Source organism: Rutilus rutilus, assembly GCF_951802725.1.
Source record: "Rutilus rutilus genome assembly, chromosome: 9".
Taxonomy (NCBI): domain Eukaryota; kingdom Metazoa; phylum Chordata; class Actinopteri; order Cypriniformes; family Leuciscidae; genus Rutilus; species Rutilus rutilus.
In genome coordinates this window covers 39,574,372-39,711,070 of record NC_140223.1, presented here as the reverse complement: position 1 = coordinate 39,711,070, position 136,699 = coordinate 39,574,372, and the positions used below count along the sequence as shown (strand labels likewise).

At 40.3% G+C, this 136,699-nt stretch overlaps 3 protein-coding genes across 5 annotated transcripts; 2 read left to right on the top strand and 1 right to left on the bottom strand.

Moving 5' to 3' along the window:
• The first annotated feature begins 61,950 nt into the window (after positions 1–61,950).
• On the top strand, positions 61,951–102,945 carry cep295 (centrosomal protein 295). 3 transcript variants are annotated; one of them, XM_084419817.1, is made up of 30 exons: positions 61,951–62,232; positions 65,835–66,035; positions 67,136–67,260; positions 67,382–67,475; positions 67,556–67,678; positions 69,008–69,148; positions 70,068–70,251; positions 70,765–70,914; positions 71,002–71,211; positions 72,635–72,741; positions 77,865–78,035; positions 79,610–79,677; positions 79,755–79,938; positions 82,298–82,525; positions 83,405–83,549; positions 84,663–84,818; positions 84,915–85,079; positions 86,351–86,379; positions 86,970–87,066; positions 88,469–88,603; positions 88,682–88,777; positions 90,321–90,418; positions 90,512–90,782; positions 90,860–90,973; positions 92,980–93,389; positions 96,444–96,575; positions 97,173–97,245; positions 97,746–98,016; positions 102,335–102,434; positions 102,788–102,945. In XM_084419817.1, exons 1-30 carry the CDS (start codon positions 62,134–62,136, stop codon positions 102,824–102,826), a joined length of 4,416 nt encoding a protein of 1,471 aa, XP_084275943.1. In that variant the 5' UTR covers positions 61,951–62,133; the 3' UTR covers positions 102,827–102,945. The 3 variants fall into 3 exon arrangements, with proteins under 3 accessions (XP_084275943.1, XP_084275944.1, XP_084275945.1); XM_084419818.1 differs by lacking the exon at positions 88,682–88,777; XM_084419819.1 differs by lacking the exons at positions 88,469–88,603; positions 88,682–88,777.
• Positions 102,946–105,288: 2,343 nt separating this feature from the next.
• psph (phosphoserine phosphatase) lies at positions 105,289–111,988 on the top strand. The gene is made up of 6 exons (XM_084419816.1): positions 105,289–105,457; positions 105,901–106,048; positions 106,743–106,877; positions 108,613–108,758; positions 109,521–109,669; positions 111,607–111,988. Exons 2-6 carry the CDS (start codon positions 105,909–105,911, stop codon positions 111,715–111,717), a joined length of 681 nt encoding a protein of 226 aa, XP_084275942.1. The 5' UTR covers positions 105,289–105,457; positions 105,901–105,908; the 3' UTR covers positions 111,718–111,988.
• Positions 111,989–112,031: 43 nt separating this feature from the next.
• Positions 112,032–122,775, bottom strand: nipsnap2 (nipsnap homolog 2). Its single transcript, XM_084419815.1, has 10 exons — positions 122,630–122,775; positions 121,490–121,629; positions 121,349–121,394; positions 118,257–118,351; positions 118,031–118,101; positions 116,878–117,018; positions 115,464–115,495; positions 114,531–114,625; positions 114,314–114,397; positions 112,032–113,101 (listed from the first exon to the last, which is right to left on the bottom strand). The coding sequence occupies exons 1-10, from the start codon at positions 122,719–122,721 to the stop codon at positions 113,037–113,039; spliced, it is 861 nt and encodes a 286-aa protein (XP_084275941.1). The 5' UTR covers positions 122,722–122,775; the 3' UTR covers positions 112,032–113,036.
• Between the last annotated feature and the right edge of the window lie 13,924 nt (positions 122,776–136,699).

The window sequence follows — 136,699 nt, the reverse complement described above, 5'->3', positions numbered from 1 at the left end:
GGCTGTGCAGACATGCACGGGGACTGACTCGGGGACGCCCTCCTGGGCTGTGCAGACATGCACGGGGACGCCCTCCTGGGCTGTGCAGACATGCACGGGGACTGACTCGGGGACGCCCTCCTGGGCTGTGCAGACGTGCACGGGGACACCCTCCTGGGCTGTGCTGACTGGAGCAGAAGGCTTGGAAACAGTGCTTTCTGTAGCCTTAGCGGGCTCTGGGACAGCACCTTCTGTAGCATCAGTGGGCTCTGGGACAGCACCTTCTGTAGCATCAGCGGGCTTTGGGACAGCCCTTTCAGTAGCATCAGCGGGCGCTGGGACAGCGCTTTCAGTAGCATCTTTTTTTTTTTTTTTTTTTTTTTTTTTAACCTTTATTTAACTAGGAAAGTCACATTGAGGTTAAAACCTCTTTTACAAGTGAGACCTAGTCAAGACAGGGTCAGATAGCAGGATTAAACAGATAACAAACCACAGACAAAACCAACGTCATCAATAAATACAACCAAGAATACAGCAGCATAAACATTTAGGTATTACCTTATACCCTAAATAATACTGTTCACAGAAACAGCATTAATAAAATCATATTAATGATGAATTTAAGTGGAAGTAGAATTATCAAAACATCTGCACTTAGCAATGACCAATTTTTTTATTCTATGTTTAAAATCATTTAAAGAGATGAGGGATTGTAGTTTAAGTTTAGTCTGCACGTCATTCCAGGACCAGGGGCCATAATAGAACAGGCTTAGCTTTCCAGCCTCTGTTCTAATAGTCGGCACTTTAAACTGCAACCAGTTATGTGACCTGAGATTGTAGGAGCTTTGAAATGATAAAAATTTCCTATATAAATATTTTGGAAGTTTTCCTAAAATAACTTTATAAATTAAAATATACCAATGTTCAAGCCTGCGCATATGCAGAGATGACCATCCTACCAAACTGTAAAGTAAACAATGATGTGTCCTAAAACTAGAATTGGTAATATATCTGAGAGCAGAGTGATAAAGGGGGTCAAAATCTGCGGGCTCAGGAAATGCCCTCTGTAGCGGCAGCGGGCTCGGGAAACGCCCTCTCTGTAGCGGCAGCGGGCTCGAGAAACGCCCTCTCTGTAGTAGCAGCGGGCACGGGAAACGCCCTCTCTTTAGCGGCAGCGGGCTCGGGAAACGCCCTCTCTATAGCAGCAGCGGGCTGAGGAAAAGCCCTCTCTGTAGCGACAGCGGGCTGAGGAAAAGCCCTCTCTGTAGCGGCAGCGGGCTCGGGAAACACCCTCTCTGTAGCAGCAGCGGGCTGGGGAAAAGCCCTCTCTGTAGCACCAGCGGGCTCGGGAAACACCCGCTCATTAACAGCGGTGGGCTCAGTGAACGCCCTCTCAACAGCAGACTTGACTAGTGGACAAGACAGGATTGACAGGCATCTCAAGGATCTTGACAAGACTAGTTAGAAGTTCAGATAAAGCCTCTGCAGCAATGACAATAGGCATCTTGGGACTGGGATCAGTAAACATAACAGGACTGCTAGAGGTTGTCTCAGAGGGAATGATATTGCTTATCAACGGCATGGGAATTGAATTCACTTGGCTTGACACCTCAGAAACCACTGGATCTGGGGCTTGGGAATGGAGAAATGAAGACTGTTCAGCACGTACCCTCAGAAACCACTGGATCTGGGGCTTGGGAATGGAGAAATGAAGACTGTTCAGCACGTACCCTTCTCTCCTTCCTGCTACGACGAGCTGATACTGCTTGCTGGGCTGTTTCTGTAGTATCTGTAGCCAACTTGGCCAACCCAGGCGGAGAAGCAGTAACCCTCGTAGAATCAGCACTGACTGAAACAGATTGAGCAGGCTCTGAAGAGACAGGATAGTTCTCGTTAGTAACAGGGAAAATTACAGGTTAAGTCGACAGACTCAGAGATGACTGGAACAGGCGTAATTGACTGAGGGAAGGCAGCGGTTGACTTGGCTGTGTCATGAAGAACAGATGGAGACTCAGATCTTGAAGTGACCGGGAGTGACATAATTCTCTGAGAGAAGACTACGGTGGATCTGACAGTGTCTTGAATAACAGACAGTGACTCCGATCTTGGAGTGACTGGGGCTGGCGTTATTGTCTGAGAGGTGACAGCGGTTAATTTGACTAAGTCTTGAATAACAGTTAGTGACTCAGATCTTGAATTGACTGGCATTATTGTCTGAGAGGTGATAGCGGTAGATTTGACTGTCTTGAATAACAGATGGTACCTCAAATCTTGAAGTGACTGGAACTGGCATATCTGTCTGAGAGACGACAGCGGTTGATTTGGCTGTAGCTTGAATAACAGATAGTGAGTCAGATCTTGAAGTAATTGGCATAGTTGACTGAGAGATGACAGCAGTTGACTTAGCTGTGTCTTGAATAACAGACAGTATTGGGACTGACCTGGATGTCTGAGAAGTGGTGGGGGTTGGTTTGACTGGCTCTGAGGTAGATGTGGTGGACTGGACTGCCCTATCCCGTCTGGATCTCAGTCTCCTCGTAGAAGCCAAAGGAGGATCATAAATGTGACGAGACAGGCGGGGAAAGTTGAAGGGAGATGCAGGTGGGCTTGGCGGCATTCCCCACTTACTGCGATTACCAAGGTAACTAACGAAACCCCAGAAATCCAGAACACGGAGAGAATCCATCTCCCATGCAGGCAAGGGGTCATCCAGGCAGGAGTTAAAGATATCCTTGAGAGCTGCATCATTATAATCTAGCCCCCTAGACCAGGTCCAAAACATCTGGGCAAAACCCCCAACTCCTAAGCCATCCTGGCGAAGAGCAGTGAGACTACGATGACGGGCCATTCTCTCTTGCATGTTGGCGGGTGGCAGGACCTTGATGCTCATCCTGCTGAGTCCTGTATTGGCCAGTTCGTTCTGTTAATGGGTCTGTGAAGGAGGACTCAAATGCAGGGTGACAATTAACAGCTTTATTGACAAACAGATGACACGACGAGGTGGGAGAAGGTAGCAATCCAAACAATAGGTAGAGATGAGACAATGACAACAGCTGAGCAGCAGATGTAATGAGGTGTCCGTAGGCTGGAGTGAAGATATGGCAGATCAGAGTGAGACCAGAGGTAACCAGCTAAAGCCAGACAGGAACTTCTTTCAGCTTGGCGCTCGGGTATCTCGGGCTCAGAACAGGGCTGCTTGCTGGACAGGACTTGGACGGGACTGGAACAGGAAACAAGACAGACAGAGCCAATGGCAGTAACCAGAGCACTAACAAACTTCTACAACAAAACACTAACGATTTAAGAGGAACGATTCTAAGACACAGTAGTACTCTGAGGTACAACATTTAACGAACTGGCAAACACAAGAGGGAAAGAGCAAACATAAAGGGAGCAAAGAACATGAGGAACAGGTGAGCACACTCAGACAAACAAGGACTTAACGAGGACACAGGTGCAAACACTCAAACAATGACTCAACTAAACAAGGGGGCGTGGTAACGGGAAACAAGGAGGAAGAGACAGAGGAGCACATGGCAAACACAAACAAAGAAGCCATGTGTTTAAGCACAACACAAACAGAGACATGAAACAAAGACAACACAGACAAAGCTGACAGGGCAGAACCCTGACATAAAGAAAATAGTTCAACGATACCGACTAAGAGGTCCTGCTTCCAGAGGTCATAGATCCTCTTCTTAATATCATTAATTTGTCTTTGTCACTACGATACGTACCAAAAACCTTTAAGCTGGCTATGATTAAACCGCTTGTTAAAAAAACGCAACTTGATCATAAAAAATTAGTCAATTACAGGCCGATCTCGAATCTACCTTTTCTGTCAAAGATACTAGAAAAGGCAGTATCCTCACAACTATGATCCTTTTTAGAAAGAAATGATATCTGCAAGGATTTCCAGTCAGGATTTAGACCGTACCATAGTACTGAGACAGCCCTCATTAGAGTCACAAATGATTTGCTCTTATCATCCGATCGTGGTTGTATCTCTCTATTGGTGTTACTCGATCTTAGTGCTGCATTTGACACTATCAACCACAACATTCTTTTAAATAGACTCGAACATTATGTTGGCATTAGTGGAATTGCATTAGCATGGTTTAATTCATACTTAACTGACCGTTATCAGTTTGTTGCAGTAAATGAAGAGATGTCTCATCGATCTAGGGCTGGGAATCGATAAAAAAAAAAAAAACTAATTAATTGCACAATTTGCTGTAATTAATTGCAATTAATTGCATTTCCCCCAAGCTTGTAATCATCAATATTTAAACTTAGAATAACCTAATTAAATTAAACAACACAAGAAAAAAAAAGGAACAGAAAATAGCCCTGTATTAAAATAATATTAAACATCAATATATCAATATATTATTCTTTTTCGATAATCAATCAACATAATCAATTTAACTTTTTTTATTTATTTTTTTACTAATTATCAAAATAAAATATAGTCCTACAAAGCTATTATTACCAGAGCATGTGATCAGAGCAGGTCATTTTACCATTGGTGCCCTGACTATACCAGCTCAGTAGGGCTATTGCAAACAGAAGTCTACTACTGAGAAATTTCACGTTATTTGAGTGGACTTTGCTTTTCCAGTGCATGATCGGTACATGATTGGAGCGTTTGGGCCGTTAACGACAGAGCAGAACATTGAGTAAAGAGCGCAGCAGCGCGCCGACACACACACACAGAATGGAGAGCGCGGCGCTGAAAAGACCCGCTCATGAAAGCTGTGCGAGAATGAAACCTGATCGCCGAACACGGAGGGGCGGGACGGCATATTTTCGGCCTTAAGTCATTAAAACGAGGCAAAAAAAGTGCTGCGTTAATTGCGTTATTATTATTTTTACGCGTTAAGCATCTCAAATTAATCGCAAAGATTAACGCATTAATTCCACCAGCCCTACATCGATCACAAGTTCAGTATGGCGTACCACAAGGCTCAGTACTAGGACCGCTGCTGTTCACTCTGTACATGCTACCATTAGGAGATATCATTAGGAAACATGGCATTAGCTTTCACTGTTAGGCTGATGATACCCGGCTGTATATTTCTTCAAAACCTAACGAAACTTATCAATTCACAAAATTAACGGAATGCATAGCTGATATAAAAAACTGGATGACTAGTAATTTCCTACTACTTAATTCTGAAAAAACAGAGATTCTAATTATTGGACAAAAAACTTCCACACGTAATAATCTGGAATACTGTCAAACACTTGATGGCTGCTCTGTCAAGTCTTCGTCGTCGGTTAGGAACCTGGGTGTGCTCTTTGATACCAATCTTTCATTTGAAAGTCACGTGTCTAGTATCTGTAAAACCGCATTCTTCCATCTTAAAAATATATCTAAATTATGCCATATGCTCTCATTGACAAATGCGGAACAATTGGTTCATGCGTTCATGACATCAAGGCTAGATTATTGTAATGCTCTACTGGGTGGTTGCCCTGCACGCTTAATAAACAAACTACAGCTGGTCCAAAATGTAACAGCTCGAGTTCTTACCAGAACCAGGATGTATGACCATATTAGCCCGGTTCTGTCAACACTGCATTGGCTCCCTATTAAACATTGTATCAATTTTAAAATATTGCTGATTACTTACAAAGCAATAAATGGTTTAGCACCGCAGTACTTGAGCGAGCTCTTAACGCATTATAGTCCTTCACGTCTATTGCGATCTCAAAAGTCCGGCCAGTTGATAATACCTAGAATTTCAAAATCGACTGCTGGCGGTAGATCCTTTTCCTATTTAGCACCAAAACTTTGAAACAGTCTTCCTAACATCGTCCGGGAAGCAGACACACTCTGTCAGTTCAAAGCTAGACTAAAAACACATCTCTCTGGCCTAGCATACACATAACACATTATAGACTTCTATAATTCCATATTAGGCTGCATAGATTAGGCCAGCCGGAACCGGGAACACTTCCCATAAATCCTGATGTACTCGTTACATCATAAGAAGAATGGCGTCTACGCTAATATTAGTCTCTCTGTTTATCCAAGGTTTACCGCAGTCCGCCTGATCCAGGCCGTATCCAGATCTGATGAAGGACCTGCGCCTGGACACGACGACAACACAGTCCTGAAGTCTCAACCAGTCTCTCCGTTTACTGAAGTGAGGTGGACCCCGGCCGTATCCAGATCAGATGATGGACCTGCACCTGGACCCATCCATGACGCATCCCTGAAGTGCCAGCCTCATCAGCCCTGTGAAGGCCTCATCGACACGACCAATCTGACTTCTGACCTGTAACGCTGCCTGGATCATAATCATACACTGTTCGCTCGTTGGCCAGAGGAGAACTGGCCCCCGACTGAGTCTGGGTTCTCCCAAGGTTTTTTTCTCCATTCTGTCACCTGATGGAGTTTTGGTTCCTTGCCACTGTTGCCTTGGCTTTTGGCTTGCTTAGTTGGGGACATTTAATATTCAACAATATTATTGATCTGCCTTATTATGGGTGGACGATGACACAATTTTCTTCTAGAAACAAACTTTGTTGTATTATTTTCATGTTATCAATGTGAAGCTGCTTTGATACAATCTGTATTGTAAAAAGCGCTATATAAATAAAGGTGACTTGACTATAGTTGTGTACATATTATTTCTGACTGCAATGAGTTGCAGGAGGAAAGGCCTACAGAAAGGCCTAATGCACAAAGTGATACAGAGGTGGGCAGTGTAGTACTTTTCCTTTTTATTTTTGTTGCATGAGGCTTGTGTTGACAGTCCTTTTTGTTTTATATTATTATTCTTTTTATCCAAAAATGGCAGAGGGGGATATCCGTACCCTATATAAACGGAGTCTGCAACAGAAAATTGAGTATTTTGACCTGAAAAAAAAAAAAAAAATGAAGGGGAGAAATAGACCTTGACACCTTTAAGAACTGAAAACTGGCACTAGAGCTTGAGTTGCTTCAGAAGGACCTTCAGAGTAAGTGCTAATACACTTTCACACAGAGTACTATTGCTGACCTTGCATAACAATATCTCTTATTGCAGGCAAAAGATGACTATCACTGGCTTTTCTTGACAGTGAATAATTGAAATAAAACTCAAGGAACCAAGCATATTGCCTTGTCTTTTACTATTAATTTAATGAAGGTTTTTGTTGTTGTCGTTTAAAAAAAAAAGAAAAAAAAGAAAGAAATGGTGTTCCTCAATTCTGTCCGTGCAGAAATAACTAGAGATGGAACTTTTTGTACACCATGTGCAAACCACTGAAATCGGTTGATAAATGTAAACGTTACTTTTGTCCAGAAAAACCGCAGCTCACCTGTTTACTTGCATTTGTTTACAACTATCTATCTATCGTTCTGTCTCTTTCTGTCTATCCATCTATCGTTCTGTCTGTCTTTCTGTATGTATGTCTGTCTGCCTATCTATCTATGTTTCTGTCTTTCTGACTATCTATCTATCTATAATTCTGTCTGTCTGACTATCTATCTGTCTGTCTGTCTTATAATTCTCTCTGTCTGACTATCTTAGTTTTCACAAGTGCTGTACAATTCGTTTGTGTGGTATTCAAGAACGGTTTGACAAACCAACTTGAATTCCCTAACTTTTTATCTATCTGACTATAGTTCTGTCTATCTATTGTTCTATCTATCTATCTATCTATCTATCTATCTATCTATCTATCTATCTATCTATCTATCTAAAAAAGTGCCTGTTGACTGTCAATGTTATTTTGCAACAGGTTATTAACCAATTGTCGACTAACTTTCAATTGTCAACTAACTTTCTGTAGATTGAGTACCAACAACTCAAGATCAATCTGTCAGTTAAAAGTCAACAGTCATGTCAGCATATGAAGTATATGATACTGTATATCCTACTCAAGGGTCTCATATGCATCAAATTAATGATTATTAATGATATTTCATATCAACAGATTATCTACAAATGGTTAACAATTTTTTTAAAACAGTTTTAAATCAGCTAAAATAATCATTAATTTGATGCATATGAGACCCCTTGAGTAGGATATACAGTATCATATACTTCATATGCTGACATGACTGTTGACTTTTAACTGACAGATTGATCTTGAGTTGTTGGTACTCAATCTACAGAAAGTTAGTTGACAATTGAAAGTTAGTCGACAATTGGTTAATAACCTGTTGCAAAATAACATTGACAGTCAACAGGCACTTTTTCGTAAAATCTGTAGATTAACACTTGAATTGTACCTTATGGTCTATAGGCAGTCAGTTGAACGTATGTTACTTGTCTGTTGAAACAGTGTTGTTGAATGTCAACTGATGCACTGTTGAAAAGCTACTGAATGGCTACTAATAACTAGTAAAGTCTCAACGAACGGACTATCAAAATAAAGTGTTACCGAACAGCTTTTTGTCGCTGAGCTCGCAGTCATTGATAGACGTGTTGAGTCCAACTAGTCCAGCTTCCTCCACACCTGGCCCTGATGTAAGACCCAGAAGCCGTGTACTGGGACCCAGCCATTATAACAGCTCATTCAAACTGGACCCAAATATGCACACATCTTTTACTGTTTCAGCACCGTCCATCACCTCACAATCCCTCGTGGAAGAGCTCCAGATGAGCCTAAAGCTAAACTTGACATTTCTGAACAGAGAACAAAACTTGAACTTCACAGAGCTGTCGTTTACAGATGGAGTACAGTAGTGAGAGTGGATGAGCTCCATGAATGTCTACGGGGAGCTGCTGTCAGATATCTGTGCTCATTACCCCAACACATACGTGAAGATTACTTTCTGCTGAAAGAACAACTGGCTTTCTGATTTAGCCAAAAAGAGCCTCCCATCACGGCACGGAGCAGACTTGGAGAACTGCGCCGGTCTAAAGAAACCGTTTCAGAGTTTTCAGAAAAGGTTCACAGGCTGGTCCTACTAGCTTATCCTGAAGGTGACTAAGCTCAGGGAAAAATTGCTGCTGATGCTTTTGTCAAAGGGCTGCACAACCATTAATTAGCATACAAGGTTATGAACAGGGTGAGGCACAACGGCTAGTATCATCTTGTGAACACAACTTCAAAGCCACAATCGAGACAAGACTTTGATCAGATAGTCCAGTCATTTTAAGCCAGAATGGGGGTCAACCTTGAACAAATTGCAACAGAAGCAAACTCAACTGATTTTGTATCCTCAATATGTCCTGAGTAAGGAAAAAAGCCCCAAAGAATCCCATTAGGGGAAAGATTAAAAAAAGACCCAAATATAGCCTATTCATTATTTTTCTTACGTGAATAGGGTAAATATTTTAACCTTTAGATATCACCATGAAAACCTTAGAGTTGATTACTTACATCAAGGCAAACAAAAAATGTATTACAAGTTTTTTTTTTATTGTTTGTTAACATGGACAAATGGTGCATAATCTAATTATGTATGTGCTAATTTGCATAAATACCACAACAGATTTAAACATTGGGTATAGCAGGTGGACATGTCTTGTTGAAGAAGTTTAGAAACCAGCCTTTATTCATTTTTAAGAGATGGGGTTTGGGGCTGGGTCCGTGGGACTGTTTCTGGGGGACGAGTCTGAGGGAAGAACAGGAGACAATGGTAAGGAGAATGCAGAAGACAAAAGGTAGGTAAAATAAAAAGTGAATCCCCAGAAACAGTCCCACGGACCCAGCCCCAAACCCCATCTCTGCAATAATAATAATTAATAAAGGCTGGCTTTTAAAGTACTTCTTCCTGCCTCTATGTATTAATGCTCATGGGTAGCCTAAATGGGTTCCAGTCAGACCTTAACATCAAGTATTTTACTGTTATGTGTCAACAAGATTCAACAAGACATGTTCACCTGCTATACCCAATGTTTAGATCTGTTGTGGTATTTATGCAAATGAGCACATACGTTATTAGATTATGCACCGTTTATCCATGTTAACAAATAATAATAAAAAAAAAAACTTGTAATACATTTTTTGTTTGCCTTGATGTAAGTAATCAACTCTAAGGTTTTCATGGTGATATCTAAAGGTTAAAATATTTACCCTATTCACGTGAGAATGAATAGGCTATATTTGGGTCTTTTTCGAATCTTTCCCCTAATGGGATTCTTCGGGACTTTTTTTTCCTTACTCAGGACATGAGGATACAAAATCAGTTGAGTTTGCTTCTGTTGCAATTTGTTCAACCTTTTTTTCATAAAATGACTGGACTAAGAGGGGAGGACATTTTGAGTGTCCTGGGCTGATCAAAACATGGACTCTGATGAGGAGCCACAGGCGTTGCAATCACATAGATGTTACACAGCACAAGTTACAAACACTCATTGATCTAGTTGATATCCAATTAGCCAAAGACCGTCTGCCTCCACCGTAAGACGTACCCAACAAATACATTCAGTATGGCAGTCCAGTCAGAAAGGAGACGTGCAGCTTTTTTGGGGTTGGGGAGAGTAGAGCGCAGTCTTGGGTGTACCTCCCGGCCTGCGAGGAGAGATGGGGGTATGTGGCGAGCAGGACAAGGCCGAGGGCCGCCGGAGAGCGGTGCGAGGCCGGTGATAATGAGCGAAACCTGGTCTCGTATCTCTCACGGAGGAGCGGAAGCATAAAAGGAGGATTGAGAGAGGACCAGGCCTGGACTGGTTTAGTTGGACTTATGTTTTATTACATCTGACAGCAGTCGTCCGTGAGGCTGCTGTCTTTTACTTTCGTTTTGTATTTCTTTATTTTATTATTAAAGTCTGTTGAATTTCCGCGCCTCCTTCTTCCCATAACAGTGAACTATGCCCTACCAAACACAGAGGAATGCCTGGATGTGCTGGGTGGAGCAAAGACATTTTCGACACTTGACCTTCAATCAGGATATTGGCAGATTGAAATGAATAAAAAAGACAGATCCAAGACTGCTTTTGTGTCGAGGTATGGACTGTTTGATTACACCAGAATGACATCCCAGAGGGCCATGGACCTGGTTCTACGAGGGTTGCAGTGGGACACTTTACTGATATACCTGGATGACAATTATCTTTGGTGGAGATGTGGAATTGAGCGCATTGTTTATTGAGCACCTCGGAAATATGGACTAAAGCTGAAGCCCTCAAAAGGCCAGCTGCTAAGAGACGAAATCCTGTTTCTTGGTCACGTTGTGAGTGGCGAAGGAATTAAGACCAATCCAGCCTTTATTAATGACGTTAGGGACTGGAATGACCCAACCAGCGTCCAATAACACCAGTCCTTCATGGGTCTTTGCAACTATTACAGGAGGTTTGTTTACACTTGTATGCATAATGAGTTCTGTATTAGCCAATCAGATGTGGCTACTTCATTACACAGGGATCAGTTCACACAGGCTCTGGTGCGGATGCTTGCATACAGATGACAGTCAACCAGAATGCCTATGACCAACTCGGCAAAAATAAACCAGTCACATTTCAAAGTTCGATAAATTACCGCCAGGTGGTGCAAAGGGACATTTTACAAAACAGCTGCAATTGCCGCATCTTGAAATGCAAGTGGAGCTGTGAACTGTTATATATCTCTGTTTGTAGGCTATCGGTTTATTATTTACAAAAACACAGCACAAATCTTTTTATTTATTTAATTTTTTTTATTTAAAAACAAACAAATGTTCATATTTAAAATCACAAAGAAAGAAATTGTCTTAAAACTTAAAAAAATAACAGAAAGCAATTATATAAAATTCTTCCTTCATTGTTGTGCCCTACAGGAGTGAGAGAGAAAGTTATTAGAAAGATTTTCAAACTTGTACAGATGTTAGTTATGTTCTTTTGACTGGACAAATCATGCTCTCTACACCGATTCCCACTTCTTTTACAACTATTTTTGTTGGACTAAAATAGTTGCATTGTAATAAGACAATTTTCTTTTTCCAGTAATATCTCATAATGGGAGCATGTCTATGTTCCCACAGCCCTAACCCTAACCCTAACATACCTAAACCTACCCCTCACAGGAGGGAGGACTTGTCTGGGATGTAATGGGGCTATCCCTGTACCAGCACAAGCACTAAAACCTACCCTTCATAGGGGCTCTGGGAACATAGGGCTGTGGGAACATAGGGCTGTGGGAACATAGGGCTGTGGGAACATATGGTTGTGGGAACATAGGGCTGACCCCCTGATGGTCCTTAAAATATAATAATTATTACAATGATATATATTTTACCCCACAAGGAAAACTACAAAAATACTGATTAAATTAATTTGGCATTGTCTCTTCTCTCTTTCTCTCTTTTTTAATCATAAGCCTAACAAGTGATGTTTAAACTTAAAATGTTTATAGAATAAGAAAAACGAAATTAATTCAAGTGTCTGAAAGCAATTGTAATATAAATTAAAGCTGCGAACAGCATTTGATCGGGGTTCAACCGTTTAAGGCCTTTAAGCGCACATGCGAGCATTAGCAAGCATTTAACCACTGACATCATAGATGGAAAAGACCATTTACAGCTAATCCAGGCAATTTACCAAAGGAAATATATGGTTCTTAAAGCTTTTTAACAGTTGTAGCGCCATCTATGGTCCGATGTCCCTAAAAGTTTGCATGCTCGTTTACAATCATGTCACATGTGCTCAGAGCCATTTTCGTAAAGTCTTGAGTTTTCGTTTAGGAGTTATAGGCTTATGAGTATGTTTTGCCACGCCCATTTTCTAAATGACCCTGTTATAGCCAAATGCTTAATGCTTAAGTTAACTTTTTTTTTCGACAATTATTGCTCTAGACTAGAGAGTCCAGAGAATTGTCCTAGAGCTTTTATAAAATCTTACGCCTCCAAACTGAACAGATGAAAGTTTTAAAAGGATTTTTCACTAACTGTCCCAACCTTATTTTATAACAAAGTGATGCTCATGGCACTACTGCTCTTTGTTCTGCAGTACCTTCAGGATGTCAAGCCAGCTTTCTTCTGTACTGGCCTTGAATAGTGTGAGGAGAGACACTGAAAATGAAATCTCCCCTTCCATGGGTTGTCCTCGCTGTGCACTGATAGAAACATAGAAAGAGTTTGTATTGTTGCATACTATTGTACAAGTTTCTCACCTAAAAGCTTGGTCTCAGTGTTACCTAGTGTATGCAGTCACGCCAAATGCAGAAGAACAGACAGGAAGCCAGTGAGGGAGTGAGAGAAAGGTAGAGGGGAAAAGAGGAGTAGTATGTACTTGCCTATCTCCCCAAACAATTCCACCCCTAGTGCTGCATAAAAAACAAACAGCACACAGAAAATCAGTCCAAGGTTCCCCATCTAAAACACAACAATCAAGACTGAAACCAGCACACATGCACTCATCCTTGACACAATACACAGGCAAGCACAGTACATTAACACTCAATCAGCAGATGATTTTATCCAAAGCAAATAACAACTATCATACAAAAGCCAAGAGCAGGGGCCCGTTCTTCGTACGTCGCTAACTCAGTTAGCTGGATTTGATTGTTGGCGATTTGGCATGATCTTGGATTGTTTGGTTCTTCGACGCTCATCCTGGACTTGCTGTCATAGCAACAGGTGCGCAATCTTAAACCTGCTCGGGAGCAGGCTTATTTCATGTAAACAGGATTAGACTGCGGCTCATAAACGGAGATGATACGGGAAGTCCAGCGCAGCGCGATAGTGCACTTTCTGATATATATATTTTTTCCTCGTGACTCATGAGATTGTCGTTTACATTATTAATTTGTTGGAAACGCACATTTATTTTCGACTTGTCGGAGTCGGGCTTTAACTACAGCACAAACTGTACCCTAAGATTATTTGCGAGTGGCTCTTTCCTTTACACTATTGGAGATGCGGAGAACTTGATGGAAAGTGCTGTTTGTCGTGTCATTCGGAGTTTACCTGGCGCTTTTAGGTTTAAAAAACAGTTTTAGTTGTTTTTTTTTTTTTTTTTTGGCATTTCCAAGCCACTGAAGACCCAATGTAAATCAGTTTTTTTAAGCAGGTTTTTTTTTTTTTTTTTTTTTTTAGACTATAGCCTACTATTTATTAGACTATTTAAATATTTTTTTATGAAGATCATGCGATCATGACCATGCTGATTACAGTATGTCACTCAGGCTTATAGGCTAGACTGCCTTCAAGGCCTCAATGAAGGGGATTATGTGAACAGAAAGGCGGTTCACAATGTAAATGTGCAGCCCAGTTACTATTGTGATTCTTAATATTCCAGATTAATAATATTATATCAAATAAAAAAAAGGCAGTTGACAAATCTTCCATATCACAAATGTGAAAGCAAAATGGTCAGGATCTGTGTATGACTTAAGAATTTTCAGAGATTCACATTTATGCACATTATTTGAAAGTGGTAAGGAAAGTTCCACAATTAAATATCAAGCTCACTGTATTTCATACACTTATGCTGATCCTAACAGAACTGCATTTCTTCATAGGTGATTATGACATGTTCCTGCAGACAGGTGTTTTATGACCCCATTCCCTGACCCAAACCAGTTACAATGCAGCTCTAGCCAGGACAAGGACACACAATGAAATGAACTTTGGCTAACTAAAGGGAAGATGTCAGTGTCTGAAAAGTCTGAGGGTTGCACACCTGACAGGGCCTGTGACATTGTTGCATTTGCATGTGCCATATTACACAACATTGCCAAAAAAAAAAAAACACTTTTCATTAAATGTTTAATAAAAGACAAATATGCTTAGTTCCTTGAGTTTTATTTCAATTGTTCTTTGTAAAGAAAAGCCAGTGGTCAAGTGCCTGCAACAAGAGATATTAGACACATGCCTCATGCAACAAATAAAAGGAAAAGTTGGCTATCCGCTGCCCACCTGTAGGCCTATGTCTCCTCTGTCTGTGCAGACTCTTCTGTAGATGTGGAATCCTTAAACTTATATTGCAGCCATAAAGCATACAAGTATATATTAAGTAAAGTTCTTTATGCACTTGCAGGTAGGCTAGTTCCTCCATATGACAGTTATCTGAGAGGGTTTATTCACTGTCCAGTGCAATGGAAACAAATGGACATTACAAAGTCTTATACTTTCTTTCCTTTGGAAAGTTAGAAAATGTCCACTTAAGTTAACAAGTGTTGGTGTATTATGTAAAAGTGCACAAAAGAGGAAAACACAATGTCATTACAATGAACTACACTTGGGAAAAATGTGATCAATAACTCTTTTTGAACTCTTCTTCAATACATATTTTTACATTAACATAAGTTTATCAGTTTTTACTTCCACAAGTCAAAGCAATTCATCATTGCTCAAGATTTAACAGCTGAAATGACTATACGGCCTTAATTTAATGCAGCAAAAATACAGTGTGGGCTACTAAGATCTTCTTTTTTTCTCAGCCTTTTTCTTGATTGCTTTTATAAACAGACAACCATTTATTTAACAGTGCCTTTCATAAAAGAGACTATAATATAACAAAAAATTACCATTAGAATATTTTTGTACTTCACTTTTATTTGTTCCCATATTCTAGTGTGGTGACTCTGACATTACAATGAACAAAGTAATTATGCAATTATTAAAATACAAAAAATATAGGCTAATAAGTGATAAAAACATCTAACATGGCCACTTCTAACGGATTTAAATTGTCTGCTACTTTTTGCCAGCCCTCTCTCCTGGCTTTTGCAGACTTTGAGGTGTTCCCTGGCGTTTTGATTAAAACATTAAAATTCCGAATAAACTTCGACTATTAGTTCTTGCTCTGCTGAGGAGAAAAAACATAGATATAATATGAGAAAAACTGTGCGCGCTCTTTGGCCACGCTGAGCAGCCAATGGCAGCGTTGCTGATCAATGTTTCCACTATCGATACATATCCCCTTTTAAGCCAGCGCGTGAACGCGCAGTTATCTCAGATAACTCAATCCAGCGATACTAATCCTATCCGGCAAGTGTGTTCGAAGAACTCAATTAGCCGGATTATGATTAGCACGATGAAATCATCTTGGATGTGTCATTTGATCTCGGATGTAATAAGCAACGTACGAAGAACGGGCCCCAGTACCACAATCAGGTTTAAGCCAAAGTAGAACATAAATTAGTGGACAAAGTTTACAGTTTTGCACAAAATCTCTAATCTTATAGCTAAACAGCTGCCCTGTATTCATGACAAAATTCATTTTCATTTTTTTTTTTTTTAAGTTTAAAGATGAATTACAATTCCAAGTAAAACTTCTTCTAAAAACCACCAACAGCGCCTTAAAAAAATATTGTTACCGCAATGTTTAGTACAGATGGAAGAAGTGTCTGGAACAGACGTAACAATAACAAAAAGCAACGTAATGTACGTTTTAATATCTCTGCCCCTGCAATTTTAGTCTGTCTGTAGTCACAGTCTAAGCAACTGCTGAACCCGTTTCTCTGCAGCAAAATTAAGCAGAACAAAATTTGTGATTTAACAAAAAGTTCAAAATGATGGATGATAAAAGTGGTCATGTCGGAGGCACTGCTCTGGAAACAGAATTAACACTGTTAATTGAGGAAATGACCCGTGTCCTGATGCTGCCAAAGCACATGGAGCATGCAATGACTTTGACGTGAGTTCACGAGAGCGCCACGACGCATGAGCGAGAACTGAGATGACGCAGATAGGTCTCGATGTAGTGTTTAGTGCAGATAAAGTACTAACTGTTGGTGATTTTAATATACATGTAGATAATGAAAAAGATGCATTGGGATTGGCATTTAAAGACATTCTGAACTCTATTGGAGTTAGACAACACGTGTCAGGACCTACTCATTCTCATAATCATACTCTAGATCTAATATTATCACATGGAATCAGTGTTGATGCCATTGAAATTCTGCAGCAGAGCAATGACATCTCAGATCATTATCTAGTCTCGTGTAAATTACATTTAGCCAAAGCTGCAAAGCCGACTCCGTGTTACAAATATGTTAGACCTATCACTTCTGCCACTAAAGATTGCTTTATTAACTAGATGTACCGCATCGCGGTACAAAATATGACCGCCGCTCAGGCCTGCACTGGCTTTCCACAAAAATAAATGACGTGGAGTAATTTGGCTGTATTGCGTGTTTATGTATATACCTAAAAAAAGTAATAGTATGTGCATGTCTGTCTGTGTGTGTGTGTGTGTGTATATGTGTGTGTTTGTGTATGTGTGTGTCTGTGTGTGTGTGTGTGTGTTTGTGCGTGTATGTATGTGTGCGTACATGTGTGCGCGTGTGTGTTTGTGTGTGTGTGTGTCTGTGCATGTGGATTTGTATGTGTGTGTATGGGTGTGTGTCTGTGCGTGTGGATGTCAGTGTGTGTGCATGCTTGCGTTTGTTTGTATTCCTGCATGTGTGTGTGTGACAGTATCATCCTAAACCAGCAACCCTTCGCTCAACAGCACCATCTACAGGCCGATGAGTGTACAGTCACTAAATGTGCACATAAATGAATTTATTTTATACCCCCCCATGGATGAAATTCTACAAAACTTAGCAGAGGATACCCTCAGAGGATGTCAAGTTAATCATACACATGAAATATGGTGCAGTTCTGAACATCTCCACTGAAGATAGGGGCGATTAAAGCAGAATAATATTGCATTTTAATTTTTTATGGGAGGGGCGCAAATCACAAATGAGTGATTATGGGCTAGGTTGATGTGGGCCCTTAAGAGCAACATACCATAAAAATTTCTTCATCCTCTGTGCCACGGTTCAGGTAGTTATTTAGGACAAACTGCATTTTTTTGGGTTTGGGGGGGCCCAGCGCGGGGGGGGGGGGGGGGGGTGGCCCCCGGGGACCAAACGAAATTTTTCCTTAGAAGTCTAGTGGGACTACATGCCCACCAAATTTCATGTTCCCCGGTGTTTCGGTGTCCCTGGTATCGTTGACGAAAAATTTACGGGGGCCCCAGCGCGGGGGGGGAAGTGGCCCCCGGGGACCAAACGAAATTTTTCCGTAAAAGTCTAGTAGACGAACATACCATAAAAATTTCTTCATCCTCGGTGCCACGGTTCAGGTAGTTATTTAGGAAAAACTGCATTTTTTGGGGGTTTGGGGGGCCCAGCGCAGGGGGGGAGTGGCCCCCGGGGACCAAACGAAATTTTTCCGTAGAAGTCTAGTGGGGCTACATGCCCACCAAATTTCATGTTCCCCGGTGTTTCGGTGTCCCTGGTATCGTTGACGAAAAATTTACGGGGGCCCCAGCGCGGGGGGGGAGTGGCCCCCGGGGACCAAACGAAATTTTTCCTTAGAAGTCTAGTGGGACTACATGCCCACCAAATTTCATGTTCCCCGGTGTTTCGGTGTCCCTGGTATCGTTGACGAAAAATTTACGGGGGCCCCAGCGCGGGGGGGGGAAGTGGCCTCCGGGGACCAAACGAAATTTTTTCGTAAAAGTCTAGTAGACCAACATACCATAAAAATTTCTTCATCCTCGGTGCCACGGTTCAGGTAGTTATTTAGGAAAAACTGCATTTTTTGGGGTTTGGGGGGGCCCAGCGCGGGGGGGGAGTGGCCCCCGGGGACCAAACGAAATTTTTCCGTAGAAGTCTAGTGGGGCTACATGCCCACCAAATTTCATGATCCCCGGTGCTTCGGTGTCCCTGGTATCGTTGACGAAAAATTTACGGGGGCCCCAGCGCGGGGGGGGGGAGTGGCCCCCGGGGACCAAACGAAATTTTTCCGTAAAAGTCTAGTAGACCAACATACCATAAAAATTTCTTCATCCTCGGTGCCACGGTTCAGGTAGTTATTTAGGAAAAACTGCATTTTTTGGGGTTTGGGGGGGCCCAGCGCGGGGGGGGAGTGGCCCCCGGGGACCAAACGAAATTTTTCCTTAGAAGTCTAGTGGGGCTACATGCCCACCAAATTTCATGTTCCCCGGTGTTTCGGTGTCCCTGGTATCGTTGACGAAAAATTCAGTAAGGTGACGAAAAAAAAAAAAAAAAAAAACTTTGACAATCCCTATATCATAATAATCTTCATGATCAGTTTCAGCATCCCAGATAGCTTAGAAGAACTCGATATTGCGACAGAAACTTTTAACTCTCTCTTTTCCAGCACTTTAGACACAGTTGCTCCTTTGCGCTTAAAGTAGATTAAAGAAAATAGTCCAACGCCGTGGTACAACGAGCACACTCGGGCCCTTAAGAGAGATATAGACAAATACATTTTTAAATATTGCCGATTACTTACAAAGCACTAAATGGTTTAGCTCCCCAGTACTTGAGCGCATACCTACAGTGGGTACGGAAAGTATTCAGACCCCCTTACATTTTTCACTCTTTGTTATATTGCAGCCATTTGCTAAAATCATTTAAGCTCATTTTTTTTCCTCATTATTGTACACACAGCACCCCATATTGACAGAAAAACACAAAATTGTTGACATTTTTGCACATTTATTAAAAAAGAAGCAGAGCAAATGAGAATCATGAGGTCAAAGGAACTGCCTGAAGAGCTCAGAGACAGAATTGTGGCAAGGCACAGATCTGGCCAAGGTTACAAAAAAATTTCTGCTGCACTTAAGGTTCCTAAGAGCACTGTGCCCTCCATAATCCTTAAATGGAAGACGTTTGGGACGACCAGAATATCGGTAGTTTTGATGATTGGGTCTCTCTTTCCCAGAAGTGTTGTTTGGGATGTTGTGGCATCGTTTGCATGTTTGAGAAACATGCAGCTCCAGCAGAGGTTGATTGTATGACAGCGTTGTGAACCTGTGGACTGATAGGAAACACATATGGACATTTCGGTAACGCTTACAATAAGGTTCATTAGTTAACTACCTTAGTTAATATGAACTAAGAATGAACAGTACTTCTACAGCATTTATTAATCTTAGTTAATATTAGTTTCAACATTTACTGATACATTATTAAAATCAAAGGTCGTATTAAATGTATCAAAAGTGACAATACAGACATTTATAATGTTACTAAAGATTTCTATTTCAAATAAATGCTGTTCTTTTGAACTTTCTATTAATCAATGAAAATCTATCATGGTTTCCATAAAAGTATTATGCAGTAGGGGTGGGGGAAAAAATCTATTCATATATGAATCGTAATTCTATGTTCCGCTGATTCGAACCAATTCACAAATTTCAAAGAGCGATTTTAATGTTTATCTATACATAGTTCCCACAGGCCAATTAATGTCACGGGACCTCCCCGGAGACGCCATCTTTGAGGGCATAAGCTGCTGTGTTTACAAGGTTTTACAAGCAAATTTCGAAGATTTCTTCCTATTTATAATGTTACGAAAATCATGAAGAGACAAAGTGACAGAGATTATAAAGACACTCTATTAACACAAGACAGAGAGAGGTACAATGCGAAAATTTCAGTCATAAATGGTGTTGATCCGTATGCGCTAAACTGAGCACTGATTTTGCAGCTTTGGCTCAGATACTGTATTATCCATGTGTACCATTATCTGGTATTGGCTAGGAGTTTTAACACATGTAAGCAATTCCGAGCCTGGAAATATGTGCATGAATATAAGTATACACGGTATGAAAATAAATAAAACTCGCGTGCAAACTAATGTAACAGTTAATGCGGAACTACTTTATACGCGGGTTCTTTAGGGACATAATCTGAGATTGCAAGGCTGGAATGTGTGTGTGTGCGTCAGTCTGTGTCTGTGTGTGTGAGTGAGAGAGAGAGAGAGAGTCGCGGGCGCGATCGAACAGTGGAAACAATGTTGTTTTTGTATGTTTTTAATACCTCATCATTTTGTACATACAGGACATCATTCAAACTGCAAAGTGTTAACTTATATTTGTGTACACTCGCAATAAAAAACAACAAATTCTTGCGTGTTTTGAGGGAGTTTCTTTCCTGTTTATCCTCGCCAGCCATAACCTCCATCGTTGTTCTGACAAAAGCTTTGTCTTGTCACATTCATGAAGTCTAATGACGGGTATACTGTAAAATCCAAATTTAACTGAACCTCCGGCACAATTTGAACATCCATTGACCCAGCAGGAGATGACCATTTTCACTTTTTATTACGAAATTAACTCGTTTCAGCTTCTTCGTCTAATGTTCTGCCCACAGCATGCCCACAGAAATGGCGCCGGGTCGGCAAATGCCCGTATGTTGTGACGTCATGTGGGAACTATGTATAAGAGGCTTGCAACGGAGGAAGCCATCTAGTGGTTGAGGTTGCGAAATGCACCCAACAGAAGTTATGGTGGCCGACAGGAAGTGATGTCATCATCTGAGATGGCAGAGAGTCAGTTCAGCAATGAGGTTTCTTTTAAGCTTGCCGCTTACCTACAGCTTTCCTGTAGCTCAAACAGTAGAGCGTTGGCGCTTGCAACGCTAAGGTCATGGGTTCGATTCCCAGGGAAAGCAAAAACAAGAATGTAAATGTGTTCCTTGAAATGTAGCGGATATCGCTTTGGATAAAAGTGTCTGCGAAATGTATCATTGTGATTTAGCTCGCTTCTTTGCACGAAGAACAACATAGTGACGAAACGCATTTGTCCGTTTAGGGCTCCTGTAGTGTACAGGTTCTTTAGTTTTTACATACAAGAATCACGTTCAACGTGGACACGCGCGCAAGCGGTTTTCTGTGGTAACGAAAAAATACCAATAAAAGCAAATTAACATATCCTGGATCTGAGACTAAAGTAATAAATATTGAGAATGCAACGGTGAATTTGTCGCATAGACGTCGTCATCGTCTTGCTGCTCCCTCCCAGTTCTGTGATTGGTTCCCTTTTTGAGGGGAAAATCTGGTCCATGGTGTCCAGGCTGCCTAGCAGCGTGAATAAAATCGCGCTGCGCGCAAGGCAGCATCGGGAAACCCAGGTTAATTTTACTCTGTACAATGTAAGATCTAATATGTTTTCCCCAAAATCTGTTTGACTTATGTTTGATGTTAAATGTCATTGTAAGCTTTTATGAAAGTTGAAAAAAATAAAAAGAACATGTGGGATTTATCAACAATGATCACTTACTGGTGTGCGTAAATACAGGGTTTTTTTAAGTTTGGCACATTCTAAATTTCACTCGTAGGACACAAATATAGAACCTTTTCTACACGCTGATGATAAACGAGGCCCAGGAGTCCAGCAGGCAAACTCAACTCCTCTTCTTATTCAACACTGGATGGAAACAACACAATCAGAACCAGCTTTTATTGCCAAGTACAGTAAGTTTACATGTACAAGGAATTTGTCTCGGTGTACAGGTGCTTAGAAATAGTAATAAAACAACAATATTAATATAGACATCTGTAAGGTAAGATAGTAAAGTGAAAGAGAAAGTTTGAAATGAGAAGCATAAATAAGAAACTATAAAGAGAGGAAAGAAAATATTAAAATATCAACAAACAAACAATTCAGAAGAATAAAAAGATACATTTAACTGTACGTTACAGTATGATGTGCAAAAAGTAGGCCAGTGCAAATATTCACAAATGTGCAGCAATAGTGTAGCAGAGATATGTTGTTGCACCATAATAATTATGCATTATAATTCTTGTGTTTACATTTTTTAATTGTTTGTTTTAATTTGTTTATTATTTACTTGGGGGCATTTTATTTTGAAAGAACTTTGCGTGCTCTTATTAAAGGTGAAGATCACAGTGTGCACGTGCACGTCGCCTGACGTTCAAAAAGCAGCGCGCAAATAATCAACGGTTCTTTCCGGCAAAGCCACTAGAGAGAGAGGTACGATTTCTCCCTTCATCTGATGTGTAATCGTGTTATAGGCGTTCATTTCATGTTTAAATGTTCAACTGTAAAAAAGTATCCCATTTGATGTTATATTTAACCATTAGTTCGAGTTATCAACTTGTTAAAGATTATTTGAGTGCTGTTAGAGGGTGAACTGCGTGAGAGACGTGTTAGCGGCTAACATCTTAATTAATTGATAGATCTATGACATAGACAGGGTTTTTCCTGCATAGAGAATTACGAGGCTGTTGACAAAACTCAAGACAGGCTGTCGCATGTTCAGATTAGGCCTGTCGCGGTCATTATAATCAGACATATAAAGATATAGCAATGTCACGACTCACATGATCTTCAGAAATCAATCTAATATAAGGATTGGCTGCTTCAAAGTTATCTGAAGCCATTCTACAGCTTAATGTGAGGGACAGAAGAATATTTACAATATTAAATTTAAGTTCGACGGAAACTCGTCTTCCCTCAGATGCACCTGTCAATCACAGCTGTGTCTGTAACCGCTCCCTATCCACTAGGGCATAGGCTATATAGTGCACTAGATAGGGTGTCGGCCATTTTGTAGTGGTGTCCTTTCACGCTGGACGCGATTTTGACGCGCGAATTATTCGTGCGTCAAAATCGCGTCCAGTGTGAAAGGACACCACTACAAAATGGCCGACACCCGATCTAGTGCACTATATAGCCTAAATGGTTTAATTTTGTGATCAGCTGTTTGTGTAATGAGTGCTTCCACACCGAACGCGAATGTGCTGCGGCGAAAAAACGACTTTTTTTTTTTTTTTTTACTTTTGCGGCGACAGAAAAGGCTTCAGCCAATCACATACTACAAGGACAACGATTTGAAAGACAATGGCCGTTTCTCAATACCAACTGCAAACTTCGGACTTGAGTCCTTGGTAGTTCGGACTTGACAAGTTCGACTCAGAAGAACGAACTCCCGAGGACGGAAGGACTCAAGTCTGATAATTCTGCAAATGAAACAGCATTTTGTTTTCATTTTTAAAAATATGATGCATAAAAAACATTATAATACTGATCATTAAAACTGACATTTAGCAAAAAGAGACAGGTTTGTGTCATTTTATTGTATTATGTATGTTCATACAGTGAAGAGAATGTAGGCAACATGTATAATAAAATATTTTATGTTTTAAATATATAAAATAAAATGACAACCTTTTTTGTTAAATGTCAGTTTTCATGATCAATAGGGATGGGCATTCGATTAAATTTTCTTAGTCGATCGTCGGGAGAATTAACGATCGACTATCGATTAATCATTAATATTTTTATATTGAAATTCATTATTTATTTAACTTTTTTATAAATAAAAAATGCAATGAAAATACAAAAATACAGTTTGTTTGTCCTCGATGAGATCTTTATTACAAGAAGATCAACTTGTGGCAGTGAAACTGGACGTTCGGTAGACTTGAAGATATGCCCTGCGGTGCTCTAAAACAGCGGAACCTGCAGCTGCGAGCAGGCGTTCTTAAACAGAGACCAATGGCCACTTAATCCGTTTTCTGTGATCGGATAGGCCTAGCTATCCGATCGTGAAAAGACCAAATGTAAATGCCCTCCGAAACGCATTCGAGACGGATTTAAATCCGATCGCTCAAACCACTTCAGGAGGAGATCTGAGACGCATTCCAGACGAAACTGGACAAGAGTAAATGCATCTGGTTGTTGAAACCACATGTAAATTTGACTTATCCCAAAAATGCTAAGAAATAAACGTGTGAGAGCGTGTTATAGGCTATATGTCATGTTATAGCCAGATATGACGACGCTACTTCAACACGCATAGATAAGCATCTATTCATCAAGCCAACGTGCAAACTATCGCAAATCAAAGTGAAAGTCATTCATCAACACACAATCATCTTCATTAAAAGTAAAGAACCGAAATGATCTTACCATGGCTGTTGCCGCAATATCTTGTTGCGGTCTTTGATTTAGAAATTTTCGCTGATGATCAATAAAATGCAGCTCATATCAGTTGCTTTCGGTATCGTGCAACAATTTAAATATAGCGCGGGAATTCAAGATCGGATTTATGTCCGTTTTGCAAAAACACATTTATGTGACCAGGTGTAAATGGAATCGTTTGGATAAATCAGATGATCTGAGAAAACGCATGAAGTTCCCATAGAACTTCTGCACCAGTCTACTGATTTCTGTTGAGAAAGATAAGCATGTTGATATGATCTGGGATCAGACGCGACCGCAACCTGGTGACAGCCAGTCCAGCCGCCGAAAACACCCGCTCTGAGGGGACTGACGTTGCCGGGATGCACAGGTACCTCCGCGCTAAAATTAATTCCATTGCTTCCAGACTCACACTACGCAACGCAACCTGCATTAGTTTAATCGATAACAAATAAACGTGATCGACGAAATTCTTAACGATCAATTATCGATCGTCGATTAATCATGCCCATCCCTAATGATCAATAATAGCCATTATAAAAGTATAAGTAGCCTAAAAGGTGTAAGAAGCTATACAATAATAAAGCAAACGCTGCAATCAAACATAAGTCAGCTCTCTAGGCTACAACGTTAAAGTTAATAGACTAAATATATAAAGCTATGAAACTTCACTTTGCCCTCAGCCAAAACGTTTTGCCAGGGAACAAATTATAGATGGATTTTTACCATTGTAGGCTGGTTGTTTACACACTGTGGACACACATCTGTGTTCAAACACCTTATAAAAGTGAATTTTGCATAATAGGTCCCCTTTAAGACTAGTATGGCCTAATATAACGTAAATTATGTCTCTTACTGAAAAATGTAGTAGAAAACCCATGAAAGATTTACGTTATTTAAAAAATCCACATTGTAGTTTGAGCGATGGGCGTCGCCATTATTTTAAGTGCGCAATGCATTCTGGGTCGATGACGTTGCACTCGGCACCGTCGGTGGGTGAGCTAACGTTACTGCCGCTGTACTTACCACAACACAACTCGCAAAATAAAATACTGATACGATGCCACATTGTGTTGCTTTTTTTCAGTCGCAGGGCAACAAGAGAAGCGATGTTAGACTTCACTGCTTTCCTAGCGATAAGAAGAGGAGAAAAGGAAGAGGCCTGTGGACGAATACAACTTCAAGTTCTTCTAAGTGCTTCTGATGAGGCCAGTTGCAGACGGAAAAAACTGTTTGTGGCGTGAGGTTCGAGTCTCGACTCCTACCTGAAGGAGCGCCTCAAAAAGTGTGTCCAGGGTGAGAGAATCAGCCTCAGTCTGAACTGAGTCCTGGAAGTGTTCAGTGCACAAAGCATTAGCAATATTATCTATCTATCGATCGATCGTCATTTTAGGTCAAGACATCAGCTGTCAGCAATTGACAATTAACACTCACCAAATGTTAAAATATGTGTCTTAAGATATATCAAATGTTTGGATGTTTAAATACTTTTTTTGTTTCTTCCAGAGGTTGTTGAACAGCTACTTGTGACGGAGGAGACGGAGATCTGATGCTCCTTTCAGACCAAGATGTGGCGATACTGTACCTTTACATCTGGTCCCGTAGATGACATGATCCAACAGCTCCTTTCAGTCCCACAATCCACAGCATTACCTTTCCTGAATCACCGCTTGGTGTGTGAGAGAGAGTTGAACCAGTTTGGATATTTGGTATGTAATAAATCTTTGGGGGGGGAGTGTTTGGATAAAGCCACATGGAAGAGTTGAATTTGGAGAGGAAACACATCGTCCTGCAGTGAAAGTATCGGGACGTCGACGGGTCGAGTCGTGCGTGACTGGAGGAGAGTGAGAGATTGCACTATATTTGCCCAGAAGTAATGAGGCGGTTTAGACCGTCAGAGCCTCGTGCAATCCTGTGATAGGCTGTAGAGCGCTTAAATGCTGTTTGTTGTTTTAGTTTGTTGTTTTTGGTGCGTCGGACGCGGGTAGACGGGTTAGCCGTTGAGCTGCATGTGGGCGAACTGAAGACTAGGGTTGAGTTTATTTAGTTGATCTATGAGCTTAGATACAGGACGGCTCTTAATTGTCTTCTGGCATTATAGTGCCGTCTGCCTCACTCTGGTCCAGGTGCGTTCAGAAAGATTGTGAAATGACCGCAGATTTTTTTTTTTTTCGTCTTTGTTCGTATCTCAATTGGCATTCAAATAAAGAAACTGGTAGTTGACACTTTTAATTCAGATAAAATAGATCAACTACAGGATTTTTTGGGAGCTCCTACAGTGGAGAAATTCTCTCAAAAGACCAACTGTATAAAGTAGTTGAACATTTTCATTTTGAGTTAATGGAAACCAAAAGTGCAAAATTAAAAAAACTTTTTGTGACTTTGATCCAGATCTGGCAAACAGGAGCGGTCCGCCCAAGTGCCATCATTCCACGCTGCATGTGGGCCAGATCCGCATTCCACAAGTGCCAGATGTGGGCCGGATAACATATGTCTATAACATAGTTTTAGCTCCTGAAGGTCGTTAGACATGGTGGTGGCTAAAGATGAAGACCGCTTTTGTAGATTAAAGTCTGGATAACAAATGTGAATGGTCAAAGGTTATTGTAATGAATTTATTATTACATTTTGTCTAAGTTACAGTCTTAGGAGGCTGTTGAAAAGATGAATTGTTTATAGTATAAGAGGAACTACTTGCCGTGATTGTTTTTTGTATGCCATATATTTTGTATGCCAGGATGCCATATATGTAGAACACGGCACAGCATATTAAAAAGGACATCTTAATGGACTTTAGATATGATATCTAGTTGTCAGCCATCTGCATACAATGGATAACAGCAAAAAAAAAAAATGCTTGCAGTTGATTGCTGTACCTGAGGGGGCGCAGTGTGCGCAGAATCCTCAGCAATCTGACCCCTCCCAGGAGCTTCATCTCACCCGCCGTTGACACAGCTATGCCCATGAGTGATGTTATCAGCAGGAACAAATCAGTTACGTTACATTTGTTGTCCAAATAGTCAATAAAACCACTAGATACTAGGGCTGTAATCTCCCAGTCGATTAGTCGATTATTGGTCGATACGTTCTGGCTCAACCAAAATTCTGATTGGTCGATTTTTGGCCACATTCATTTCATTAGTTTTGGCGCGTTCATTTCATCCTCATCCTTCATCCTTCGTTCCTTCACATGGACGACTTTTATGTGAATCGCTTGTGCGCGCGTGGGTGTGGTCACATTAGAGGTAATAAGCAGACTCTTGAGAAACTGGTCCTCTTGATGGTTTACACATTACTTAAACAGAATATTTGTTTTTGATAAGAATTACATAATTTAAAAATAGACACTTGAAGCTTTCGACACATCTCTCATATCTGTGTGGCAAGTATTCGCTGAGTTACAGTTCATTTTCTGTTACGTTTCAGAATGAGCTTCACACTGAGAGAGACGGTATAACCCGCATCATGTTTACTTTATTTTACGAAAAGCAGTGGTGATTTAGATTCAGAGCTAATTTAACTCTGGGGATTTTGCTGTGTCATGTAATTTTCCCAGTCAGAGAACAAACTAACCTGCCCCAAGTTGTCAAAGTTGATCTTGTTATTGACCCACTTATAATTGGCCAAGAGGCAGTCAGACTTGTTTGTGATGTTTTTGACATCCAGGCCCAAGCAGTAGTGGACCTTGCCTTTGAAAAGCTATTAGGAAAAGCTATAGGTGTTAAATATTTTTGTTGTTGTTATAAATAGGCTAACGTTACATACAGTGAATATAATCAATACGCGTTGCCTGAACCACATTTGTGTGGCTATAATGTTTAAGATTTCTTTAAATGAAAACGTAAAGAGGCAGTGTGGTGTTTTATAACATATTTCGTTTTATTGTTGCCTAAAATGTACATACAGAGATAACCGGAGTAGCAGAGTGAGCTGAGTGACGCAGAATTACCGGACTCGCATCCTCGGGAGTCATTCTCCTGAGCTGGACTTGGCAAGTCTGAACTTTGCGTACTTGCTATTGAGAAAAGCCTAATGTCGGCACTTGGCTTCTTATGCCGAGAAGCAAGAACAAGATCTGCTGTATGTCATCCATTATTGTTTGTCACTTTCTTCTTTGCGTGAAAATGACGTTGATCGCTTCTTTCCGGCATAGCTACACCACGCCTATCAAGTAAGGGTACTGTTGGCAGTGGAAACGCTAGCCGAATCATGGTTTACCGACCCGTACTGTACCGTACCGTACTGTACCGTACCCCAATTGTTGATGTTTGGGTTTTGAAAAAGTTTTTGGTTCATGGTTTTGACTCCTAACCAATTTTCTACATTAAAAATTGTCTTTTTATTTGGGCTAGTAAAATTAATTTCGGGCTACCAAAATCTGAAGAGTGCCTGCCGAAGGGCTACCAGCGATTTAGAAATTTTGCGAGCCCTGAGGCGGCACGTGTCGCTCTGCCTCATACCTACTCTGATGGGCTCAATCATCTATCATAAGTATACATGATAGGAAATGTGTTCAAAGTCGGTATTGGTTGGAGTATATGTCATTTAAATCTTTATAAACTGGAAAAGCTGAGCAGTTTCATAAAACCAACATTTTAATGCATGGAAGAAAAAAAAACATTATCATGTATCTTGCAATATCCCTGAATTGATTGTTTTGCTAGATTACGCTGGTCTTTATGCTAGCACTCAAACAACCCCACAACATTTAAACAAAAATGAATTGGTTGATTATCCACAGCTGTTGCGACAGGTCGAGGGATGAATTATGAATTAAATGATTCACGAAATGTGATTACTTCATATCACCATTGTATGAGACAGGAAATAAAGATGTATTAGTATCGGTTTAATGTAAGTAACATGGCAAGACGCACTGATGTTACGGAAGGTGGTATTGGTTTTCAGAAGCCGTGTCGGTGCAGTTGTGTGATAACTGAATGGCACTGCAATGGGCTATTGTGCCTGCGTTGTACATTTCATTCTTATGAAAACACCACATTGCAAAGCATAATATCAGACTTTTTCCCTCCACTTAATTTTAGGAAAACATGCGGTTCCTTGTTATTTTAACAGGGTTCCCACACCTTGGTTAACTTCAAATTCAAGGACCTTTCAAAGACTTTCCAGGTCCAATACCCTCAAATTCAAGGACTTAATGTGGGGACACAGGGTTTTCGCAAAATTTCTAAATCGCTGATGGGCAGGCACTCTTCAGATTTTGGTAGCCAAATATCAACAATTGGTAATAAAATAATCAAATTAGAATCATCAATACAAATATGCATCTGGTTCTAACTGAACTTAAATTTGGTTTTATCATCACTGAGGTCCCGAATGTGTGGTAGGCTAGTTAGGGGTTTCGGGGGCTCCCCCAAGAAATTTTTTATTTCTCTGATCCACATATGTGCATTTTAAGATGTTTTGAAGGCCAAAAAATTTGGATAACAATAGCTTTAAAACCATGTCCATGATATAGGCTTTTCATTTTTGTCTGTCAGTGAAGTAAACATAGGGTCAACTGATAGGTTGATTTATGAATCATTTTCTCAGTCGAGTTCATTTACTGAAAGCTACTAGGAAAGCTAAGTAGCCTAACTAAGTTTATTAAATTCATTCAAAATATGTACACATTCATTATGGATCTTATTCCTAATACAGGGCCGTAGACAGGGCTTTATAATCAAAGAGGTACTACATTTAAGGTTGTTAGGGGGTTACATTTTTTTATTTCTCTGATATGTGCATTTCAAGATGTTTGAAGGCCAAAAAAGGATAAGAAATAGCTTTAAAACACCATAAAATGTCAGCGGGCAGTAGATTATTTGTCAATACCTGCTCTCACTTCTTATCCATCACTCTTTCTTTTTCTCTCAGTCTCCTCATCTTGCCCTGTCTCTTCCCCTCCTAAAGCTGTACTTTTTTAATTTACTGAAGGCAACAAATTGTATTATAGTATAATTGTATTATTCTCAACATGTACACATTCATTTTTAATCTTGTGCCCAACATGATGAAAACGCCTTTGTTAATGTTTCTTGTCCAGTAAACTAATTATTACATTACATGAGTCACGTTACATAGGCTTATTTTCTGTTCAAAATGGCGAAATTCGACAAAAGTATATTCGTTTGCCTGATTATTTTTGTCATTCGTTTCACATTTATGACCTAAAAAAACTGTCAAATGTTTAGTTTAGCTACTTACATCTTATCTCGCACTTGATCGTAAACTGAAGTGTCAGTCGCTCTGCTCAAATTCGCGCTCAGCAGCTACTGTGAACATAAGTCCCGCCTACTTTGATTTGATTGGTCATATCAAATATTCTGATTTTGACGAGCAGTGACAGACCAATGAGGCTTAGATGAACACACCACACACACATACCGTCCTCTGTTTCTGACGTGCGCTCTGCGGATTGAAGATGAAGAACGCGCTGAATCTGATTATAACAAGACTGAAGCGAACACTATTTCAGGCCGGTTATGCATTTTGGTAGCCCAACTGGAAAACACAATAGCCCCGGGACGTCGGGCTAGCGATTTTGCGAGCCCTGGGTCCAACAACAAATGTTGAGGTACCATCGTAGTTTCTTGCGCGTGTGAACGTCATGGCAACGTACAACACAAAGTACCTCAAACAGGAAACACTTAACGTAACACGTAACAGTTAAATGCACATAACTAACGTAAATCAAGCAAGCTAGTATGCATAGGCTATGAAGTTTTGGCGAAATAACACATTAGCGGACTGGAGTGAATGTGGAATTTTTTGCACAAAATAAATTCAAGCACTTTCAAGGACCTGAATATATGTATGTTTGTTTTCAAAAACTTTCCAGGGCCTTGACATTTTTTTTTCAGATTCACAAACTTTCAAGGATTTCAAGGACCCGTGGGAACCCTGTTTTAAAGTGAAGAAATCAGTATCTTCTCAGAGACCCGCTAGTGATGTTTCGTGAGCAAATCTTTTAGGCTGATTTTTTCAATCAACTAGTTCATAAATAACATCAAATGGTTCATTTGTGAATTTGACTGGTACAGAAGATTAAACTTGCAGCAGTTAACAAGCGAGTCAAGTAAACAATAAACACTTGATTTAGTCTTGTCCTGCTCAAATGAGCCAAGATCCAGGAGTAATTTGTGCTCCTAATAAATGATGATATGTCAGACTGAGCTCCGAACTATTTTCGGTTTATCTTACTTGTCGCATTAGTAAACGTCACTTTTACTGGAATTATATTTTGTTAGTGTTTTCTCTACTTCACCTTAAGAACCGGGTTTGACTACCACAAATAAACATTATTAATAATTAATCATTATTAATTTCTCTAGCAATTGCAGGATTTAGGCTAATGTTGTATTGTGTGTGCATTACAGTGAAGACATTTCCCTTCATGCATGCCGAGCGAGCCAGTTTGGGGCAGAGCGAAAAAAGCAGCCATTTTCAGCATCATTACTCCAGTCTTCAGTGTCACATGATCCTTCAGAAATCATTCTAATATGATTTGCTGCTCAAACATTTTCTCTGAAACATTTTTTTATTATTACCAATGTTAAAACAGTTTCATATTTTTGTGGATATATTATGAAATTATTTAATGAATAGAAAGTTCTAAACATAATTTATTTGAAATAGTAAAGACTTTTACATTGTTACATTTTTTTATTAATTTAATGCATCATTCCCAGACAGCAAAATGTATTTGGGCCAGATCTTCATTAGCATTGGCGCAGATCCGCTAAATGGACCTGGGCCGGGCTCATTCTTTCCAACGGCCCAATACCGGAACAGGTTGGAATTACGGATCAGACACAGATCTGGGACAGTACAGTTATTAATGCCATGACGTATGCTGCAGATCTGGCCCAGATCCGCGACTCATATTTTACATCTGGGGCTCATCTGGCCCTGGTCTGTGATTCATATTTAGGCTACCAGACAATTAGGGCCGAAACACCCACACAATTTGTAATTTTCAAAATAGTATTTTATTTTATAAAGGCAAAAGAGAACACTACAGCATGAACAACCATCTGTAGACGTGAATCCGGATGCACAGAAAAAACAATGCAAAAGAAAAAGTACAAAATCAAGAAAAACCTAATGTGAACACTGCACTCATGTCATGTACTGATCAGTGGTTGGGTGTGACCGGGCACGGCGGCCACCCCCGCGGTCGCATGCAAGATGAAACCATCTGATGCCGTATTGGTTTATCTCGTGTCGGTGGCTTTGTCAGACATGCGATTCTTCCTCACTGCTCCTGTAAGACGTACAAAAAGCAAAGAAACAGAGTAAATATTAGATTTAATATTCAAAGATTCTTTATTACATTATAGTAACAGGGATGTAGTGGAGGCTAAACGCACGTAAACGCCGTTTACGCACCTCCCAAAATTCGGAAATGTCGTTTACCCACCTCCAAAGTGCGTTTATCCACCTCTAAATTGCGTATATAGTTATAGTTCCTATAGTTCCTAAGCCATTTTAAATTAAGCTTATGTCGTTTTAGTTTCATATTGTTCATTATTAGTTTCATAGGTCATATTGCGCTGCATTACTGTCAGTGCGATATCATTAGTTTGTAAAGCTGTCAATCATCTCACGTGAACCACGTGACCATAAGGCTGTCCTTCTGCAATGGCGCTGTCTGTGTATGCTTCCTCATTCTGAGCTACGGGACAAACAAAACTAAACATCTCTTCCTCTGATTCAAGAAGCTAATAAATGCAGGATTCAAGTATATCTGGTTTGTGTGTGTGATTTCCGTTCGAACAGAGAGAGGAGAGACCGAGAGAAGATGACACCCACACATTTGGACTAAAAAGCAACACAGTCAGTTTATTACTTCTTGAGTCTCTTTAACAAGAACTTCGATTAATGTATGAATTGAATAGTGATTGTGTGACCTATGATGAGGGAACAACCAGTGATACCCTTGGTAGTACCATCAAATGATAGCCTATAGCGATGTCATCAGGATACACATACACCAGTAGGCAGTGGCCCAACTTACCGGGTGACCACGTCGTGGGTCCACCAGACTTTTATAGTTTACCCATCTCTTTTTTTACCACTACACCTCTGAGTAAAATGCTTGCACAAATAAATGATAATAAATGTGACTAAAGTGGTGTTATGAAGGTAAAAGAGCAGCAAAACTCGAGAGCACGTAGATATGAATTTGAGAACTTGTACAATAAATATTCATACTTGTACGTGAATATTTACACTCGCAGCTCCAATGTGAAAACCTGTAAAATAAAAATCTGAAGTTTAATGTTGAAATTTACACTCGCAGACAATAGTCACAATCAAACCTGTATTCTGAATTTGATTTGGTGTTTCAAAAGAGCCGTTTTATTGCTTGGCGCCTTACTAATGAAATGGGACTTCTATTGTACACGATGATGTCACGAAACCCGCATCCTCGGGACGCTCTGAAATGCTGACATGGCTTAATGCATTAGACTGATAATAAATGAAATAAATGACATTATCAAGCTCAGTAAACACCATACTAATAATGCATACTACAGAAAAGCAGATGACAATGTGTTTAAGACAGTGGTATTAAAAGACCAAACTCAGGAAACACCATACAAATAAAGCGTACAGAAAAGCAATTGAGCACAGAATATGAAGGTGAGGTGGTGTCAGCTGGAGAGCATCTTACCTGCCCCCTGGAGTGTACTTAATAGCTCCCGCTCAAACACTGACATGGCCGTCCCTCTCTTCTTCCTCATCGGGGCCTGAAATCAGAGGTGGAAGGGCATGCCTCCTCCAGGTCTCCCACCACCTCTGTGAGAGGTTGAGTGGTTGCAGCCGACGGGGGTAGGTGCAGGTGGGAGGTGGGTGCAGCCGACGGGGTAGGTGCAGGTGACCACTCCCATGTAGAACACGGCACAGCATATTAAAAAGGACATCTTAATGGACTCGGGTAGGGGTAGGTGGTGCAGCCAGTGAGGTAGGTGCAGGTGGGGAGGTAGGTGCAGCCGACGGGGGGTAGGTGCAGGTGGGGAGGTAGGTGCAGGTGGGGGGGGGTAGGTGCGGTGGGGAGGTGGTCCTCAAACTTCCTTCCTAACGTATAAATTCCTTTTAGTTTATACGGACGTCCATTATCTGGGTTCTGCTTCGCCCTCGTCCCGTGAGCCTGACCTGTGGACACAGAAACAGAAAACTCAGAAGACAGATGTTAAATATCCAGGAAGATCCTGGCTCTGTGTCGGGTCTGGCAGCAGCAGAGGTGGACAGTAACAAAGTTCATTTATTTCCATAATTCCATTCAAAACGTTAAACTTCCATAGATAATAGATTCAGGGCCCACAGCTTAAACGATTTCAAGTATTTCGTTTATTTGTACATAATTTGGGCTTCTAGCTCATAAACCCCACGAAAACAGGATTCTAATATTACATGAAATCACACAGTAATTACACAGTGATACCATGGTCATTGAGCCAGGTTTTGGTTCTTATGGCAGTGTGGGCAGGTGCAAATCCTGCTGGAAAATGAAGGCTGTCAGACAAAGCTGATGCTATTAACAATTCAGAGATTATGTCAAGTCAAGTCATCTTCATTTATATAGCGCTTTTAACAATGTAGATTGTCTCAAAGCAGCTTTACAGAGATAAATGTATAATATAACGTAAGATTGTTTTGGCTTTATAGCGGTTCTTTAATAAAGTTATTTTCCAGCTAAAGTTAGTTTTGATTGATTCGCTTCCGTCGCAACGATCATTTGTTTTTAAATTAGGGCCGCCAAGACGACACCATTCTCTCTACACAGACTTTAAACGCGAACCTGTGAGAAACGCTGATGGCGTTCAGATGCGCATTAAGAACGGGTTCTATAGTTATGTGCGTTTGAATATATGTGTGCAGGTTTGGAATTCCCTACAAACCAAACCTAAACAAATTACTGGTGTTTCCTTATAGTTTTGATTCAGAATTTTATTTTATTTTATCAATTCGGGGTAGATACGCAAATTGAGTTTTCCCGACGACGCGTTGTCTGTAGAGTGGGAAAGGGATCCTCCATAGGGAGAGACTAGTTGGCCCTTCAGCACTGCATTGACATCGGGTCCAGGCGAAGGTCCTTCATCAGATCTGGAAACGGCCTGGATCCGGCAGGCTGCGGGAAAACCTTGGGATAAACAAAGACACTAAAATTAGCGTAGATGCCATTCTTCTCATGATGTAACAAGTACATCAGGATTTATGGGAAGTGTTCCCGGTTCCAGCTGACCTAATCTATGCAGCCTAATATTGAATTATAGAAGTCTATAATGTATTATGTGAACGCTATGTCAAAGAGATGTGTCTTTAATCTAGATTTGAACTGACAGAGTGTGTCTGCTTCCCGGACAATGGTAGGAAGGCTGTTCCAAAGTTTTGGTGCTAAATAGGAAAAGGATCTACCGCCAGCAGTCGATTTAGATATTCTAGGTATTATCAACTGGCCGGAATTTTGAGATCGCAATAGACGTGAAGGAGTATAATGCGTTAAGAGCTCGCTCAAGTACTGCGGAGCTAAACCATTTAGTGCTTTGTAAGTAATCAGCAATATTTTAAAATTGATGCGATGTTTAATAGGGAGCCAGTGCAGTTTTGACAGAACCGGGCTAATATGGTCATACTTCCTGGTTCTGGTAAGAACTCGAGCTGCTGCGTTTTGGACCAGCTGTAGTTTGTTTATTAAGCGTGCAGGGCAACCACCCAGTAGAGCATTACAATAATCTAGCCTTGAGGTCATGAACGCATGGACTAATTGTTCCGCATTTGTCAATGAGAGCATATGACGTAATTTAGATATATTTTTAAGATGGAAAAATGCGGTTTTACAGATACTAGACACGTGACTTTCAAATGAAAGATTGGTATCAAAGAGCACACCCAGGTTCCTAACCGACGACGAAGACTTAACAGAGCAGCCATCAAGTGTTAGACAGTATTCTAGGTTATTACGTGAGGAAGTTTTTTGTCCAATAATTAGAATCTCTGTTTTTTCAGAATTTAGAAGTAGGAAATTACGAGTCATCCAGTTTTTTATATCAGCTATGCATTCTGTTAATTTAGTGAATTGGTAAGTTTCGTTAGGTTTTGAAGAAATATAGAGCTGAGTATCGTCGGCATAACAGTGGAAGCTAATGCCATGTTTCCTAATGATATCTCCTAAGGGTAGCATGTACAGAGTGAACAGCAGCGGTCCTAGTACTGAGCCCTGTGGTACGCCATACTGAACTTGTGATTGATAAGACATCTCTTCATTTACTGCTACAAACTGATAACGGTCAGATAAGTATGATTTAAACCATGCTAGTGCAATTCCACTAATGCCAACATAGTTTTCTAGTCTATTTAAAAGAATGTTGTGGTCAATGGTGTCAAACGCAGCACTAAGATCGAGTAACACTAATAGAGAGACACAACCACGATCGGATGATAAGAGCAAATCATTTGTTACTCTAACGAGAGCAGTCTCAGTACTATGGTATGGTCTAAATCCGGACTGAAAATCCTCGCAGATATCATTTCTTTCTAGAAAGGAACATAGTTGTGAAGATACTGCCTTTTCTAGTATCTTTGACAGAAAAGGTAGATTCGAGATCGGCCTGTAATTGACTAATTCTGAAGGATCAAGTTGCATTTTTTTAACAAGCGGTTTAATCATAGCCAGCTTAAAGTTTTTTGGTACGTATCCTAGAGACAAAGAGGAATTAATGATATTAAGAAGAGGATCTATGACCTCTGGAAGCATCTCTTTCAGTAGCTTAGTCGGTATAGGGTCTAACATACATGTTGTAGATTTAGATGATTTAACGAGTTTAGTAAATTCTTCCTCTCCTATAGCAATGAATGAATCAAATTTTTCCTCAGGGAGACTACAATGCACTGCCTGATGCGATACTGTAGTAGACGGTTGCATAGTTATAATTTTATCCCTGATATTATCAATCTTATAAGTGAAGAAGTTCATAAAGTCATTACTGCTGTGCTGCTTGGAACCTTCTGTGTTTGAAGCTTTCTTTTTCGTTAGTTTAGCCACTGTTTCAAATAAATACCTAGGATTATGTTTATTTTCTTCTAATAGGGTTGAAAAATAAGCAGATCTAGCAGCTTTTAAAGCCTCTCTGTAAGCAATCGAGCTCTCTTTCCATGAAATGCGAAATACCTCTAATTTTGTTTTCTTCCAGTTGCGCTCCATTTTTCTGGCTGCTCTCTTAAGGGCCCGAGTGTGCTCGTTGTACCACGGCGTTGGATTATTTTCTTTAATCTTCTTTAAGCGCAAAGGAGCAACTGTGTCTAAAGTGCTGGAAAAGAGAGAGTTAAAAGTTTCTGTTGCAATATCAAGTTTTTCTAAGCTATCCGGGATGCTAAAATGATGAAACTGATCAGGAAGATTATTAATAAAGCAATCTTTAGTAGCAGAAGTGATAGGTCTAACATATTTGTAACACGGAGTCGGCTTTGCAGCCTTGGCTAAATGTAATTTACACGAGACTAGATAATGATCTGAGATGTCATCGCTCTGCTGCAGAATTTCAACGGCATCAACATCTATTCCATGTGATAATATTAGATCTAGAGTATGATTACGACGATGAGTAGGTCCTGACACGTGTTGTCTAACTCCAATTGAGTTTACAATGTCTTTAAATGCCAATCCCAATGCATCTTTTTCATTATCGATGTGTATATTAAAATCACCAACAATTAGTACTTTATCTGCAGCCAATACTAACTCTGATAGAAAGTCCGCAAATTCTTTGATAAAGTCTGTATGGTGCCCTGGTGGCCTGTATACAGTAGCCAGCACAAATCTCAAACGTGATTTATCATTTTTACTATATATTTTTACATTAAGCACTAACACTTCAAAAGAATTATATTCGAAACTTGATTTCTTAGTGGTTTTGAAAATATTACTATAAATTACAGCAACACCTCCCCCTTTGCGTTTCAGACGAGGCTCATGTTTATAACAGTAGTCTTGCGGGGTGGACTCATTTAAAGTAATGTAATCGTTTGGTTTTAGCCAGGTTTCTGTCAAACACAGCACATCTAGGTTATTATCTGAAATCATATCATTAACAACGAGTGCTTTTGAAGTAAGAGATCGAATATTCAGCAACCCAAGCTTTATCATTTGCTCATCTGTATTATAGCTGTTTTTTATTTGTTGAACATCAATTAAATTTTTAACCTTAGATAGGTTTAAACATTTTTTGGATTTCCAAAATCGGGGAACAGACACAGTCTCTATATGATGATAGCTAGGTGAAAGAGGCTCTATGTGATGGGATTTATCTGACCTGGGTGACGCGAGGCCGCTAGCAGACGGTTGGTTTAGCCAGTCTGTCTGCTTCCTGACCTGGTGCCCAATTTGTCATGTTTGAGCTCTAAGACTATGAGCCATATTACTAGATAGAAGAGCAGCACCATCCCAGGAGGGATGAATACCATCTCTTTTCAACAGGTCAGGTTTGCCCCAAAAACTTTTCCAATTGTCTATGAATTCTATATTATTACACGGACACCACTCAGACAGCCAGCGATTCAGTGAACACAATCTACTAACTATCTCATCACTCCTGCGAACAGGAAGGGGGCCAGAGCAAATTACAGTGCCTGACATCGTACTTGCAAGTTCACACACCTCTTTAATATTAATTTTGGTGATCTCCGACTGGCGGAGTCGAACATCATTAGTGCCGACATGAATAATGATCTTAGAGAATTTACGATTAGCATTAGCCAGCACTTTTAAATTTGCTTTGATGTCAGGCGCTCTGGCTCCCGGCAAACATGTGACTATGTTCGCTGGTGTCTCTATTTTCACGTTCCGTGTGATCGAATCACCAATTACTAGGGCACAATCAACAGAATTCTCAGTGGGTGTTTCACTGAGCGGGGCAAATCGATTTGTTGTGGTAATCGGAACGGAAGAGTGGTTTTTTGATCCGCGACTAGAGCGATCCCTCACTGTCACCCATTTGCCCGGCTGCACAGGCTCTACTTCAGCTGGAACCGAATCATGTAAAGAGTTCACTATGCTAGGCGCATCCAAAATAGTATCTAAAGCTCTAGCACTCTTACTATCCTCAATTAAAGTTTGGATGCGTGTCTCTAATTCTGAAATCTTCTCTGTCAGCCTAACTGTCTCCTTACATTTATCACATATAAATCCTACATTGCCAACAGAGAAGTCTATGCTAAACATGTGACATGAAGTGCAGGTGACAATAACAGGACAAGACATTACTCACCGTGTTTGTTGACTGATTATTACTTACCTGAGCTTTTATGAACTCAAAGGCGCGAGCGCGCGAGAGAAAAAAAATAAATAAATAAAACAGCTGAGCGCACGGGTGGCGCGTTAACAGGCTAGCAGTAGCGAATTAGCGTGTTGTGTTAGTAGTAACGGATGCTAGCGATGTCAATCTGAGATGTTGGGTAAGCTGTATTTAGTATAAACAACTACAAATTGTAGTAAATGATGGTTCAAAACAAAGAAATACGAGGCTAAGACGGAGCTTACAGCACCGAGGCAAACACACTCACAGCAGGCAGCGAGGCAGACAGGTGTAGGCTACACGACACTTTCTGCAGTCTATATAGTATATATAAATTATGCAGTCTGCAGTCTAAATTATATATATAAAGCATCTCTTCTGCTGTAACGCTGCATCAAACGAGTGAACCTGCTATTTGTTTAAAATTAGTAGGGCTGTCAATTCAGTTAATGCATTCTCAAAAAAAAAAAAATCATGTTAATATAATTTATAATATTATACTTTATAATATTATATAATTAAAATGAAAATTAATTAATTCATATTATATACTAATATTTGCTATTTGTTGTAAAATTCATATAGCTGACAATCTATTAACATTTTAAAAATGAATTAATTGTTTAATTTAGTTAAATAATTAATACATACATGCATTTTGATCCTCCTAAAAGATTTTCTTTAATTAATGTTATAATACATTACATAATTGATATTAACATTAGTTAAGAAATGTTATAATTAATAATTCTAATATTAATGAGATATAAAAAAAAAAAAATCTAATAATGATAACAAATATTAGAATATTATAAAACACTGATGTATGCCTGGAATGCTCCAAACATTTGCATAATTCGCAGCTCTTGTGGCCCACCGGCCCGTGAGGAGTCTCGACCCACCTGCATTAGGGAGTTGAAACGCTGGTCCTTCTTCTGCCAGGATTTGATGAGCTCTAGGGCGAAGGGCTGGTTACTGCAGAACGTGCCCACTGCTTGCTTGATCTTCTCCTCGTCTCCAGCACTGAACTAGAAAACAGCAAGCTGGAGGATTTGTGGATGGGAGTCTTATCACACAGAGAAGACCAACTACGACGGCCAGAGGATACAAGCAAAACACGAGGCCTTACCCAAGACAGCAACTCATCTCCTATGTGGTCGATGACCGACGACTCATTCCTCTTGCGTATCGCTGTCATTTGATCCGCTATCCTGAAATTTAAAAGAGCAGATGCCATGATGAGACACGTGGTGATTTATCTGAAGAAAATGTATCGGAAGATGACGTACTGTGCAATTGATGATTTCCTCCAGGTTGCTGCATATGTTTTTGATGTCAGCAAGGGGCAGTATGTTTTCTCGGGCGAGCTTCAGGCAGAAAACACTGTCTAGGACCTTCAGCATGCGTACATGGGCTCGCTCCGTGTAGAAGAGTTCTGAGAGCATCAGAGAGTTACTTCAAAATGCTTAAACAGCACAATGACTACTGTACCAAAACATCACTCTAACAGAATACTTTGTGCATTTTACACCTACAGATCTAAAGTGCACCTGCCTGATTCACGTAGTGAAACACGAACAAGATCGTACCATTAATGACTTCTTGTCTCTTGCTCTCGTGGGGTGTCAGGCCAGCTAAAACATCACGCCCGACCAGCTGCTGCCAGTTTGGAGGATCTACATCAGAGTAAACATGTGGTCAATTACAAATTTTTACTTCAGTTATTTAAATTCAAAAGTTTATTTCACATGCAAGGAATCAAATAAATGTCATCAAACTTCCTCTTTCACCCATCATGTGATTGTGAGCCATCGACATCCTCCTCCAAACTGCAATAAAATCAATACAAAATACAACAATACAATACAATACAATAGAAATCTCCTCAGAAATACTCCCCTGAAAAAAATATCAAACAAACTCCTTCTAAAATAAGAAAAGAACAATCAAAAGTATTCTCAGAAATTATATGACGCTTTCAAAAATGTAACTCTATATAAAGGATATTTCCTCCGATGTCCTTCTAGAATAAAAGTCTCCTCTCAGAAATCCAGAAAACAGCTTCAAAGTCTCAAGTTTCGCACAGAAAATTCTCTGCAAAAGTCTGTAAATTCGCCTCGTCTCTCAACCAACAGACAGCGGTCGATCGTGGAGCGTAGATACATGCAGATTGCAGGATTCATAACGCGTTGCTATAGCAACTAAAATTCGAATCACTGCATGCACGCCCAGATAGCGATCGGTTCAAGTGTAAATATAGGCAGAATTCATAACACAGCATCTAAGATATTAACATGCCTAAGACTTTTGCACAGTACTGTAGAACACGGCACAGCATATTAAAAAGGACATCTTAATGGACTTTAGATATGATATCTAGTTGTCAGCCATCTGCATACATTGGATAACACCAAAAAAAAACCAAATGCTTGCAGTTGCTTGCTGTACCTGAGGGGGCGCAGTGTGCGCAGAATCCTCAGCAATCTGACCCCTCCCAGGAGCTTCATCTCAGCCGCCATTGACACAGCTATGCCCATGAGTGATGTTATCACCAGGAACAAATCAGTTACGTTCCCTTTGTTGTCCAAATACTCAATAAAACCACTAGACACCACCTAAAATAAACAAAAAATTTGTTTTCCTTGTCTATCATTGGTGTTCTGGTGTGATACTGTATGTTCTTTGTTCCGTTTTATGTAATAGCCAGTTTTGATCCTCTAATCTGATCCTGAATCTGATTCTCCTGGAATTGACTGAAACATTTATTAAAGTGGGGAAACAGACTGTTATTCTAAGTCAGGGTTCCTCGAACTTCCTTCCTAACGTATACATTCCTTTTAGTTTATACTGACTTTTTATACGGACGTCCATCATCTGGGTTCTGCTTCGCCCTCGTCCCGTGAGCCTGACCTGTGGACACAGAAACAGAAAACTCAGAAGACAGAGATGTTAAATATCCAGGAAGATCCTGGCTCTGTGTCGGGTCTGGCAGCGGCAGAGGTGGACCGTAACAAAGTTCATTTATTTGAGTACTTTACTTGAGTATTATTTTTTCTGGAAACAATTTACTTTAACTTCACTACATTTGAAAGACAAGTATCATACTTTTTACTCCACTACATTTCTGTCAAGGTCCTTGAGTAGAAAGTAGTTGGATTCTGACATCAATCTGATTTTCATTTTCACCTCTGGGTTTGGTCTTCTAAATGCACATTTTGTCATTGTTTTGGAGCACACTAGCTTATAACATATTTTGGCTGACATATTCATACTAAAAGCCATTTTTTTTTAAATAGGGCACTATTTGAGGGAACAGCCCGAAACTATTGTGGACGTTATTGAGTGACTTATTCAATCTCACATTCAGTCCCACTACAGGAACTGGGTTCTAGAAATAAATGTTATATTGATATGAGGGTGGGTAGGCAGGGCATAGATTCAGAGGCATGAGGTACTGTAAGTATTACAAACAACAATAATAAAACGATGCATTGATATTTACTTTTTATTTTTGATACTTAAGTACTTTTAAAAACAAGTACTTATGTACTTTTACTTGTAACTGAGTAATATTTGACCAGTAGTATCTGTAACTTACTTTCACTCAAGCAAGGAAATTGTGTAGTTTGTCCATCTCTGGGCAGCGGATCCTGATCACGGTCATCAGAACCGGCTCTCCAAGCCTCCTGACCAGCTGTCTGAGAGAAAGCAGCTCTCTTGGATATTTCACATATCACATAGTTATTAATATTTTAATAATAATAATCAATGTCTGTGGTCAATTACAAATTTTTACTTCAGTTACTCAAATTCAAAAGTTTATTTCACATGCAAGGAATCAAATAAACGTCATCAAACTTCCTCTTTCACCCATCATGTGATTGTGAGCCATCGACATCCTCCTCCAAACTGCAATAAAATCAATACAAAATACAACACAATACAATACAATACAATAGAAATCTCCTCAGAAATACTCCCCTGAAAAAAATATCAAACAAACTCCTTCTAAAATAAGAAAAGAACAATCAAAAGTATTCTCAGAAATTATATGACGCTTTCAAAAATGTAACTCTATATAAAGGATATTTCCTCCGATGTCCTTCTAGAATAAAAGTCTCCTCTCAGAAATCCAGAACACAGCTTCAAAGTCTCAAGTTTCGCACAGAAAATTCTCTGCAAAAGTCTGTAAATTCGCCTCGTCTCTCAACCAACAGACAGCGGTCGATCGTGGAGCGTAGACACATGCAGATTGCAGGATTCATAACGCGTTGCTATAGCAACTAAAATTCGAATCACTGCATGCACGCCCAGATAGCGATCGGTTCAAAGTGTAAATATAGGCAGAATTCATAACCTTCATAGCAACTAAAATTCGAATCACGCATGCACGCGCACATCGACTCTGATTTATTAAATAGTTACAAATTGAATGTTATTAAAAAAAATAAAAATTACTAAAACCCGTGGAAAATGCACGCAAAAAGGCACAAGGGAGAATAAATCGGACATCATATAAATTAATTAAATTGCCCCTTTTACGCATATATAATATCAAGGGCAATCAGCTTTCAGTATCACTAATGCGTCATCCAACCGGTTAGTAGTAGTGGTGAAGAAATCCAAATTACTGTTGAATTCTCTATTAAAATTGTTCACAATTGCTACCCAGTTAATTATTTATTTATTTATATATATATATATATATATATATATATATATATACACATTACTATATATACATATATTAGGCTATTTATACATATAATGTATATTATATTTATATACACTGCTCACAAAAATTAAAGGAGCACTTTAAACAACCACATTAGATACATCAGATCTCAATATGAAGTTGGATATCTATACAAATAACGACAGGGCAATGTCTTAGGAACAAAAGGATGCCAAGTCTTTTAATGGAAATAAAAGTTTTCAGCCTACAGAGGGCTCAATTGTGTAGACACCCTAAAATCAGAGTGAAATGAAGATGTGGCAGGCTAGTCCATTTTTTCGAAAACTTAATTTCTGCAACTCAAAATGCTTTTCAGTATCTTGTGTGGCCCCCACGAGCTTGTATGCATGCTTGACAACGTCGGGGCATGCTCCCAATGAGACGACGGATGGTGTCTTGTGGCATTTCCTCCCAGATCTGTGTGAGGGCATCCCTGAGCTGTTGTACAGTCTGAGGAGCAACCTGGCGGCGCCTAATGGACCGAAACATAATGTCCCACAGATGTTCTATTGGGTTTAAGTCAGGGGATCGTGAAGGCCATTCAATTGTTTCAATTCCTTCATCCTCCAGGTACTGCCTGCATACTCTTGCCACATGAGGCCGGGCATTGTCGTGCATTAGGAGGAAACCAGGACCTACTGCACCAGCGTAGGGTCTGACAATCGGTTCAAGGATTTCATCTCGATACCTTATGGCAGTCAGAGCACCATTTCCTAGGCAGTAGAGGTCTGTGCGTTCCTCCATGGATATGCCTCCCCAGACCATCACTGACCCACCACCAAACCTGTCATGTTGAACGACGTTGCAGGCAGCATAACGTTCTCCTTGTCTTCTCCAGACTCTTTCACGTCTATCACAGGTGCTCAGGGTGAACCTGCTCTCGTCTGTAAAAAGTACAGGGCGCCAGTGGCGGACTTGCCAATTCTGGTGTTCTTGAGCAAATGCCAGTCGAGCTCCACGGTGCTGGGCAGTGAGCACAGGGCCCACAACAGGACGTCGGGGCCTCAGGCCATCTTCATGAAGTCTGTTCCTGATTGTTTGGGTAGAGACATTCACACCAGTGGCCCTCTGGAGGTCATTCTGTAGGGCACGAGCAGTGCTCAGCCTGTTCCGCCTTGCACAAAGGAGCAGGTATCGGTCCTGCTGATGGGTTGAGGACCTTCTACGGCCCTGTCCAGCTCTCCGAGAATAACCATCAGTCTCCTGAAATCTCCTCCATGTTCTGGAGATTGTGATGGGAGACACATTAAACCTTCTTGCTGCAGCACGTGTGGATGTGCCATCCTGGAGAAGTTGGACAACCTGTGCAACTTCTGTAGGGTTAAGGAATCGCCTCATACTGCCAGTAGAGATAATTACTCAAGCCAAAACCAGCACGAGTGGAAAACCAGCCAAAAAAGATCAAGAGGGAGAAACTTGAAACGACCTCCACATGTAAAACCAGTCCTGTTTTGAGGGTTTTCTCATTGTTGCCACTGTACTGCACCTGTTGTTAAGTCCATGAACACCAATACAGCTGAAAGTGATTAACGATGCCCTCAGCTGCTTAGCCAACGAGAAAATTATCAGACAGGTTTAATTGATTTCATGCCAGGCCCAAATAAAAAAAGTGTTCCTTTAATTTTTGTGAGCAGTGTATATATATATACACACACACACACATTACATATACATTAATATATACATATACATAATATATAAGTATTTATAAGGAAATGGGAATCTCTCACTATTGGGGAACACTTTTTAAAACTTATATCAACTTAGCTAGCCTACACTACATAATTAACATTTTCTGTTCTCCCTGCAGATTCTGTCAAACTTCACCTTTTCAAACCAAGATTTATTATTTATCACTGTAATTGATTGTTGAGAGTGTTGTGGAAAAATTAATAGTTTCCTTAAACATTTAGTATGGGTAATTTGTATTCAGGAAAGACAGAGGGATTATTTAGCCATAAATAAAGACCTTTTGGCCTCACGGTGGGAAAACAGTGAAACCCAGGGGGGGCTAAACCCATTGTCTTCACAGCAGCCAGAGAGGTTATCTAGCTTTGACCTCACAGGTATGTGAGGACCGTAAAAGTCCAGGAGGGGTTAGAAAGACCTTTTGTCTTAACCAGCTTGATCTAGTCATACGGAAAGTTACAGGAGAAGGAACCTTGAATAGAGGGGGGTTAGAAGAACTTTATTTGTCTTAACCAGCCCGATCTAGTCGTACGGAAAGTTACAGGAGAAGGAACCTTGAATAGAGGGGGGTTAGAAGAACTTTATTTGTCTTAACCAGCCCGATCTGGTCTACTGGGGTAATGGAAAATTATGGAAGAGACCTTAGGAGAAAAGAGGTATGAAAGGCTGTCCTGTTTCTGTGTGATCACAACAATTGGTGTCAGAAGTCGGGATTCCATGAGGTTTCTTCTGGTCCTGAGAAAGCGGATTGACGGACTGATCAACTTAAAGCACAAAAGGCTTTAGTCTTACCTCGCCGAATTGAGAGAGAAGAGCCAAAACTGCTATCAGGGCCAGGAGGAACCCACTGGAATCAGAAAGAACTCGGTGGCAGTAAAAGCATCTCGGGTAAGAGACAGTACAATTATTTTAATTTGTGTGGTGTAATTTGATATGACTGTGAATGAACCATAGTGGCTGGAACTGTCTCTTTGGTACGGGCAGAGAAGGTTTTCCAGGGGGAGACTGTAACAAGCAGGGCTCTACAGTGCGAGAATTTCACTCGCATTTGCGCCTCAAAATTAATTAAATGTTTGATTAAACAAAAGCTTGTTAATGTTGATTTTAAAAGATAAGCTTGTGATTTGCTGAAACGATTTGCTTATCTAAATCTGGCATGTGCTGTGATTGAAACTGCCACAGTTTCAGTGCAACAGAGACTCATTCTGAGTGGATATTTGTAATGTCTAAATTACAATACATGTAATTTATGGAAAAGATGCCTTAAGATGGGCTAGAGTTAAAAAAGATGGTAGATAAAGTCTGAAGTTAAACGTTTATGAGAATGCAGTGTACCAGTCCTGAATGCCTCAAGAGTCTCTCTCTCATTCAATGAAAGCTGAAAGCTGTTGTCTGAGCCTGTGTAAAGCACAGTGTTTCAGTTGAAAATCATAGATATGGAAATGCTAAAACAAATCATGCTACAGGCAGTTCAGATTTGATAAATTTAGAGGACAATTTGTAAATCTTTTAGAAATAAAACTGAATGATTTTAAAGAAGTCTTTAAAATAATAATGCAGACCTTAAATGATAGAAGTGACATTTTTGACTAGTTTATTTTAGGACCACTTCTTTGTCTGATATTAGCCTCCACCATGAACAGGGCCGATGGCTCCGGCTACAGAAGTAACAGTACACTGAATGTACGGTTGTGATCTAAATTCACTGACTATAATCTAAGCAGCTAGGTTGCTACCTTTAAGATGATTCATTAATCTAAGTGATTAAATACTGCTGTTATTAACCTGTCTCCCTGTGAACACTATTAGGTCCGAATGGCTCTGTGTGACTCTTGAATGTGCCTTTCCTAAGCTCCAGAGAACAACAGATTCTGTTAAAAAAAAAAAAAAAAAAGAAAAGTCACAGATTCTGTTATGGGGAAGAGCGGTTACCAGTGTGTACGAAGTGATTACTCAGGGACGGGTAAGATCCTCTTTGGCCAGAGGGCAACCTAAGGCAGGGGGTCACGCCACAAACACTGGGCATCTCCTGATGGAGGTGTTTTATGTGAGATGGGTATGAGAGTGGAGCGGGAGCGACTGTGAGGCCAGCAGCATCCTTAAATCATTGAGAGGGGAGATGAGCTGTGAGAAGTTACGGCAGTCTGACCCAGAAATGTGAGTTCCTCTATACCACTCACCAGAAACCGCATTTAATTGTATGGCTTGTCTTCCATTGTGACAAGTGTCTGCAACTATGCCAGGGGACAACACCCTGATGGAGCTTACAGATAAAGAGCTAATGGAAATGAGCTTTCAAGAGCCAGCTGAGGCCGTGAGGTGATTGTCATTATTTGTTATGGAGACAGTAACAAAACGTATTAATTTCTACAAGGAACATGATGTTGGTCGCCTTATGGGCAAGGGAAAATGTTTGATATTGAACTAGTTTTAACTCCTGAAGGTCGTTAGACATGGTGGTGGCTAAAGATGAGAACAACTTGTGATGAGTCAAGAGAATTTTCTGGAAAACAAAGGTTAGGTGAATTGAGTATAGTAAAGATAACCGTAGAAAAGATCATAGCATAATGTATTTTAGATTGTTAATAATGGTTCTAATTTGAGTTAAACATTTGTATTTTGACATTTGTGAACTATTGAGGATTGACTATAACTATGATTATTTTAGTTACAGTCCTAGGAGGCTGTTGAAAATATTATTTGCTTATAGTGAGAGAAAGAGACTGCTTGAGTGGAGGAAGGGATGGTACTCTGTCTATATTTCTGTCATCGGTCAGCCAAAGAAAGCTGAAGCAAAGTAATGATAAAGAACCAAAACAACACAGCTGACTTTTCTAAAATCAAATGAATAATGAACAGACATGCTTTGAAACTGGTTAAGAGGCCATAAAAACATTAGTTAAAAGATACAGGAAAATGTACGGTTAAAATGTAATTTAAAATTTTATAAAAAATATGAGCGGTTCATTGTCAGGGATGAGTGTGAGTGTTAATTCATGTTTTGTACAGTATGTGTTAGTTTAGGACAACTATTCTGTCTGAATAGTGTGTATAAATGTGTCATTAACCTCTGGAAAGATATACCTATAATGCTATAATTAGCATTATCGATGGGTTAAGGCAAATGCCAAATTTGAAAGTAAGCTGAGGATTGTGAGATCTGATGAGAAGGCAACACAGAACATAGGACGAGCTTTAAGTTGATTGATCATCGAGCTCTGTCTGTTAATTATTATTTTGGTCATTTATGATGTGCAGTAGATTTGAATTACTTTCTTGATCAGGTTAAGTATTTATGTAAATTGGAATTGTGAAGTTGTAGATCGCCGTCCGTCATGTGTTGAGAAAATGTTATAGATTTGACGGCAACAAAAAAGTGACACTTTGGCTAAGTTAATATCAAATTATCCAGAGAGCCCCTCACATTTATGATTATTGTGAACAAAGGAAGGGAATGTTGTTTGACTGACATTGACACACCACAACCTGACCTGACAGAAACAATTGATGACTTTAAAAAATGTTTGTAGATGACTGAATTGCGAGACCAACAACAGGCCTGAAAAGCAGGATACGCTGTGAGACTCGGGGCCGTTGCCTTAAAACAATTTGATAAGAAGATGAAGTTGTGGCTTTAAGTAATATTTTTGTTTCAGAGGCAGAGAAAGATGTCTAAAGGAAATTTGGCTGAAGGACAACATTTGGGTTAGCAAACTTTATCCAAACAAATGTTACCAAATAAATATTAACAAATATTGCAGTTTTCCTGTAGCTCAAACAGTAGAGCGTTGGCGCTTGTAATGCCAAGGTCATGGGTTCGATTTCCGAGGGAAAGCAAGGACTGATAAGAATGTAAATGTGTACTTTGAAATGTAAGTCGCTTTGGATAAAAGCGTCTGATAAATGTAAGAGAATTTTATTATGTTAAATGATGCACGAGATGGGTCGAGGAGGATGATAACAGTTGCCAATTATGGCCCTTCAGATACAGAGCGATTTGCGCTACGTTTGCCAGAGCAAAAGTAGGCGGAGTTTTCATTTTGATTTCCACGCTTTTTTGGATGCCCCGTTTTTATGTTTTTTATTGGCCGCGCAGGTAATCGTCACAGAGCGCAGAGGCAAAAGTTGAACTATTTTTAACTTTGACCGCGGCATGCATGCAAGCTCGCCAATGCTGCGCTCCGCTTTGGTCGACGCAGCAACAAAACGTCTTCGCACGGCGCGCAAGCCATTGGCATAGATGCGTGTCATAGCACAGCGGTGATAATGTAGCCTAATGTTAGTATTGCATGTGCGTTATGGCACGTTCATTTGTGGAATATGTGAACATAGCCAGAGTTACAGCACAGTAACTGTAACGTTAACTACCTGCAAATTAAAACCTGCAAACATTAGCCCAGTGCATAACAACAATCGTTGATTGCTGAACAGAAATCGTGTCAGATGGAGTGTCATACAAGTAGCCTACAGATTATATTAAATATTAATCAAAAATGATTATTGTAAAGTGTTACTGATTTGTTATTCACCGATTCAGTGTTGGACAGATCAGTTGTTTTAACCATTCATTAAATGGAATCGGTTCAAAGGAGTCATTAGTTCGCGAATCGGACGTGTCATTAGCAGACTTGTATGCGTTGTGATTATATCCCAGCAGTTAGGACATCGCACAAGATTTGTCAAAACAGAAAACATTTCATCATTATTGAAAGTGTTTTTGTTTTTTGTTTTTTTTTGTCAGCTGGGCGGAACACTTTTCAGAGAAGATAAGGCAACATTTTTTTTTTTTTTTTTTGCACAATTCACACCCAGCGGTAATTCAGGAAAAAAATATCCGAATGCTCCACGTGAAATTTCGGTCTTCCGATCTTTTACCATCGTGTCAATTCTCAATTGATTTTGATTAATATGCGCGAGGGAGCGAGAGAGAGCAAGACAGTTTGAAAACGCGCGCGCGCACGACCGGGCCTCTCTCTCTGCTCGTTCTCTCAGTAATATGCGCCCTATCGCAAATGGCCTTATGCAATATTTACACTGCTCTATTCCAGTATATTAAAGTATGTCTTGGCAATGAAATACATTTTTTTATTTCAATTAATATAGGCTTTTTATCAGGCAGGTGCCTGTGCACTGTCAGTCTTCTGGGTAAAATGGAATTACAGGTTGTTGTTGCACTTGTCTATATCAAGAATGTGTCCCAAAACCAAGGCCTGTAAAATATTTCTGTTCAAATCCTATGTCTTTCATATTTTCAGCCTTTGAAATTACTTCAGTTTACTGCCTGAAAATCACATTATCTGGGAAGCAACATTTGGACATTAAAATAATGAAAAGTATTATTCATAGGCATTATCTACTTAGACAGTGATACATTAAAAACTAAAACTTGTGATTTGCTTAAATATCTGATCCTTCTGCTATTACGAAACACAATTTTGGCTGTTTATAGCATTATCTCTTTTAATGTGATAAAAACACGAAATAATAATTTTGACTATGCATTGGTATGTAATTTACGGTGGTGTAAGGTGCTGGAAAAAGCTTTAAAATGGACCTGGAAAGTGCTTGAAAAGTGCTTGAATTTGACCTTGGAAAAGGTGTACGAACCCTGTAAGGGGTTCACATTTGCTAAAAGCCATCGCACAGGTGGGAAGATAAATGTTGGGAGGACATTGGGTTTAAGTGGGTAAAAGCCCTGCAAGAAGCCATTCTTCTCCCTAACAAAATTGCTGTCTGTAAGTGTGCTAATAACAAGAATTGTGTCGACAGGAAACGCCAGGGCAGATGCGGCAGCACAGCAGAAAAAAGAAAACTATGTGACAATAACCTCAACATTTGTTTTTTCTTTACAGAAGATGCAGACTTTTGCGCACATGGCATGAGCAAAGACACACACACATGAACAAATGGTAAGATAAGAGCCTTTCAACTCTTCAGGGGGGTCAGAAGGACAGGAAAGCCCAGGGGGTCAGAAGGACCATTTGTCTAAAACCAGCTGATCTTGTCATACAGGAGTGAACGGGCAGGGCAGACTGTGCCCAGTAAAATAATGACTAGGGATGAATTTGGCAAACTATCCTTGCCTGGGTTATTATTGTGGCAGAAAGAAAGGTGCCACACCTGCGCAGCGCATAACTTAACATTTTTATTTTTCAGGATGTCAGAATGGATTGCATCAAACAGAACTGATTCTGTTCCAAATGTATACATATTGTCTTGTTAACATGAGCAAAGTGAAGAAACAGTGCCTAACCCTGTGCAGTGCCTAACTTAAAATTTTCTTTTTGCAGGATGTCAGGATGTTTTGAACCAAACAGAACTGATTCTGTATTGTTTTATTAACATGAGCAAAATGGGTTGAATGTTTTTCAGGGGAACAAGGACCCTGAGTGCTATTCAGTGAGCAAAATTATCTGGTGACAATATGTTTCAGGCTGTTGAATCCACAGGTCACACCAAAAGGGACGACAAGACAAGCGGTCACTAACAAAATCACTTAAGGTCTCCATTCGCAGGTGACAGCAGACAGTAAATGACTCATTCCAGTGGGGGTGCGATCGTGATCTAAGGGAAAATCTTGTAAGGTTTTGAAAATGATCGGAGAGTGTGAGACCTGGGTCCAAGCATCTCACCTTAAACTACACCAACCAACGTCAGCAACCCCACACGCCAACGCGAAGAATAAAGTGGGGGATCAAGGACGTGCTAGTAACGTACCTCTCCTTGCCTACGAGGGAAAGACCATTGCAACGGCGCGCAAAGTGTCAAAATGGTGAAGATGGAACGTCCATGGGGCAACGAGATGATCAACACATTTGGAGAAAGATGTGGACCAACTGATGGTTTAAGTTTAGCAGAAGAATATGTTTTTGTGATGATTTTGATGATTTTATTTGATTGAATCAAACTAGGTATTGATTTGGTTGGTGCAAATGTAGATGTCTGAGAGGACCTGATTATAATTTCACCAAAAAGTAAATAGGAAATAAGCAAATCAGAACACTGCGCGCCAAAACAGCAGTATGTGCGCAAGCGTGAACTAGGGATGCGCGGTATACCGGTACTGCAAAAATACCGGTATATATTATATTTCAAACGGTACAATATCATAATTTTGCTCACTTCGGTATTTGATGCGCTGCTGTTTCGAAGTTCACCGCTAGGCGGCAGTGCGCTACCCAAACTGACGCGGGTCACGCAAAACCGGCAAACGGTGACAACGGAGGAACACGATGGATCAAACAGATGAAGCTCATTCTACACGCCCGAAATTAATAAATAAAGAGAGCAATAGGAGTGAAATATGGCATTACTTTGCCTACAAAAGTAATGAGAAAGGTGAAGCAACAGACCTCAATGCACCACTGTACAAACGCTGCTTTAAATTTGCTACGGGAGGCAACACATCAAATCTGGCTAACGTTGACCACTTGTCACTTGATCATCCTGACTTGTTCAAAGAGTTCAGAGATCGACACGTGAGTCCATCATTCAACTGATTTAATTTAGACTTTTATTCACAGCGCACATAGAGCTTATCAATTAAATATGACACGGTAAACACGAAAGCTCAAATGTGCTTTCATGACACGCTAGAACCAATGAAGTTTAGTTCTCATAATTTTTTTGCACTTTTAGACAATCATATATTAATTGAATTTGAATGAATAAAGAGATAAGTGACATTAATTTTAGTATTGGTGATAGTAAAATGAAAGGCATATCTATCACTGCTGCTGTGGCGACCGACTGAGGAATCAGCTGAGAGAGAGTAATAGTAGTAATGTGGATATTACTAATATGAATGTTAGAGTAACACTTTACATTTAAGCTACATTTGTCAACATTCATTAGGTAACCTGACCTGATAGTATTATAGCATTTATTAATCTAGAATAGATCAATCCGTAATTATTATTTAAATATACTAATACATGTTTAGCATGTTAACATTACTTTATGCATTAAACTAATATGAACCCAAACCAAACAGTAATCAAACCAAGATGAATAAATGCTATAAATGTTGATAATTCTCTGTTGATGCATGACAGCTAATGGTTTACATTTCATTTCATTATTCTATTATTATTCTATATTAATCAATTATTATAGATAATAGATATTAACCTATTTTAATTGTATCATTTCAGGTGTCCTTTTCTTTTTTTTTCTTTAAATCAAAATTTAACCTACTGTAAGTTCCCTGACTGTTTTTTATTTATAAATTTTTTAAAAAACATTTTGATAACTTTTTGTTTGCACATTCGGTGCAGCAGAGTTTCAAGCAGTGTTTTTTAATAAAACTGTTTCAATTCACTTAAATTTTGAGGCTGGTTATTTGTCACCTGTGGTATCGATTTAGTATCGATACCGAGGTATTAGGTTCTGGTACCGTACCGAAACCAAAATTGTGGTATCGAGCCATCCCTAGCGTGAACCACTAGTGTCTCACTCTGCATCTCTGCTGAGACCAGAGTTCGGCGCCGCGCCTTTTCGGCCGGCTACACACTGGCTGCGTGGCGTGTTCGTTTTTATTTCGGCTCCCATGTTAACAGGTTAGAGCTTGCACACTGGCTGCGTGACACAAACGAGCCGCACAGAAAACGCGTGCTAGAAATAGAACCGACGCCTATTTTTCATGCGACACGCAGCGTGTTGGAAGTTTCCAGGCAAAATAGAAGGCGCAAATACATATTAATAAATTACATTTTGATGTTTGAAAGTCTCTCGGTTTTGACATCAATGCATATATAATTGTAATTAAAAAAATAGGCCTAATTATCGATTTTCAAATATTGCCCCTGTCAATACAGAACGAAATATTCATTCTGTAGCCTATTTTGCCGTCAATACTGCCGTCGTTGTCTTTACTGTATCAGTAGGCTATATATTATGTTTAACATCCAAATGTAGAGTGGTCTGTCGGCGCACAGAGCCACGCAGTCACAGACAGCATGTGAAGTTCGTGAACACCGAATTCCCCTTTCTTTCTTATCTAGTTGTGTTTGAACAGACATGTGAAAAAAAAAAAAGTCAGTTCCCGTGTCAACGAGTTTCCCCGCAAGTCAGAGAAAGAAAAGGATGCGTGTCAGTATTACCGGTAGATACGTGCATTCAGAATTTCATTTGACTATATGTGCCTATAGGGGTGGGCCGGGGGTGGCAGGGGTGGGTGGCAATGTAAGTATCTGGATATTTGCCAGGGGACGAGGGCTTCGATTACCTCTCTCTTTTTTGACCATACATGTGTTTGCACCCCTGTTTATTCAAATCAACCAGGAGTGTTGAATTGATATGGTTTTCCTACTATGACAATCTATAATAATAATAATTAGTTACATTTATATAGCGCTTTTTCTGAGACCTCAAAGCGCTTTACATAGATGGGGGAATCTCCTCAACCACCACCAATGTGCAGCATCCACTTGGATGATGCGACGGCAGCCATATTGCGCCAGAACGCCCACCACACACCAGCTTACTGGTGGAGAGGAGACAGTGATGAAGCCAGTCAGTATATGGGGATGATAAGGAGGCCATGATGGACAGAGGCCAAGGGGCAAATTTGGCCAGGATGCCGGGGTTACACCCCTACTCTTTTTCGAAGGACATCCTGGGATTTTTAATGACCACAGAGAGTCAGGACCTCGGTTTAACGTCTCATCCGAAGGACGGTGCTCTTTTCACTATACTGGGGCGGTAGGACCCACACAGACCACAGGGTGAGCACCCCCTGCTGGCCTCGCTAACACCTCTTCCAGCAGCAACCTGGTTTTCTCAGGAGGTCTTCCATCCAGGCACTAACCAGGCTCAGCCCTGCTTAGCTTCAGTGGGCAACCAGTCTTGGGCTACAGGGTGATATGGCTGCTAATTTCTATATTATTTCTTGTTTATACTGGAGTGACTGAGGGTCCGATTTATCGGGAATGCTTTAACAGTGCTTATCCATTTAGCCCGGTTTCAGATAAAATGTTTACTTGCTTGCTCCTAAGTTTTTTTTTACGTAAAAAAATAAATAAATCTTCTTTCAAGGTTCAAGTAGAATGATCAGGTATACGAAAATCAGATATGAAGAGAATGTTAATGAAAAAACAAAAACAAATTGTTTATCAGAGAATGATAAAGAGGAGGAATTGTTACGTAAAAATCTACCTTTTCTTTGTATTTTATTTTCAATGATTTAACAATTGAATGACATGCGTTCTTTGGCTGTATTTTGAGTTTCTTTTATGATGTTGATACAGCTGGAAGGGTGTGTGTGAGACTTAAGAGGTGGGAAGATTCCCGGGCTGGGGAGGGGTTAGGGGAGCCACAATAATTCCTCTGTTTCTTTTGTTTGGGGGGGGGGGGGGGGGGGGCTGTAAGAGATAGCTTTGAGGAGAACATTATAAAACTGCCAGCCAAGCACCTCTAAAGTGTCTCACTCCGCCTGTAGCTGGACTGTGGATGGACTGGGAACTATTCTTGCAATGAATAAATATCTTTTAAGGACAATTTGAATCCTGATGTCTCTTATGCTGTGATGCCGTTTTGTTAGTTATGGTTTTTGCCACAACACAGGTTTGTGGTCCGGGGTTTGGGTCATGGAATGGCGTCATGAAATACTCCCTGCAGACATAGCCTCTGTCACCAAGCAGGATCCCGTCGTAAGCAACTGTATGATGGAAAAATGCAGTTCTCTTACGAGAGGTTCTCTCGTATTGCGTAAGTTGCTTACGCTTCGGGAAAGTTGTCTTTTCTCGAGATCTGAAGCCAAAAAATTATCCTTAATTTTGTATTTATTGTCAACGCGGTGCGGCAGCCAGCAGACCATAGCAGGCTGTCTAAGCGTGCTCATTGGCTGTCCTGCGGCAACTGCAGCAGCCTATCAGTGAGCCCTGTGTGACGTCACGCCCAATGAGCGCCTCAGCCCGCCAGAATGGGTGTGGCTAGCGTGTATAAAAGAAGGGCTCACAGGCTGAAACTGATTTTCATGTCTTCAGCGAAGCTCTTCGCATCGCTGGATCTTGAGAGCCGCCGCCGTTGAATTCAGCGACCAGCAAGCTTAGGAAGCGTCTGAGGAAGCCGGCCGCCTTCAGCCATCCGTGCCTGCTATGCCATCCGGCGACATATCCTTTTCTGCTGTGTGTGTTCGCCGCCGCGACACACACTCTCTCACTGCCTAAAAGAGCACGAGGCGTTTTTCTCAAAATGCCTAGTTTTTCCTCGGGCCGAGCCCCGCTCAGCAACGGAGACCGCCACCTGATCTGCGCTCTCTGCCTGGGCCGCGAGCACGCCGCCACCGCGCTCTCTTCGGGCGGCTGCCCTGAGTGCGAGGAGCTTTCAATGTCGACCCTGTGGGCTCGACTTGAAGCTTTCAACGAGGAAGCGGTCACTCCGCCTGTCTCTGCTGGGCCGCGCAGAAAGAAGCGCCGCTCCCAGAGACCACCGGAGACTGATGTGGCACCTAGAAGCTCGCCGGAACCCTTCCCTCGAGCTTCTCTCTCTCACTCTCCGCCCCCCCTCCCGGCCGCGCAGCCGCCGGCACCCGCCCGTGCCGCTTCAGGGGATGAGGTGGATGAGGACGCCGCCGCTGACAGCTGCTCCATCCTGGCCTCTGACAGCGAGGAGTGGTCCACCGCCTCCTCGTCAGTCCAGGAATCCGGCCGTACTTGAGCCGGCGAGGATGCGGAGCTTCTGCGCCTCCTCACCAAGGCCGTTGACCAGCTTGGCCTCGAGTGGTCACCGCCTAAAGAGCCAGCGCTGAACAGACTCGACGGCTGTTTTCTACATCGCTGCCGCCGAACACCCGTATCCAGGACTACACCCTTCCTGCCGGAGCTCCACGCTGAGCTTTCCAAATCGTGGAATGCACCATTCTCTGCAAGAGTCTCTTCCCATTCCTTCTCGGCGCTCTCACTGGTTGACGGCGCCGCAGAGAAGGTGTATAATGCCATTCACCCTGTGGAAGAAGCGGTTGCAGCGCACCTTTGCCCGCCCTCTGGATGGCGTTCAAAGGCTGCCCTCCCGTCCAAAGCCTGCAGGACTACATCAGCCCTCGTCGGCTGCGCTTTCTCCGCCGCCGGACAGGCTGCATCAGCCCTGCACTCCATGGCAGTATTACAGATCCTCCAGGCCGATCTCCTCCGTGATCTGGACGAGAGAGGCTCGGATCCTGCTTCCATCACGGATTTGCGCAGCGCGACGGATCTCTCCCTTCGCGCCACAAAATCCGCTGCCCAGGCTCTTGGAAGGTGCATGTCCTCGCTGACCGTGGATAATCAACGGATACCCGCTGATTTGCCAGAAGGGGTCGTAAACACGATCACGCAGTCTAGAGCTCCTTCCACGAGGAGACTCTACGCGTCTAAATGGTCAGTGTTCTCCAAATGGTGCGCTACTAAGAGCCTGGATCCACACACGTGTGGGGTTTCGCGGGTGCTCTCCTTCCTACAAGAGCTGTTGGACAAGGGCAGGTCCCCTTCCACGCTCAAAGTGTACGTCGCGGCTATTGCAGCGTTTGCGGAGACAACGCGCAGCCGTGCAATAGGAAGGAACGAGCTTATCATCCGCTTCCTTATAGGAGCCAGGAGGATGAACCCCCCGCGGCCCCCCTCGGTTCCTATTTGGGATCTTTCTTTGGTCCTAGAGGCCCTGAAAGCGTTTCCCTTTGAACCGTTAGAATCTGTGGATCTGAAATACCTTTCGCTCAAAACCGTTTTTCTGACAGCTCTCTCGTCAGTAAAACGTGTGGGGGATTTACACGCGCTATCTGTTAGCCCCGCATGTCTCGAGTTCGGACCAAATGACTCCAAAGTCATCCTCAAACCGAGACACGGTTACGTCCCCAAAGCGATTGGCACTCCCTTTAGGGCGCAGATCATCTCCCTGTCGGCTCTGCCAGCATCCGATAGCGAGGACAGTGCCCCCATAGATGGTACGCTTTCCGGATGCTGGATTACCCCCTTGGAAAGCCGCTGTCATCCAGGCGCAGCTCCTGGAGCAAGTAGTGAAACTTGCCAAACTGGGTACGCCTCCGGAGGGTCTGGTGGACCCAAGTACGGCGACGATGACCCCTACGCCGCTGTTCTGCTCTCCAGAGCAAATACAGAGCGGTAACTCTCTCGATGAATGCTCGATCAACATCAGACATCTTGCAAACAGACAACCGCCTAGCACTTGGCCCTCCCACAAGAAGCGAATTTCGGCTCGAACGTGCGTCTAATTCGCTTTAAACGCTCGCTTTAAAATGTTCAAGCGTCCAACTAGATGCTATAGAAGCAAATTTGATGCTTAATTCGCGTTTGGTGTGAACACAGCATTAGACAGCCTGCACTGTGCTCGCTGTGCAGCTGCACTGCGTTTTAAAATAAAGGCTTCAATATTCTCAAGAAAAGGAGTTTTCCCATATTGTATAGTTACGAAATACTTGCTCCCTTATCTTTCTCAGGGAACCGAGGTCACGTTAGTAACCCGAGTATGTTTTCCTATCAAGTTTGTTTTTCTAAATAACAACTAATGCGTCGGAAGTGGCGTACGCCTCTTTGAGGGCCTATTTTGTGCTTATGCGGTTATGAAAGAGGCCCCTGAGCTGGTGTGAGGGAGTGGGCTAATTTGCATATTCATAGAACCACGTATATTAAATGAGGCAAGGCCATAGAGTTACATTCAAGCTATTTTAAGGCATGAAGTAATTTTTTTCAAGGAAAAAAAGGTTTGTCATTTTGTTTGATCAAAGATGAGCTTTAAGGCATAAAATGATTGACTGCAGGGGACTTTAAGGCTTCTCTGTTGACAACAGATTTATAAATGATTCTCATTTGAAATTTGATGCCTTTTTTTGCACGCTGTTGATGCTTGGCGAGTGTTTGGCTGATGCAGGCTATTGCTTATATGCCTATTGTAATATAATTACATAATAATTGATTTACTAAAGTTATCTTATCTCAAACAATATAATAAAGTTCATTAATTTGTATTATTAATTGATGTACAATTGTATTACTAATTCATGCAGTAATTTATTTGAATGACAGCACGTGAATAATTTCAGCCAATGAGACTGTTGGACGTTTGCATAGCCAATGAGCTGATGACTCAACCAGCTGTTACTTTTTTATGTTTATTACAATCTCTCATGGAGACAACAGCAAAACAAACAGGCAAGACATCAACAAAATGCAGATTTGACAATAAAAAAAAAAAAGATAAATAAAAATAAATAAATAAAATAAGGCATTGTTCTCAAATAAATAATGTGTGTTACAGGATCAAAAACATTTCAGCAGCATAACAAATATCTTCTACAATTTGTTTAGAATTTTTTACAAGGTTCAAGGAGGATAATAACATACGAAATTCATTTTTAAACCAGTTTACATTTGGCAATTGTTTTTTCCATTTATTTTTGTGAATGTGGTATTTACCCATAATGATGATCAGGTTAATCAAAAGTGAAATGTCCCTCGTCAGTTTAGAATTATAAATAAGAATATCTTCGATTGTAAATTGTTCAAGTTCACTAATTTTATTAGTTAACCAGCTATGAACATCTTGCCAGAACTTCCTACTAACTGAGCAAAGGAAGAATAAATGTTCTGTTCGTTCTGGGTTTTCATGACAAAAGTCACAAGGATCAACTTCAAAGCCAAATCTACCCCTCAGTGTCTCCGCAGATGGATAGTAGTTGTTAAGAATTTTAAATTGCATTTCTTTTACTTTGGGTGCAATTGGCCATTTTATAAATTTCCAATGTTTTTCTGCAATTGTTGGATTATCTAATATTTTAAGTTTTATCTTCCTATCATAATCATGATATATATATATCCTTTGAAAGCTTTATTTAAATATTTGTTGTCGCATTTTTTGTCCGTAATGTTTGATTTGGACATTAGAAAAAACTAATTGTGTTTTTTATCAGCTGTATCAAATTCACTGGGATAGATTTACAGATTTTCTTATATTCTTTAAGAGAACATTGAATATTATTCAATTTGTTTTTTAAATCTTGTAACTTTTATGGGAACGTTTATATCTAAAATGTCATGTACAAAGATAATGCCTTGGTCAAACCAAAGCTGGTTGAACAAAGACTTTTTGTTTGATACAATTACTCTGTTATTCCACAAGGTGGCACAATGAGGGGTAAAGTTATGGGTAAATACCATCTTCCAATGATGCAAAACTTGTTTATGAAACTCAGATAATTTAAAAGGTATTTTAGAAATTTCAAAGTCACATTTCAAAAGAAAGTTTAACCCACCGAACATCTTGAAAATACTTCTGGGAATGTGAAACCATATTGAATCCGGCTTCAATAGAAACTCTTTCAACCACTTTATTTTAAATGTTCCTAACATTGCCTCAAAATCTACTGTTTTGAAATTTTTTGGCTCACTTTTTGAGTTTCATGTCTTTTATTTTGTAATTTCTCACAGTCATTGTTCCTCTCTCTGTGTTTAAGTAGCCGTAATGTTTCCATTGTCTCCTGTGTGCGATATTTTTTTCCCCAGGATGGTAGGGGAAGACTCATGAATATTCATTAGGGAAGTCATCCCTGATTGGTCTGATGACCTACCCCGCCCCTAAACCTACCCGTCACTGGGGTGAAGACCAATCAGGGATGACTTCCCTAATGAATATTCATGAGTCTTCCCCTACCATCCTGGGGAAAAAAATATCGTGGCCCGCGGGAGGTTTAAATAGCGGAAGTGACGCAGGTTAGAAGCAGCCGTTGGTTGTGTTGACATGGAGGCGATCAAACAAAAGTCTCTCGTTAGCATGAGCTCCTGTTGTCCGCGGCGAGTGAAAGCCTTCCTTCAGTGAACTATGATAATATTTGTCAGCATGCCTGTGTGTGTGTGTGACAGGAGCTGATGATCTGAGAGAAATGAGGAGGAAAGCGAGTGTTTTGCGACTCAGTCCGAATGAGGAGGCGCAGCTGGTGCGCGAGGAGCTGGAGAGCCGGAGGAGACTGCGCCTGCAGCAGGTCAGAGGCATTCACATATATAAACTATAAACACAACCAGTACTATCGCAGCAGGTCAGAGGCATTTACATATAGCTGCCTGCTACATGTAAACTACAAACACAACTCCGACACACACCCGCAGTCCTAGCGCAACAGGTCAGAGTCATTTAAAGTCCACTATAAACACAACCAGTCCTATCGCTTTCTATCGAGTGTTGGACCCAGTTGGCTTTGGCTTGAACACACTGTGGAAGAAATACTATATTTAGAAATGTATTTTAGTCCATTAATGTCCCCCCCCCCCCCCCCCCCCCCCCCAACGTTACTTAATGTAGGCCTACTGTGTATCACTTATTTGCACTTATTTTAAAGTAATAGTTCATTTAAAAATGGAAATTCTGTCATCGTTTAACTCACTCACCTTCAAGTTGTTTCAAACATGTATGATTTTCTTTTTTCTGCTCAACACAAAAGATATTTTGAAGAATGTCAGTAGTAACCAGACAGTTCATGGACCCCATTGACTTCCATAGTAGGAAAACTATTCTCAACTGTTTGGTGGTTACTGACATTCCTCAAAATATCTTCTTTTGTGTTCAGCAGAAGAAAGAAATTCATGGGAGGGTGAGTATATGATGACAATTTTAATTTTGAAGTGAACTATTCCATTAAAGTAATAGTTTTTTATTAACTTTTCCCCCATTTATATATGAAATCTGCCTTTCTTTTTCCCCCACAGTTTTTCAATAGTCGTTTCCCCAGATTTCCCCAATTTGAACATCCTTGCAAATATAATAAAGAATTCTGATATGCACATTAAGCCATCCTGCTTTCAATGAGCTCCTCGGGCAATCTGTTTATGGGTGAGCGATACTATCGAAACTTTAACCCTGTTTTTTTTATATGGTGATCATCACCTAATAGCAATAGTTGGATCGTTCCCTACAATTCAAGTAAAACTTTTTTTATTGCTTTTCACAATACATAGGCTATAGTTTCAAAGCAGGTTTACATAAAATTCTCGTTTCAGTGTTAGTTTAGGAAGTCTTCAGCGATGAAGAGATGAGTGACCACATTGTCATAAATTAACAACCCCTGACAGGTTTCATAATCCTCACTATCACCAGATAATGAATAAATAACACAACCTACAACTCCTAAAAGTAAAGCGCACTCACGTCAAGCTAAATAGCAAATCTTGGCTACATGATTGTTTTGTTGCATAGCAAAGAGATGTGGCCAAAAATGATCACAAAAAAATAAAAAATAAAAATCATATCAGTCGATATCGATAATTATCATGATAAATGTCAAATCTTTCAAGTCACATTTTTGCTCCTAAGGGAGGTTTGTATAAACCACACGGACTCTATATTGTCAGAACATGACAAACACTCAAATTGTAACAACCAAATTTTTTTTTTTTTATGGTAAAATGTAAATATTCAGATTTGAGTTTTATCAAAATGAACCATTGGGCTTCCATAGTAGCATTGATTTAGATCATGATAACCACAGTGTAAACCACACATAGCACCTCAATACAATGTCTATGCTTTCTATGGTATTGGTATGAAAACGGTAGCCTAAATACACTTTGTATAAATGCACATTATAACTTAATCACAAAAAGTACTGTAATTTATATTCTATTATTCCTTTAATACATGTCTACCATAATAATATAATAAAATTCTGAATGAATATCCGACATTTCTGCCACAATACCATGGCGTATTTAGTGTTACTACACGGATGAACCGCATATAAATCACTGAGACGTTCGTGTTCTTCGCTGGATCTCGCAGCAAAGTTTGGAATTACTTAGATGAAAATGATATTACTTTTAATCAATTAATGAAACTGAGTTATCATAATATCACCACCACAATGAGAAATCGCATGAAATCCAAACACCAGTCACCCGAGGAAGCAGCTGTCCATCACTGCACTAACGACCGCAGGCAAGCGCAGCCGTACCCCGAGGGAATCGTGATCCGAGATGATGTCTTCTGGTAGCAAAATTATTTTGAGACGCATGCTTCCTTTAAGTTTCGTTGAGGGATACAGGTTTAAGAACAGAAAACGCAAAGTGCTGTTAGTTTACTTAGCACACTGTGTCTGCAACGTCTGTCAGCGCAGCGCGTTTTCTCACTCGAGCAAGTGGATATTATTGTTTTTCTCAACATGAACGTGAAACAATATAAACACGATAATGCTGACTCGAGTGCGTACGTTCTGTACGATAATGCTGACTCGAGTGTGTACGTTCTGTACGATAATGCTGACTTGAGTGTGTACGTTCTGTACGATAATGCTGACTCGAGTGTACATTCTGTACGATAATGCTGACTTGAGTGTGTACGTTCTGTACGATAATGCTGACTCGTGCGCGTACGTTCTGTGCGATAATGCTGACTTGAGTGTGTACGTTCTGTACGATAATGCTGACTCGAGTGTACATTCTGTACGATAATGCTGACTTGAGTGTGTACGTTCTGTACGATAATGCTGACTCGTGCGCGTACGTTCTGTGCGATAATGCTGACTTGAGTGTGTACGTTCTGTACGATAATGCTGACTCGTGCGTACGTTCTGTACGATAATGCTGACTCGAGTGTACATTCTGTACGATAATGCTGACTTGAGTGTGTACGTTCTGTACGATAATGCTGACTCGTGCGCGTACGTTCTGTACGATAATGCTGACTCGTGCGCGTACGTTCTGTGCGATAATGCTGACTTGAGTGTGTACGTTCTGTACGATAATGCTGACTCGTGCGTACGTTCTGTACGATAATGCTGACTCGTGCGTACGTTCTGTACGATAATGCTGACTCGTGCGTACGTTCTGTACGATAATGCTGACTCGAGTGTGTACGTTCTGTACGATAATGCTGACTCGAGTGTGTACGTTCTGTACGATAATGCTGACTCGTGCGCGTACGTTCTGTGCGATAATGCTGACTCGAGTGCGTACGTTCTGTACGATAATGCTGACTCGAGTGCGTACGTTCTGTACGATAATGCTGACTCGTGCGTACGTTCTGTACGATAATGCTGACTCGAGTGTGTACGTTCTGTACGATAATGCTGACTCGAGTGCGTATGTTCTGTACGATAACTGCGCAGTCTGCTTTATTAGCGCTTTTTTCCGTTCGCGCTGCTTGAGCTCAAATGCTTTTGTTCTTTATATTTTTTTTGTTTGGACATATTGTTAAATGTTTTCAACTAAAAGAAAACCTTAAGATGTACAGTAAGCTTATGTATATTGCCTAATCGTAAGCTTGATCAGAAATGGTGACAAAAACGTAAAAAATAACGTATTTCTTGTTAAACGACATTTAAACAAACGAACATTCGAATATTAGACTTTTTTTGTACCCGAATATTCGAATACAATATATATATTTTTTAAATGCCCATCCCTAATGTAAACTATATTATGTCCTAGCTCTAAACGTGACTATAGTGCATGAAGATATTCTAAACACAGACATCATGATTCCTGTAAAGCTGCTTTGAAACGGTGTTTAGAGTTGCAGATTATGGGAAGTATGGTTATGTGTGCGTGTTGGCCTCCTCTGGCCTCTGACTGACGTGGTGTTTGTGTTGGGCAGGTGCGCGAGCAGGAGCGCTACATCGCGCGGCAGGTGCGCCGGCAGGTGCAGGAGCGCAGACAGCAGCAGCTCCAGATGCTCTCGGACTCACTGCAGCTCGAGTGGCAGCAGCAGCACACGCTCAAACTACAGGCCTTATCCACGCTCTACCAGCACAGCCTGAGGACCGTCGGACACGCGCACCGCAGCGCGCAGGAGAATGTGAGTGAGTGAGCGGCTGAAGCACCTTGAGTACTTCAGGCTGCCTACACTTGTATTTGAAGGGGACCTATAATGCAAAATTCACTTTTATATTGTTTTTGAACATAATTATTAGGGCTGGGGGAAAAATCGATTCACCCTAGCTATCACGATTGGGTCTTTTTCTTACAGAATATTAATTCCAATTAAATAGCTTTATTTTTGTCCTTGCTTATAGACGAGGTTGACTGAAGTTAGCCACTTGTTTCAACAGTGTCGTTATCTATGATTGCTTAGTGACGTAACATGGAAGCGACGTGAGACTGAATGCACTGAAAAGCCCTCGCGCTACTCATATACTGAGAGAGAGATAAGACCGTAGAGATGCACAATTCATCTTTAAAAGACTGTGATCTCGATTCAAACACCCACGCGATCTTCCATTTCGTCTGTCTATTAAACTTTGACAAAATCATATGGCAACATTCAAATCTGCGTTGGCGCTGACCCAGAGAGAGTCGTCATGAAACAGCTTCACAAACAGTCTTTTCAACCTCATAGTATCATTATTTCTGTGATACAATAGTTTAAATTATCATGGAAGTACTGAGATAAGTTTAAAGTTCAGATATAAACACTGATGTCTACAGTAGCGATCAAAAATAGAGTAAATCAGCTTTTGATAGAAACTTGGAGCTTAAAATTATGCATTTATCGATTGCATTTTCACCACTAGGTGGCGACAAGTGACTTAATTTTATTTATTGAATCATTTATTAAAGAGAATGTAGTGCTGTATGATGCTTCTGAAATAAAACTCAGAAAGATGTGATGAATTATGACTCATCTTATACATCGCAATTATTAAATAAATTTAAAAATCGCAATTATTGCAATATTGAATCGCATTACTGGCACCAAAGTATCGTGATAGTATTGAATCGGGAGATAGGTGTATTGACCCAGCCCTAATAATTATGTGTCCTCAGTGTGTGAACAGCCACCCTGGCCTATGGTGGGAAATATCCATCCACTCCGTTTGTTATTTCCCCCATAAATCTGCAGCATGAGCGTGAGTCTTCAGTTGCGGGTGAAGGATCCCTTTAATGTGTTGTGTGCAGGAGCCTGATCTGGAGGCGTTGGCTGAGAAGAATGTGGAGAGGCAGGAGCGAGCGGACGAGAGACATCGGGAAGCGCTCCGAGAGCTCAGCGCCCGCAGACACGAGGAGGAGCAGCAGCGATGCAGGTCCGTGCGCAAAGAAACACCCTAAAAACGTGATCTGTGCCACTAGTGGCTTCAAATGGAAAACTGTTGTTTCCTTGCCAAAGCTTTATGTCACGATCATGTGATGTGATTGTGACGACAGGCTCATTGAGGCTCGGAGGAAAGCTCTGGTGGAGGAGAAGAAGCGAGCTGTGAGAGTGGCCAGTCTGCCGCCGCCTCCGCCAAACCCAGTGGAGGTACAGAGCCAGTCACTCTCGGGTGTTAGAGAGCTGTTAGCACACATGATGTCATTACTGTGATGTGTTTCCTGTCCCAGAGCATCGGGAAGGCCACGCCACGGCCGCTCAGGTCAGCAGCAGCAGCAGCAGAGCTCTTCTCGGTCACACACAGTCACGTGCCTCACACCGCTGTGGACAGAGAGACACACACCGAGCAGCAGGTACATGCACGGAAGCACAAATATATCATCTTTGATTAGAATATAATGTGGTTATGAATTTGCTCTGAAATGAAACTTTTCCCTCTCTATCAGAGAAATTATCTTTTCAATCAAACTGCTACAGTTTTCTAGCCAAATAGATTCAAAATGTTTTAATGCAAGAATTAAATTACAGTAGTGAAATATGTATTTCAAATGTTTGTTTTTGTTTTTTTTCAAACCAAATGAACCAAGCAAACTGAACTACAAGTGTGAACACACCCTAACTCTTTAACAAATACCTTTTTTTGAAATCCCTATGGGGGAAAAATGCTTGCGGGACCAATACTGCTGAAATAGTGGGCGGCCCATAATGCTCTCTATATTCCTTCAAGCCAAAACACATACTAGTAGGGCTTTTCTCGTATGGCTCTAGCGTAGGGATGCACCGATATGACCATTTTGTCCGATAATTCTTTATATTTGAAAGCCGATAACTGATATATTGGCAGATAAATCTAAATTCAAATTTTGCTATACTTTGAGAGCCTGTATAAATAAACAAAAGGCTCACCATTAGAAGCCATGTCCCAAACACTTCAACATAAATCAAACATATACAATACAGTAGCCGAGTTTGAACCAGTGTAAGATTCCTTAACTTTTAAAATTAATTTGACACTCCTGTGGCCAACTTTCTTTATTAAAAAATGGTAACACTTTCTAATAAGGTTTCATTTTGGTAGCATTAGTTAAATTAAATTTTATTAACAATACTTCTACAGCATTTATTAATCTTAGTTAATGTTAAGCTCAACATTTTATAAGACATTTTTAAGATCCAAAGTTGTATCTGTTAACATTAGTTGATACACTGTGAATGAACATGAACGCAAATATTTTATTAACTAACATTAACAGCGGCTATTGCTCTCTGTTAGTTCATGATAAGCCCTATTCGCACGGGATAAGTATTACCTGGTGACCTCTAGTAAGTTGTAATAATTGCAGAGGTTGTTGATCTTAATCCCGTGCGAATCGGCCATGTCTGTAATTTGTAAAGTAAAAATTCCCCCGCAAATGACCTACTATATTTCGCCGAACTCCGAGGTCCTGTGATAATATCAGTCCCGTGCGAATCGGCATCTCTGTGATTTGACGGGGTCGTATATAATTTCTCTCAACTGAAGTAAATAATCTATTATCTATCGGTCTTGATGTATATCGGCCTAATTTTCTTATTGGATCGATAACATCAAAAATGAGCATTTATCGGCCGATATGGATATGTGGTGGATATATCGTGCACTCTTTGCGTGACTGGTGGATGCTGTGGTGTGTTCTGCTCAGCCGAGCGCTCGACAGGCCGCGGCGCTGGAGCTCCAGCGGGTGGAGGATCTGCGGCGAGAGGAAGCTCGTGAGCGGCAGGAGCAGCTGGAGAAGGCTCGTCTCAGGGGGACACACGCGCTCCGGAGAGAGCAGCACACACAGGTAGAGCCGCTACACCACACGGCTGAGTGTGTGTGCGCTTGAAAGAACACCACAGACACAGTGTAATTAGTTGGGTCATCTATAGCAGTTCCATGACCGTGGAGTGAAGGTTTGTTTCTCTTAACCCTTTTCCACCAAAAAAGAACTGGTTCGGAACTGGTGCTGGTTCAACTTGCGAACCTTCTCAGAACCTGTTTGTTTTTCCACTGACTAGAGACCCCGGCGAACGACGTCGTTACGCCACTGTGTACGTTGCCGTACGTCTTAGCTTTCCCAACTTCAAGCATAACAATTACAATGTTGGACTACATTGTCTTTCTGCAAATGCGATCCTGGCTTTGCGATCCTATATTGGGGTCAGAAGACGACGTTTAGAACACATTTGTGCTGCTCGTCTGGATTACTATAGACGGAGGTTACGTTCGAGAAGTTCGACAATAACCCCGCCCCCAACCCCCGACGTAAGCATGACGTGGTAAAAGAACGGTTCTAGTCCAGCAAAGAGTTGGTGCCGCTTTGGAACCAATTTTCCTGGCCGAGAACCGGTTCTTTGGCTGTCGAAACACAAAGAACTGGTTCGCGAGTAGGCACCGGCTCCGAACCGGCACCAGCACTGCCTTGGTGGAAAAGGGGTATCACTGGATTTGTCATCTATAAAGGTTAAAGAAAAAAATGAGCCGGGGTGCCCCTCACAAAAATGTGGGGAAATTCAGTGAGCCTTCTATATCCAATATGGCTGCCGTCAGCCAAGCTGGAAATTGCAGAATAAAACTGGGAGTTGTGAAAAATGATACACCGGTGTTTTGCCAGATGAGAAGTTCATCTATGTGTCTTAGATGAACTTAGATGTGTCTAAAGCACTATGGCCATAGTGTATGAAATGTGCTAAACCTCTGTGTGTGTGTGTGTGTGTGTGCAGGATCGTGCGCGGCTGCTCTCCGAGCTGGAGCGACTGCAGACGGCTGATCTACTGCGCCGCAGACAGGCGGTCCACAGTGTGCCGCCGCAGATCTTCCAGCCTCTCTACAGACAGGAGGAGCTCCGGGACGAGCAGCAGCGGGAGCTGGAGATCGCCTTTCAGGACGTGTACACGCAGGAGCGCAGTATGTGCTGGCACCTCACTGCCAAATTACAGATGTTTCCTCTGCAGATGAGCTCTAGTTAAAGGATTGTGCTGATATGCAAAACACACTACACACTACACATCTACGTGTTGTTCGTCAAAAACACCAGACGCTCAACTTGATCTGAGCGAGTGCTGAGCGATTTTAGTTGACCATGTTTTCAGCTCATGAAAGCACACACTCAGCTCTGACCGGACAAGTATATCGCTGTACGATTTTTGCCACCAATTGAGTGTTTTCGTCAGCATCATTTACAAATGGACAACGCAGCCGCACCTGCTGTACTGGATAAGCTAACTAAAACAAACCGCGTCAGTTACATCATCATGTTTCCCGCCAACAGCCCTTGGCACAGTTTTTGCATTCGAATGTGCAGTGTTTAAAAAAAAAAATTATTTGACGAATATGCGATATCTTTAATTCGACAGCCCTAATGCATATTAAGATCTCTTCTGCATATTGACTGCTTTCCATCATTTGATCCTTCTCCAGAGGTCAAAGGTGACGTGGTGCTACAGCTGATACCCGAACCTCTTCCTCCTCTGTCTGCTGCTAGTCATGACGAGGAGCTGGATGTGACCCTTGACCCTGAATGTGCACCTGAAGGGGAGGAGCCTGATCCCCCGGTGACTGAAACATCCGGTGGGCAGCCAATCAGAGAGCAGCGTTCCAGATCTGCAGTGACGGGTCGGCGTTGATGATGATGATATTCTCTCTCGTGTTTGGCAGATCCTGGTAGACGGGCTCTGAGGAGACTGCTGGACCGCATCAGGATCCAAAGAGACCGCCAGCGGGCCGCTGCTACAACACTGACGTCACACGAGGGAGACACTGATGTGGAAGTCGTGAGTGTTGAAACGGGATCTTTGAGCAGCCAGGAAAAAGCATCTGAGGGCAGTTTAGAAGAGCAGACGCCCAGCCCAGCGCACACTGACGACGGTAAAGCTTAGCATTGTTCATCTCTTGCACAATGTTTTTAAGGATTCACCTTCACGTTATACAATATAACGGGTGGATGGACTTTCACGTTATACAATAATACTGATTATTAGAGGAATGATACCAATATTTAAGTGCTTACTGGTTTAAAGCAGTGGTTCTCAATTCCAGTCCTTGTGACCCACTGCTCTGCACATTTTGTGCAGAAAATGTGCAGAGCAGTGGGTCACGAGGACTGGAATTGAGAACCACTGGTTTAAAGCATTCTGAATGAAACTTTCTTGCCAACAACATTTACTAAATCAATATCCTACTCAACAGCATAGCCTTAAATGTGTAGTTGCCTAATTTAGCTTCCACACTCCACATGAATACTTGTACATGCACCTAATAATAGCACACATCTGTCAAGGTAAACGTTTGAGTAAAGTGGCTAACATTAGGTTGTTACTTACATGTTTAAAATGACACGAGCGATGAATGATAGGCAAACATTTGGTTTTCCCGCCTGAAGTGATCACCACATGGACCAGCCGTGTTAACAGTTTTTCAACCGATCGGCTAATAAAAAGTTGGTCGACTAATTCTCTTCTCATTGACTAATAGGATAATAGACTTAAAAACCAGAAACGGTGCGTATTATATTGTTCTGCTTGTTAGCTGACTCATTTCAGTGAAATGCGTAACCATAGTAAAGGACACATGGATTTCTCCAATCCACACACCACTCTGACACATTTCCTTCATCTGTGCTTGAACTGATCATTTACGTGTGTAAATTTAAGCATTTCATACATTTTTCAGTATATTAATAGTAGGGGTGTAATGGTTCACAAAATTCTCGGTTCGGTACGTTTTTGATACAGCAAAAAGAAATGCCAGAGAAATCCTTTTTTTTTTTTTTTTCTACATCTTGAAACTTTTAGTTTTGTAAATGTGGGTGATCTTTGAAGCATGAACAAATAATGTTTTGGTCATCACATTAAAAATATCATTTAAATATGATATTTGAGTTTTGAAGTCCTGGAAAAAGGTGTGTGACGTACTTGAAAGCATTTTACTATTCCTGCCACACTTCCATGGTTACAGTTAGTGTTACTACATTAAATCCATGGTGAATGTTGCAGATCTGGGACTGACGTTGATGGTCCAAACTGATAAACGGTCCGTGAAGCACAAAATGAGTAGCGCAGTTTCGTTCCACATTCATTACATTTGCCATTTGATGTTGGGCAACGTTGTGATCGCACCGGCAGGTAAAACGCCCTATCGAATCGTTCGGTTTGTAATGCGTACCAAGCCGAAAGCCTCATACCATACGGTTCAATACGAATGCGTGTATCGCTACACCCCTGATTAATAGTATTCAGTGTCACACTGGCTTGTGTCTGCTGCTGATTAGTCCTGTGGTGTCGCTGCTCAGGGCCTGACGTGAGCGATGAAGCTGTGGTGGCAGGAACGCTGCTGCCGCCCGAGGAGCGAGACCAGCCGGAGCCAGCGTCCGCCGAGAGCCAGAGGAGAGCAGCCCACGTGAGTTCACTCATCACAGTCTCTGTGTACACTACAGATATTTCATAAAAACATTAAAAACAAGTAGGGCTATAACATAACCCATTACAAACTCAAAGTGTCAGCTCTATTACAAATAATTTCGATCGGATTGAAAGGGGTGGTTTATCGAGAGAACATGTAAACGTATGAGGCGCTGAACGAGCTGTTCTCCTGATGAATAAAGAGGCATATAAATGAGTGTCCCGTCATTCTATAATTCCCCTTTCACTCAACATCTGTGAAGTGGAGCAGGACAACGTCCCACCAGTCCTTGTTTCAGATTCTCATCCACAGACGACTGGTTTTGGGCATTTTTACTGCGTGATAAATACAAACAGCACGGCACAACGGTTCATATGTCCAAATGTCCAAATTATGACCAGAATTGGATAAATATTAAGTCTGCTGTTTAAAACAAAGAACCAATGTAGGAGAATAGTTAAGCGACAACAGCGTGAAACTGTATATTTGTGCAGTGTGCGCATGTCAAATCTATTCCGATTTGAATCTTTTGACTTATAAACGCGCACATCAACCCGATCATGCATCACATCACGATGTTTAGCGTTCATGTGAACTGCAATACATTGAATTCATTCCGATTGATGAATCTGAGTCCAATTGAAACAAAAGTTGTTTATGTAAACATCCAGTCTCTGCGGAGATGCCAGTTATGGCGGTCTTTCCAGCTCTTAACGCTGCATGTGCTCTTGGATGGTTAGATATATGATGGGCTAATGTAGAAAAATATAACGTAAGGTCATTCTGGGATGAATGTATTCTGGAAATTCCCTTTTTTTCATTAAGGGAAATCATCTTGTCTCAGTGACAAATTTGACTGGTAAATCATAAAGAATGTTTTTTCACCCTTTTGTATTTATTGCATTGCATTGCATATTGACTGCTCAGGGGTGACAGATTGATAAGCAGACATGGTATTTATAGCCGCTTTCCGACCGGAGGAACCTTTTCACAGTTCCTAGAACTATTGGCTAAAGTACCCGGATGTCGGCGTGTTCGCACCGCAGGAACTAGGAACGATTTTAGTTCTAGGAACTCCATTTGTAGGAACTAATTTAGGTCCTACTTCAGAGTAGGGTCTAAACCAGCACTATAGGAACTACCCGTGATGTTAGTGTACGCTGATTGACCGAACGCACGCGGAACACCAGCACCCGCCATTTTTAAAACAGCTAGAATGTAAACACACAGATTATAGCCTATATACTCCATAAACTAACTATACAAAGTTTAAACATGGAAAACAGTGATAGATGGGTCTCTAAACCTTAAGCTGAAGAGAAAATCCAACGCAACTTTGAGGGGACCAAGCCAAACATGATTATGTTTATCTGCCCAGCTAGCAACACTGGACATCAACCACACGGCATAGGCTAATAACCTTTTTTCACATAATGTCTACTTTTTATAACAGTTATATCTAATAAGATATTAAACAGTACTGTTAGACAGATCGCTAACTAATAAACACAGAGAATGCGAGCATTGTTTGCTCTGGCGGTCTCAGCGCCGCCAAAATAAAGGTCCGTCGCGCCGTCAAAATAAAAGTCGCCGTGCTTGCGTCACTCCCTTACCCCTCCTACCAGTTCCTATGGCCACTTGGCCAGTGCGAACGCAAACAGCAAACCCGAGTTTGGGGGAGAGTAGTTCTTAGAACTGTTTAGAAGTGGACAGTTCCTAGAACTAAGTTCCTAGAACTACTTGTGGCGCTTTTCCACTGCATGGTACGGCACGGTTCGGCTCGGTACGGTTCGACTCGGCGCGGAACGGTTCGGCTCGCTTCGCTTTTCCACTGCGTGGTACGACTCGACTCGGTACCGCACGGTTCGGTTCGCTTTAGCTCGGTTGCTTTTCCATTGCAGTTAGTACCGCTTCAAAATGGGTGGGACTGATCGTTATAGTTGCCGCCTCTACTGCCATGACATCATCGTAAACGCGCCACATTTCAAACGCACAACACAGGGGATGGTGCTCTTGATTCTCGGCATGTGGATGTTTTTAAATTAAATTAAACTTATAATGGTTTACTATATGGAAGGAAAATTCTTAACGTGTAATTAAACGTTGCGTTCATATTCTGGGCTCATCTGATTTTTTTGTACATAGCATAGCCTACTTTATGATTTTAGTATCATAATGATTAATAAATGCACGCACAATTATCCGTGAACTTGATTTGAACAAATGCCTTTCAACTTGTGTGTGCAAAATTCAGAATTAAATGAATGTGCAGCAATCTTTACAAATAGAGAGTCTAGGCCTAATGTAGCCTACTGTTTTAAACTACTGCCATTAAAAAAGCGCATTTAATGTTAATGTTATGTTATTTTTTTCCATCTGCCTATGTTGATTATGAAAAGTGAACAGCACGAGACGAGTAGAGAGACATGGAGCGAGTCAGACATAATTTTGACCACTTCATTAAGTTTTGTTCACTTTGTTTTCTTTAAAGTGAATTTCGTTTTGTATAAATTGTATCTTAATTTTAATAATTTTTTCATCAAACAATTGCCTGGATTGAATTAAGATGCAAAATAGACAATTTAACCATTGAGGCGCCCGAGCGGTCACTTGCATTGTACGTTAACTGGAGCGCATCTCATCCTCAAATACACAAAGCTTGAAATGTCTTTAAACGAAATAATTCAAAACAAAAAGAAATAGGCTACTCTCTTATGTAATCCTTTATGTGCATTTCTCTCTATAGGCGCGTTTACTACGAATATGGCGATCGTCAACTTCATCTTTGCCATGCACAGACAGAAAACACTATTTTATAAATAAAAATCAGTGCACGCGTTTTAATAAAATTAAAACTTTAATTGTGATCATTAAAATAATTGAATATTAAATAATTTGTGGCCAATTTTTGCTCATTTATTAATAGTATATATATATATATATATAGGCTATATATAGGCCTAATTTTATTAAATTGAACAAGCGCAAAATTCAGCATTCAATCAAATATTCAAAAAGATTTAATAATAATAATGTTATTTCAACATAATATCTCGTTATTTCGACATAATGTGTGTGCAACAAGCAAGATGTGCGTTTGTAAATCCGGGGACGCGTGCACTGATTTTTATTTATAAAATAGTGTTTTCTGTCAGTGTCTGGCAAAGATGAAGTTGACGATCGCCATATTCGTACGTAGTAAACGCGCCTATAGAGAGAAATAACATTATTATTAAGTCTTTTTGAATATTTGATTGAATGCTGAATTTTGCGCTTGTTCAATTTAATAAAATTAAAACTTTAATTGTGATCATTAAAATAATTGAATATTAAATATTTTGTGGCCAAGTTTTTCTCATTTATTATATATATATATATATATATATATATATATATATATATATATATATATATATATATATATATATATATATATATATATATAATATATATATATTATATATATATATATAATATATATATATAATATATATACACACACATATGTGTGTGTGTGCCCTCAGCACATGCGTTAAAAATTATCCGGCGCCGCCCCTGACTGCACAGTTTACAAGAAACATTTTAACTGCAAGACACTACAGCGTTGGCTGTTGTCTACTGGCTATTTAAATCTAGCGGGTTTGTCTCGTGCATGGTCTCGTGTCGCAAATACAATGACGCTGGTAGTGACGATTCTGTCTGACCAATCAGTGATCTTCAGTGTTTTCACGTCACATTTTAGTACCGGTACGGTACGCTTGGAACCTCAACAGAGGTGGTACCATTTAAAGCGAGCTACCGTACCATGCAGTGGAAAAGCGTCAAAGCGTGCCGTACCGAACCGAGCCGTACCGTACCATGCAGTGGAAAAGCGTCAAAGCGTGCCGTACCGAACCGAGCCGTACCGTACCATGCAGTGGAAAAGCGTCAAAGCGTGCCGTACCGAACCGAGCCGTACCGTACCATGCAGTGGAAAAGCGCCATTGGTCGGAAAGCGGCTAATGACTGGGTGTAACTTTTTATACTTTGTTTGCAGTAAAAATGGCTCTCCTACTGACTTTGTCCTATCAGTGCGGCTCTCATGAAAAAAATAGTGAAGACCACCGCTATAGATCCTTCAGGCGTCGTTCAAGCGGCTGAGCTGTGATGTGAAACTACCTGAATGCTTGTGAACACACACGCTTCATGAGGGTCTCTACACTTGAACTGAGCTCAGTCGTCATTCTGTTAAAGTGCCACTGTTATGGTTTTTCAAATATTCCCTTTCTAGTAGTGTGTAATAGAGCTGTTTGTGAATGTAAAAGGTGTGCAAAGATCAAAGTGCACGACAAATAGTTACAGTAGTAGTAAAAGAGAATTTATTCTGAACTGCTCAAATGAGTCGTCAGTAAGTCACTTACTTCCTGTTACTTGCCTACGAAACAATGTAACACATTTGCATAATGCCAGCCTATGGCCTTCATTGGCTGCCTGCGAACGACAGCCTGTTAAACATTGAAATATACATCAGTATATCATGGTAAAGTTAAATATTATATTATAATTATATTTTCCCACAAATATAAATGAGTCCTCATACATATACACTCTGTTATTTGAGAGGGATGTGATATTATTAGGATTTAAAACGAAAGGAAGAAAGGTTTATAATCCCCTTTCGAAAATGGCTTATATGTGAGTGAAGATTTGGGAAAGAGAAAAGATTCCATGTCCAGTGGAATAACTAATGGAATATTGTTAAATTTGTGGAAAATCAGAATACAAAGTCAACAAATGACTTAAATGAATGGGCTCATGTTCACTGTAACATTTAATTGCCAACCTATTATTTTTGTATACAAAGCTTTGTTTCACTCGTGTCATAATATTCACGTGAAAAACGGCATTCATTCACGTACAAAAAATGCCGTACCACCACCATTGTCTAGTTCTAACTTCAGAAGGATGAGTCCAAAAAATGGCATAATATGGGCATTAAATGAAGACTCCAAAGCATCTAGCCAACTATTAAAAGTTTTATCTTCAGTATAAACGTAACACTGAGGTGCTCAGAGGCCTTTTTCACCATGATTGGTAGTGGTCCGTCAGTAGACCTGTAAGATGTTGTTGCGTGTGTCCAGGAGGCGGCGCTGTTGAGCCGGCAGCAGGAGCAGCTGGCTGTGCTGGAGGAGCTGGAGCAGAGGCGGCGTGAGCTCGAGCAGCGCCTGAGAGAGACTCAGAGGAGCCACACGCTGCAGGATGATGAAGCTCAGAGCCGTCCTGGGGTCCAGGAGAGCGCACCGCCTCCAGAGGTACGCGTCTGTTCACACACCTCCTCAACGAGTGTGGGCCGGAAACGGCTGACACCATAACTCGGCACTTGCACAAAAAAACTTGAAAACCAGAAATGGGAAAATTCAGTTGTAACTTTCCATAAAAATGTGTGTATTAGCTGCGTTTCCATTACAGATTTGCGCACAACTTTTATAACTATTGCAAAATGACGGCGTTTCCATTAACTGATGTTACGGCATGGAAAGACACTTATGTTTTTGAGCGGCACAGATGAGGAGTTTCTCCCTCTTGATAGATTGTATTCCCGTAATTCTTGAGTTTGATGAAGAACTGTCTCGACTTCTGTCCAAACACACCGCGTCATCTTTAAAGAATGATCGACTGTTATGTATGTCAGGTAATCTGTAGATGCGAAAAAACTGTTTCCATTTTAGTTTTGCAAATTGAAATATTCCTTTTTCGAATTGCCTGAAAAACCTCCTCATTCGAGCGTAAAAACATTTTTGCGCTATGTTTTGCGAAATTGACGTGTTTCCATTGGGCGTATTTTCAATTTGTCATCCAGTCTGAATCAATCATACAGGTTTTCCTCGCACTAAATCATTAGGATCGAGCGGGAACTAGGCATGTCATTAACGTTTACTTTGGTAATCGAGTAATCTGTCGATTTATTTTACCGATTAATTGAATAATCTGTTTTTATTACCAAAAAAATATACAAGCAAACAATAGCCTTTAAAATGACTTAAAATACATATATAAATGATAACAATCAGGCAATAATAATGGTTTCAAATAAAGTGTCAAAATCAAGTTATCGTATTACTTGATTTTGACACTTTATTTGAAACCATTCTTTCATTATAGAAAAACACTGTTAAAATGCATAATATAATATAGACAATCAACTTATGTACATTAGGCTGTGTATTATAGCAAATACCTGCAGAGGCACCAGTAGCCTGATGTTACACTTTACAGCAGATCAAATCCTGGTTTAATATTGGCCAAACCATATTTAATTAAAATGTTCATCTAATCTTTCATATTTGGCCACTTCTTCATGATAGAAATGCTACAGCCATTGTAATTTCTTGAACAAGAACATGTGCACATCAAAACATGCAAACTCAGTGCGAGGGTTTAGACTTTTATTTTGAAATGCAGATGAACAGTTTGCATGTTTAGAAACATGTTGATGTGTTCTCCTGTGTTGGCGTAGGTTTATAAATGATTTGCATTACACAAATCTGATGATATGCATAGCATTATCTATGCTGTAGTAGGGTTTTAAAATGGTTTTAAAGGAACACGCCGACTTTTTGGGACTTTAGCTTATTCACCGTATCCCCCAGAGTTAGATAAGTCCATACATACCCTCTTCATCTCTGTGCGTGCCGTAACTCTGTCTGACGCACCCACCGCTAGCCTAGCTTAGCACAAAGACTGGAGGTAAACTGCTCCCAATAAGTGACACAATAACGCCAACATTTTCCTATTTACATGTTGTGATTTTTATAGTCACAGCATGTACGAATAACAAGGTGACATGAGACACAGCCATCTTCTAACCGTATACATGTGTGTGCAGGTTGATGCGGATGAGCCGCACACGCAGAGACTCCATCAGTACCAGCAGAGACTCCTGCAGCAGAACAGGTCAGACCGGCTCAACATCAGCAGTGATGCTCGTGATGCGGCAGATGTGTGACGCTGTGCCTGCGCTCTTCCCACAGGCTTCACAAGAAGAGCGTGGAGGAAGCGCGGAGACGACTGCAGGAGTATCAACACACTCTGAAGCTACGAGCGTCACTCCAGCAGCCGTCAGTGAGCTCAGAGACCGTCAGTAATGGCACATGCTCGCCTCTTCCAGGAGGAGAGCCGGCTAGTCCAGCTCCAGCTCGCCCTGGGCAGACACGGGTCAGTGCTCGACTACAGTCACGCCTGTTGAACACATCACCATTGAAAATGTGACATTGATTGCATACAACAGTTCAATAAACAGTTCAAATTAAGTCGCTTACATTGTAGACGCAATATCGACTGTTTTTGTTTCAATAGCGAAAATAGTTCACAAATCGGTTGAGTCAAAGATTCAATGACTCATTCATAAACCACTGTCTCATTCTTGAATGAATCAGTCGTTTGAACGAATCGTTTGAATGAATGACTCAATGACTCGCTCATTAAGACGTTCGCCTGACGCCATTTACTGGAGATTTAGTGTTATGTTTAAAAGTAGAGATGTACCGATGCCAGTACTCGGTTGTTGGTCCGATGCTATGCTCATGTACTCATACTCGTAAAACTACACCGATACAACCGCATATCGTGTCTAAAAGCGTGTGGAAAGTGAACATGGGCGCGCCTGCTTCGCTTCTATTATGAGCGTGCTTGCAGTGCACCTACATTTGAAATAACGAATTTGCACGCGCAAAAAAACGCGATATATGAACTGCCCCTTATGGCAACGAGACATTAGCCTAACCTTTCGTCAGTTGAGCAGGTAGTCGGAGGAGTAATGTCAGCCATTAGGAGATATTTTAAGATAAGCGATGATGATACAAGTACAGCAGACTGCAGACTATGCTCTGCTAAATTGTCAAGAGGAGGGGTGAGAAATGGCTCCTTTAACACAAGCAATTTGATTATACAAGTTGTATATTTACTTTGTTACAGTCAGAAAGTGAAAAACATCTGATGAAAATAAATAAAACATTGTTAGAAGAACTGTGTGGTATTAAGTACTCATATCGGTACTTGGTATCGGTATCCCAAATGTAAGTACTTGTACTTAGTCTGAAAAAAAGTGGAAAAAACATCCCTATTTAAAAGTATCATTCTTTCCAACGTTCTTTCCTATTTGTATATTCAAAAATATTTAAAACAATCTCATACCATTTAATACAGTTGTAATTTTTCAGTGTAAATGATTTAATTTGATCAGCCCTACCTACGGTAACAGCCCTATAGTGCCTTATTAATCCAATTGAATTTATTGATCAAATTTAGGAATTTAAGATGTAAGATAAAAGCATACATTTAATAAGATATAATATATCAAATTATATCTTAAATTAGGGCTGGGCGATATGGCCAAAAAAAATCACGATAATTTTTTTAATATCAGTCGATATCGATAATTATCACGATACAAGTCAAATCTTTATTTATTTCAAGTTTAAAGGCAGATTTTTGCTCCTAAGTGAAAGTTGTAGAAACAAGAGTGTTAATTGTGGTTTTAAACTACTCTTTATTGTCAGAACATATCATGACAAACACTTGCCAAACTGGTCAACATTTCACAAATCTGAGGTACAACATTCAAACATTTGTCATTTTTCCTTAACAAAATAAATATCTTTATTGGACAATTAATTTCTTAGTTTCTGCATGTGCTCATTTTTATTTGGTAAAATGTAATATTCTGACTGTTTGAGTTTTATTAAACTTAACCATTGGTCATCCAGTATCATGCATTTAGATCATGATAACCACAGATAAAACCAGGCATATCCTCAGTTGTATGAAAAACAGTAGCCTAAATACATTAAATACCGTAATTATATTCCATTAGTCCTTTAATACATCATCTACATTAATAATATAATACAATTCAGTATGTATATCCCACATTTCATGGTGCAGTTAATATTACTAGGCTAACGTTACAGTAAATCCATGGTAAATGATGGGGATTTGTAGACGGAAAAGCCTTCTGTCTGTATCGTTGCGCACAGTGTTTCTCCTGTTTGTCAGCGCTGTTTCATCTGCCTTTAAACTGGTTTAAATCACTGAGACATTTGTGTTCTTCGCTGAATTCAAGCGCTTCTCACTGGATCTCGTGACCGAGACCGATCAGAGTAAACGCATCTGCTCTAGTGAGCTCGCGCTGCGCTGCCGTTTGGACTTTGAGCCGAGCGGATAAATGGTCCGTGTGCCGCGCGGTTCAAATGAGTTTCGTTCCGCTTTTGGCGCATAAACATTTATCGAACTCTTGATATCGTTTTATCGAGAAATTATATCGCGATAATTATCGTTATCGTTTTATCGCCCAGCCCTATCTTAAATGTATCAAAGCTGACTGATGATGATATTGCTTCAGAATAAATTATATTTACAACACTTTTTTTTATTTATTTATTTATTTATTTATTTATTCTGGATAAGCTACTTTTTTTACTCGGACAAGTGCATGACAGATTTGCTTGAAACATGAAAAGGCTTAATGTCTCACCATCCTCATCGAACGCCCGCTTCACTGCATCTGTTTCCACAGCAGGCTCTCCTCAGCCCACCCAACCCCTCCGGCTCTGACCCCTCGCTGGAAGCCCCTGCTCCTGCTCCTCTTCCTGCTCCCGCTGTGGTCCTGGAGCTCCTGCGCAGCCGGCTGCATCCTTCCTCCGGTCCCGTCGGCCTGGTCCAGAGCGAGGCGGAGGAGGCGAGGAGACGGCACGTGAGGAGACAGCGAGACGCCCTGCAGGCGCTGATCACAGCAGACACACAGGTGAACCTCACAGGAGGAGCTCGCTGTCTCTCAGTGCACTGATGATGCTGTCTGAGAGAGACTACAGCAGGAGAGATTTCTTCTGTATACACTTGTTTGTTTTTACCAAGCACAAAGAGACTTCACAAGTAAATAAGTTTGAAATAAAGAAAACTGCTTTAAGAGTTTGGTGATTCACACACCATGTTGTAAAACTTGATGATAGTTTTTTTTAACTTATGATCAGGGTTTGAAAGTAACACCCTCTAACCCCAAATGCGGGTAAACATCAGCTGTGGCGGGGAACGCTGTCAAATCACGAGCCAATCTGGCCTGTTACTTATGTTTACTCACTTTGCTGGGGAAGTTCGTGTGTAAGTCAAATCTGTGCAGATTTAGCGCAAATACTCAAGTCATGAGTCATCATGATGTATTAAATACAGCGCATATCTGGCTTACTTGAACACACTCGTCACTACGCCACAAATAACGGTGCGCTTGCTCGTTTGCATTGAAGCAATAGCGAAGATTAAAAAGCATTTGGTGAACAGAAAAGACATTTTCCAACGTCCTTTTTTTTTTTTTTTATGTTCTTTGTACTGTGTTGATCTGTCCTAAAACACATCTCTGGTGATGAGGATGAAAGAGGAAGGGTGGAGATGCTGGATGACAGGATTTTGTTCGAATAAGAAATTAATGTATGAAATGTTCTTTTTGGCTAGTAGAAGTTCTGAATGGCCCATAACTTAATTTAGTAGCAAAATTGGCCGGTGAGTGAAAGTTAATATCAAATTATGATCTATCGACTGTTACTTTGCACTGTAATATAATAGATCCACACACACAAAAGTGAGCATGGTGTAATTAACCCTTACAGTGAACCTCTGCTCCCTCTGGTAGGCTTCAGTGTCCAGCTCTAGTGGCGCTCAGGCGGATCACGTGACTTTGAACACGTTGCTGAAGGCCATTGAAGAGGCTAACGGCCCCACCGGACCCCTGACAGCACCCATCCAGCGGGACGGAGACACACCGGCCCTCGCTAACGGTAAACACAGGCCTCAATGGGCACTGACTTTTTTCACCAATCAATTTCAGAATCAGAAAGAGCTTTATTTGCCTTTTGATTCAGATTCACAAGCTCTTGATTGGATTCCGATCTTGATTTGATCATTTGTTTGGTTTGGTTATATATATATATATATTAGGCAAATTAACAACATTGTCCAAACCTTTAATTTCAACTGCTATTTATTTTAGTCATTTAAACTTTGTTTTCTTGATGGATTTATTAAAAATACCTTAAGTGATTAGCATAACACTAAGAGGTTAAGTAAAAATATAATGGATATGTAATAAAGTGCTTGTATTAAAAGCTCCTCTCTAGAGTTATTTTCTAACTGTGGAGTTTATGGTCATTGAATGGCTTTTAAATGTGACGTTATGAGACATTGTTCTCAAGCGGTTTTACTGATGACTTTCTGCGGTTGAAATACAATCGATTACATGAGGCGTGATTTATTTCAGGAAGTACTGATTTTTTTCAACTCGTTCATTCATGTTTATCTGGTGCTGTAACTAGTAGTGAAGAGGAAGAGGCGATCGGTTCATGCGCTACAGCATCTGTCACCTCACATTAGAGACACAAAACCACATTTATTGTTGGAATGATAAAACTGATACTTCTGATATGAAGCAAAGCCTCAGCTTGCAAATTCTTTCAAAGCTTATTGTGATTATCAGATGTGCGGCGCTACAAATAATGTGTTGTGGAGTTTTGTTCATGCATCAACAGAAAACTAAAAGATTGATTCTTGGAAAGTGGTTTCATTTAAGATGAAGATCGATTAAAAATCGAGAAATCAATATTGTTCTCTCTCTCTCTCACTCACTGACTCACTGACTCACTCACTGACTCACTGACTGACTCACTGACTGACTCACTCACTCACTCACTCACTCACTCACTCACTCACTCACTCACTCACTCACTCACTCACTCACTCACTCACTCACTCACTCACTCACTCACTCACTCACTCACTCACTCACTCACTCACTCACTCACTCACTCACTCACTCACTCACTCACTCACTCACTCACTCACTCACTCACTCACTCACTCACTCACTCACTCACTGTTCTGTGTGTGTGTTGTAGACTGTGTGTGTGAGCCGGCCCCAGTGGCCCGTGTGAGAGTGAAGCCCCCGGTGTCTCGTGCTCCCGCTCGTCTGGTGTTCCTCCAGCAGATGCAGCAGCACGAGCTCAGCGCCATACAGGAAGTGGACTCGCCCCTCAACATCAGCCTGGACACAGGTATGCCAGCAGCTGATGCTCCGGCAGGTGTCACGCATCATACCCTGTCTGACCTCACGTGTGTGTGTGTGTGTGTGCTGTGATTGGCTCCTGCAGAGCTGCAGTCGTCTTCAGCTGATGTGAGCGAGTCCAGCAGTGCGTCTCTGCCCGCGCTCGCCTCTGCCGGCAGCCACAGCCCGAGCGACAGGTCACAGGTCACGGGCAGGACCAGCCGCATGTCCTGGAGAGACACGCTCCTGCAGGACTCCACGGCCTCGCCAGGTACATGTACACAGGGGTCGTATGTTAGAGATGTGTGGTTTTTACCGTTTCTAAGCCCCTTCCCGTAGTTAGACGTTACTACTAGTTACTAATTCTTTTGCTGTCAGAAAGTTCTCATTTATTTCAAAAATAATTAAATAACATCTGGATAAACTGTGCATATAAATCAGGGCTGTCAAATCATAATCAGTGCATATAAAGCATTTTTGTTATGGTTAATTTAGTTATGAAAAGAATAACACATTGTTTATTAACGCACCCGGCCCAGACCTGTGTAGGTCATGTGACGTTTCACACAGTTGAGTGGTGAGGAAGATGATTCAGGGCAACAACTCAATGATCCAATGCAGTCATATGCCCCTAAAATTCAAGATATTGGGGCAAAAATGGCACGTATGAGTTTGTCTTGTATTTATATCCTCACAGTGACGAGCGCAATATCATACAAGTGCTGTTTTTGTCCCGAATAGCACAAGTGCAAATGTAATATTGATTTTGTACAACAGTTCAATAAATAAGTAGTTAATATTGTTATATTCTAGACACAATGTTGTCTGTTTTTGCTCTATTTTGCCCATGAAAACTTTAATTAATCTGCTGTGGCTTAATAGGTAGTTTAATCGCCACATCTTGTAATTAAAATTGAAAACTTGAATCGCTTGACAGCCCTAATTTATATCTAATAATAAATATATAGCCACCAAGGGCTCCAGGATGCATCCAATCCAGTACAGGCAAAGAAGTGCATGATGGACCGGTTTGACACTCAGTTTAAACAAATGCTTTTAAACTTGTATTGTTTGAGTTTAACAAAGTGTGAGTTGATGACTTATAATAATATAATACTATATTGTAGTATAGTGAAAAGCATCAAATATGTAACAAATGACTTTTGTAGCTTTAACGAATATAAATTGCATAATTATATTAGTTATATTTTATTTACAGTGACTTATTTTACATGTGATTTATTCAGTTTCTGTACCTGAATACTGTTAGATTTAGCTGAAAAACATAAAGCACTGCTTATTTTAATCGTCTTTCTTCTATTGTAATTTATCGATGCTTGTAATTTTTTTATAATTTTCTATGCAGATTCACTCCTACAAAATCACCCCGATTATTCTAGAATGATTAAAATAGAGCTATTAAAATCATCTGGTGAAATAGTTTTTATATCGCAGAATAATGTGTTTGTTTTGTTTTCAATATCATGCAGCCATAGATGATTGTTTGTGCTTTAACACTTCCTGTTAACTTCTCCTGCTCAGGTCCGTGCCTCATGAAGCTCCAGCAGGAGGTAAGACTGTCTCTCTCACTGCAGATAACAGCTCCTGTAACACACCTGACGTCACTGATGACGGCTAACTCATTCTGAGATCCACAGTTTATGGATCAGTGATGAAAACTAGCCAAATCTGAGCGTGCCGTCACACCAGTGATTATGCTAAGAGAAGCTGATGTGAGAGTGCGTGTATGTGAGTGTGTGTGTGTGTGTGAGAGAGAGAGAGAGAGTGTGTGTGTGTGTGAGTGTATTTGAGCAATGATGAAAGCGTTTTGTACCTGAAGTACATGTGAATTATGCATGTTTGCTAATGAAGGTCTCTACACTTGAACTGAGCTCAGACGATTAGCTGATGATCAGTGTGTGTGTGTGTGTGTGTGCGTGCGTGTGTGTGTGAGAGAGAGAGAGAGAGAGTGTGTGTGAGAGTGAGTGTATTTGAGCAATGATGAAAGCATTTGTACCTGAAGTACATGTGAATTATGCATGTTTGCTAATGAAGGTCTCTACACTTGAACTGAGCTCAGACGATTAGCTGATGATCAGTGTGTGTGTGTGTGTGTTCGTAGAATCACACTGTGTAAAACTGTTCTCTGTTTGTTTGCTAGCGGTTTAGCGCTGGCTGTCCATCATCTGTTGACGCAGACTATCTCTCATCCACTACGATCTCAACCGGAAGCTACTTCACTAGTGACCATGAGCCAGGTGTGTGTGATCAGTTACGTTCACAAACAGAGTGTGAACATTAGGGATGGGCATTTTTGTCAGTTTTTCATTTCGACTTCTCGATAGGTCTGAAAAATTGGTACTCGAGGACGGGGCGTGTGCGTCATGCCGATAATTAATTAAAATATTTTAATTAACTATACCTTTAATATACCTTTTAACCTCATGGCTTTATGCATGCAATTGTGATTGCCACCTCTGAGCTGCAATAAACAGTCTGCAAATATACATCTAAATGCCAATTTGGGTGCAGCTTCTGAAATAAAGCATGGCCGTTGTAGCCTAAACGTTTGTGTAACAAATTCTGTTGAATCAAACAAAATATTTCTTTCTAAAGCTACTTTTTGTAATATCTATTTGATGCTTTTCTCATTTAACACAATGACTGTCTTGTGAGTAACTTCTCAGACAAATTTGCCGTGCGATTTAGTTAAATTAATCGCCACATGTAATTAGGTTAGAAAAATGTTGATCACTTGACAGCCTTAATTTACCCACAAGGAACCGCTGCAAGGGTGAATGAACACTGGTAAACTGAAACGCTTTTTATATGAGATTAACCAAAGCCTTCAATAACACTAAACTTAAAGCACAAAGAGTTCACAACAGAAGTTCTGAAGTGTTGTAGAAATATTTTGGATTCATTTTGTACTTTCTCATGAGCTAAAATGTTGTTTTATATTGACTGAATGTTTGCCATTTCAGTCATTGTAATACTAATTCAGTAATTGATGGATTAAATCTAAACTATTTTAAATAGTTAAAAAAACAACTGACAAATTGTCTTTTGAAATATATGCAATAATTTAATCTAACTTTTTTTTAGGATTAAGATGAAAAGATTAAGCAAGCTCATGCATGTTTGAGACCATTTTACATTAAAAGGCTAGAGTTACACCTTCATGATTATAAGTTTGTGTGGCATTCGGAGCCTTTTGTTTTGTGCAAATGTAAGTTGTTTCATAACCAATCAGAAAAATTGTGTGTACGGTCAAAAGTTTGGAAACGTTACTTTAAAAAAAAAAAATTATGCTCATCAAGCCTACCCTTTTTTTTTTTAAATAAAAAAATACGGTAAACTAATATTGTAAAATATTTTTATAATTTTAAATATTGCACATTTATTTAAAATAGAAATGTTTTTGTAACAATATACTGTACCGTTCTAAAGTTAGCGGTCAGTAAAAATATTTTCTTCCTATATAAAATCATTGTTTTCATGGTCGGTCGTCGCTGGATATAAATTGTATATAGTTGTTGTAATCGGTCGTCGCTGGTACGTTCCAGTACTCGTGCCCATCCCTAGTGAACATGCGTCCTGTACGCGGGCTGTTATCCGCCAGAGGAAGAGATCTGCCTCTGAAGCTCGTGTGTTCCTCAGAGGATTCTCGTCTCAGTGTGGATCCTGATGTGTGCGGCCCGTCCCCCGCTGACCCGCCGCAGGACACGAGCGGTTCTGTGCAGCGCATCATCCACAGATACAGCCAAGAGCTCCACGCGTCACTGACACACGCAGGTAAACACTGGCTCCTGTGGTGCGAGGTGTGTGTGTGTGCACGTGCAGAACACACACGCTCACATGTTCTCTGTGCAGGAGCGCTGATCACTAGTCCAGCGGGTCAGTCCTGGTCCAGTGCGCTTCACGAGGAGCTGCGAGCACATGATGGAGACGCTCGCATCTCAGTTCCAGGTGCCTTACAGACGCATCACTTCATTTTACGCGCAGTTTAAAAATGAGCAGAATTACAGCTGCCGCAATTACTTTACCAACTGGGGGAAAAGTGGCACTACATTTATATTTGCTCCCACGGCATCAAAGATCACATGAACAGTCACTGCACAGAGTAAATCCACTGGAAATGGCAGACATTCACCAATCCTCATTAACCAGCTGAGTGAGCCGATGTGAACAAGAGGCTCATTGTGCCGAGAATTTGTGAGCTCATGCTGAAATGAAGTGCTTGACCGCTCCACTGAATATAAAGAGTGCTCTCTGCTCGCTTTCTGTATGTAATCGTGTTGTTTTTCATGCTGTTAAGAACACACACACACACACACACACACACACACACACACACACACACACACACACACACACACACACACACACTTACTTTTAGGAGGGACTGAATTATAGTTTGTCACTTACAAAAGTGGGCCGGTTTGGATGTGCAATTTACATTTAATTCTAAGAGTGATACACTTGCACCGCACAAATAGTATTTTAATGTAAAATACTTTAATTGACATTAATAATTGCAACTGACTTTACAATTTAAATGACAGTCAACTCAAATAGCCAATCCGAGCGCTGCCCTGAGAAGCCTTGTTATCTGCTGATTTGGCAGTCAAGCTTTACATATATAAACCTCTTCTTTTCTTTCTTTCTTTGCCAAATTCTTTCAACTCTGGTGAAAAGGTGTTGGCACATGTAATTCAAATCAAGAGTGGCTGGTTAATGAAGTTTCGTAAGTTTTTGTCTTCAGTTAGAGCAGACAACACATGGGCTTCATCCAAGATACTACAAGTCTTCTTTTTGTCTATTTATTTTTAGTTTGAATCTTAAAATCTTTTTAGTTTTTATCATATTTAGTCAACCTTGTTCTGTTTTTGTCAAGGTTTAGTCGACTAAATGCCTGTGTGTTTTAGACAATGAAAACTTAATGGTTAAATTGATCATCCTGGTTATTTTGCTCAGTTATAAGCAATTAAAATGAAATGTTTAAATATTTTTACATTTCATTAGCCTAGAGTTATTGCACTTTCACCTATAAGCACAAATCAGGAGAATGTCAACTCATGCGCCGGGTTTATCTGACCATCTAGTTTTCTGAGTTATTACAAGCTATTTATCATATACTGGTAAAACAAGAAACTTCTCTCAAATTAAAAGTGAAATTCCTAGTAATCCAATAAATCCAAATTACAATTTATACTACAAATAGTTTATCAAGCGAAGTCCTCCGGTACATCAGAGAGTGAGCGACTCGTGCTGTTTTGTTCGACAGACCTAGACTGAACCCGCCGTTGAAAAGCCATTGTCATGGTTCACTAACTGCTGCATACGGGCATTTACAATATGAAGGGAAATGATCATCCTAATCAAGCAGCCATATTCTGAAATGCATTGAAATAAAACAAATTCAATGTGTTTTTTGTTTTTTTGTTGTTGTTTTTTTATACTGCAGTCTTATTCTGATACGGTTGTTTGGTTTGTTTTTGTTTGTTTTTAGGTGCTTTCCTGCCGCTTCAGCCCCATCCAGACATTGACTCCTCTTCATCTTCCTCTTCTTCATCTAGAAATGTAATGAGAGCCGATCAGAGCCGTCAGGTGCCACACATACACACACACACAGGTGCATGTTTCTCATTTACATTCTCCTGACTCTGTTGCCATGCTAATGTCTCGGCGTGATCATTTCAGGGCTGGAGCGAGACCGTGACCCGGATCCTCGAGCGCCTGTCTGATCAGTTATCCATCAGACCCGGTGAACCCCCGTCTGAAGCGTCCTGTCCGTCGTCCTCCGACCGGGACAGGGCTTCAGACTCCAGCCACTCCTCTGCCGGTCACATCTCAACCGGCTCGGACTCGCACTCGAGCGCCGAGCTCCATGAGTCTGTCGTGAGCCAGTTGATTGGCAGAGCGTCGGATATGGGTTCATCTCAGGTGTTTGATCAGAGCAGCGCCCGCACAGGTAATGATGTGAGGCTTTGGTGGCGACTCTGCCGGTGTGTTTCATTGCTCTGACTGTCTGTCGTTGTGTTGCTTCAGCTGCAGTCGTGAGCAGCTCCGGTCCGGACCAGCCCGCTGAGGCCGGGTCACTGATGTCACCTGCCTTACAGCACTCAGACGAGGACAGGAGTGCTTCTACTGACGCCCCACACGGTAACTGAAAGAGCAAAAACACTTACAAGGGCATGTTCACACTTGTCAAATTTTTCTTCTCAAAAATGACGCCAACGGTGCTTTTGTAGTAAAATAAAAGCTGGCAGCGTTTAGTTCCTGTAAGCCTACGCCCGCCAGGTTGTGGTGAAAGGGAGTGACATTTGTTGACAGCTGCTCTTATCATGTATTACCTAACATGAACTAACAATGAGCAGTACATCTATTACAGTATTTATTCATCTTTGTTAATAAAAATCCAGCTGTTCATTGTTTGTTGATGTAAGTTCACAGTGCATTAACTAATGTTCACAAATACAACCTTTGATTTTAATAACGTATTAGTAAATGTTAATTCAAATGAACTAAGATTAATAAATGCTGAAGAAGTATTTATTCTTAGTTCATGTTAACTAAGGCAGTTAACTAATTAACAAAACAGTAGCACTTTACAGTAAGGTTCATGGCAAGTAGTAGATGATGCACTTACCCGAACAACCAAGGATCCGTCCAGTCTGCTTTAAATAGTACTGTGAAACACGTTTTAATTATTTCTTAGTTTACTGTAGCGGTTCTGAACATTACTATAGCAGTACTAAAATTGGTAGTTCCTCGTGCAATTCTTCTGCTGCTTTCTGTTCTTCATCTAAACAACAGTGATGACTAGTAATTTCTCTCATAACGTCGCATTTTCATATACAGTATGTATGTATGTGTGTAAATGTATATTAGGGCTGTAACGATATGCGATATGAAACTGAAATCGCGACACTCAGATCCACGAGCCTGTGTCGCGGTGTGAGAAGGCAGAATCGCTACACACCCCTTCCAACTCCCAGAGTTATCCTTCCCGTCCAGATCCAATGCTGTATACCACATCTTTACTTTACTATTGGGCAATTCCAGCGTTATGGACGTGACATTTGCAGTCAAACCTTGAAATATAAATTCTCAGAAAATGCGTTTAATAATAATATATTGAAACGTCTGTTTATACATCCATACTCCCTTAATAAAGGAGTCCAGACATTAGAAAAATATCAGTCTACACATGCGTTTTATATTTAATATGAGGGAATTACACATGCGTTACGGACGTGACACAAAATCTGAAATGTGCATTTCTCTCTGGCGCGTTCACTACTGCGAAGATCGCGAGTCAGCATCGTCAACTTCATCTTTGCGGCCGACACTGACACAGAACACACTTGTTTATTAATAAACAATTAAAATGTCTCCTTGCTATATTTGAAATACTCATAATCATTACTTTTGCTGGTTCTTTGTGACAGCTTTTAGGTGCGTTATTTGCAGCGCCACCCTCTGGTTACATGAACGCGCCACAACCGCTCAATAGTTAATATTGTTCTTTGGTGTTCAGGTATACAGGTTTTTCAAATGTTATTTAATAAAAATATCTTCTTTTTTTTCTCAATCTTTTCTTTTTTTCTCTCCTCCAACCAAAATAATCGAGGTTTGTATGGAATCGTGGGTTTGGTGTATCATTACAGCCCTAAAATAATTACATATTCATTCGTTTTACTTAACCTGTTCTTCAAAATGTATTGTTTTCAGGATTTATTCAAACATACAAATGTCACCATTTAAATGTTTATAGTTCAGCAATGATATAATTTTTCTACTCAAAATTCATTGTTGATATAAAAACTGCCTTCTGTGCAATTGAAGTGTTTTTATGAAACTCAGTTTTTATTTGAGTGTTGATTTTATTCATTTAATTATTAAATAAACGTTATAGTTTTTGCTAAACGAGAGCTTTAATTTGGGTGCATCACTAGTGAGGACAGTATTGTAATATCTGTAATAACTGTCTTCTAATCTGCAAAAGATTAGTTTTTTTTTCTCGCCATATCACTTGTGCAAAAAGCAAAGACAGAAACATGAACACTCTTGTACTGCTGTCTTGCTGGAGTGGTTTTTCTTTCACAGTCAGTTCTTGTTCTAGTGCTCAGTGGAGTTGCTGATGTTCATTATTTTCTGTGCCGTAGACGACGCCTCAGATCTGTTTCTTCCTCTGCCCTCTGACGTCACAAACAACGAGAGCGTGGACTGTTCGACGGCTCTCTGTGTCCCGCTGGAAGCAGAGAAGTGTGGCACGGATGCAAGCGTGGACGAGGCCTCTGATTGGCTGGACTCGACAGACCAATCCCTGCAGCTCCTGCGCACAGACGCACTGATTCAGTCTCAAGCGGACCTGCAGATGTCTGTGGAGCAGCTCTCTCTTACCCACGAGTCCCACTGTGAGAACGATGACATGGACGCTAGCCTCATGCCACGCTCCCCTCTCCAGACCCATCTACAGGAAGAAACCCTTGCACCCGCAGCCCACTTACCCTCACAGGAAGTGATGTCAGCTGTGGAGGAAAACCCGCTGAGCGAGCTTCTGGAAAGAGCACAGGTAGAGTCTACGAAACCATCTCACCATACAGCTTTGTGCTTGATTCTTTGAGTTCAGAGAAAGAAAAACACACACCTGCAGTACATAAACGTTTAAAGTCCCCCTGTAGTCAATTTTATCCCTTTAAACTCATCTTTAATCAGCAAAATGACATATTTAAAAGTTTTTGCCTTGGGGAAAGTTTCTTCATGCCTTAAATTAGCTTGAATGTAACTCGACACCCTTGCCTCATTTAGTATACGTGGTTCTTTGAATATGCAAATTAGCCCCGCCTCCACTCACTCACCTCAGTGATCCACTGGTTGACATTAAATCTGGATTTTCACCACAGGGGGACTTAAATAGATGGCTGTTGATTTTAAACTTTTTAAATTACTTTTAATATGCCAGTTAAATTAATGGCAGATCATTTGCCTGCAACAAAGTTTAAAGCACAAATCTCAGCAATGTCAAAGACTTCTGTAGTGACTTTGTATGGTGCAGCATTAAAGGGTTAGTTGTCACACAAAGACATCATAAACTGAATGTGCGAGAGCAGTGAAGTGTGACAACACATGCATTAGAGATGGTGACCTCGATTCAAACACCCACGTGATCCCATTCCTTAAATGACAATCATTCTGTGTCTGTAAACCTTTGCCAAAATCACACTGGAACATTTCAACCTTTGTGCTGCTGCTGATCCAGAGAGAGCACTTATTGTACAGTAAAGGTATGCAATAGTTCCACAAACAGTCTTTTTAACCACACTGCATCATTTTTCTGGGTTACAAATATTCATATCACTGAAGTACTGGGATAAAAGTTTGTTTGGATACAAACACCGGTGTCTACGGTAGCGATCAAAATAGAGCAGATCATATAACTTGCCACTTCAAATAAAGATTGTATCAATGACATCGTTACACCAGTAGGTGGCGACACATGACTTAAGTTTTACAAACTCTTCATAAAGTTTCGAAGCACCAGAGTTTTGCGTGAATAGATTTTCAATGGAGGGAAATAAATCTCTCTGGTTTCATTTAATGAATATGAACGAAAGTTTTTGGAATGACTTGAGGGATTGTTCACCCCAATTTGTGGGTCAACTATTCCTTTAAGATTTGTCCAAGAAATTGCTGGATCAGCCCCATAAATTAGACATTACTTCTCCCACACACTATAAAAACCTGTCAGAATGGGTTTACATGAGCGCAGAAGTCCTAAGGAAGACTAGTCTTGCAGGTTAGACAACAACTTTTTTCTTTTTCTTTAATACTGTTCATAACTGTTTGAAATCAGTTACATAATGTAGATTGGGCTAATTTAATTTCAAAGTATGAATGACTGCCTCTTGACTAACTGCTAGTGGGTCATACTAGATCATATTAACATGATGGCTATGTTTATGCAACTGACTCAGGAGTGTCAAACCGCTTTTTCTAATCCCTTAAATGGTGGTGTAAGAAAAAACATTTCAGGTGTGCTACTTACTGAAAAAAGTTTTTAAAAAGGTACAGTTTAGATATTTTTTTTTTTTTTTTTTTTTTTTTTTTTTTTGTCAGTCCGTACAATGGGGACCAGTGTTGTTTGTCCAGAATATCATCTTGAATAAAGATGGAATTGCATACAGGTTTGCAGGGCTCCAGACTAACTTTTTTTATTAGGAGCGCTGTAGCCCCTGACTTAAAATTTTAGGAGCGCAAGCAGAAAATTTAGGGGCACACCTTCACATTTTCCCCCTAAATAACTATTACAGACAAATGCTTTGATAATAAATAGATTAAGCGTACAGAAATTATGGTGCAATTTTATTTTAAGATCACAGGGCTCCAGACTAATATCTGAGGGCCGCGGCTCTAAGTTCTACAGAAAGTATTTGGTAGCACTGTGGGATGACAAAGCACTGAGATAAATTTGAGGTGTATAGATAAAGTTAAATTTAATTATTATCCTTCATAATGTCTTAATATTATTTCAAAAGCAAAATGAGTGACAAAATAGATATTAGGGAGTGAAAATAGCCAATAAGCACCCTCAGCAGCTGTTTACAATGGTAATTTAGTCTTCTTTTAAAAAAAAAATAAGTGTGAGTTTTCCTACTTCTTGAAACTTTCAGTTTTATAAATAGAGACAATCTTTAAAGGATGAACAAAAATGTTTTGGTCGACACATTAAAAAAACTAACATTTTAATAGGATATAGTTTTGAAGTGCTGTAAAAAGATGTGTAGGCTACTTTCATAACCACAGTATACCATAGTTATAGTTATGCCTGGTTCAGAATGCGCAATTTTTTTGTCTGTTACTATAGTCAATGTATCAGATTACACGATTTCGACTCCTAAAAATCTTGTCATGTCCTGGACAAGAAACATTGTCAGACTACACATTGCTTTACAACCAGTCATCTCGAGCCGTCTCACACACATATTCACTCGCACATGTACACACGCACTCACTCACATACACGCACATAGACTAACGCACGCACGCACGCACACACTCACTCACTCACTCGCGCACACACTCTCTCACTCTCTCTCTCTCTCTCTCTCGCTCGCGCGCGGACACACACACACACACACACACGCACACACGCACACTCATTCACTCGCGCGCACACTCATTCACTCGCGCGCACAGACACACTCATTCACTCGGAACCCTTCATGGAGGACCGTTAAAAAATTAAACATGCTAGTCTTCTTGTCGTGATGTCGTAAACAAAGCATCGCAGACGCGACGTCGGTTGTCGCCCGCTATGAATGAGATGAAATTTACTGGTCGCACGTGCGACTGGATGTAAAATTTAGTCGCACACTCTCAAATTTTGGTCGCAAAATGCGACCATTTGGTCGCAGTCTGGAGCCCTGGTTTGGAATGACTATTGGCATTTTTGGGTGAACTGTCCCTTTAAGAGTGTCCAACTGCAGCACAACAATACTGAACACGAGTCGGCTCATGCTGGTTTACTTGAGCACATTCACTAGAGTTTTGCCGTGTATGAGTGTCACACAGCCATCATATAGGACGTTCAGATAACGTGTCTGTAAACTCTTCTTGCACCTGCCAGGCGGCGGGTGACGTGAAGGGCATTCTGGAGGAGTCCACCATCTCGTTCATCAGCCTGCCAGAGTCCACCCTACAGGACCTTACTGAAGACTCAGGGAGTGAGCCACAGGAGGGCACATCTGACTGCAGTGAGGTGAGGGCACAGATGAGTGCGTATCATGCGTCACTTCTTAAAGGAGTATTAAAAAATGTCCTGGCTCTTCTGAGCTTTATAATGGTAGTGCATTGTGCAAGTCCATAAAAGTCCATTTACAAAGTAAAATTCTAGCTTACGGCCATACGCAGTCTACTTGCGCCTAAAGAGCAACTTGTGATGTCAGAAGTAGTGTAGTAAGCGTGAATGGCAGAGCTTAAATATCAGCAGTACGTCACATTAGTTGCGTTTTACACCAAGTCGAATCCGTATGTTCATTGGCCGGAAGCTAGTTATTTTAGTCGATTCAGTTTTAAATATGGATATTTTTCTGACACGAACGCTTCGCTTCAGAAGGCCTTTATTAACCCTCCAGAGCAGTGTGGAGCACTTATGATGGATGCACTTTTATGAGCTTCAATCTAATGGTTGCAATCCACTGGCATTATAAAGCTCGGAAGCGTCAAGGTGTTTAATATAACTCTGATTGTGTTGTAAATCATGAGGGCTTGAGGGTGAGGAAATCATGGGCTAATTTTCATTTTAAAGTGAACTACTCCTTTAACAGTCAAACCTAACAAATCCTGTCTCTCGTAGGGCAAAGCGCCGAGCCGTCCGGTGGAGGACGACAGCCAATCAGAGGAGCCAGAGCCATCGTTCCCTCATGCTGGTTGGTGAACTTTCAGGCCGTGAACTCTTCACGAAGGCGTGACTTAGGGCTGCACGATTATGACAAATCAAAATGGTCGATTATTCCCTTGAACTTGTAATTGCGATTTATTAATTACGAACTTTTTATTAATTACGATTATCACAATTTACATTCAATGATGTTTTGAATAGTTTTATACCAGTGGTTCTCAACTCGTTTGGCCTTAGGACCCAGATTTCGCCATGGTCATCAAGCCACGAGTCCCGCGATCCACTTTTTTAAAGAATTATATAGGCCTATTTGGTTCTCTGAAGTAGACGTGATTCGCCTCTCACACCGTAACGTGCTCTAAACACACCTTAAGCACACAGAATAATGCTAGTGGACCTTTTTTTTTTTTTTTTTTTTTGGCTTTGAGCGATTACGTAATCGTGGCATCCATAATCGTAATCGCGATTAGAAATTCGTTGAATTGCCCTAGCGTACCTGTGTTTGCAGCGTGTGTGTCTGTGTTGCAGTGATGCTGCTGGAGTTTCAGAGCTCTCCTGCTCAGCGGCAGCGGCGGGACGGTCTGGCTCACAGGTCAGCGCTCCGGGTCGCACAGATCAGAGCCAGACGCACGGTGACGACACGTCTCGAGCAGCACGTGCCCAACAGGCTTCCCACCGCAGCACACGCTGATGAAGCGCGCACGCCTGAACACGCCCTGAAGAGTGTTGCTGAGGTCAGGATCTGCACCGCCGCTCAGAGACGCGTGGAGGAGGCGGAGATGCACCGGCGCACAGAGAGGTACGGCACACTGAAGGAAACATGCATGTTCCTGCTCTGCAGCCTCTGTCAGTACAGAGCAAATGGGCCGATAGACATCTCATGAACACTGTAATTTGTAGCAAGTTGTGGCGATTGATTGTCCACCAATGTGGAGTTTAAATTTGACTTCTCATAAAAAAAGAAAACGAAGGTATACATAGGGATGTCACAATACCGAAAATCTAGTAGTTGGTACCGATACCAAAAGTACATGATACTCGATACCAAAGTCGATACCACAGTGAAAAGAAAAAGCTTTTTGTACATATTTTTAAAAAGAAATTACAGTAACACTTTACAAATAAGGTTCATTAGTTAACTAACTTAGTTAACATTAACTAAGAATGAACAATACTTCTACAGCATTTGTTAATATTGATGTTAATTTCAACATTTACTGATACGTTATTAAAATCAAAAGTTGTATTGGTTAACATTAGTTAATGCACTGTGAACTAAGATCAACAAACAATAAACAGCTGGATTTTTATTAACAAATATTAATAAATACTGTAACAAATGTATTGCTCGTTGTTAGTTCATGTTAGTTAATACATTAAGTAATGAACCTTATTGTAAAGTGTTCCGAAATTACAATTATCTCACCAAAATGTTTGCTCACTCAATGTATTTGTGTTTTCATAAGGTACAATATTCATTCTTGTTTTATTACTGACTATTGCAACAAACACAGAAGCAGTAGCATAAATAAATACAATAGAATAAAGATACAAATTAAACAATGCTGTATATTGTAACATAAGCATTCAAGACAAATACCACAGAAATGGAATAATCAAATATAAAACTCTGCATAGTCATAACTAAGTTTAATATAGATGGGCTTTTCTTTGGCTGTCTGTATTATTAATCACAATCAAACAGCCAATAGTAGACAGTAGCAGGTTTTAAAGGCTGCTGTCACTAAAACCTAGTGGACGGAGACAACATGCTGTTCACATTCACATAACCATCGCAAGTGTTCGCCAAGACTGGCATTTTGACATAACTGTGTGTGTTTGTGTAATCAGCCGAGAAATCTTGACTCCCACGAGAGGCGGTTATGTGTGTTTGGTTGAGCATGCGAGTACTTCATAGTTTAAAATCGCTTGAATTCATAAATTGGCATGACATAAACGATGTGCGCTAAAGTATACTCATATTCATTCAACAATTAAAAAAATAATAATAATACTTATTCTCACAAAAGATTCTTAGACTTGCTTAAATCCATTCAGTATTCTGCCACTGATATAAGAGTGTTAATAAACATTTTTTTAAACTCTGGGGACCTTATACCTTCCAGATGTGGACTTGGATATAACCCTTGTTGCACTTCTATGAATTGCCAGCGAATAGTTTATCAAGCTTTGTTTGCTGGCATCCTTCCTTTTGTGTACACTCACAATAACAAAGCCTTGTTTTTGTAAAATAAAGAAAATAAACAGGGTGCTCTTTCAGCTGTCGCTGTCTCCACGAGAAACTTTCAGAAAGACGTCTGAATGATGAACTGAAACTCAGCCAATACTTATCACACAAACATGAAACGTACGTCTAAAGAAAGCTTGAAATGTCTACTTTTAAATAAAACAATGTAATCCGTATGAAACTAAAGAGATGTACAGTTTCTCCTGGCTCAGCTAATTATCGTTAATGTGATCACACTCACACCCACACACACACACTATTCATGAGATATAGTGTAGTGGATAGTGACCAAGAGATCGCATTTTCCTCAGAAGAGCAGCGGGACTTATTTTGAATAGCGACTTGATCACGCCGTGGATGCAATTTCGGATGAGTACATTTTTATTTATATTCATTGGACTATTTCCAGACTTCTATTTGGATAGATTTTTAAAATGCAATTTATTGCTGTGGTGTAAATTATTACTCCAGTCTTCAGTTTCACATGATCCTTCAAAATTAATTTTAATATGCTGATTTAATGCTCAAACTTTTTTTATTATTATGAATGTTGAAAAGAACAGCATTTATCCGAAATAGAAATCTATTGTAACATTATTCACTACCGTTCAAAAGTTTGGGCTCAGAAAGAGTTTAGTGTTGTTGCTGCTGTTGTTTTTGTTTTTAAAGAAATCAATACATTTATTCAATGAGGATGCCTTATATTGATCAAAAGTAACAGTAAAGACGACATTTATAATGTTAAAAAATCTTCATATTTCAGATAAATGTTCTTTTGAACTTTCAGTTCATCATTTTTACACAACTGTTTTCTACATTGATAATAATCAAATGTTTCTTGAGCAGCAAGTCATATTAGAGTGATTTCTGAAGGATCATGTGACACTGAAGACTGGAGTAATGATGCTGAGAATTTTGATCACAGGAATAAATTGCATTTTAAAATATATTTAAATAGAAAACATGTATTTTAAATTGTAAAAAGAAACATTTTTTGCTTTATTTTGGATCAAATAAATGCAGCCTAAAGTTGAGTAAAGTATTTGTGTAAAGAAAATGTATAGTAAGATTACTTATTTTAACTAAAACTTGATTATGTGAATAAGCCAAAACAGTCCATTCAATCATTAAGTCTCCTCACATTCATTCTCTATAGTTCCCTCTGTCACGTTCCTCACTGATATTCCCAGGGGAGGGTCTTTGTCTCCTCAGGTGTGAATCTCAGCATCATTCATGTCTCGCACCTCCGCGTATCAGCCATTCTGACAATTAGTGTCTTACAAAAGTTAAATGTCTATTGTTTTGTATGAAGGAGTGATTAGGATGGTTTTCACATCGTTTTGAAGAAAACTCTAGGCAACAAGGTCCAGTTTTGAAAAGCCTTGTGTTATATGGCCTTATTTCAGTGACTTAACATTTTAGTTAAAAAAAAAAACATGCATAAACGTTATTTTCTCAAAACTACAAACTTGTATGTACATGTTGCTCACATATTACTGTAGCCCTGTTTGTGCTGAATGCAATGTAATCATACTTTAGCCATATGTTTTCAAGTGACTGAAAAAAGCACACGTCAGGGCATGTCATCTTCTTCAGGGCCCAGAGGGTTAAACATTAACATGCTCTCAACTTGGCTTTTATATACCATTTCCAAAACTGATTGACTATCATTGAATTCTGCATAAGAAACAACATTTGAGTTGCTTTCCTTAAAATCTCAACCTTGTATCCATGCATGTTCCCAGATATGTCAAACAGTCACAACACACTGATCATTTAACTTTAATTTCCCTAACATGTGATATTCACTAGAATCAACGCTTTAATTTTCACTGCATTGATCTGGAAAGTAAGGGTGCTCTGATCGTTATAGCTGTATATGGTTTGATCGGTGGTCTCTATAAGAGCCGATCAGATGATGCAAAACACACAAGACAGCTAAAATTGCTTCGCTAAATTGCTCTAAAAAGGACAATACATTTGCAATGTCTTTTTTCGGCGAGCGGAGACATCGCACCGACAGCAAGAAACTAGAGCTGTGATCATTTCAGTGCATTTCTCTCCAAATCTAAAAGCCAAAGCTTAACGTCCACATCAGATCGTTATTAAAACTGCATCAAAGGTGCGGAAGTGATCTTTGGGCTTCGGGTTTCACAGTCAAACACACACAGAAACGTGTCAAAATGCCTGGCTTGGTGAGTGTTCACTTAAACGCCGTCAGTTATGTCTTAAGTGAAGAGTTGATAAGTTGCATGTGTATCAGTGTATTGGATCTGTGCATTCACTCTTAAAGTGACAGCAGCCTAATATCCCTGCTTCTGGATCTTATACTGCTTAATGTTTTATACTTAAAATACATTAAGAAAAGTATTATTTATTTCGGTGACTGTATCTGTGATTGGTATCGGACAATTAAACTTCCAGTAATCTGTGATCGGCCCCCAAAAAATCCTGATCCTTATTGCAGAACTCGCCTCACACCAATCGTCAAAGGCCTTCATGTTTGCTCACTCAATAATTGACACACTGAGCAGACCATGTCATCTGCATATTTAAAAAGACCAGCTGTATTACTCTTAATGTGTAGCTCATATTGAAAATAACAGTGGGAGCCAAACGCAACCCTGTGGAGCTCGTATTTAAAACCAGTTCTCTTGAAGATATGCCATTCATAAACACTTTCTGCTGAGAGAGTCTCTGATCCAGTGGATAAAGCCAGAGTTTGTTCACGTGTGATGATAAATGAACCTGCGTAGTATTAAACGCTGAAGTAAAACCTTTAGATTTGGAGCCCTGAATATGCTTTGCTATGAAATCGGTCAACATACTGTAAGTGTGGTTTGTGTCTGAACTTCCTGTTGGGTTTCAGATTGTACAGTCGGTTAGAGGAAGTTAAACAGCAGAAGGAGTCCCGGAGCCGCCAGGAATCGTACGCCAAGAACCGGGAGAAAGCCAGAGACTTCCAGAGGGTGAGACGCATGACCAGCACACACACTCATTACACATGATGATGAGGATGATCCCGGTCACGTGACTGGATGAGTCTCACGAATGCTGAAAACACGGTTCACATTGAAACCAAAAGGAAAAACATGGGTTGCATTGACCCTTGCACAAATGGTGATCTTGATGGGAACTGGCAGCCAAACCAAGTGCTACGGCTCAAGTCTGAGATCATGTTTCACACACACTTCACATTCGCCTCCCTTTTTATTTGTGAATCATGACCTGAAGATTCACTCTAATAATTCGACACGATAGTTCTGTGTTGTACAGATATGGACACGATGAGATTTGTGACGCACCTCTCTCTCTTTTACAGAAGACTCTGGAGAAACTGAGGGCCAAACTCAAGCCGTGACGTCTGCGGAGGGCCGTTTCTGCTGTTCGTGTTCGTCTCAATCAGATTTTAAAATCTCAAGCACTTTTATTTGTATGTCTGTATGTTGTGTATTTTAAGTAAAATGTTCTTTGATTTAATAGTTGTCCGTGTCATTGTGACTATCGCTGAAAGCGTTTGGTGGTGCAATTGGAAGAACGATAACCTGCCGTGATGGGACATCTGTAGATGCTGACCGTTCCCATGGCTGATGTCACGAGCGCACACACTGTCCCAGTCCCAAATTAGAGTCTTTTATTTACAGATCATTGTGAAATTTAATGAGGAGCTCTTAAATCATGAGCAAGGGAAAATATCCCATCATGCTTATGCGAAGGGAATACAGACCTGTACTGCAATGCAATAGAAATATTCCAGTTTCTGCATGATTTTGAGGTGGCCTTGATCATGTGACCTGACTGATCAGTAGGGGCCATATTCTATAAAAACTGGGACCAGCTGTATAAACAGCCATTCTGTCATGACTGTATCTTAACTAGCGGTTAGTCAAGGATTAGTCAGTCTTACTTTTTAGTTTCAGATTAGACCAGTCTGTTTTTAGACCAGTCTCGTCACTAAACTAGATTTTAGTGGATGTATGAAGTCAGTTCTCCTGAAACCACATCTGAAGGGACGTTTGCAACTTTACAGAAGCATTACATTAGCTGGATATGGAAGCATTGTGACCTCAGTGTGACACAAACTGGGAAAATACACTTTGAATTGTTAGCTTTGCACACAAATGTTGGCTGAATGACAACGGTGTGTTACATGAACTCAAACAACCCTTAAAGTCCTCCTGTAGTCAATCGCTTTATCCTTTAAAAACTCATCTTTGATCACCAAAATTACATATTTAAATGTTCCTTGAAAAAAATGAATTAGTCTTAAAATAGCTTGACTGTAACTCGACACCCTTGCTTCATTTAGTATTCGTGGTTCTATGAATATGCAAATGAGCCCCGCCTCCACTCACTCACTCAGCTCAGAGATCCACTGGTTGACGATCACACGTTGATCTGATTGGTTACAAGGTAGTTTGTGACGTCAGAAACACCAGCGATTTCAAAGCGTGTTTTTGAGACTGTCTTTGGTTCACTGCAGTTTTAAGGAGGAAATACTCAGCAATGGTGTCGACTTATGAACTTACACATGGTTTGTCTTAAAGCACATTAAAAACACCACATAGACACATAAACAACATTAAAAGCTTGAGTTTCACCACAAGGGGGACTTTAAGGGTTCAACTAGCAGGGTTATGTAACGGGTAAGATCATTGATGGCTTCTCATAAGGCCAATGTTAAAAAATATATTTTATCTATAGCATTCACAATGAGAAACTATGTATACAACATGCCATAGTTGTAATATAAATCTTTAGTGAAAAATCTATTTCCTTAACAGATAATCTATTATAAATTCTACAAGTTAGTCAAAATTTACCACAATAAATGCAATAGAACTTGATAAATTCTAGTAAGAGTGGTCGTGCATAGTTCAAAAAGCTTTCTAATTTATGTTGGTGCAGGATGATGTTTTTTCCTCTTTTCATTAGTCTTTTTGGTTTTTGTACTTGCTTGTTTTGGTTATTGAGGGGGTTAAAACACACACACACACACACACACACAAACTACGACCCTGGTGGACTCATTTAAAGTAATGTAATCATCTGGTTTTAGCCAGGTTTCTGTTGAGCAGCACAGTTCTTTATATAGGTTATAATCTGTAATCTCATCATTTACAAAGAGTGATTTATATCTGCTTTTATTTGTTGAACATTGATTAAATTACCCTTGAATGGACAGAGACAGGGAACAAAGAGAATCAATAGGAAATGAGGAGGGTAACGAGGGAGAGTTGTGACAAGATCTTTTTTGCACAGATCAGGTCGGGTGAGGTCTGTATTCAATATACTGTATACTGTGACAGTGCAAACTAATGACTGGATGATCCTCATGGGTAACGTGCAGGCCGTCCCACGCATGGGGTGGGGCTCAGTGCAAGTTTGGACATACATCTCTTCTCACATATACTGTATATGCGTGTGATGTCTGAGTGTGTGTGATGTCTGAGTGTGTGTGATGTGCCTTTCACCAAATTAGAAATTACGTAAGAAAAAAAAAAACATACAGACATTAAGGTCGAGTAGTAGTTTTTTTTTAAAAGTAGTAAAGTGCAATTAAAAAAAAATAGTAGCATTTTAAATTATTTAATTACTCTTTAATTTATTGTTTATTTATTTTACATTCATTTAGTTTTACTCGGGTAACAGATCAAACTTTTTAAAAAAGACATTTAGGAATGATATTGATATAAATAATGTTTTTATGACATCATTACTACAGTAGTATAATATTATTTTGTCGGTGTTTTACTGAATGAGTAGATTCACTTGACGTGTTTCATCATCGCTATGAAAACAACTGGCCAATCAGAGTAGTGTGTGGATGACATGAGCGTGATCTGATTGGCCGACTCCGTCCGTGATCTCAGTAGTAATGAATGGCAGATGACTGAGCGCACGCGCTGCCGCACAGAGACGGGTTGCCGGAGATTTGAACGAGCTCGAGCTCGTGACAGTCAGTAGAGGAATCTCACCCGCGCGCATTAAGGTAAGCGGGAGCTACAGTAGTGCGAAAGCAGCCAAGTCGCAATGCTCATGACGTAACTTACGTGTATTGTTTTCTATGTTGTTGTTTTTTTGTGGAAAGTGTACGAATATTATCTTAATTCTGAATGAGTTCTTTAAAATCTTGTTTTGAGTAGTTTATACACGTGACGCATGTGTTGTCGTGTTTCCCGGTGGCGGCTCGCGCATCAAACCAGCTGATGCAATAACTGTGTGTTCGTCCAGATGAATGAATGCGTGCGTTAATGCTTCACCGCCCCTGTTGTGTGAACGCGCGCGAGTGCTGCTGCTGCTGCTGCTGCTGCTGCATACTAAACGCGCACTTGGCACTCAGGCTCGTGTTGTGTGGAGATTCACTGCTCTTGCTGATGTTTACTAGCTCTTGTAGTGGCGTCACCACTAATGCATGTGTTTCCTGTCGCTCAGGCTTCACCATGACAACCGCGGCTCACGCGCAGGAGCTCTTCCGGCGCGCGCAGGCCGTGTGCTTCGACGTGGACAGCACCGTGATCCGCGAGGAGGGCATCGATGAGCTCGCGAAGTTCTGCGGCGTCGGGGACGCGGTCACGGAGATGTCAGCACACACACACACACACACACACACACACACACACACATTGTCCAAATACCCACACTTGCGGTCTTTGCACTTGGGCCAAATAGAGAGACAAGTTGTCAAGTAGGCGTAAAGACTGCATGTGTGTGTAGAACTTTTGATTACTCGATGGGACACACTTAATAGTCTTGCAAAACAAATGCAAGTGTTTACAGAGCTTTTATTTTTTCTATTTTATTACTTTTTCTATTTTCAGTACTTTTGCATTTTAAAATAAACTTCTACATGTCTGTTCATTAATCGCTATGTAACTAACAGAAGACACAAATGTAAAAGTGTGGTAAATAAAAACAGTTGCAAATGTTGTACAAAATAGGCCTGCACACACCATACTCCTCTTTGCACCAATAAAACACTTGGTTTTACTACCAAATTATCTAATTAATTGAAATGACAGTGAAATGTTTTCCTCAACATTTCGGGGCACATGAGTTACCGAACATAATGCATGATGGGATACGCTTAGCCTAGAGATAGTGTGGGTTTAGTGTGCATTAAGGGCACGGCACGCGACAGGGAGTAAGACCGCAAGTGTGTGTATTTGGACAAGGCAACAGTACACACACAAACACACACACACACCCTAGCCAGTACGCAAACACACACAGCATTGAGTTTGAGAGCGCACCCCTGTGGTTGTGTGTGTCCGCAGGACCCGGAGTGCCATGGGCGGCTCTGTCTCATTCCACACAGCTCTGAGTGAGCGTCTGTCCATCATCAAGTGCTCAAGGGAACAGGTCAACAAACTGCTCACGGACCACCCGCCGCAGCTCACGCCAGGTATTAAGTAAGTTGGTGATCATCCCTCGCTTTTGGAAAGTTTTTCAGTTGTTAACTTTATTGACTTGACTGTTTTACAAGGACTTGTCAAAGTAACAAAACAATACACATACAAAAAAGGTGACAATATTGTTGATACTTGTATTTTATTTTATTAAAAGATAGTATATGGCACCAGTAATTAAGGTTTCCAACAAAACTAATAATATATACTCTAACTATACACTTTATATACACTATAAAAACTATACAATATACACTGCACACGCTACACTATATACACGCTATACACACTATTAATAAAGTTATACACTTTATTTGCTATATACACTACAAACACGCCATACACACTATTTATACAAACTACACTATACACAGTATATACACTGCACACACACTTTTATACATTTACACTAAACAGACTTTACAACCTATACACTAGATGCACTATACACAGTATATAGAATACACTATATAGACTACACACACTTTTTATACATTTACACTACACTATACTATACACCCTATATATACTACTCTAGATGCACTATACACAGTATATAGAATACACTCTATATACTATATCAGGGGTCCCCAACCGCACAGAAAGAATAAATAACTTAATGTATTTTCCGGTCGCATCAGTCAAAAAATGCGTCATGAAGAAGAAAAAACATATATAGCCTAAGACGCACTTTTTTTTTACAGACGGGACAGTTCTCCGTTACGGACGTGAGCACTCTGAAAGCGGCACTAAAAGACTGCTTTAAAACTTTCACAGAGACCTCAAACAGAAAGCACAAAGCCTGTCTTTAAATTTAATTTCGTTTTGTATTAATTGTATCTTAATTTTAATCAACCAATTGCCTGGATTTAATAAATAAGAAGTAAATATATTAGAAAATAGATAATCACGACACGGAGGCGCCGGCGCGTGAACTGGAGCTCGTCTCATAAATGAACCGAAACTCAGCGTATAAGGTAGCCTACTCGCCTCACAGACCTGAGACATAAATAGAAAGCTTGAAATGTCTACTTTTAAACAGAACAGTTCAAAACGAAAGAAAACAGACTGCTCTCTGCTTATGTAATCCGTATGAAATGTGTATTTCTTTCTGGCGCGTTCACTACTGCGAAGATCGCGAGTCAGCATCGTCAACTTCATCTTTGCAGCCGACACTGACACAGAAAACACTTGTTTATTAGTAAACAATTAAAATGTCTCCTTGCTATATTTGACATATTCATGATCATTACTTTTGCCGGTTCGTTGTGACAGCTTTTAGGTGCTTTATTGGCAGCGCCACCCTTACATGTTACATGAACGCATCAGCACCGAAAACATGGAGATTTTTTTCTTTTGGGGGCCATTTTGTTTGTGTTCAGGCGTTCTCAGTTGTCTTTGGCGCGATGTTACGAGGAAGTTGCGAGTAGGCCTACACATTGGATTCACGTTTATTATTATATTTAAAAAATAGCCCAGTTTTTATGCCGGTCGTATAATTTTATTTTGTTGTATTTATCCGCCACACCTTAAAGGCCGGTCCGTGAAAATATTGTCTGATATTAAACCGGTCCGTGGCGCAAAAAAGGTTGGGGACCGCTGTACTACGTAATATACACTACTTCATTTTACTGTAAATAGCATATAATGTGTACACTATAAAGTACACGTGAGCAGTGTGCGCTGCAGGTTATAGTCTGTGTGTGCAGATGTGCTGATGCGGTGTGTGTGTCCTCAGGGAGCTGGTGGAGAGTCTTCATCAGCGCAGTGTGAAGGTCTTCCTCATCTCCGGCGGCTTCCGCTGCATCGTTGAACACGTGGCGTCGCAGCTCCACATTCCCCTGCACCACGTCTACGCAAACCGCCTGAAGTTTTACTTCAACGGTAAGAGTCGTCGCCGTGGCACTGGCTCATGGGGCCGCTGGCGCTACGTTCACACGCAACCAAATAATCCGTTAGTAATCGGATTGGCGGCTCAATCAGACTGAAAAGCCTTCATGTAAACGCCTTAATCGATCCGACTGAGCTCGATCCCAATGAAGTTTCAATCCGATTGAAAGGAGTGGTTTATTCCTTTTCTAATCCGATCGAGAGAACATGTAAACACTTGATCGGATTGAAGCGAAACTGAAAGGACGACGTATGAGGCGCTGAACGAGCTGTTCTCCTGATGAATAAAGAGTCTTATCCTAAGTGTCCTGTCATTCTATAATTCTCCTTTCACTCAACATCTGTGAAGTGGAGCAGGACAACGTCCCACCAGTCCTCGTTTCAGACTCTCATCCACAGACGATAAATATAAACATATGCTCATTGTCTCCAAATTACGACCAGAAATGGATAAATATTAAGCCTGTTGTTTAAAACAAATAAAGAACCAATGTAGGAGAATAGTTATTATTAACCATCATTATTATTATTATGTGAAAACAGCGGGAAACTCTGTATATTTGTGCAGTGTGCGCATGTCAAAAAATATATTCCGATTTGAAGCTTGTGACATATACACCCGATCACATGTTTAGCGTTCATGTAAACACTACGTTCGGATTCATCAATCCGAATGAATTCGGTCCGACTGAAACTGAAGTTGTGCATGTAAACGCAGCCCGTGAGTGATGAGGCGTGTGTGTTGTGCTCCGTCAGGCGAGTACGCAGGGTTCGACGAGTCTCAGCCCACGGCGCAGTCGGGGGGGAAGGGCACGGTGATCCGCATGCTGAAGGAGCAGTACGGCTTCGAGAACGTGGTGATGATCGGAGACGGAGCCACTGATCTTGAGGCCTGTCCTCCTGCCGTGAGTACTTCACCATATACACCCCAGTGAACCTTGACCTGCGTGACTTGTGGGCCTGACCAATAGACAAGCTACACTATTTACAGTCGGTCACCTGTATTAGTGAGGGTGACTTCTTCTGTGCATTACTAGTCACACTTCTACTCCTCTCCGATAGGACGGTCCCGCGGATCCTTAACAAGTCTTAAATTAGATATTTCAAATTTCAGGCCATATAAAGTCTCAAGTCTTATTTTTACTTGTGAGAGGTCTTACATTTTAGATGACACTTTGACTTAGACGTATCTAAATGCTTTACCAAATTAAATTGATCTAATTAGCGTACATATTATTTTTTATTATTCTATCTTTGTGGATTTGCTTGTTCACGTGACAATGGCTAATGTCAGTTCAGTTGTAAGTAGGGCTGGGAGTCGATTCCGAGGCCGAATCTAATAGAAACTAATAGTGAATTAGTTTAATGATTCAATGAATGACTCCCTCATCTCACTTAAAGGATTAGTTCACCTCAAAATGAAAATGTCCTGATAATTTACTTTTTAACTTAAATTAAGTTTGTTTTAACATTTCAGGATTTTTCTCCACACAATGGAGTTCAATGGCAGCCAGAATGTTGAAGCTCAAGTCAATGCCGTTTCAAAGGGCTCTGAAGTGCTTCAAAGGTCTCTGCACGATCCCAGCTGAGGAATGGGGTCTTATCTGGCGAAACGATCTGTCATTTTCTAAAAAAAAATACAAATATATATACTTTTTAACCACAATTGTTCGTCTTGTGCTGGTCTGCGACGCGCCACGTATTACGTCATCACGTTGGAAAGGTCACGAAAAAAAAGACGAAAATAATAATAAATTAAAACAAAGATGTCGGACAATTTTGAAGCTGGAAGAGAAAATGAATGAGATTTTTCGCCCTTCCCCACCTTTCTGAACCGGAGTACACAGACAAATAACTTGGATAGATGACGTGACGCGTGACCTTTCCAGCGTGATGACGTAATAAGTGGCGCGTCGCAGACCAGCACAAGACGAACAATTGTGGTTAAAAAGTATATATATTTGTTTTTTGTTTTTTTAAAATGACAGATCGTTTCGCCAGATAAGACCCCATTCCTCAGTTGGGATCGTGCAGAGCCCTTTGAAGCACTTAAGAGCCCTTTGAAACGGCATTGACTTGAACTTCAACATTCTGGTTGCCATTGAAGTCCATTGTGTGGAGAAAAATCCTGAAATATTTTCCTCAAAAAACTTAATTTCTTTTCCACTGAAGAAAGAAAGACATGAACATCTTGATGGCATTGGGGTGAGTAAATTATCAGGAAATTTTCATTTTGAGGTCAACTAATCCTTTAAGACAGTGACTTGCCGCCACCTACTGGCTGTTTTAGTTTCATATTTAAAGTACCCTTTAATTAAAACGTTAAAATTAGAAATCAGTTCATACTTAAAATATTGAATTAAAAAAACAAAAACAATCTCATAGTATTAATAATGCAATTGTAAATATGTTAATGCCGCTTCTGTGTCTCCTCTGCGCTGCAAAGATGGATTTTGTTGATAATGATTTCATTTGACATAAAATGTGATGCATACATCTAATATGTTTAGAAAAAAGGCCCTCATACAGGTAAAAATGCCCCTGGAAGTCAATTTAAGGTGGCAAATATCACCCTTTAATAAAAAGTTAATTTCTGTCACTGCTGTGAACTGAACAGCGCATAATTATGAATAATATGAATGTCTTTGATTAGTCAGCTGGCCTAAACCAGCCATGGTACCAGTACAAAAACACAATATATATATATATCTTTTTTGTCAATATTGCACTGATATACAGTATTACATTGTATTTCTTCAGGTCCTAAAAAGCCTTAAATTTGACTTTAAAAAGTGTGTCTTGGAGTCGTAGGTTAAGTTACACTGCGGTCATGTCGTTTCAGAGCGCTTTCATCGGGTTCGGTGGGAACGTGGTGCGGCAGCAGGTGAAGGAGAAGTCCTCGTGGTACGTCACGAGTTTCGGAGAGCTGCTTAAAGAGCTGGAGAAGATCTAGAGTTGAGGGGAGCACACAGACCAGACCATCTTTGTGCCTTTCCTAGTTTTTAACTGTTTAATGTCGATGTGTTTTAGAGTTTTTTACTGAAATGGTTGTTTATATAGATCACAGTGCAAGAGGTCAGTCTGCACGATGTTTTCTGTGATGTACTGTACGGTTAGCTGTGATGAAACTGATTAACACTAACAACTGTCCGTGTCTGTATCCATACTTGAAAGAGAAACACTTATAAAAATGGTCACCAGCTAATAAAACAAAAGTAACAGCCGCTGGGCGTCCTTCATCTGTGTGAACATGACACAACATGGGAGTAGAATGATCATTTATGATTTATTGAATACAGTATTTAGTTGATTTGAAATATTTTGTGCTGTTAAATCCCAGAAGAGTCAGCGTACAGTAGATTGCGCATGCCGTGGTCGCACAGAAAACAAAATCAATCTAGAAACCGCTCTTGTCGGTGAGCTGCTGATCAGAGCAGAACTGGAGACATTTCACAACACAGAAAGGCATATAAAAAGCACGTCTATGTAGAAACAAAACAAATAAAATACAGCAACTAAATAAAATGGGCTCTAATTTTTTTTTTTCAATTTTGCACACAACCTGTCCCCAATGAGGCTTTCCCAGTCCCAGTTCAATCCTGTTTGGACTGTTTTAGCGGAGCATTTGATATGTTGATTCTTGACCAGGGGTTTTATCTGAATATGTAGGATAGATTCTGCTGTACTAGTCATAATGCGCTATTAAAACCTGAAATCATCTTCACGTGGGGGTTTATATTAAAAGCAAATAAATATGCAATAAATACATTGATGGATCGCAGCACTCGAACGAGTTTAAAGTGTTCTCTGACTATATTTAATTCATCCAAGTCTGTGTTGAACTAATGCATTCACACATGCTTTTTGCTTTGAGATACTGCAGATGGAAGGTTTATCGGGCACCACACCAGAAAGGGTTAACGCTCTAACCTGCTAATGTTTATGGTGATTCAATGCACTTTACAGCACTTCTTTCATATAATATAGCAACAAACTTTATTTAACAGATTCTATGGTTGTGTTTTTCCAAGCCATGTAACAATCAGATGTTAGATATGGCTTATGAAGTATTCTGAAAACTCAGTACAGTAACAGCCTTCATTTCCACTGATTCAATTTGGTTTGCTGGTGCAACTTATGGACAGTTTTTCAGATCAGAACGAGTGCGTTGTGTGTGAAGTTGGTTGGCATCATGACGACAGAGAATGTATCCGACGTCTTGGTCTGGCCTTCAGCTCACGGGGACGTAACGGCGAGGATCTGATGGATTCATTACTGCATCGGAGACCCTTTCAGTGGGATCATTATCCTGGACTCCATGTGCTGAATGAGGGGCACTGAAAACAGATTCAGAGGAGGGTTTTACCACACAACAGAAGATGCGACTGGTGACGCGTTGTACACAACATTACAATGGACCAGTCGGCTGTAAGCTTGACTTCAGCAACAAGAAAATGAAAACAACATTAGTTGAAAGTAAAATATTGACACTAAATTTTACTTTCATGGTGTCGTAGAATAGCAAAGGTTGCCTCCAGAACACAAAAGGTGATATACACTTTCTATTCAATTAAGATACATATCAAGACAAAAAATGACTTTAAGTGCCCCTATTATGCTGTTTCAGATATGTCCTTTCATGTAGTGTAATAGAGCTGTTTGTGAACGTACAAATATTTCTTTTCTCCTAAAAGAAAGAATCGATTCTGAACTGCCGAAACGAGTCGTCAGAAATTTCAGTCTCACTTCCTGTTACAAACTAGCATAATGCTGCGCTCAAACACTGTAGTTTCAGAGAAGACACTGTTTTCTGTATTGCTAATCAATTTTGAGCCATCTGACCAATACGAGCAGAGTAGACCAATCACAACAGACTGGGGCCATCTGACCAATCAGAGCAGAGTAGACCAGTCACAACAGACTGAGCCATCTGACCAATACGAGCAGAGTAGACCAGTCACAACAGACTGAGCCATCTGACCAATCAGAGCAGAGTAGACCAATCACAACAGACTGAGCCATCTGACCAATCAGAGCAGAGTAGACCAATCACAACAGACTGAGCCATCTGACCAATCAGAGCAGAGTAGACCAGTCACAACAGACTGAGCCATCTGACCAATCAGAGCAGAGTAGACCAATCACAACAGACTGAGCCGTCTGACCAATCATAGTAGAGTAGACCAATCACAACAGACTGAGCCATCTGACCAATCAGAGCAGAGCAGACCAATCACAACAGACTGGGCCGTCTGACCAATCAGAGTAGACTCTCGGAAAGGAGGGGTTTAGAGAGACTGAATCTTTGAACGAACCGTTTTTAGACTCTGAGAAAAGAGGTGATGCTGCAAAGTATATTTCAAGAAGATGAAAGTGTTTTTTGACCTTGGATGCATGTAAAACCAAAATAACTAGGAACCTTTAAAACAGCATAATAGGGGCACTTTAAAGGGCGAGTGCACTACACAGCAGACCACAGAAGAAGTCATTTAAATTACTAAAATAAAATGCATGGCAAAAATGTAACGCAGTGTAGCGGCGGCGTTTACCGGTGTAATAGACGACTTCATCCCAGCCCTCGTGCTGCCAGGCGGCGTTCCTCGTGTCCTCTCGCGACTGCAGGTCCTTGTACGCTGGAACACACACACACACACACACACACACCACAGAGATGACTTCCCAACACTCACACTGGCTATGGAGTGAGTCAAGATCACAACAGTCCATCAGCACTCGTGCTCCTGGGAGCCGTATGCACATTCATACCCCACAGATGATGGACCATGTAGAGGCTTCCGATCTGAGAGAAGAAGCCGCCGACGGCCTCGCGGTTGTGCTGCCGGTAGCCGATAGCTCGCGCCCTGAGGAACAGGGACATCATCAGACCACTTGTTTTTCACAACTACACATCTCTTCATAAAGGCCTGTTCACAGCAAGAGCGGAACGAATCCGCTGATTTACCAAGTGACAAAACTACATTTCCCATAATCCTATGCAGCAGCATGACAAAGCATCATATAATGCACATTACATCGTAATTATGACTTATGAAATCATAAGCGCTCCCAGGGATTCTTGAAGACAGTCATGAAGACGTTTGAGTTTAGCAGTGCACATCACATGTTCAGTAGGATTCAATAATCCATCAGTGTGTGCGTATAAAACACTTCATCTCAATGACTTGAATTGTGTGCGCTTTACATATATGCTGTATATTAGGGTGGTGGTGGCGCAATGGATAAGACACATGCCTTTGGTGTGAGAGACCCGGGTTCGAATCCACTGTGAGACACCAATGTGTCCCTGAGCAAGACACTTAACCCCTAGTTGCTCCAGAGGCGTGCGACCTCTGACATATATAGCAATTGTAAGTCGCTTTGGATAAAAGCGTCAGCTAAATGAATAAATGTAAATGTAAATATTACGGAAGTGAAAGCACTTTGAAAAAAGGTGTAAATCAAAAGTTGTGTTCCAAATTTGATATCACAAAAAATGTGCCTGCTAAAAGGATTTAAAGTACTTTATCCATTTTAACTCAATGTCCAATTTCAAAATGGCTTTCGCAGGATGAGATGTGTTTAATGATACCTAATTAATGATGATGACTGGAATATGTGATCGGGGAAAAAGGCAACAAAAGACAGATAACAGGCGATACAGGTCTGTTATGTAGAGGAACAGATTGCTTGTATTCTTACCAGTAGTTGCCCCATTCAATCATGGTCCCGGGCTGCAGGGGACCAACAAAGAGAGACAACTGTGAGACTCACAATGACTTGTAATATAAAATAAAGCACCATTACGAACCCGACAAGCTGAAGACAGACTGGCAAGTTCGGTTCTGTTTCAATTAATCAATTCCAAACTGATTCAACAACAGCCCCTTTCACACAGCAATCTCGGTGATTACCGTAAAATGACCAGAACGTCTTTATCGGTAAATACACAAACATGCCGTTCAAACAAGCAACGCGTTCTGGCTCTTTACCGGTAAGAGACCATTCACACATCAGCAGCAAAATACCTGTGATGTCAGTCATCGGAAATGATCTTTAAACCATGCGCCGATGTGGAGAAGTGCTTTAGTTTCACTGTCTGTTCAATTTGACAAAATATCTTGACGTCTGAATGAAAGGCATTACGGGTGATCAAACTGAACGCGTTTTTTTCTCTTAAAGGTGCATTGCGCAAGTCTCTGAGTTTTTGCAGAACTATGCCCCCTTCTGGCGACACGCGAAACTGCAACCAGAGTTGTGCACGCGGTTACGTGGAGTTTGCGTTGGGGTTTGGGATGAACTAGAAGCCGGTCTCTTTGAATACATCTTCTACTTTTGCAAAAGTCGCTTGAGTTGTCTTCGCTGATGCGGATAATGGCGGCGAATACACAAACCTGCCAGACATAGCCAGGTGAGCGCGAACGCGCATGACGTCACGCCCAGTCGATTCCGTCCCGAATCCCTCTTATTTATTTTACTGTACAGGATTATAGAGGCAATCGCAGTGATCAGAGAAGGGCTCATTCAGCCCATCAGGCAATTGTTTAAGCATGTATGGGTTAGAAAAACGGGTATTTTTAACATGAAAAGTTGCTTAATGCACCTTTAACAACAAGAGCGGCACCGCTGATGAATGGAAAAGAAGGCCAAGTCTCGAGTGTGCTGGGAGACGCGGCTCAACGTTCAAAGATGATCATTTAGCACATATTTAAATAGAACAACTATTAAAAGCTTACTGTAAACAGCGCAGAGTAATCACATCATCTCCATAAGTCTTCACGATTGGCCCAAAGCAGACTTCTGACGTCAGCGCGTTCTGACTGTGTACGTGCAAATACCGGTAATCTTCATTCTGCGTTCACACATTACCAGTACCAAATCGCCGGAACCAATTTGCCGGTATTTTTGAACAGGTCCTGTTCACACATGATCTCTTACTTAGTCTAAAGACTGTATGTGTGAAAGGGGCATCTATGCATATGCGGTTTACAGAGATAACGTTATTTAGATGTTGAGCTATATTGACCCAGACGATAACTAGAGCACATGCAGTTGAGAGGCTAGAGCAAACACACGTCACACACTCCTCCCTCCGCTCTGGGACGCACAGACTCACTCTCAGCTGGTAGGAGCGCAGCTCGTAGATGTTGGGTCCGTCTCTGGGCACGGGCTCGTTCCAGAAGCTGAACTCCAGCAGCAGCTGATTCCTGCGGGACAGGAGCATCTGACCCCTCTCCTTCCGGTACTCCAGGAACTCCTGCGCTCGGCACATGACATACAGCAGATGAGTGACACTGCCTGACTGAGGGCTAATGCAGTGAAAGTAAAGGAGTAAAAAACTCTATGCTTTTTCTTTGAGTTTTAACTATAACTTTTAAACCTTTAAAAGACAGCCTTACTGTATCGTTAATCGATTGTATTTGTTTCGGGTGAATCCATCAGCCCATATTATTGCACCTTGTTTAAAAGTGGCATTCTAGGTGAAAAACTACATTTCCCATGATGCTGTGCAGAGAATTCCACCAATCAGAGAGTCGAAACAAACAAAACCCGCCTAAAGATCTCATTAGCTCCGCCCACTCCCATGAAGCACAGCCAATGACAATCGAGTCGGTCTCCATCCACTCTCAAAATACTTCAATATTTTATTAAACTGTATATATTTTGCAATAAGCTTAAAATATTTAGCTTAATACATCGTTTATATACAGTATAAACTCTGTCACTAAAGCCGTTATGATTAGCAGCTGGTTGGTTTGGTAACGCTTTAACAAAGATGTTTTTGAAAAGTTTTGAAATGTTTTTACTTCCCAAACAGGAAGTAATGCGCTCTGTGGAATGCTTGATTCTGATTGGCTAGTTGTGTCATTCCCCGATAACAACCGTCGTCAATAGTAACGCTGAAAGACATCACCCATCCCGGGTATCTGAAGCAGTGTTGCCAGATTAGGCGGGTTTGAATTTGATCGTGCGTGTAAAAATGGGTTTGGGCAGGTGGTACAAATTTGGGCTGGTCTGGGGTCAAATCTAAATGTTATGGGCTATTTGGTTAATAAACAAAACTCAAGTGTGCATGAACTCCATAAAATCAGTCATGATGACATTACTGGATGTACATTATCTCTTACTTATTCAATCAACACAAGTATTCGACAAAACACATGCCATTTTTGCCATGCATATTAATACTATAAAACTCAATGAGGCAGCAGTCAGTTCTTGGTGTATATTCACAACACAAAAGCATAACATTCCTGGTACTAGATTACCTTGTTATTCTTCAGTTTATTCATGACTTCAGTAAGAGCTGGATATCCTCCTCTGTACCGCCACAAGTGCACTACATAGTGAACCAGACGCAAATATCACAGTGTGTCAGCGCTCACGTAAACATGATGAGAAACACACCTCACTCAACTATATATTTAACCCTTTCGTGACCTTCCGACCCCGAACACACCAAACAGACTCTATTGATCGTGTTGAAGTATTTACCAGCTTGGTCTTGCTCCCCGTACCAGGTGTTCCACGTGCCCACCAGCTCACACGGGTAATGCTTGTCATCGTGGATGGCCGGCAGCACCTCGTTACTGTGGAAACAAGTCAGACCGGGTGAAGCGCGTGTCAACGACGGTCTACGGTAGCATACAAACCATAAAATGACTAAAACAACTTTAAAGTTCATATATTACAGTTATGGCCAAAAAGAGTTTTACAAATTGATAAATATCACATTTCAGTCTTTAAACTATTGTTGTAAGAAGAAGGACGAGTTATATTGAATAAATGAATAATCATTTCATATCATCGGCAGTGTTTTGGCGGGAACTCATTACAAGTAACTTGAGTTATGTAATCAGATTACTTTTTCAAGTAACTAGTAACGCATTACTTTTAAAATTTACAGCAAAATATCTGAGTTACTTTTTCAAGTAAGAAACGCAAGTTACTTTGTTTTCCCATGTATTGACTGACAGCTCTCCTGTCCCTCTGTTGAGACAAACCGAAGTGCAGAGGCGTTGTGTGTGTGTGTGTGTGTGTGTGTGTGTGTGTGTGTGTGTGTGTTTAAACATGATGTTATGTAGTTCTAGACTAAATGTGAGCATTTTTAGTTTTTATTGGTAAAGTAAGTGTTAAACGTTCTTCTCCTGCATCTATTCTTCTGTTCACAGCTGAGAGGTTTGCTTGAGCGGCGCCCTCTACTGTACACGTGTGAATCTGCACTTCAGCCTCAGGCTTATTATTTCATTTCTGGTGTGAAAGGGTCTTTACATTTGCCCAAAAATATAACTTTTTTGTTATAAAAAAACAAGCCCAGCCCAGGTGAAAAAAAAAGTAACTAAGTAACGCAACTTGTTACTTTTTAAGGGAGTAACGCAATATTGTAATCCATTACTTTTCAAAGTAACTTTCCCCAACACTGCTCACCGGCCACTTTATTAGTTCACCTACTCATCAACGCAAATATCTAATAAGCCAGCAACTCAAAGCATGTAGGATCATGTGGACATGATGAAGAGGATCTGGTGAAGGTCAAACCGAGCGTCAGAATGGAGAGGAAAGGGGATCTTTGAACGTGGCATAGTAGCAAAGTTGAGTCTGCGCTACTTTGATCTAATATTTGATGTTCTTTAAAATGTTGTAGATTTAAGTAGCAAATGAGAATCGCTAAAATTATTGAATATATTTTGAAACAAAGGTCTTCTTAATGATTTTCAGTTCTGTTCAAGCTAATTAAAGCAACATTTTTTCAATAACGGAAGAACATGTAAAAGTATGGTATTTGAGGTAAAAGGCATCATGATAACAAATATCTGGCTGACTTTTCCATCTGTTGACATGACATGGGCAGATTCAGATGATATATAATCACCATATTTATAATGACAACATCATATTTAAAAATATTATAATAATCATACCATATAATAAAATTTAAAATTTATTGTTACTACTGTAAATCTATGTTAAATTATTACTGGATCTCAATCAATGCTTTCAGAATCTTTACTTTTTAAAATAATTTTGTTTCTGTATTCTCAAAATGAACATTTTAATGACAGTATATTTATTGAACAAAAATGAATTGAGCAAAATAGAGCTAAAGTGATTGTTTTGAACAAGTGTTAACTTTACATTATTACAAATAATGCTTTAACCCCGTGTGTCTGTGGGGTGAAAGACCCTCCTCATCACCTCATATATTTATAAGATTAAATAAAAATTATATATATATATATATATATCTGTTGCTCCATCAATGTTCAGTGCAAACATATTTTTTTCTGCAATCATAGACTATAGAAATAATGAAAAGCTATTGTTTTCTTAAGGTGTGCCTGTTGTACCCTTTATGTAGATTGTTTAGATCATATCTAACATAAATGATAACGTGCTAAAATGATGACCTAAAACGCTTCATAACCATTCGCACATCAGTTTGATACTGTAAATGTGGTCTGATGTTCCACGATCAACAAACAGAAAAGTACAGTCTGATTCAGATGATCGTTTGCTCATTCATCTGGAGTTTGTTGATTTCCCTTTAACGAAGTTCAAAAGAGACTCGCTTGTGGCAAAGACTAATGAAACTGCCAACCTGTAGAATGAGCAACAGCGGCGCGTTTTTACTTTAAAACGCGCATTTATTTAACTAAATCATAACCTTTTGAAGTTTAATAATCACATTGTCCCCAAATTTAAAAACCTCATGAAATGATAACCAAGACCTTTTCTAATACACCGCAAAAAATGCATTTCTTGCTTAGTATCTTTGTCTGGTTTCCAGTCCAAACATCTAAAACTTCTTAAATCAAGATGCATTTACTAGATAAGTAAAATTAGATAAGATATCATGTCTTGTTTTCTGGGGGAATTAATCAAAATTAAGAGAGTTTTTTGCTTAAAAACAAGCTAAATCTTCTGTCCATGGGGTAAGAAAGATAATCTTAATTCAAACAGAAACAACATTATTTTTCTCACCCCATGGACAGATCATTTTGCTTGTTTGCTTTTGATTTATTTCCCCAGAAAACAAATTTTACTACTTTAGTAAATGCATCTTGATTTAAGAATTTTTTGACATTTGGACTGGAAACCAGTCAAAAATACTAAGTAAGAAAAGCATGTTTTTGCAGTGTACCAATTACGATATTTGGTTTAAGACTTTTTATGGCCTTACATTTTTTTAAACTGAATTTAAGGCTTTTTAAGGACCGGCATAGACCCTTGTAAACTAGAGAAGAACTTTTTTCATAAAATCACTGTCAGATTCAAACGCTTTGAGACATTCAGACACGTTTGTGTTTTGACTTCAGCGTGTGATTGATCAGTGCATCTCAAGTCTTGCGTAGAGCGTAAACACTCGAGGAATGAGGGATGAGGAATGGGCTTTAGCGGACTCCTGCCAGTGTCGCTGCCAACCACGGACAGGAATAGAAAGCAAGACATTTGCTAGTGTGAACTTCAGTAGTCAAACCAGTTCGATCTCAAGGGACTCTGAAGAAGTTAAAAACAGCTTGATTACGTAATTAACACCAAACAGCCTCGTCTGACCTGGTTCGTTGATGTGAGGAATCCTGACTCACCAGAGTTTGTTGTACGCCTCGAGACACTCGGGCTTCACGTTGTGAACTACAAGACAACAACACATATATGTGGGTCAATGAACACATCACATTGGCATTGAGACGTTTTACAGCGGAGGGCAAACAATCAGCAGAGCTTACACTGTATTTTGTACAAGTTGTTGTCCTCTTTCTTGGCTAACAGATGGGAGTGAGCGTCTTTCCTCGGATCCACCTTCCGCACAAACAGTGATTTGAACCAGCTGTCCTCTCGTTGCCGGTTAGTAGATGCTGACAGACCTCTGAAACGGGACAATATATGTGTATTCGTTAAAGGGTTAGTTCACCCCACGGTTAAAAACTACCCCATCATTTACTCATCCTCAAGGAGGCCTTTATTAACCCTCTGGGAGTCGTGTGGATTACTTTTATGATGGATGGATTGGAGTTACTATTCGCTCCCATTGTAAAGCTTGGAAGAGCCAAGATTTTTTTTTTATATAACTTTGTGTTAACAATATATAACAATATATTATCATATTTCCAGAAAGGTGCTACATTTGATCACTAAATTAATGTCAGGCATTTTTAAAGACCAAGGAGAAGTTGTTTTCATGGTGAAACCTCCAAACATTTGGTGTCTCTGAAAAGTCCTGAACGTGCTCTTTACAGGACACACAGGTTGTGACATGTGACATGTATGATGTCAGAGAAATTCACTCAAATATAATGTCCACTACAGTGGACAAAAGTCTATTCCAGGGTCCCCAGGAGGATAAACTGATAGAATAGTGTATCTTTGTGTTACTTTGCATTATGAAACCATATAGGCCTACACATTTTTATTTTCCCATGTCATTGCAACAGAATCTAAGTAGTCAGTAATTGTGGTTGTAGTCATAATGATGTGTTTCTAGCATTGTGCATGTATCAATCATCAGTTAAACGATTACAACCTTTCATTAACCAGTGCATGAAAACTAAAACGCCAAATCTTCATGTTGTGTTTATCATAACACACACGTGACGGTCTGCTATATTACTATGACCTTGAGCAAGTGGATTCAGCGCACGTTCACACGCCTCTGTCATTTACATAGCAAACTATAACAGCTGAGCTGCTTCAACACACACTTTTAAATCAAGCAAATAGTGAAGTTTTCGATGTTTGAATGCCTTCTAGAGTAATCACGTCTTTATTAATGCGCCCTGCGTTTCTAAAGTCCTCTGAACCCGCGGTATCTGCGCACTAAAGCACTAATCAGCAGATTTATAACATGTAATTGAGATAAACTGTCTGACCTGATAACAGCAGTAACGTGTCCCTTCGCCCGGCCCGTGTTTCTAGCCTGATACAGGCCCGAGCAGGAGCTCTGAAGGACTCTGGTCGCCATCTTCCACTGAGAGGACACAAACAGCAGGAGAGGAAAGAGTTAAACTCCTGCAGTGCCACACGCCGCCGCGAGGGGGCGCTATAGAGACGCGTGCGATTCACGAGCGGCAGCGAGGGGGCGCTATAGTTTATTATATTTAATATTTTCCTTCCTTCCTTCCTTTCCTTCCTTAACAGGAAGGTCCTTTCTTTTACTGTCTATGGGAAGGTCCCATTGAGATGAAATCTCTTCTTCCAGGTAGTCCTGGTCAAGATGGCTTTATAAAGGTTCACATAAAAACACAGATACACCATTTAAACAACAACAAAATAAATATAAAAGATAAATAAATTATTATTTCAGTGCAGAGTGTAATAGGTTTTTAAAGACATTAATAGAGGGAATTGATTCTAGAGTAACAGGCTTGCATTTCAAAACCAAAAAAGAAAATGCATACATACATAAATCCACGATCTGCTGCAGATTATGACTCACGCTTCCCACAATTACAATATTTGACCTGAACATTTGAACCCCAGCTTTGAATATTATTGAAAAATATTTTTTCAACCCATGTTTGGGTCAAATATGAACAAACCCCACCGCTGGTTTAATATATCCTCCTGAGACCCAGAAAAAAAAAAGTTTTTCATGTCATCACATTGTTTAGAGCTCAAAAAACAAATGGTAAAAAAAAAAGCATTTTTGAAAAATAATATTTTATCCATACGTTATGCTATGTCCTCTGTAGTGGACACCAGGACTCAGTTGTTTAAAAAATAACGTTTTTTTTTTTCAGTCACCAATACATTTTGGGGTTTCAGGATTTTTTTTAACCAAAATTTGTATAAAGATGATTCTCAACTATGTTATGAAAGATATAACGGAATGAATTGATACACCATTTTACTTTATGCAATATGTGGGTAAAATGGCCATAAATTAATATTCCCATTCAATGCAATGCATCTATACACTGTATCTAATGTGCACATTAATGTGTTCTTGGAGCAACATTTAATGAAAAAAGAAGTGTAATAATTAGAGTAATAATTGGCAACATTTTAATAATAATATCTAATATTTCATAGGAATATTGATGTATAATTTATTTCCATATTCACTTGTTGTGTCTCCCATAATGCCTGATAAACATGCTGTAAGTCCTGATGTCTCTACAGTGGACACGTGTGAAATCAACGCCCTGTTCTGGAATAAAAAGTCATTGTTTGATTTGAAACCCCATAACATTTTCCTGAGATGTTGGTTTATGAAATACAATTACAATATATTATCATATTTCCTACATTTGATCACTAAATTAATGTCAGACATTTTTAAAGACCAAGGAGAAGTTGTTTTCGTGGTGAAACCTCCAAACATTTGGTGTCTCTGAAAAGTCCTGAACGTGCTCTTTACAGGACACCCATGATGTGTCATGTGACATGTATGATGTCAGAGAAATTCACTCAAATATAATGTCCACTACAGTGGACAAAAGTCCATTCCTGGGTCCCAGGAGGATATAACATTTTTAACCCAATGATTGGGTTTGTCTATATTTAACCCAAACATGGGTTTAGAGTGCACTTTGAGTTGTCATAGTGTACTGATAGCCTATAATTAACATTAGTTAGTATGAATCACAAAATTCTATTTTGGTTTTACTTTTTAGATCAAATCGTCAGATTGTGTTCAAATCTTTTTAGTAAGATTGTGAGAACTTTGATAAACAAAAGCTGATCCCAGCAGAAAGGTGGATTTCAGGAACAACAATTTAATAAAACTTTTAATCTGGTCTAAAAATACAATATTTGCATCATAAGATAAAGTATACACATATTTATATATTTTTTTATTTTGCTCTTGATTAGCTTTACTTCTAAAGTAATAAATTAGAAGTAGACATTAGGCTACAAGCCTTTCGGTATATATTTGGAATATATGCAAATATTCGAAACCTACCAGTCTCCGATTTGCCCAATAAATAGCTTATATTTTAGTTAAATATATGTAAATATATTTTTTATTTTTTGGAAAATATATTTTAGTTAAATATGTGAATATATTTATATGTCAATATATTTACTAACAACATATATGTTCATATATGTTTTAACTTTTTAATATTTTTTTGAACATGGTGTATTGGATGTATATGTGTATATAATGTATATATTGTAAATGTATATATTGTATATAAATGTACAAAAAAATTATATATTGTATATGAAATACTATTATTTGAATTATTTTTACAGAATTGAATACAGTTATTTAATAGTGTGTGTATGCAGTGTTAGACACTGAGTTCTATCTATTGTTTAAGTGCACTTCACTGTTGGAGTATCATTGTTATACTTGCATCATAAATATTGTGCATATTTTCAATATTTAAATGACTTCAGGAAAGATGTCAATAAAACACAACAATAAATCTAATAAATGCACTTAGTGTTAGGTACATGCCACTTAATATGGCCTAATAGTCCTAGGAAAGCAACTATCTGTCATTTTACATCGCAGTCATTTAAATGTAAGTACAGTATTTATTATAGCTGTGTGTCATAATACAGTAGTGAAATATGGTAGCCTACTGTTGTGTATAGGGGAAAAGGTGGAGGAATTACTATGATTAAAAAATACATTTTCGACCCTTCTTTAGCAAGCTAAACATTTTATGACCATATATTTTGTCATATATTGTAGTACATGTTATAAATGTAAATATATTTCACACTTAACATCATATATTTTTGTTATATTTCAGAATATATTTCAAAATGATAAATATAAGTGAACAACAATGCAAATATATTTCAATGTATGTGGAATATATGCCACATATATTTTTGACACTTTAAAATATATTTCAATATTTTTTTTTTTCTGTATGGGCAGGGGTCTGATTGTTTAAAGGAGATTGAAAATGGAAGTGATTGTTTATTTGTGCGTTTATGTTGTTTTCTTTCTCTTCAAATAAAAACACTTAAAGTGACCTCGCATCAACTCTTCCACCTGTTGTTCTTTATATAGCTATTAGCCTTGTGAAATGTGATCCCATTCAGAGCACTGCTAATCCAGATTCGGTAATCTGAAAAGGTGTGTAATCTTTCTAAGATATATTACCTGGTCCTGGATAGCAAAACATGGGACTTCCAAATCTTGATCATTCTGATCCAGATTAAACTTTTTGAACAACTGGGCCCATGGTTACTAAATGATGGACAATAATAGCCATTTTCACTGATCATCAACACCACAACATTCCACAAAACATGTTTAGAAAGAGGAATGTCACTGAATTATTTACATTAAAATATGTTGAAGACACACTGAAACAGTTAAATTGCATAAATTGCTTCAGGGGTCATTTTAGGCATTTGGCACTTTAATCCTGTGATATTTAGGATTTCCATGAATGCTTTCTAGATTTCCGACTTTACGTCGGCATGAAACAGCAGTTGTGCAGGTCTTTTCTCCCCTATTGTGAACGTATATGAGCGTGAAACGGCTTCTGGAACAAGATCAAAAGTAGGGGGCAGCTTGATTTTGACCCGGGGAATTGATCGGATGGTTGTCCATTTTGATTTCACGGTGACTTTAAGATAATACAGTCGAATCATTCAGCAAGTCTCCTGATGTCAGATGGGCGTCATGTGAAAGCCACAGTTGTCAGCCGATGGGGAGTTTACGAGGATTTATTGAATTATGTTTCAAAATACTGGCAAAACATGATCAATCCTGCTCTCTGTGGTCTATTTTGAGACTCAGCTGCCTTAGTACTTGAATAAATGTGAATTTTTGCTTCATACCCAGCTGTTGTGTTACGGTTTAACAAGCTTTGCCAGCTAAATGTGTCCCTTGATCACTATCAGTCTGGTTAAGATATTTCAGACTTCCTGCACAAGTGTTTCAGCAACCTTTTCAGCCATAGCAGTAATTCATGGTTATACCCACCGGGAAAACAAATCTACCGGCACAAGAACACAGCGATAACCACAACTAATAGGCCCTCGATTAAGAGAGCTGGGAATCAATCATGCTGAATATGTTTCCAGATGTCCCACAGGCCTGTCTGCATGGATCTAGGATTCACAGATTGAGGATTTATCTTCAGATCAGGGAGGCACCTAACTACTCTCTTCAACAGCCGTATGTGTGTTTGGCCAGTATCAGGTTAAGTTCAGCAGATACACAGCTTTACCATGTCCTTTTCTTCTGTTACCTCAGATATCCTCAGACTTCAAGGGGAAGTTTTCAGTTTTATTAGTCAGTGACGTTACAGTGTAAAAGAGCGTGTGGCTACCTAAGGCGAACATCTGTGTTAACACACCGGTGAAGTTTGTTTGCATGATGCTTAAACTTTCCCTGGTATGGTTTTTGTCAAGGATTCAGCATGAACCTTAATGTTGTCTAACACTGATGTCAAGCTTTGGACACAGTTCATCCATTCTCCTCATGGTCTGTGTGTTTCTGTGAGGAAAGACAATAACCCTGATCATTTAGAGCAGTCTGATTAATGAACAGTCTGTGTCAGGTGGTAGTAGTGTTGAGACTAAAGATGACCATGAGATCTGAGCTAGGAGTTTCCTCCGAGGAGGCAGTGTCTTCTCTAAAATAGATGAGAAAATAATCATTACAAAAATAAAACAACGCAACATTACAAAATGTGACATTAAGAAGAGTACAAATCACTGTTTAGTATCACTGTCCAACAGCGACACCAGCAGGTGATGTTACAGCGGGAGGAAGGAGGAACCCGCTGTAGCTGTGGGTGGAGGGACTGAGCGCGGCGAAGCAAGTCCATGGCGGAAGTGGTGTGACGACTGACCAAGGGGGAGCCGGTGAGACGAACGAACCCGGTAGAGCCACAAGGTCGAGGGTCTCAGGTGGAGCCGAGGGTGGGAGGAGTCGAGGCTGAGCCGACAGGTCGATGGTCTCAGGTGGAGCCGAGGGTGGGAGGAGTCGAGGCTGAGCCGACAGGTCGATGGTCTCAGGTGGAGCCGAGGGTGGGAGGAGTCAAGGCTGAGCCGACAGGTCGATGGTCTCAGGTGGAGCCGAGGGTGGGAGGAGTCGAGGCTGAGCCGACAGGTCGATGGTCTCAGGTGGAGCCGAGGGTGGGAGGAGTCGAGGCTGAGCCGACAGGTCGATGGTCTCAGGTGGAGCCGAGGGTGGGAGGAGTCAAGGCTGAGCCAACAGGTCGATGGTCTCAGGTGGAGCCGAGGGTGGGAGGAGTCAAGGCTGAGCCGACAGGTCGATGGTCTCAGGTGGAGCCAAGGGTGGGAGGAGTCAAGGCTGAGCCGACAGGTCGACGGGCCAAGATGGAGCGAAAGGATAAGAGGTCGGAGGCGGAGCCACACGATCCTCTCGCTCAGGCGAGGCTGGTGATTGCACGACCTGCGGCTTCATGTCACAGCAAGACGAAGGGCTGCAGGCATCCAGAAGAGGCTGGGCTGAAGGACTAACTGAGCTTAGAGGTGAAGGTGACATGGGTAAACTTGACGTGATCAATAACTGTAATTCCAATTCCCAACAGGTAAACGAAACGGTCTCAATGCTATCTTGAAACAGAGATGATGAAGAACAGACAAGTGATTCAGGGTGGGATAGGGTAGGTTAGCAGTACCTCCGTGTCCCAATCAATCAGCTAGTCCTCAGTTTCCAAATCCACCAATACTCCCTCAATTGTTGAGGGAGCTGTTGCCGGCTCACACCCCTGGTCAGACTCACAGTCGGGCTTCAGCTCCGGGGCGTTCTTTGGCGCTGTAGTCAACACAGGCTCTTTCGTCACGGCGGCGGGTGAAAGCTCTCCGTCTGTGGGGGGCTCTGGCCTCGTCGTCTCCGTGGTACGGGGTGATGGTTGGCTGGGCTCTTGGCTAGGGCTGGGACGGTATGGATTTTTTCTTACCGCGGGTGAAAAGCAAGAAATTCCCGCGGTATTGCGGTAAGCCGCTTTAAACCTAAACCCCCCTCCCCACCCTCCCCCATTTTTTTTTTTTTTCTGAGACGTCGCGCTGGAACAACAAACACAAAGTGTGGCGATGATAATCTCAGGTACTGTTTATGTGCTTTATTTAATGTTAAAAGCGTGTAATGTGACTTTGAATATCATTTAGTGCTCCAGCTTTGTAGCTGTAAAAGCAACAATGGATAATTCACCTCAGATCTTGAAATTAAACAAATGGAAACAAGAACGTTCAAACTGTGAACAAACAAGTGTATTCTTTGACAAAGATTGTTTTAGTAACTCCGTAGCCTACGTATTTGAATAATGTTTAAATGGTGTAATATTTGTGAATTTGATTATGTAGAGTGCTTATCCATTTTCTTGCGAGTGCCATCAAGATTACTCTCTGGAGTCTGGTGCCGTGCACTCGCCGCGACTCCGCGAGGGTTGACAAACGCGGTCTTCACGTGAGAGAATTGTGTTAAATAAGCACGTGCAATTAAAAGCTGAGGTCCTGCTTTTGGGGCTTCAAATTATAGGCTATAAGACATTTGCAATATAATTGGGTGTTTATTTTGAAAATGACTTTTTATTTTTTATTATTTACTAATAAATAATTCGCTTGGACGCGGCGTCCGTCGAAAATAGACTAGGCGCCTATCTTTAGCGAAGCGGCGCGGAGAGATGCTTCTGGAACGCGCCGCGTCGTGGCTGGTGTAAACACAAGCATTGGCTAATGTTAGAGTGGGCGCGATCAGCTCCGGTAGCTGCGTCGCAGCCGTAACGCGCCACAGAGTGTAACCCCTTATGGTGAATAGCCTACGAATGGAATGTTTTATGTGTCATGGAACATTGCGCTCCCCATCTTGCGAAAGGTCGGATTTGCTCCATCTTTTGATAAGTTTTGTTTAGAACACCTTGAATCCATGTAAGACACAATGTTATTAGACACAATCCATGTCATTAGACACAACGTGAACACATGTGAAGGCCAGTGTTTATTTATTTTTTATTTTTTTTGCGGTGATGACGGTGACGAGCTCAGACCCGCGGTAGGCGTCACGTGACCGCGGTATTGCGGTAATGCGGTAACCGTCCCAGCCCTACTCTTGGCTTGGCTGCTTGATGGGTGAAGCTCTCTGGAGGAAGACGCTTTCCAGACATCTCAGATTGGCCTCCCTCCATGTGTATCCTTTGATGTCTGGGAGGTCTACTGGGCGGTGGTAGTCTGCCCCAATCCAAAAAAGAGACTTTAAAGTCTCATCATCAAAAGTAGTTTGCTGTGCAAGTCGGAAAAGCCCTTTTTGGGCAAGGGTGGAAAATGCAGCAGCGATCTCAATAATCCTTTTTGTGGTCGGTTCTTCTGTCACACTTTGGCTAAGTGTGGTGTATATGACGCAAAGATGAAGATAAAAGTGAACAGCCTTTATTAACCGAAAGAGAACTACACCAAATGGAACATAAGCATTAACGAGAACCGACAACTGAGAACTAAAACACAGGGATATACACTAAATGAAAACAAAGATGATTGAATTGACACAGGTGATACAAATGAGGGAACTGATGAGTAACCATGGAAACAAACTAGAACGCAATGAGTAACCTAGGAGACAAAGAAGTGGTGGGAAACTGAGAACAAATTAGACATGTGACTGAAGAATACAAACTAAAGGTCCATGAGGGTGAAACTAAGAATAATCGAGACAGGTAATGAATGGGTTCCCGGGTCACTAAAGACCCGAGGTAGGCGTTTAAGGGTTAATGTAAAAATACAAAATAGAATTTAGGGCTGCACGATTAATTGCAATAACATGAAATTCCGCGATTTGATTATGAAATCGCAAAGGCTGCGATTATTTGTTATGCGGAGCTTGTCAGTGACGTGGTCCATCTGAAAGCACTGCGAGTTTTACTCGCTTATAACGTGTATTTGAAAAAGCCACAACACACGCCAAACATCTTTCCAAACATGAGAAGAATTTATGAACCTCTTGTCCAACAAAAGACAACATTTAAAAACATCTATCAAAGCGTTTCAGTCTTCTGTTTATTCAGCTACAGCGATAATGCCCGATAGGGATTTCCTGGAATGATGTGTGTTGTCTACTTCTGCGGCGGGACATATTTGGCATGTGTGTGTGAGACGCCCTCTGGCGTTCAGATGGAGAAGCATTTACTACCGATCACAGAGCCACATCAAGTGTAACTGGGACATGAATTTACATTTGATTTATTAAACAAACAAAAACATTCAAAACAACTGAGAGGATTTTGTCTCCTCATCTCAGAACTGCATCCAAGAACTCGAGAGGCTTCTGCACTAAAGTATGTGGTGGAGTATGTGATAGTGCATTGCAATTTTAGCTATAAATATAGCTGCAAAGCAACAATTAAGGGGCCAAGCACGAAAATGAGTTATGTCAGCATGGCTAGGAGCTTGAGAGCAACTGCAACAATGAGTAATTAAAGACATTTTTATATTATGTTATTCAAAATCGTCTTGAGCCAAGGAAACAGAGGAAAAATGACTTCGTTTCTAGCCCTTTCAGTTCAAAATGTATTACCGTAAATGTAAGTACAACTTTTGACAGTTGGTGGCGCTAAAGGGGTTTGAGTTAGAGACTCCAAAATCCATGTGGTTCATGTTGAGACTGTCCTCTATCTGTGTGCCAAATTTCATAACTTTCCCTCAAACGGTTCTATGGGCTGCCGTAGACTTCAGAATAATATTAAGAAAACTAACTGAAGTTATTATGGAGTTATTTATTTATATACCGCAACAGTAAGAATAACAATAGTATGGAAACATAACGTGTGATGTTGGTCTCTCGTATTTGGTAGTTCTTCAGGTCATAGGTGTCAGTAACAGATCTTGAATTCAGAAGACGGAGATCTGTTCGTTCCATTCAGGATCTGTCACTGACACCTAAGACCTGAAAACTCCAATGCTTCACATTAATAATGACGTTTCAACAATTTGGATCATCTGTAGATTGTGAAAACATTTCTAACGATCTGAGTTCATGCTGATTTGAGTTGGAATCACATCTAACGGTAGTTTCTTTCAGATTTCAAAACATGCGGGTCGTTGTAAGCGGTTTAGTGCCAGAACAGAGTATTAAACCTTTTCTAACCAATTAATATAACACATGAATAAATGATTACATTAAATTTCAGCCATTTCCCAGTTCTGATTCTGTGAACTTCGGCATGTCCATTCGGCATGTTGTTTCTTGACTATCAGACGTTGTTTTGAATTAACATCAGTGAGAAAGACAAACTCGTCTGACGCCGGCGGCCCTCTTGATTGTGTTTCTAGGACATTAGGTGCTTCTTGCTGGTTATCAGGTGGTCAAACCAAGTCTCTATGATAGTCTGGTTCCTAGAATGGCTTGTTTTCCTCCTTCAGTGTCTGTGTATCTTTCAATTAGCATGGGAAAATGTGTAAGTGTAATCATTGATAGCACTCCTCTCCCCATCAACAAGCATCATGTAAGTTAGGCCATTGGCAGTCATGTGTGTTGGGTGTTTGCTGTTCGTGTCTTACTAATATGTGAGATGTGAACCAAGTGTGAACCTTGAATTCAGTGTCAGTTGCTTAAGACAAATATGATAAAAAGTCATCAATTCACTGAATGTAACTTTCCAGGTTGACTTGGATTGTATTGCATAATATTGTCCTCCAGATGGCGCTTTTGTCCATCTCTTCAGAATAAACCGTTTTCATCACACAGACATCTGCATCACAGCCGCATCATGATCATCATGAATTCATGATGTTTTTCATAATGGTCTCTTAGTCTTCAGCAGAATGAATCAAACTGACGCTCTCCGTGTTTCATGCGATGTGAACCCGCTGAACCTGATCTAAACCGGGTTACATTTATTTGCTTCATTTGCCGCATCAATATCAAAATTGTGCAAAGACTGCAAAAATAAAAAATTAAAATAGAACTCTGGAGAAATATGAAAAAGGTGTGAAAATTATTATTTACCTAGAGTCACACACATTTCAGTCACACTCAACAATGCCTGAAATGCATTGCAATTGCATTAGATAGAAAAACCAAAAATCAAAGCAAGTGTCTGTACATTCTGAAATGAATATTTTTTCTTCACTAATGTCACTTTTCTCGTCTGAATTCTTATAACTGAATGATTAAATTAAGTCAAATGTGTTTGAATCAACTGGTGTTTTGGTGATTTTAAGTGGATGTATGAAGTCAGTTCTCCTCAAGAAGAGCCAGAGAGGCCTGTTGCATGAAGCTAGTAGACCAAAGTTTCAGAGTAAATCAAATAAATGTAACCCGGTTTAGATCAGGTTCAGCTTAGGCTTGGATCATCACTCGCTAAACGTTCTCTGTCAACTCAAACAGAGTTTGATCCAGAGTTTGTGTTGGAGCTTGTGCAAATGAAAGTGTGACATCTGCAGCGAACAGCCAATCACACGAAACATGGAGAGCATCAGTTTGATTCATTCTGATGAAAATTCAGAGATCAGTATGAAACACATCATAAATTTAGATGCATTTAGAAGGCAGTAAAAGCACTCCTGCTGCCGCAAAAGTTTGAGAAAGCAGCTGAAATAAAATAATGCACAGAATTTATTTAATTGATCGCTTTTATAGGCTCACAAAAAGCTTAAAAGAAAACAAGTCAATTCAGCTTACACAATACGGATCGCTTCAAAGCAGCTTCACGGCAATAAACTTACGATCAATGACATCAAATAAGACAAATTAAAAATTCTGCTCAAAGAAATGTATAATTTGCTTTAAAGGCATTTTGAATGCATCTCCATCGTACTTCTCAGCCAACTTTCTCATGACCAAAACACCTCATTAAAGCTGCATTCCCACATGTTATGACCCTTCAGCACCAACCGTGTTAAATCTCTCGCATGACGTGTTCGGAAGTGAGCCTCCGTCAAACCTTTGTTCGTGTTACCTTAGATCACAAGAAATGGCTTTGAACCTTTTCCTTCTTTCTTTTGAACGATCCTCTCGGCCTTTTATGGTCACTCAGAGAGGAATGGAGAGGCCGTTCCAGCGCAGGCATTCCAGCAGTTGTGATTCTTGGCACACGGAGCCACAGGCTTCAATCGAGAGCCTGGCATGGGACGACAGCAGCTCACAGCTGGGCACACGGGTCCACCGAAGGCTCCCAAAACATGCTGGCATGGGCCCGCGAGTCATTTGGCCTGTCCCGAGTGACTCACGAGAACAGCAAGGTTATATTTCACACTTTTTATAATTTGGGTTTGAACATTGTTTCATGTGCAGTGTCTGCAAAGTTCATGCAGTCCATATATAATTCATACAAGTATGGGAAGGCAAACACCTCTATGATTTCACACGTTATTGCATTCGGAAATGTGTTGACGCAATTCATTACGCAACACAGGGATTTGTGACATTCTCAGCATTACCACAAGACTGCAAGTCTTCTACGCTTGGTTTTCTCCTTCAGGTCAACTCCTGTCATGGCAGAATAAAGACTAGCTGACCAGATTAAAGACAGTAAAACAGGTTCTATCTTTTATATCTAGCTACCTTAATAATAATAATAACTAGGGATTCACCGATATTAAAAGTTTTGCAGATACCGACAACCGATAATTCTTTATATTTGAAAGCCGATAACCGTTATATTGGGTTTTGAGGGCCTGATTACAAAAACAAAAGTCTCATCATTAAAAGCCACGTCCCAAACACAATTATAATGATGTTCTCATTATAATTTTATGTCGCCGATATTTCCAATTATATTTCAAGCAATTCAAAACCATCATGGTGATCTGAAGTGTCTCAGCTGACGGAAATGATCCATTATTTATCGGCTTTAATATTTAATTTTCTTAACAGCCCGATAACGATAACATTCAAAATGAACATATATCGGCCGATACCGATATGGTGGCCGATAAATCGTGCATCCCTAATAATAATACATTATTCCCACAGTAAGGCAAGAACACATGAATATTAACGTCATAACATAAATCCTCATTCTGTCGAATGCACACTTCAGAATCTTGGCGGAAGTTGTAGGTCGTCCTGAAACTGTCCCATACACAAAAGAATTGTATTTGAAATATATTTTCTGGATATGTTTTGGAATATATGCAAATATTTTAAATTGGCCCAATAAATATATTTCATACTTATATTTCATATATTTTTGTTATATTTCAGAATATATTTCAATGTATTTGGAATATATGCCACATATATTTTTGACACTTTTGGGGACCCGTACAGAAAAAAATACATTGAAATATATTCTGAAATATAACAAAAATATATGAAATATAAGTATGAAATATATTTATTGGGCCAATTTCAAATATGTGCATATATTCCAAAACATATCCAGAAAATATATTTCTTTTGTGTATGGGGTTTTTCACACACCATCTAGTAGAGAAGTGTTCGAATTGTTTGATGCTATGCAAGTACTCTATATTTCTGGCTTTTTTTGGTCTGTCGAGTGATCAAACATACAGTCTGTGATGTTGTATCAAAGTCAGCAGGTCAACAGTCATCAAAGTCTGAGATACAGGTGAGTCAACAGTTCAGTAAACTTAACTGGTGGTTAATAACAGTGGAAACTATTGAGAAGACTGGTGGACAACAGAAGAAGTCTGCACAGGTAAGGAATGCTCCTGCGGTGTCTGTAGGGAGACTGACTGTGTGGCAGTGGGGGGGGGGTATAAATGCAGTTCTCGGGTTGTGCATGTGATTAAACGTCCGGGGAGAGTGAGCAGAGCCTGGTGGAGCCATGCCACATACACATTAATTTATCACACTCTTAAATTAACTAATCTCACTACAATCGCTTACAGGTCCTGCCATTCATCACATAATCAGTCAGGAGTCATTTGTTTTCCATATGCTAATAATTTTACTGCATCTCCAGAGTTCATTCGCCGCAGGGGGATTCTGGAGTTTTGCAAAACAGGAACTGCTGGAATCAATCCATGGCACTTTTGATTTGCATGTGAGTTAATAAGCCAAAAACGCTCATGGCATGAGATGAACTCAGGGAAGATTGCCTCTGCTGCCACCGTATGGCTAATCCTGAGCACTGCAACCCTGTCAAAAACCTGTTGTGTGCTTTTTTTACCCCTCTCAGCAGGTTGGTTTCTACGCGGTCACTCTATAATCATTCAAAAAAGACAGAATATCAGTAGAACAAATGCTAAAGGTGCTGTGTGCTTGTCATGTTTTGCCTACAAAATGGGGAGCAGTATTTGTAAACTGGGAACACTGGTTAGGAGAAAAGAGGTCATATTTTTAACCCGTTCTCACACCCTAGGCATACAATAAATGCATGTCTAAGACTTAAACATCTTTTAGTGTCTTTAGTGTGTTAATTTCAAAGCCTGATGGGGACCAAATGTCCAAAAACAGCTAAAACCACTATTCTTGTGGGAAGTCTCTGCTGAACAATCCAGCATAAAGCAGCATGAATTCCCTGTTGTTCCAGGCTGGTTTATGCTGGTTAGAGCCGGTCTAGTGGTGGATCATCGTAATTTTTGGATGTTTCTTACTCAATTGCTTTGTTTCTACCCCTTTTCATCATATCATTTGAAAAGTTCTCTACTAAACTATTCTAGCTTCAGAACCTACCTATTCCTACCTCAGACCTAAATGACTAGGGCCAGTAGATAAAATCTAGCCTAGTTGATAGATGTTCTTCAACAGAAAACCAGCCTTAAGGGTATGTGTCACACTGTCACTACTTGTATAAAACATACTAATTAAAGGGGTCATGAACTGCATTATTTTATTATTTTATAATGTTTCCTGGGGTGCACTTATAATGTTAGTATGATTTTTACATCAAAAATTGTCATAATTTAGAAATAAAAGGCATTTTTCCTACTCTGATTTGAACGCTCTGTTTGAAGGGCGTGTCTGCTGTGAGACTTCAGTGTAAATGCCTACGGCTGTGATTGGCTGCTGTGAGACTTCAGTGTAAACGCCCACTGCTGTGATTGGCTGCTGTGAGACTTCAGTGTAAACGCCCACTGCTGTGATTGGC

What these genes read in the sequence shown, in the direction of transcription:
- cep295 (XM_084419817.1), top strand. Translation starts at nt 62,134, where the DNA reads ATGAGGAGGAAAGCGAGTGTTTTGCGACTCAGTCCGAATGAGGAGGCG. An exon ending in CTCGCCCTGGGCAGACACGG is followed by an intron (nt 79,939 to 82,297) that starts GTCAGTGCTCGA and finishes CTGTTTCCACAG; the next exon opens with CAGGCTCTCCTCAGCCCACC. An exon ending in CACACCGGCCCTCGCTAACG is followed by an intron (nt 83,550 to 84,662) that starts GTAAACACAGGC and finishes TGTGTGTTGTAG; the next exon opens with ACTGTGTGTGTGAGCCGGCC.
- psph (XM_084419816.1), top strand. Translation starts at nt 105,909, where the DNA reads ATGACAACCGCGGCTCACGCGCAGGAGCTCTTCCGGCGCGCGCAGGCC. An exon ending in CAGCTCACGCCAGGTATTAA is followed by an intron (nt 106,878 to 108,612) that starts GTAAGTTGGTGA and finishes GTGTGTCCTCAG; the next exon opens with GGAGCTGGTGGAGAGTCTTC. An exon ending in CCTGAAGTTTTACTTCAACG is followed by an intron (nt 108,759 to 109,520) that starts GTAAGAGTCGTC and finishes GTGCTCCGTCAG; the next exon opens with GCGAGTACGCAGGGTTCGAC.
- nipsnap2 (XM_084419815.1), bottom strand. Translation starts at nt 122,721, where the DNA reads ATGGCGACCAGAGTCCTTCAGAGCTCCTGCTCGGGCCTGTATCAGGCT. An exon ending in CAACTTGTACAAAATACAGT is followed by an intron (nt 121,395 to 121,489) that starts GTAAGCTCTGCT and finishes GTTGTCTTGTAG; the next exon opens with TTCACAACGTGAAGCCCGAG. An exon ending in CGGGGAGCAAGACCAAGCTG is followed by an intron (nt 118,102 to 118,256) that starts GTAAATACTTCA and finishes TTCACTATGTAG; the next exon opens with TGCACTTGTGGCGGTACAGA.